The sequence below is a fragment of the Artemia franciscana genome, chromosome 1, assembly GCF_032884065.1.
Source record: "Artemia franciscana chromosome 1, ASM3288406v1, whole genome shotgun sequence".
NCBI lineage: Eukaryota > Metazoa > Arthropoda > Branchiopoda > Anostraca > Artemiidae > Artemia > Artemia franciscana.
Window position 1 is genome coordinate 54,481,138 of NC_088863.1, and position 144,179 is coordinate 54,625,316.

The 144,179-nt window shown below is 35.1% G+C and overlaps 1 protein-coding gene across 1 annotated transcript; it reads right to left on the bottom strand.

Annotated features, from left to right (window-relative positions):
• Positions 1 to 25,012: 25,012 nt before the first annotated feature.
• Positions 25,013 to 106,002, bottom strand: LOC136031417 (uncharacterized). The gene is made up of 9 exons (XM_065710977.1): positions 105,874 to 106,002; positions 93,326 to 93,443; positions 86,907 to 87,003; positions 80,326 to 80,429; positions 76,643 to 76,733; positions 60,008 to 60,080; positions 46,103 to 46,201; positions 40,100 to 40,180; positions 25,013 to 28,850 (listed from the first exon to the last, which is right to left on the bottom strand). Exons 1-9 carry the CDS (start codon positions 105,904 to 105,906, stop codon positions 26,625 to 26,627), a joined length of 2,922 nt encoding a protein of 973 aa, XP_065567049.1. The 5' UTR covers positions 105,907 to 106,002; the 3' UTR covers positions 25,013 to 26,624.
• Between the last annotated feature and the right edge of the window lie 38,177 nt (positions 106,003 to 144,179).

The window sequence follows — 144,179 nt, forward strand, 5'->3', positions numbered from 1 at the left end:
TTCTGTAATTTAGTGACGTCCAAAAATGAACTGATTGAAAAAGTATTTCCGAATATTCTAAACAATTATAAAAATAATAAATGGCTAAGTGAAAGAGCGATTCTTGCACCCAAAAATATAGACGTCCACGAAATCAACAACATTGTTTTGACCAAGATTCGAGACCAGGCAGTCCTTTACAAGTCAGTCGACACAGTTTGGGAACCAAATGAGGCGTTCATTATCCATCTGAATTTTTCCGTGGATCTTTCAGGGTTTCCACCACACGTGCTACAACTAAAAATAGGCGTACCAATAATATTGTTACGTAACATAAACCCACCAAAGCTTTGCAATGGCACGCGACTTGCCGTAAAAAAAAACAATGGAATACGTAATAGAGGCCACAATCTTGACAGGCCCTTTTGAGGGTGAGGCTGTTCTTATTCCTCGCATTCCCACGATTCCAACGGATCTGCCTTCTCAATTTAAAAGATTGCAATTCCCGATTCGATTAGCATTTGTAATCACCATCAACAAAGCTCAAGGTCAATCATTAGAAAAATATGGTGTTGATCTTGATACTGATTGTTTTTCCCATGGACAATTGTACGTTGCATGTTCGAGGGTCGGTAAACCTGACAATCTATTAATATGCAGCGACAATTGGACAGCGAAGAATGTTGTATATTCGCAAGTTTTACGCAGTTAATTTTGTATTATCTATCTATCTATCTATCTATATAAAAACGAGTTGTGTATGCATGTTTGTTTGTTTGTAAAAAGAGCGTTTGTATATGACGTCATTATAAGTACATAAGGCTTTGTATATGCACAGACAATGGGAAAGCCAAGAATGTTGTATATTCGCAAGTTTTACGTAGTTAAAAACACATATATAAATCTGTCTATATTCTTAGGTGGTACACTGGGACACAACTACAATGGCTCGTAACTAATATGGCACGTAACGACTTATGCACGCGGGGGGTTTGGGGTGGTGCGAAGCGCCACCCCAACAGCTAGTTATATATATAATACTAATATAAGATATTCATAATCCTGTACAATTAGGCACTTTTTTGACAAAAATTGATTTTACATTTAATACTCTGCTAAATACCAGCGTCTGGCAAGCAGTTTAGGAAAAAAGAAATATCATTGCTTCTTGAATATGTTTTTCGGTCATGCCAATTCTAATGGTGTACTTCTGCTTTTATCTGGGTTGCAGTGGTAGCTAGTAACCTATTAAGAGACGATGCCTTCATATGTTGAAGAATACAATAGCGCATTGCTCCTAAAACTAGAGTCATAAGAAAAGAAGTACACTATTAGAATTGCCGTGTTCAATACTCCAATATAAAAGACTTACTGTCCCTTTTATTTAATAACGAGAAAATTAATTGCCTTGAAAATTACGTAAAGAATCGATGTGGTTCATTACAAATGTAGATTATATCAGTTTTATCACATAATACTGAGACCTAGTAAATAAAAAAAAACTCGGCATATAGTAACTAAAATTTAAGATAATGCAAGCATCTTTTGAAAAGTTGCTTGTTTGGGGCAGTGCCATACTTAGGAACGCCTCTTGCTATTCCAACTAAGAAAAACAATAGGCTTGTTCCTTTTTGTAATTTCACAGTAAAGTTGTGATAATCCGGGTTGCAACGGCAGCTAGGAACCTAGTAAGAGACGATAATCTGGGTTGCAACGGTAGCTAGCAACCTAGTAAGAGAAATTCATGTCCCTGAGTAAAACTTAAAATAACCCATAGCTCCTAATAACAGAGTCAGGAGCAGGCCATTGCCGCCATGGGTACCAAGAATGTGAATTTTAAATTGTTGTATCATAATTTAATGGACGGAGAATCGTATGAATGTGGAAATTGTGAAAAAAAAATGGTTTTAAGAAAGAGGTAAATAAAAAGTATTAGGAGAGAAAAAATTAGGTTTTTAAGGAATTAGAAAGGTCGAAAGCTATAGGATGCCGATAGGTAGTAAAGAAAATGATAGTGAAATAGTGATGAATTAGATTACAATTAAGCAGAGTATCTTAGAGTAAAAACAAGAGAGAAATGTGATTATGTTTTCAATAGTACGAAAAAAAACACTCGGTTGGATTCTAGCCATTACATGAAGCATCACCAATCCAACATCAAGAAATTGAAAAGGAAGAGGAAACCAGGATCCGAGTTATATCCACGATATTTCAGTATAGAACAAAAACGCTGGATAAAAGAAAGAAAAGCAGAAACATTTGAAATATGGATTAGAAAGATTTTGTATATTTTTAATATTATATTTTTTTTTAAATAGGCCACTAAGGCAGAGGCAACTACTCTGAATTCTACTTCTACTACTATTACTGCTGGTGCTATAGCTGCTGATACTAAAGGCAAGGGTATTCAGGCCCAAAATTTTGAGAAACACTGAAACTGTATGGAACTAAATTGAAGCACATTATGCCCATAAACTTTGTCAAGAGGAAGTATCAGAAATACTTCAGGGACATGGTATTAATTAATTTGAAACTTTTGAGTGTATGTTGAAGAGGATGCTGAAGAAACCAATTCTAATTATGCTACTACAGCTATTGCTACTACCGAAGCTGAGGTTATTAAGATGAAGCTTTCAAGGAATATTTAGGCTGATGTTGAACAAAATTGAAATGAACTATGAACATGTAGATTTTTAAAAAGGTCACAAAGCGATATCTCAACAACGGCTTACACTATTAAGTAAGGCTTCTAAGGGTAAATTGTGATTTTGAACTAGCCAGAAAGCACTATGCGTGTACTATTAATGCTGTTACTACCATTACCGTAACTAATGATGCTAAGGATGTTAAGAAGAAAGTTTTAGGGAACATTTTGGAGGAGTTTCAAATAAGTGAAAAAACTATATACATGCGGGTTTTCAAAATGGCATACGATCAATACCACAGACAGTGCTGCTCAATAATAGCGAGAATTACCATTCAAACTTTTAAAGGAGCTAATAAGATTGAAAATTAAAAGTTCTTGTGCCCCTTTTTAGAGTAAAAGAGATTGGAGACCAAGCAGCCCTCTCTCAAGACTATTCATTTCCCAAATACATCCAATAAAAAGTTTGAGACAACCTCAAAATTTTGAGTTCAGAAGAGTCTAACGGTCTAGTAGCTATTTCTCTAGGGATATGTTGGGTGTGTCTATCCCCATGGCTATACAAATCTCTCATTATGCTTTAAAACTAAATGCTGCTTTACAATTAAATGGAGAGGCCCTTTGTGTATGGTTGCCTGTAAGGCACCACAGCAACATTTTGAGAACGACTGGGGGTATTAGTTGAAACTTTCATGGCTATTACTATTACTGTCTCTGCTCATACAATTTAAATAAATCCAAAAGAGGTTGTCAAATAGGCTATATAGAATTTTTTGGGAATGGTATTAAGTTGTATTTTTCAGATCAACTTGAGGAGCCATAACATTAAATTAAACAATAGTATGTGTCAGTGTGAGTCAGGATTAAAAATCGTTGGAAAAGTTTCTCCAACATAAAAATAGCAAACAAAATTTTGAATTCTTAGAAGAAAAACACCGAGAAGATACAAATTGTTTCTCCACGAAAAAGGCTACGTCAATAAAATAGGAACAGAAAATTAATTTAAAAAACTTATTCGCCAAAACAAGTTTTTCAAAGACAAGTAAAGAGTTCCATTAAACCAAAATGAACAGAAATAAAGTCAAACAATCTTACGTATCTTCCAAGCGTAAAACTACCACAAATCACCATTAATGAATAACGAAAACTCAAAAAAAATAGAATTAGAATAAATAACCGAGTCAAACTCTACGCAAGTAAGAATTAATATGGGCAGGGCTGGCAATCCCCATCTGCTCTCAAGACCAGAACATAATTTGCACTTTAATAAAAAAAAAATATAAAATAAATGACCATTGATTGTCAGTTTCAAGCAATAATACTGGCATTTATTCCTTAAAGTATTAAAAATGGTATTTATGAAAGTAAAAAAGTTAATAGGTTTAAAACCTATTTTGTTTTCAGTAAAGTGCAAATTATGTTCCGGTTTTGAGAAGGCATAGGGGTTGTCAGCCCTAGCCATGTTAATTTTTGCTCGTTTAGAGTTTGGCTCAGTTATTTATAGTAATTTATATTTGTTATGGGTTTCATTTATTTGATAGTGATTCGTCGTAGTTTTCCGCTTGGAAGATTTTTTGATCGCTTGTTTTGTGGAAAAACTTTTAAAACTAATTATTAAGAAAAACAGACAAAATGAAAAGTTCACTGTGATAATGGTCATAATTGATATTTTCTAAGTGCGTTTTGAGCTGCATCAGTAAATATTTATCAAGCATTGTTCTTCCTTTGCCGATTTTTAAACAGAGATACTTTGATACCGCGCAAAAAATTTAGGGCAGGCATGAAATATTTAAGTTATTTGTGAATATTTTTATATTTCGTTTATGGTTATGCATGTTGCTGAACTTCAATATTTTCCACGTTTTAAGTGCTTACTTTAACGAAACGAAAGTGCTTGATCATGCTCATGTGAAAAGGTTTATATTGCCAATGTGAAAACCCCTTAATGATAATCGAGGTGTCGTCAATCTCTTTCTTTACAAGAGCGATTATAGTCAAACAGTTCGTGGTAACGAACTGTAGTAAGGAGCGACCCGGCTCAATAGTAACCAAAACTCTAAAAAATGGAATTTTGATACCAATAGCTATATCAAAAGAATCGCATTTTAATGCTGGTTTTAAATATATAAGTTTAATCAAGTTTAGTCTTACCCATCAAAAGTTACGAGCCTGAGAAAATTTACGTTATTTTAGAAAATAGGGAGAAATACCCCCTAAAAGTCACAGAATCTTAACGAAAATCACACCATCAGATTCAGCGTATCAGAAAACCCTATTGTAGAAGTTTCGAGCTCCTATCTTCAAAAATGTGGAATTTTGCATTTTTTTTGCCAGAAGGCAGATCACGGATGCGTGTTTATTTGTTTTTTGTTTTTTTTTCCCATGGGTGATCGTATCGACCCAGTTGTCCTAGAATATTGCAAGAGGGCTCATTCTAACGGAAAGGAAAAGTTCTAGTGCCCTTTTTAAGTGACCAAAAAAATTGGAGGGCTCCTAGTCCCCCTCCCACGCTAATTATTTTCCCAAAGTCAACGGATCAAAATTCTGAGATAGCCATTTTATTCAGTGTAGTCGATAAACCTTATAACTATGTCTTTGGGGACGACTTACTCCCCCACAGTCCCCGTGGGAGGGGCAACAAGTTACAAACTTTGACCTGTGCTTACATATAGTAATGGTTATTGGGAAGTTTACAGGCGTTTTCAGGAGGATTTTTTTGGTTGGGGGAGGGGTTGAGAAGAGGGGAATATGCTGGGGAAACTTTCCATCGAGAATTTGTCATGGGAGAAGAAAACTTCCATGAAGGGAGAGCAGGATTTACTAGCATTATTTAAAAAAAATGTGAAAAAGCTTTTTCAGCTGGAAGTAAGGAACAGCAATAAAACTTAAAACAAACAGAAATTATTACCCCTTACAAACAGAAATTATTACCCATATAAGGGGATCACCTCCTTATGATACCTAGCTCTTTACGCTAAAGTATTTTTAGTAATTTCAACTATTTATTCTACGGCTTTTGTGATTCAGGGGTCATTCTTAATGAATTGGGATAAAATTTAAGCTTTAGTGTAAAGAGCGAGGTACTGACGATGGGGCGAATCCCCTCATATATGTAATAAAAACATGAGAATACAAAAGTTCTTTACGTAAGCTAATTTATAAGTTACGTAAATCTTTTACCAATAAAAAGATTCGTAAAAAATTAAAAGTTCTAGTTGCCTTTTTAATTAACCAAAAAATCGGAGGGCAACTAGGCTTCGCCCCCGCTCTTTTTTTCTCAAAATCATTCGATCAAAATTATGAGAAAACCATTTAGCCCCCCCCCCCAAAAAAATATGCAAATTTCGTTTTGATTATTCCTCTGCGGAGAGCCAAAATCAAAACATGCATGGATTCAAAAACGTTCAGAAATTAAATAAAAAAAACGAGTTTTTTTAACTGAAAGTAAGAAGCGACATTAAAACTTAAAACGCACAGAAATTACTTCGTATATGAAAGAGGCTGCTTCCTCATCAACGCCCCGCTCTTTACGCTAAAGTTTTTTACTGTTTTAAAAAGAAGAATTGAGAGAAAGAGTCAAACTTTAGCGTAAAGAGCGGGGCGTTGATGAGGAAGCAGCCTCTTTCATATACGAAGTAATTTCTGTGCGTTTTAAGTTTTAATGTCGCTCCTTACTTTCAGTTAAAAAAACTCGTTTTTTTTTATTTAATCACTCTTACAAAGTGATCAGGGTAAACAGGAAGGCTTTTGCTGGCATAACTATTTCAATACAAACTGGATGGAAGAAACTAAGTTAATACAAAAATTTCTTTTACAGATAATTTCAACGGTGACCATACTGATTTTTTGGCAGGATAGAAAGTCCCCCCCCCATCCTTTCGCAGATTGATTTTTTTTCCCTTTAAAACCTCCTTTTTTGTCTTAAAAGAAAAAATGAAAAAAAAATAATTATAGCCCCCTAGATTTTGAAAAATGCATTCCCATGCAATTTTTTGAGCCAAAACCACCGCTGTTATAACCTTATTGACATTCTTAAGTAATGTCCTGTCAATAAATCTTTTACTGTCCTATTATAAAAAATAGCTTTATGGTATAAAAAGAAGACTTTTTTGTTCCCACATGTTATCATCTTAGATGGTTGCTATCCTTTTTATTGTTAAAAATTCTCCGACATTGGTTCATAATAACAAATGGAAAACATCTAGGTGCAATGTCGTTGCCATGACAACCTGGCAGATAGGGAACGTTTCCTGGAAAGCTGGAAAATCAATATTGACTGCCTTTGACAAAGCTTTGGAGCAAGAAAAACAAAAGGAAGCAATATGCAGTGCCATTATAAACGTGGACTTCCTTATTTTACTTGGGATATTATAATATATTTGGGCTTCCATTATATTGTTTTCTAAATTTGTCTGTGTATTGGTTATATTTTACCAGGTCTTGAAACGTAATATTTTGCAATAAGTTTTTTGTGTGTTTAATTCGGTATATGATTTTCAGCTAATTTTTCAATTCTTAAATTAGTTTTAAGATATGCTACTTCACAGCTATTTAATTTCATTTATTAGTATTATTCCATTCTTTGTTGGGATCCTATTCACAGCATGCACTCACTAGGTGAGGACTTGGCTTACTGCTGAATAGACTGTTGTGATGTAGTATGAATACAGTTTTAGTGCAGCGAAACAAAGGAAAACCTCAAAAAAGTTATACTTAGGTTTATAATCATTATGTACGCTAGTCATTCTTTCTACAATCCATTCTGTTGTAAATTGCTTTTTTTTTTCTAAGTAGTGGGAGATTAATGGAAGTTTTGACAATAACCCTAAAGAATGTTTTAGATGAAAGAGAGAGAGAGAGAGAGAGAGAGAGAGAGAGAGAGACAGAGAGAGAGAGAGAGAGAGAGAGAGAGAGAGAGAGAGAGAGAGAGAGAGAGAGAGAGAGAGAGAGAGGGAGAGAGGGAGAGATACAGAGTAGGAGAGAGAAAATGAACAACAATGAAGGAAAATTTAATTACTTGGAAGAATGAATTTTTTTCTTTTTTTTACAAAGGGTGGTGAAATTAAACGTAGCAACGACACCAAAGTTCGATGCTATGTGATGAAGGGAGCCTCGGGACTCCTTCGAGCCTTAAAAATAATAACCTTAGGCTTAATTCCGTAACTTCATATATTTCTGCTTTCATATCAGCTTTGCTAGAATCAGAGCTCCCCTGGACAACTTGGTAAACTACATAGAAAGTCATATTTTTGTGGAGGGGAGAATTCAAAAAGCAGAAAAAGCGAATCTTATGAAAATATACGGAATTATAAAGATATTCAAAAATTTAAGATGTAAGGGATCTAAGGGCCTGACCCTCTTAAATACAAGCTTTTGACCAGGAAAGACCAGATAGGCCAAAATATATTTGTGTGTAAAAATTTAATTAGGTAGACATAGTTTAGAGAAGGGAAACATAAACTTCTCATAAGAAAAAGTGGAAAATTGTGTGAAAATAAAATAAAAACATGGAGAAAATTGTAAACATCTTGACATGACATGAGGGTTTATAACCCTTGAGAGTTCAAAGTCTTAAGAACTGATTTTATTTATAAAATCTTAGGAACTGCGACAGATATCACTGTATCATTGTTATTTCAAATGATCATTAAAAGAGGTATAGTCCCTGATAGCTTCTGTATTGGTGTAATAACACCCATTCTGAAATCAGGAAAGCCTCCCACACATATGTATGTTCCTCATACAGGCCTATTACCGTGTCGACTACACTATGTAAGCTATTTGAGCTTGTTGTCTTTAATAAAGTAGAAAGTAAGTATTCGGTACCTCCACACTAGTTTGTGTTCCATACATCTCTGGGTTGTGATCATGCGCTCTATTCATTAGTTTCTATATTGGTGGACGCAGAATGCAATAATGATTCTCTTGTTCTAGCAGGACATGATCTCGCTCGAGCTTTCGATTCATCCATTCATGAGCTTATTCTGCTTTTGGCAGCACAAAGAGGCGTCCAAGCATGTGTTATAAAGCCCTTTGACTCAATGTATAGTTCACTTCGAGTTAGAATAAAGTACCACAGGTAAATTGTGATGTACTAGTTGACTCTGATATACCAGTAAAGAAGGGTATAAGGCAAGGGGCTGTGAACTCGCCAGATTTGTTCAGTAACTCTGTTATTGAGGCACAATTTAAAATTCCAACAGCATGCATTCTTTATGGGATTGATGTGTCGCTCATTAGCTATGCAGAAGATATTTTAAATATTAGTTGGACACTACAAGGAATAAAAAGTTGTTTCAGTGCTTTAATGGATGAATATTTTCGTATCGGCCATTCGTTTAACCCAACGAAAATGGAACTGCGATTTTTTAACTATACTGTGCCAACCGATGATATATCTGTCATTCTGGAAGGTACTGAGGTCAAACCAGTTCAAGCTATTACTTACCTTGGAGTCCGAATCGGTTCCATCGCTGAAGGTTACGCGTGAACTTGCTATTGATGATATTGATTCCCATAGTTTTGATCGAATGATTATGAGAAAAAAGGAAGGGAGAGGAGGCCCAGTTCCCCTCCAATTTGTTGGGTACTTAAAAAGGCAAATAGAACTTTTAGCTTTTCACGAACGTTTTCATTAGTAGAAGATATACGTAACTTACGAATTAGCTTACATAACAAACTTCTATATTTGTACGTTTTTATTACGTATATGAGAGGGTTCACCCACTCGTCAATACCTCGCTCTTTTCACTAAAACTTAAATTTTGTCCCCTGAATCACAAAGGCTGTAGAATAAATAGTTGAAATTACTAAAAATGCTTTAGTCTAAAGAACGAGGTATTAAGAGGAGGTGAACCCCTTATATGCGTAATATTTTCTGTTCGTTTTAAATTTTAATGCTACTCCTTACTTTCAGTTGAAAAAAAAACTTTTCCATATTTATTTTTTCATTGGTTTTTTAAATAATGTTAGAAAATGCTGCACCCCCTTCATGGAGATCTTCTTCCCCCATGACAAAACCCTCGTGGAAAGTTTCCCCCACATAACCCCTATCAACCCCTCCTCCCAACAAAAAAACTCACCCTGAAAACGTCTGCACCCTTCCCAATAACCATTACTATATGCAAACACTGGTCAAAGTTTGTAACTTGCAGCCCCTCCCTTGGGGACTGTGGGGAGGTATGTCGTCCTCAAAGACATAGTTATAAGGTTTTTTGACTATGCTGAATAACGTGGCTATCTCAGAATTTTGATCAGACGACTTTGGGGAAAAAAATGAGCGTGGGAGGCCTAGGTGCCCTCCAATTTTTTCCGTCACTCAAAAGGGGCACTAGAACTTTTTATTTCCGTTCGAATGAGTCCTATTGCAAAATTTTAGGACCATTGGGTCGATACGATCACCCCTAGGAAAAAGAAAAAAAAAACAAACAAACAAACAAATAAACACGCATTCGTGATTTGTCTTCAGGCAAAAAAAAAAATACGAAGTTCCACACTTTTATAGATAGGAGCTTGAAACTTGTACAGTAGGGTCCTCTGATTTTCGTTAAGATTCTATGAAATTAAAGAGGTATTTCCTCCTATTTTCTAAACAGGGCAAATTTTCTCAGGCTCGTAAGTTTTGATGGGTAAGACTAAACTTGATGAAACTTATATATCTAAAATCAGTATTAAAATGCAATTCTTTTGATGTAGCTATTGGTATCAAAATTTCGTTTTTTAGAGTTTTGGTTACTATTGAGCCGGGTCGCTCCTTACTATAGTTCGTTACCACGAACTGTTTGATTACAATTGATATTTAATTGTTGAATATTATGTTTATAAAATCTTTTGTCTATATTTGAGTTAAACTGTATATTTGAGTTTTGCTGCATTTTTCTTTTTTTTTCTTTTCTTATTTAATGGTTGAATCTTGAGGTATCTAATCTGTTGTATATGTTTGTGTCAAACTGTATTTTGCTACATTTTCTTTTTTTTATTCGTACTCTGCCCCCTATTGCATTTGTACAGTTTTTACAGGCAATAAATCTGTATCATATCATATCATATACAAGCAAGGGGGTCGGCATTATTTTTTCCCTGGTTTTTATAAAGCTTACGTTATTCATTCTCCTAAATTTGCTCTGCTTTTCAATAGGAAAACTCTGAGTAGATCCCCGCATACCTGCCTTGCCCCTTGGCCGTTATATTTAAAGCGCGACACATGCCATTTTGATGGGAAATGAGTTATGCAATTTTCGTGAGTAAACTCAGCACGAGGAATCGAATGGTGCAGTCAGAATTGTCCCATATTGTACTGTTATGAAGATAAAAAAGAGATATACGCAAGTTTTGACAAAAGATAATTATCTTATGCAGCTAAAATGGCATTTGTCTTTTTTTTTACAAGGAAAAAGGAGACATTCGCCAAAAATGGATTAATTTTGAATTTGCTCAGAATACTCTTGAAAAAAGAGGGTAGCAATTATCTATATGAAAAAGGAGACATTTCGCAAAAATGTATTAATTTTTGGATTCGCTCAGAATACTCCTGACAAAAGACGAAGTCCATTATCACTAGGAAAAAGAAGGCATGCGTCGTCAAATGAAATAATTTGGAATGAGCTCAGAATATTTAAATTTAATTTAAACCTATGGAAAGAGCATAAAAGTTGGCTTAGCATACGTTCCCTTTTCTTTCATTAGTCTCATCTTCGGAGCGACCACAGCCGGCTAACTTTTTTCTAATTTTTGGCTCTCCTGAAAAGTTACAAAAATGGCTTATGTCATAATTTTAATTATCCCAGCTGCCCAGTCAAGGCACGAACAAACAAATTTATTTTGGAGTCGGGCACACGTTCGACAAAAGGACAACGTTAGGATAAATATTATATAGTATTTAGATTCAGAAAGGGGGTATAAAGCGACCCATTCCCCCCTCATTCAAATGCGTACACTCCTGTTTTCATCATACACTAATATGTATTAATGCAAAGAAAATATGCTTTACCGTAATTACACTGATATGAAATTTTTTTTTTTATTCGAAATTAATATATTTACCCTATAATAACGAGACATTCAAAGAAATAGCTGATTAATGTCGGCTGGCTATTGATAATAGAAAAATTTTGATTATATTCACTAGTTAGTGTAAAGAACAGAGGTACAGGCTTTAACCAATAACAAGTATAAGATTATATTTACTTTGTAAGGGCTTGTTTTTGTATTTATCACTTGAAGGAAGTTTCCTCATTCATGTTTTATGTGCAATAATAAGTTATGTGCAATAATAACCTTAGGGAATTCAAAATAAAAAGTTACCAAATCTGATGGTAGCCCCTGATTCAGATATGCCTGTATCCTGGTTGAGGTTGTTAAACAATGAAGATTATTAACGAGACAAGCCTATTAGCTACTCTGTTTTTGTTTAAAATAAAAATAAATGAATAAGTGAATCTAGTCACTCCTATAATTTTAGAAGACGAGATATTTACTATCGCATGGACAGTTCTGTATCTACAATTAAATAAAAAAAAGTTTTAAAAGTAAAATTAAGAAGCAACAATAAAAATTACTCGAACAGAAATTGCTACAGATATGAGGGGGATTGTCCCCTCCTCAATGCCTTGCACTTCATGCTCAAGTCTTTTAGTGCTTTTAAAAAAGCTTCTTTTTGTTCTAATTAATTTTTCTTCTTTTTGTGTTTCAGGAGTTATTCCTAAAGAATTGGGATAAAAAGCCAAACTTTAGCATAGGGACCGAGGTACCGAGGAGGGGGTAGCCCGCCTAATATACATAATAATTCCTGTTCCGTTTAAGTTTTAGTGCTGCTCCTTACTTTCAGTTAAAAAGCTTGTTTTTTATTTAATTTTCTATCCTTTTTAAAATAATACTGGGACTTCTTTCTACCCCTTAATGGAAAAATTATCCCCAGCGACATATCTTCTAGACGATTCAATCCCGGTAAAAATTTACTAGAGGCGATCAATTTAACATCACCACGTGTAAAATTGAGTCTACAAAGAGAAAGTAAGAAAAATAAAAAGGATTTTCTATAAGAATTCCAGAAAATTCCCACAGTGTAAAATTTTCCCAAGAAAATTTCCACCCCCCGAGAGCTTCCCTCCCCATCGAAAATCCTTCCCGTGGAAAACCTTGCCAGCAGAAAATATCCCCCTCTCCAACCAAAAAATGTCTGCATGCTTCCCAATAAGAAATACTATACGCAAAAGGTAAAAGGTAAAGGATACGGCATTGGACATTACAGTCCCTACTGGCGGTGCTGATCTCAATTTCTTGGTCCTTCAGCCAAGAAGTACAATGGGGGGTTGGGGGCCAACTATCATGTGCTTTTGCACACCCTTCCTGTTTACCTTCACATTTCTCCAGGTGCCGATTTAGAGATGGGTCGACTTTGGCTAAGCTTACAGTCACGCCACTGACCCCCATCCCAAGCGAACAATTGTATGGGTGAATTTCATGACTCAAATGCCTTTCCCAAAGGGGTGTGGGAGGTCATATTATCTCCAATTATTGGACCTTTCAACATTGCTGAACAAAATAAATGTTTAACGGATGACTTTGAGGGGCTAGCTCTCATCTAATCTTTTTGGTCAATTAAAAATGGCTCTAGAGCTTTTAATTTCTGTTGGAATGAGCTCTCTCACGATATTTCAAAACCATTGACTAGATACGATCATCCCTGGGAAAAACAAACAAACAAATAAACACACAACCGTGATTTCTTCTGACAAAAATTACAAAATTCCCCATTTTTGCAAATGGGAGCTTGAAACCTCTGCAGTAGGGTTCTTTGATGTGTTGAGTCTAATCTTGCGATTTTCAATAAGATTACTCGACTTTCAAAGGATGTTTCCCCTTTTTTTTGAAAATTAGACGAGTTTTCTCATATTCATAGCTTTCAATGGGTAGCGCTAAACTTAATGAATTTTATATATTTGGAATCAGCATAAAAAGCCAAATATTTTGATATTTCTGTTTAATAAACATTTAACGTTAATTCCTTCTTACAGTTCGTTACCACTAACACGAACTGTTTGATGAACGATGGAATGCCTTAAAGACCGCGATATCGAGCACAATTTCAGATTGACTCTAAGTATTTCGTAATTCTTGAAAGGCGACAAGACATAAGTACTCGAAACATGTGTAAATGTACTTACCTTTTGGGATTTATCCGTTATTGCCGGAGCCATTTTGCGAAAAAAATGATACTTGATTTTCCAGAGATAAATAGTATGTCTAGAAATTTGTGTTTTCGGATTGTATGTATTCAAGATCGCTGGGACTGTAAAAAAGGAATTTTTTTTTCGACGTTTTACGCATCAATAGTATATACTTCAAACTAAATACATCAAATTAGAACTTCTCACATATTTAAGCTGGGTCCGAAAGAGGATAGCCTACGTTCTTTAATTCATCAGATATTGAGTAGTTAAAGTTGAATTTGCTTCATTATAGAGCACAATGGTTTTTCTGGCATGTCTCCCATCCGGTTGTGAAAGCATTTAGCTCGTCAAGGCGGTCCCCAATAGGTATTCCCGTGAAGTTTGTATTTAATTGAATTTAAAAGTAATATTCAACTTCCTATAAACTAAATAATGACGAAGACTACACTGCCTTTCCATAATACAACAACAAAAGAGAGAATTAATATATACAGTTAGTGAAATGAATGAGCCTTTTTATCTTGTAAAATGTTAGCTTTTATCAGACAGTCTTGGCTGAATTTTTCGTTAAGAAGTAATGATGCCAAGGCTATTTTAAAATAAAAACAAATGGATTTTTAACTGAGAACATTTATTGTAAGTGTTTTATTGTTTTTTATTTTTTCTTTGCTGAAGACGGCCCTTAGATATAGGGCCGAAGTATTCAAATAGGTTTTGTTGGTTCACTGTCTTGGGAAAAAAGTCCTCATTATTCTCTCTTTTGTTGTTGTCCTATAAACTAGATAGATAAAACTTTCTTTTTGTTTTTTTAACATAATATATTCTGCAGGATATTATTCTGCCTAGCAGAAAATTCAATAGTTCATATTGGATGCTAAATATCCACCTAGTTAAATATTTAAGCAGGTGAGGATAGAACATGAAAATGCAACTAGGTAAAAATGAAACAATTCATGATGAAAGCAGGAATATCTGACTAGATGAACATTAAGGTATCTTAGTCTGACGATTTCAAGCGGATACGAAAGGAAAGAGAACCAACCAAGAAAAATAGAAAGTAATAAGAATATTTCTAAGCCTATAGAACTCCACAACGCAGATTAGGGAAAATACACTCTTTTCCATGTTTAATTAAAGCCTATAAAATCATACGGAGAAGAGTATTCTGTAATGTCTGCAAAAAAAAGCTTGTGCCTTAAGAGTTACAGCTAAGTAAACACGGAAAATACATAAATTATTGAAAAAACTTCGAAGATTGGGAGAAGGTGTGTAGATCTAGTGGTAAACTTGATATAATGAAAACTTACACATGGTAAATTTTATTGTGGAAAATAATTTGCCTTTGTTTTTTTTTTTTTTAAAGATTAAGTGTCATCAGTCGTCTAATAGATACTAGATTCATAATTTTTTGCTTTGAATTGGGTCTAATCCACAAAGTCATAAACGACTGCTATAAGCAGTGTTTACAGAATACTTGACATATATGCAAAGGTCAAAGTAAATTTAGAAGATCTCTGCAGGTCTGTCTGCTCTCATGTCAACATGAGTGCTAAGCAAGAATGAACTCTGAAGATGTTCCAAGCATTTTGAGATTTTTAGCCTCATACACGAAGAAAAACTAGCTTGAAGTTTGAAAGCCTTAAGGCTAGATGTCATTTTTGCACTCCCAACTGATGGTCATGATTAAGTCTTAGAAACACTTCATATATATCCAGTGAAAACAATTTTTAAAGTTTGTGTCTAATACACTCGAGCTGCTGAACGACTTCGACCGTTTCTTACGGGCCATGGATGGCTTCGTTTTATTGGATAAGACAAGAAGTAAAAGAACAAGTCAGAGCCTTTGCTGGTTGCCTTATGAGTTCTTATGTTTATATAGAATCATGTTGAACGCCCTGAAATTCGAAGTAAAAAAGAAAATGAAAAATTAACACTTCGACAAGTATGTCTGGCTATGGAAGTATGTCCTTTATCGTGAATGACCCATCGGCAAAAGTATCATAATCAGAAATTGCTTATATAGATTCTCAAGACGTTACATTCCAGTAAAACCTCAAATGAAAACACTATTCAACTTCAAAGATTTTTTTTTCTTTTAATTTGCTAAAAGTGGTGATGGGAAAAACTTATCTGAGAATTTTGTATTTTGGTTTATAGAATTTTGTCGACTCATCTCGAAAAATTAGTATGCCCATATGGGATCGACCTATCAGATAATCAACCTCTTAGAATGTCTGGATCATGAAATTTTGTCGGCTAAAAAAATACTGGTGATAGATATTAAAGCTGAACGGCGGTGCCAGACAATTTTGTTTTCCCCATCTCTATTGAATCTTCGCTTTTGGGATTTTGCGGCTAAAACGCTACTCAGTGAGTTGAAAATCATCAAAACTGGCAAATGTAACCGTGTTAAGCTAACAACAGCAAAAACGAAAATTTTTTATTAGCTGATTTTTAGATCGCGCTTCAAAGATCTCTTGCAAAAAAAAAGAGTAACGTAGAGGATTTAGGGGCATTAGCATTAATTGTAGACGACAAGACGTGGTTTCCACACACCAGACAATTGGCTACTAAACAAGTAGGAAATTTGGCGCATACTTGACAACTAGCGTATTCGCCTGTTTTGCAATTTGCAAACTCCTTCGTGTACTTGATGTTTAAGGCTCGTCTTTATAGCTGCCTTGTTTGTGAATGACAGAGTAAAGATGCTCTTTATAAATGCAGAAAATTGTTTAGTATAGATATTCGATTCGGGCCAGGACCCAGGTATAGCAAAACGGAAAAAGCAGTGTCTTTCAGAAAGATTCATTTCTGACAAAACACCACAATATTTTCAGTCATAGAAAATTAAGTGAGGGTTCATAATATCAGTTTGCGATTCAATTTGAAAGCATAATTTTATCTGTACGAAAATATGTTTAAGTAACTACAGAATAACTGCAGGACTTAAAACTTGATAGGTTTTAGCCTCTCTTTTGAGACGCCGGGGAAAAATATCTGTTAAAAGATATTTGAAACTTATTTAAGAAAATAGACAAGAATTAACGGTTTATTTTGTTAATGGGCCCTGAAAACTAATACGGTTTAGCTTTCATCTTATGCTAGGCGTAGATTCTCCTCGTGAAGGTTTCTACTTGTAATGATTTCTCAGAGATCTGCTCAATTCAAAGTCCATCTCGTCAAAAAATAGATTCCGAAGCTATCAAATTTTCGTCTTTGGTGTTGTCAACAACTTTATCTGGTGTTCTCATTGAAGTAACTCTATTAGTGACAGTGACCTATGTGGATCCGTTGCGACAATTGTAGTTATTATTGATGGTAGTTTTCATGTGTTTTTACTTAATTTTAGTTTTTGATCTTTCTTTCTTTTGAGCCGAAGCCGCCTCGTTTTTATACAGGCGGAATGCTCGGGTCGTTTTTTTTTTTATTAAATAAAAAAAACGTGTTTTTTTAAACTGAACGAACTAAAAAATTAAAACTAAAAACGAACAGAAATTACTCTGTGTATGAAAGGGGCTGCTCCCTCCTCAACGCCCCGTACTTTACGCTGAAGTTTGACTCTTTCTCTCAACTCTACTTTTTAAACAGTAAAAAACTTCAGCGTAAAGAGTGGGCCGTTGAGAAGCGAACAGCCCCATTCATATACAGAGTAATTTCTGTTCGTTTTAAGTTTTAATGTAGCTACTTACTTTCAGTTAAAAAAACTTTTTTTTTATTTAATTCCTAGAAGAAACAAATTCAAGGTAAGCGCTCCAATGCTAGGAACTTCCATTTTAGAGATCCCAACAAAATTTTTAGATAGCCATTTCGTTCAATATTTTTGAAAGATCAATTTTGTTATATTTTTAGGTGTTAAATGACCCCCAACAATCCGCAGGGAGAGGCCTGTTAGTTATGTAGTTCGCCCATTGTTTACTATAAAATTTGTCTCGACTCCTTCTCTCAACTCTACTTTTTAAAATAGTAAAAAAAATTAGCGTAAAGAGCGGGGCGTTGAGGCAGGAACAGCCCCTTTTATTAAACGGAGTAGTTTCTGTTCGATTTAAGTTTTAATCTCGCTACTTACTTTCAGTTAAAAAAAACCGTTTTTTTATATTCAATTTCTGAACGTTTTTGAATTAATGCAAGTTTTGATTTTGGCTATCCGCACAAGTCGAAATTTGCATATTAATTTATTTTTTGGAAAAATGGCTTTCTCATAGTTTTGATCGAGTGAATTTGAGAAAAAAGGAGTGGAGAAGTAACCTAGTTACCCTCCAATTTTTTGTTATTTAAAAACGTAACTAGAACTTCTAATTTTCTCCGCACAAGTCGAAATTTGCATATTAATTTATTTTTTGGAAAAATGGCTTTCTCATAGTTTTGATCGAGTGAATTTGAGAAAAAAGGAGTGGAGAAGTAACCTAGTTACCCTCCAATTTTTTGTTATTTAAAAACGTAACTAGAACTTCTAATTTTTTACGAACGGTTTTATTAGTAAAAATATAAGTTACTTACAAATTAACTTACGTTTTATGTTTTTATTACGTATATGAGGGAATTCAACCCCTCGTCAATACCTCACTCTTTACACTAAAGCTTAAATGTTGTCCCAATTCCTTAAGAAATACCCCTGAATCACAAAGGGCGTAGCGTAAAGAGCGAGGTATTAGGAGGAGGTGAGCCCCTCATATGCGTAATAATTTCTGTTTGTTTCAAGTTTGATACGACTCCTTACTTTCAGTTGAAAAAAAAATTTTCATATTTATTTTTTAATTGTTTTTTTTTTAATGTCAAGAAATCCTGCACCCGTTTCACAAAAATTTTCTTTCCCCATGACGAATTATGCTGAATAAAATGGCTATCTCAGAATTTTATTCTTGTAACTTTGGGAAAAACTGAGCGTGGGAGGGGGCCTAGGTGCCCTCCAATTTTTTTGTCATTCAGAAAGAACACTAGAACTTTTATTTTTAATTAAAATGAGCCCTCTCGAGACATTATAAGATCACTGGGACCAATACAATCACCCCTGGAAAAAAAAAAAAAAAAATACACACGCATCCGTGACGTGTCTTGTGGCAAAAAAACACAATATTCCACACTTTTGTTGAGAGGAGCTTGAAACTTCAACTATAGGGTTCTCTAATACGCTGAATCTGATGGTGTGATTTTCGTTAAGATTCTATGACTTTTAAGGGGTGCTTTCCTCTATTTTCTAAAATAAGGCAAATTTTCTCAGGCTCTTAACTTTTGATGGATAAGTCCAAACTTGGTGAAACTTATATACTTAAAATCAGCATTAAAATGCAATTCTTTTCTTGAAACTATTGTGATAAAAATTTTGTTTTTTAGAGTTTGGTTACTATTGGGCCGGTTCGCTCCTTACTACATTTCGTTACCACGAACGAAATGGTTTTTGGTTTTTGTAATCACACAAGCCATCAAAGATTAAAAGCGCATAGTAATTATTTTTTGACAAACTGTATCTTATCATCCATTAAAAGACTGTTATAAAATGAAACCATCACTAGCCCAAACGCTCTTTTCATATTCACATAGTGGTTGATTATGGCCCACTGCCAAAAAAGGTAGCCGACTCCTGGTTTCCTATAGTGTTTATTTTCACATTCTTACTTTATTTTAATTAACTTTTTTCCGTGTTTCTGGGGCGGAATTATCATAGCAGAGTAAGATAAAGGTTAACACTGGACCTGTAGGGGTGAAAAAAAGGATACTAGAGCTTACTATTTCCGATCAAAGTCGCCCACTCCCACGTTTCTAAGATAGCCCCTTCCATCTGAGGTGTTTGGGACAGTTTTTTGGCATGTTTTTGGCACTTTTTTGGGCTGTATTTTGAGGGGAAGCAATATTTTTGATCTGCATTAGGGTTCCCTTAGCCAAGGTTTTTATTTTTCAGGCCAATCGAAAAAAATCGGCCATTTTATGAGACCCCTTTGTTCAAGTAGGGACCAATTTCGAAGGGAACAATCCTTAAAACAATTATTGGGTTAGTTCCCCTACCCCGAAGACTTGCGACTGTAAGTTTGAAATTAATTAGGGAAAAGTTTTGCAGCTGATATACTGGCCCCTAATCTATTCCTGAAAGTTCCTCGCCACTGGACTTCCAAGATCAAATATGCCTCCTTTTTTCAGCGTAAACTCTATCAATGATGAATTAACTGTACGCATAATTTACGGCCCTTATCCTAGGCTCTGAAACAATTTTTTTGTTTAAACAATACTAGAAAATATTCTACACCAAATATCCTATCTATAGTATAGGTTGGTTATTCCAAAATTCCTTTTTTTCTTCATTATTTCTATTTGCCGTACTTTCTCTGCGGCTGATAAATGTTACATGTAGGGAAATTTTTCACATGGTGAAGTCCAAAGAGGATGTGGATTTTCCACGAGGGGGTAATAAGCCGGGCCCCTATTAAAGCATATGGAAATAGACAAAAAAGTACAAACGGTAAGTACTGCATTTTAAGGTCAGATTTAATGCGCTTTCAGTTTCCAACAAAATTAGGAAAGCTTCGGATATTTTTATCAACAAGTCTCATTTTTAAATTAAAAAATAATACAGTAAGATTTGCTCCGACAGTTCTTACGTGTTACGTGGCATGGCGGCTGAAAAGTAAGGACACCGAACGAAACACTTCAAAATAATAGCGACTTATAGAGCAGGAACAACACACTAGTATTTTCAAAACATTCAAAAAGATAAATGATGATCAAAATGAGAAAATAGGATTTTCGACGCTTCGGAGTTCAGGCAAGGAAGGATTTTAGGAAAGGATAACAAGGGCAATAAACCCACCAATAAGAGAGTATCTAGTGTACCCAAAAAATTCACAGGTGATAGGCATAGAATTGTTTCGATTATAGTTATGGTATTGTAAAACAAGAACCTAACTGTTTGAGGTTGAATGATCTTTCGTTCCGGGATTGGGACCTTTGCTTCGCAATAAAAGGATAATTCAAGAGTTTTGACGTTAAAGAGTTGGCTGCTAAGGGGAAAGACTGATTATACTACTCTTTGAACAATGTAACGACGAATAATTTATATTTTCGACTCAAATTCTAATGGCTCACTGACAGATATAAATTAAACTCTTATCCCTAATTTGAAGAAATATGGTTAAGATAGAAATGACTAGAAACCAAAATTATAAGTTTCTTTTCTGTTCTTTCCGCAATTTTATAGCATACCAAAACAAGTTAAAGTTAAATATATGTTACTGTGAATGTCCGAAATTGGTGAAACATCAAACATTCACCGGTGAATGTCCGAAATACCTTTTTTTCTCTCTTTGGATTTAGTCAGCATTACCAGTCAACTTTTTTATGTTTGTGCAAGGTTTGATGGTGACAGTTTATGTTAGGTTGGGTTAGGTTTTTAACCCATTTCGGATATTTACAACCTAATTGAACCTAACCCAACCTAGCTTTACTTTCTACGGCCAAAACATGCATAAGATTGAAAAAGCTGATTAGCAAAGCTACTTGAATCCAAGCAGAGAAAAGGGAATTTTGGACATTCACCGGTGAAAGTCGACACTAACCATACTTCGAACATGCAAAGTAACATAGACAAATAATTTAACATACAATAAATGTGTACCCATTTTGCAGGATGATAAACAACTTTAATCTATTTGTATTTCAGGAGCGATTTTCCGACCAAAACCAAAACTACGCCTCTGAAATGAAAAAGCGATGCCTCTAAAATGAACCCTGTGGATCCATAGTAATACCTTAAAAAAGCCATGGAGCAATGTTCCCTACAGTCCTTCACAGTTACGGAAGTATTGCATCAAAAATGAAAATACCCTCACATTAATGGTGAGGTAAATCGGATGCTTCTGGTCTCTCGGTGACCCTAGAAGAAAATTTTCTGTCGTCCCCCTCCTTTAAAACAGAACATGAAATGAACTCTCTATCCGAGTACATTTTCGAACAAGAAAATAATTTATTTTGAAAAAAAGAAATGATAGATAGCAAAGTATATTCAAGCCTGTTGAGCAATATATGACAAACCATCATTCTTAAAACAGCTCCTAAAACAATATCTAGAGTTCAAACTTTTTTTTCAGTAAAATTGAATCCGTTTTAACAGGCTCATGGGTAAACACTAGAGCTACCATATGACTTTGTCGTTTCTGGCGCATTGTTTGGCTTGGACAGGTGGAGTTACTTCATCACCATCTGCCACCCTTTGCTCGTGTATTTGATGCTCTCCTGTAAGCTCCAACTACGAAGTGTGACTTCAGTCTGTCTTTCCATCCATCTCAAACGATGAAAGTAAATAAATGAATAAATCAGAACGGTTTCGGAAGTTCACGTCTAATAAATTCTACTTGGGAAGATTGTTTTTCCTTCTTTTCAAGTGACATTAGAAGATATCGATGCGCAAAACCTTTACTACATTATCCTGGATCAAGAAGAAATTCTCTCGAGTTAGTTTTAAAATCATACTTGATTCTTTTTTCTTAAAAAAAAAAGGCCGTATTGTCGTACTTACGATAAAACCGCATGGTTCTATATGGGCAATTAAGAAGAAATTTTTTTCGGGATGCGTATGACAAACTGCAGGGAAGGGGGGGGGGATGAAACGCGAAAAAATCCACAAAAATAAGCGACTTATTGGACAAATGGACATTGTATAATGGACACAAGAGGGATAGTGGTGTCACATTCGCACTTCCCACATACATTTTGAAACTTAAATACCACTTTCTTTGATATTTTTCGAAAAATGCTTCTTTTGATGTTTTAGTTGATATAGTTAAACAAAAATAGCAAATTATCAGCCTCCCCCCAAAGATTTTTTTAAAAAAAATGCATTTTTCCTCCCCTGTAATACCTTTAAAGTTTTTTTTTCGGTTTTCAGCGTAAAATTAACGTTTTGGCTTTATATTTATATTTTGGGCAATACTTTTGCAGCCATTGTAATAACAGTTACACTATAGAACTTTGAATATATGGGCAGAAGAAATATTGTTCAAATAAATCTATATAAAATCTGGATAAATTTTGGCCTCCTATAGGATTGAAGATACACTGACCCCTGTCATGTTAAAACCTTGAATATAGATGAATATTGACCAATTATTCCAATTAAAATATCTTATTCTATTATAATTTGCTTTAACTGTTTGTTTGTAAATAAACACATTTTGGGCTCGTTTAATAAAAGCATTTGGCTATTGGTCCAAAGTATAAAAAAAAAATAGTGCACAATAATTAACGGAGCCAGATTTATTTCCAGCACAGGTTCCATTGGTTCCAAAACATTAACTGAAGTGTCTTTATGATTGGAAGAATCTTAAGAGATCAATATAAAAAAGGTAATTTTGCACTAGGACCAACGTTAACACATGATTCTTCAAGCATTTATTGTCCTTGATAAGCTCCTCGAGCTCTTCTCAACTCAAACTTCAAAACTTACATGATTCTCCCCTCTTAATTCAATCCTTATTGCCTAAGATTTTCAAGTTCGTTTTTCCTGATAAACTTCAGATACGCCTTTTTGACCATCTGGATGCACACACGTCTCTTGATTTAGTTAAACATCTCCTTCAACATTCCGTGAAAGTTTAAACACTCTTTTGACATCCTTGATGCATATAATGTCTTTTATTCAGTTCAGCATTCCCTGAACGGTTCAGCTTCATATCCTTAGAAGGTTCTGAAATATGGCAGCTACGCCCTTTTAAAACGTCTATCCAAGGAGTGGTGAAGGTGTTCGGTTTGACCCCCCCCCCTAAAAAATTTTCTAACTCACAAAAATAACAAAACACACAAAAAAACTTAAGTTATGTTTTGAAAACTTTTTTGGCACCCCTTCCCCTGAAAAAATATCTCGGATAAGAAGTTGATTGTAGCAAAATCATTTTGAAAACCTGCATACAGGTAGTGTCCTTTGATTTAAGCCAAACTCTTCCTTAATTATCCATGAAAGCTTCAACTCGACACCCTCATTCGTTCCTGAAATATCGGAGATACATTGTTTTGACAACCTGGAAGTACAAAGGGTTTTCTGATAAAATTCAGCATCCTCCTCAGTATTCCCTGAAAGGTTACAGTCAACACCATTAGTTGGTTACTAATGGTGTAGTCAACTAATGGTCTAACCAACTAATGTAACCAATTCAGGGCAGTGAAGGTTACTTTTCTTCTCCCTTGGCTATACCCTTCCTCTGATCTCTATAATGATGCTAGAATAGCTCCGCTAGATCGTATTGTGGGTAAAATTAATTTTTATTTAACGTATTCTGCTTTTCTAGGTGAACTTCCACCGTCTCTGCAGCAGTTTTTCTCACGGACAGGGTCAGGTAAGTACTCTTCTTCTTTGCGCAGCTCTTCTCTCAGATTTATTTTACCTAGACGATTCTCAACAGCAGCTCGGAGGTCTCGTGTTTATCAATCAATTTACTACAGAACTCCATCCCTTTTGATGTCCCTCTGTCTCTCTCTGCAAAGGCAGTTTCTCGGCGGGTTTTCAAGTCCAGTAATTTTTTCCCTCGTTTTTTATTTATTCTATCACAATTTATAGTTGTCTCTTATCTCTTTTATTCCATATATATGTATCTCTGTCCTTGTTTTGTTCCAGTGTTTTATTATTGAATGTGTTTTAGTGTTAAAAGTCCAATGTTTTATTATTGTATTGTGTATCCCACTACAAGCCAAGCTTCTTGGGCCAAGTAACCTTCTTAAGTTTGTAATTGTCTTACTTGGTTTCTTTTTAGCATAATAAATGATTGATTGATTGATTAATTGCTCCCAAGATCTTACAAATATGCTCATTGACTAGATGAATGTATGTAGTTTATGTTGAATTAGTTTAACACCCCCCTCCACATTCTCTGAAGTTTATCTTTACTTACTTTTTTAGTTTAACTGAGTCCTTTTCACGACCTATATCTAGAAAGTCTTGTTTTAGTTCAGCATCTTGCTCAACATTCACTGAAAATTTTAATATGATACCCAAACCCGTTATGAGATATCACGAATATGTTATTGTAAAATGCTAGATGCACAAAGTGCATTTAAATTACATCTCAACATTCCCTGAAAGTTTCCACTTTCAAGTTTCAGATTTCCATACAACAGATTTTCTACAACACAATTCCCTACATTTTTATAACGTAGATATATTGATAAGAAAAAAAGAACTTATTCTGCATTTCCCCAAAGATTTGTCCAAAACAGATAAAACACAGAAATCGGATGTCTGTTTCTTTCCTTACTTTCTTAATCTAATGTTTTATGATTAATTTTATGGTCCTATACAATATGATAAATGGTAACTTTGAATTCTAACTAGCATTTATGTATTCAATCACATTTTGATCCTTCTGATCTATGTTGCCCTGTTGACCTTCCCTTTGCGAACAGCTTAGCAAAATCATTTTGGTTATTAGTTCAGAAATCTGAAAATGTCCGATACGACCTTTAGACCTGTCAATGGCAAGACGCTTTAATATTTTACACTTTAACATGGTGATAAGCATACAATTTTCAAACACCTAATCAATTTAGATGTGGATGATTTTACCCCAGGAATAACAAATAACCATTCAGAATAAATGTTTAATTTCAGGGAAATAAGTTGTTGCTGTCAGGCCTAGCATTACGATGTGAAATGTTCCTAGGAAATCAGGCTTGAAAACAATTTTAAACAATTGGACTTTGTGCAGTTTTGTTTTAAACAATACAAAAATTTTTATTCGATTTTTAAAACACCTAATAAAATTAGATGTTGATAATTGCTTAATTTCGGGAAATATATTGTGTCTATCAAGCAATCGGGCTTGAAAACAATTTTAAACAATGGGACTTGGTGTAATTATTGTTTTAAACACTAAAAGTGTTTTTGCTCGAATTTAAAACACCTAATCGAATTATCCGTTGATAGAAACCATTCAGGATAATTGTTTAATTTCAGGAAATATATTGTTGCTATCAAGCCTGACATTATGGGGTGAAATGTACCTAGGAAAGCGGGCTTGAAAACAATTTTAAACAATAGAAAACAATCGGACTTTGTGCAAATTTGGTCCAAACAACAAAATTGTTTTATTTGATTTTTAAAACACATAATCGCATTAGATGTTGACAAATACTATTCAGGATTAATAAAATTTAATGATTGCACTTAGCATTTGATAAAAAAGGCCAGTGAGGACTATCATAAGAAATCCTAGTATTCTAATACAGTTTCATAAATGATAGACTCAGTTTCAATTTTGAAAAATCGTCCTCGGCTAGCCTATTTCGCTTTTTTTTTCAGCCTGTATTTTATTACCTCGTCTGGCCTTTTTCCTCTTTAAAGATATTTGTGTAACTTATGTTACTTTCCATTCATTCTGTAGTAAACTGACACATCGGTCTCTGCTATCCGTTGGCTAGGGTTTTGATTTTTTTTATTATAGTCTCCCTAGGTTGGCCTGCTCTGTTTTTACCCACTTATACTATTGTTTTCTGATCCGATCTTTCCTTATGTCTGAAGATTATGTTGTTTCTTTGACGCTGCTTTCCGTTTATTTCTGCATTAAGGTGACACATTGAACTCTGCTCTCCGTTGATCAGGGTCATAGTTTTGTTTTATTAATAAATCGTTCATGCTAAATACGAGTTCAAGCTTCATGCAAACCAGATATTTGAAAAAGAAAAGAAACATACACAATTTCCAAAAAAATAAAGTACTAGGCAAAAACTGAGGGGCTGAATGCTCGATAGAAAGAATACCTTAAAAATTAGTGATAATAAATTATTCCATAAAACAGTTTACTGCTTCTGACCGCTAAAAGAAGCCTGGAATCACAACAATATTATAACAATTAAACTCAATCACGTTTTCCTTCAAAATTTTTCTTCGATTTATCTCCTATACTGATTATGCTAACCGTTAATTCTTTATTTGCAGCAAGTTTGGTCTCCATAAATTGTTTCGGACTTGGAGTCTCAGGGGCCGCACTGGTGACACTTTCTTGAGAAACACTTGCATGCAATAGTTGCGTTAGTCTTCTTTGCTGCAAGAGAGAGGGGTTAGGGATTTCACGAACACTAGAATTCAAACCCATTCTGGGATTTTGTATTGACGGAGCTTGTGTCTGTTGCGATTGAACAAAGTGTCGAAAATTCATGCTCAATGAGTCATTACTTGATATGTTAGAATGAGCTTTAGATTTCGTCATATTTGATATATGACCAGAAGGAGAACTAGACGACATACGAGAGGTTTCTTGTGCGACTGCAGTAGGCGATCTATGGCTCTGTAACTGAGCGAGAGCGTTCCATGTCAACATGTTTCTTACCCTTTCAAATTCAGCAGGATTTGTCAAGGGTGAGTTTGCAGGAATTGGTTGTTTAGAAACAGAAGAAGCGTACATGGCAGCTTGCAGTTGGTGCATATGTTGCCTTTGTACAAGTGCCATTGACTGAAGCATTTGATTTTCCACTGTGTTTGGATGATACGATTTGGCACTGTTATATGGTTGTATTGGACTATTACCAAAGTGGGAAAAAACGGGGTTTTCATGTTGATAAGGTTCTTTCTGTATTTTTGTCACTGGAGATGATACTTGTGTAGAACCTTTCTCTGTTATAGTAACAGCAGGCGCTTTCGAAGTACTGACCGTTACTGGAGGTGATGGGGACCTTTTTTTATGAGAGTTACTAACACTCAGATTTCTAGAATAGAGATTCCAAATTGGCACTGGTGTTTTTTCGGACAAGTCGAGTACCGGAGTAGATAATTGAGATAATGAACTACTTTCTTTCAGGGAAAGCTTCACAGATTCATCTCTTTTGAGAGCTTCGGATGGTTTGACTTCTGGTTTTTTGCAACCACTTTTAGTTTGTATACTGCGTGTAATAAGCGGTGTTGATATTTCAGATATTGCAATTAGATTTGGCATTATTTTTATAATTCCACCACTAGAGGTTTTTCTTTTCTTTGAAGGTGGTTCATCTTCAGACTTGTCATTTTTAAAATCCAAGCCATTTCTTATGTTCTCTTCGCTCTCAGATGATAATGTAAAAACACTCTGGTTAACAGATAGGGTTGACTGATTTTTAGCAATTCCATCATCAAGTTGTGCTGCTCCAGTCCCAATAACCTGGTCTTTATCACAAAACTGTTCGGAAGCCGTCTCTTTCAGAATTACTGTTTCTTTGATTTCAGTCGAGGCCATGTCAGAAATGAGTTCTACTCTTTTCGGCTCATTTCCCTTTACCTCTATAAGACTTGCTGAAACACTTTCATTAATTTTGCCAGTTCCAATTGATGTTTTTTTAGCCACAGAAATTCCTTTTTCTAAATTTCTGGATATATTTATCTTGTCTATTTTTCCGATTATATTTGACAGTTTTTTATTGGATTTCAACATGTAACCTGAATCAATCTGATCATGTTTTTCATTATTTTCCAGTTCTTTCTTCAAACTAACACTTTTATTCTTTGTTCTAACTGGAGATTTTGTTGGTGATTTGGGATCGATTCGTGAAATTGGAGGTAAGGACAAGCTATCAGGCCGCAGAGGGGTTAGGTCGTGGTTTGCCTCTTGCAATTGAGAATTTTCGTTCTTTTTTGGTTTTACGCTTGACTTTTTTACAGGGACTGAGGTCAAATTCTTTTGATTCGGGCAACTTTTTTCGTATGAAGATGTCTTGGGCTTATTTCCTACGCCATTGTTAAATGAATAAGAGATATCATTTGTTCCCAATTCAGAATGTCCATTATATTTTTCTGATTTCACTTTTGCGACCAATTTAAGCCTTTCACTTTGACTGGTTTCCTTTAGACGTTTCTTTTTTGACATGATATTCACATCTGTCTTCGGCTTTGTGTTACAATTTTCCAGCAAAAGTCGTTTGATGCCCCGCGTCTCATTTAAATTAGCATCAGAGGCAGACAATTCAATAAGGGTTTTACCACTAATTTCAGCGCTTTTTTCTCCGGTCGCTTCGACAGCTTTATTATCTTGACGTTCCACTTTCATTGGAGAGGGCTCTGGAATTTCAAAACATTTGATTTGATAAATCCGATAAAAAAGTCGCAATGGCTCCTCCTGAAAGATCAAAACAATCTTATAAACATTTGTAAACTACTATCAAACCTGTCAGAAGACATGCATAGAAAATAAAAGAAACAGTACAACAAACTCATTTTTAAGATCAGGAACCTATTGAATGCATCATGAGCAGCTTGATAGAATAACTTCAGGTACTCGTTGTATAGCACACCGGATCTGTTTTTAGAGCTGAAATTTGCGGGTATTAGTCAATTCTACACGTAAATGATACAGTGAGAAAACCCCTTTATTGTTTTAGTCCCTTAGTAACAGCTTCATGGTGTTAAGCCAAATGAGTATTTTGTCCTAGTCTTTGGACAGGCCTACAGTGCAAAGTCATTTCATCAAATTTCGGCAATTACTCATCGTGAGTAACTAATTGTCCCGCATAATGCACCGAGGTTGTTAAATTTCTTCGTTTTCATATTCAAATTTAAAAATAAAAAACTGCGAAAAAAATAAAAAAATCAAACATTGCCTGATTCAACAAGAAGTATTTTTTTTTTCTGACGAGACAGAACTGGCATGTTAGCTATGAACTTTTCCGAAAAAGTCCATAAAAGGCATTTCCTTTCCTGGAAATGCCTTCACCAGAAAAGGTATTTTCTGTGAAAATTAGCCCATAGCTGTTGCTTAAAGCTATAGATAATCCAACAATTTTATGAAATAGAAGTTTGACTGATATTAACTAATAGAGCAGAAGAATAAGATTTAAAAAATTCCATTTTCTGTGTTTTTTATTTATTTAATATTTCTATGCTACAAGCCTGAAAAACTTTGCCAAGTTTTCAAAAAGCTGGAAAATATCCTAAAAAGGCACGTGATGTTAATGAAAACCAATCCATTGTTAATGAAATATCAGAGAGCCCTACGGATTAGGGTTTAAGCTCATATCCGCAAAAATATGGAATTTTGTATGTTTTTCACTAGAAGAAAGATCACGAATGCGTACTAATTTGTTAATTTTTTCTCTTCTCCATTTTCCCCAGGTGTGATCGTATTGAACAAACGATCCTAGTAGATCGGAAGAAGGCTCATTCGAAAAGAAACTGCAAATTTTCAGTGCCTTTTTAATCAGCCATTAAAAGAGTGGGTAGTAACTAGCCCCTCCCCTATGCATTTTTCCTTCAATTATATCCAATCCAAATTTTGAAATGGTCACTTGATTCATCATAGTTGATAGGTCAAGTAACTATACCTCTGGGACGATATGCCTCCTCCACTAAAAAAAACACTAGGTAAGGGGCTATTGTTTATGCAGTTTGCTCTTTATCTATAGATACGAGATCTATAGATACGAACTCTAGGGAAGGGGCTATTGTTATTCAGTAGCCCTTTATTTACATATAGTATTTGCTGTTGTGAAATATACGAAGACTGTCACAAATGATTTCCCACGGGGTATATTTTCCGCGGGGAAGAAGTCTTTGGGGGACAAGGAGGAATTTCAATGGGGAAATTGTGTACACTAGGAGAAGGACTGTAATTCATGCAATTTGCCCACTGTTTACAGAGCATTTTTTATTGGGAAACATACTGTGTTTTTTCGAATTGGTCTTTCCGTGGGGAGAGATTTTCACTGGAGGGTGGCGGGAATTTCTGGCATGGTTGAAAAAAGATCCTCCACTAAATGAAACTAGACCTACGTTGCCTGAGCAACGTGAAGTGTTGCGGCAACCTTTGTCTGGCTTCGTCAAATAAAGTGTTGTGAGAGCAACACTTTGGTTTTATTTCTTTGCTATCGGTTAAACGCTGAAGTTGTCAGCCTATCGAAGCTTTTAAAACGTTATGTTCAAAGAAGAACGCGATCAGTAATCACATGATCAAAGGCTATTCCTCAGCGTTGAAAAAACAACAATAACAAAAGAATATCGAAAGAAGGGACTAAATTGACTTTGCAGCCAGTTGAACTTTATCCTTTTCAATCGTAGACATCGTGACGGATCAAGACTTGTAACAATCTATATATATAAAAATAAGTTGTCTGTGGATCTGTGGATCAGGTGACGTAAAAAAAGTAAAAAAAGGTAAAAAACTAAAAAAAAAACTGAAAAAACTAAAAAAAGGCAAAAACTACAAAAAAAACTAAAAACTAATAAAAAAAATAAAAAGCTAAAAAACTAAAAAAACTAAAAAAACTAAAAAACTAAAAACTAAAAAAAAACCTAAACTAAAAACTAAAAAAAAAAACTTAAAAAAAGGAAAAAACTGAAAAATAGAAGAGAAAAAGAAAACTAATAAAATTAATAAAAATAAAAAAAAATAAAAAAGATAAAAACTAAAAAAGTAAAAAGAAAAAACGAAAAAAAACTGAAAAAGCTAAAAAAAAGGTAAAAACCAATAAAAAACTAAAAAGAAAAAAAGGAAAAAAACTAAAAAAAAATTCATCTAAAAAACTAAAAAAAACTAAAAAAGGTAAAAACTAAAAGAACTAAAAAAGAAAAAAAAAACTAAAAAAAGGAAAAAAACTGAAAAATAAAGGAGAAAAAGAAAACTAAAAAAATATAAATAAAAATAAAAAGAATTAAAAAGATAAAAACTTCAAAAAAAACTAAAAAGAAAAAATAAAAAAGCTAAAAAACCTAAAAAAAGGTCAAAACCAATAAAAAAAAACTAAAAGGAAAAAAAGGGAAAAAATTAAAAATTTATTTCATCATATACCAATTCAAAAACGAATGTATACCGGGATGACGACCGGGACACAGGGAATATAAATGACGACCGGGACGCAGGGCTACAACTACAACGGTGACGCTGAAAAATAAGTTGTCTGTCTGTCTATGGATCTGTGGATCTGTGGATCAGGTGACGTAAAAAACGTAAAAAAGGTAAAAAACTAAAAACTAAAAAAAAAAAACTGAAAAAACTAAAAAAAGGCAAAAACTACAAAAAAAACTAAAAACTAATAAAAAAAATAAAAAAGCTAAAAAACTAAAAAAACTAAAAAACTAAAAACTAAAAAAAAACCTAAACTAAAAACTAAAAAAAAAACTTAAAAAAAAGGAAAAAACTGAAAAATAGAAGAGAAAAAGAAAACTAATAAAATTAATAAAAATAAAAAAAAATAAAAAAGATAAAAACTAAAAAAGTAAAAAGAAAAAACGAAAAAAAACTGAAAAAGCTAAAAAAAAGGTAAAAACCAATAAAAAACTAAAAAGAAAAAAAGGAAAAAAACTAAAAAAATTTTCATCTAAAAAACTAAAAAAAACTAAAAAAGGTAAAAACTAAAAGAACTAAAAAAGAAAAAAAAACTAAAAAAAGGAAAAAAACTGAAAAATAAAGGAGAAAAAGAAAACTAAAAAAATATAAATAAAAATAAACAAAATTAAAAAGATAAAAACTTCAAAAAAAAACTAAAAAGAAAAAATAAAAAAGCTAAAAAACCTAAAAAAAGGTCAAAACCAATAAAAAAAAAACTAAAAGGAAAAAAAGGGAAAAAATTAAAAATTTATTTCATCATATACCAATTCAAAAACGAATGTATACCGGGATGACGACCGGGACACAGGGAATATAAATGACGACCGGAACGCAGGGCTATAACTACAACGGTGACGCCGGGGGCACAGGGGGGACATAAATGACGACGGGGACACAGGCAATGTTCGATTAGCAATCACCATCAACAAAGCTCAAGGGGCAACAAAGCTCACCATCAAACAAAGACGAACGGGACGCTCAAAGAGAAATTACAGACTGGAACATTGGGACACAAATGACGACCGGGATACTGGGAATATAAATGACGACCGGGACACAGGGAATGTTCAATTAGCAATCACCATCAACAAAGCTCAAGGGCAATCATTAGAATCATGAGGTATAGGTCTGAATATGGATTGTTTTTCCCATGGACAATTATATGTTGCATGTTCAAGAGTCGGTAAACCTGACAATCTAAATAAATGACGACACTCAAAGAGAAAGCGACCGGGACAAAAGGAATGTTCGATTAGCAATCAACAAAGCACCGGGACACAGGGAGTATAAATGACGACCAGGACATAAGTAAAAAAAAAACTAAAAAAACTAAAAAAAAGGTAAAAACTACAAAAAAACTAAAAAGAAAAAAATATATAAAATACGATGGATATATAAATGACGATGGCGACTCAGGGAATGGTCGATTAGCAATCACCATCAACAAAGCTCAAGGGCAATCATTAGAATCATGAGGTATAGATCTGAATACGGATTGTTTTCCCATGGACCATTATATGTTGCATGTTCAAGAGTCGGTATACCTGACAATCTATTTATATGCACAGACAATGGGACAGCAAAGAATGTTGTATATTCGCAAGTTTTACGTAGTTAAAAACATATATATATATATATATATATATATATATATATATATATATATATATATATATATATATATATATATATATATATATATATATATATATATATATATATATATATATATATCTATCTATATTCACAGGTGGGACATAGGGACACAACTACAATGGCGCGTAACTAATATGGCGCGTAACGACTTACGCGCGCGGGGGGGCTTGGGGGGGGGCGCGAAGCGCCCCCACTAACTAGGTGTTGGGGTGGCGCGAAGCGCCACCCCAACAGCTTGTATCTTATATAATCTAGTTCGTATTATAAAGCTATCCGTAACTTTTCAGAATCAAAATACCATAGATGACACTCTATTAATTATTACGAAACTGCCTCGTTGTTTTACGTTATCGTTTGTACCCGTTGCGCAAACACTTAATTTTAGGTTACAGTGAGTATGGGTAGCCTACACCAACTAGCAAAAGTTACAAACTCCTCTTCACTAAAGATGATTGTAGCCTAACGGACAATTATTACTTACAAGTCCCCTACATGTCTTACCACTGGAACAAACTCGGTCTTAGCATCAAATACACTGGAAACAAATAATAGGTACACAAAATAGCAAAATTTGCAAACCCCTCACTGCCGAAGATGATTATGAGCTAACAGCTGACCTTTCCTTATAAGTCCCCTACGTGTCTCACAATTGATATCGGCTTGTTTTTGGTTTCAGTGTGTACCCTACTACTGGAGTTGTCAACCACTTGAAACTTTCAAACTAGTATACCTCATGAAGGAATTTTTGTATAAAAAAATTAATGACGTATACTTTGATCAGCTCATCAGGAGCTATCGATTGCCGTCGAAAAAAATTATATCTGTCTTGGTTCAAAAGTTGATTTTTTGCCGTAGGCCAACTTTCTAAAGTCACCACTTAGAAAGGGGCAAAGGATAGGCTCCAATTTCTTTAGCAATGACAGAACTTTTAAAGTTTAAGAGGTGCATCTGATAACATTTCTCTACCTCAGTCCCAAGTCCGGAAAAACAAATGATAAACCCAGCGAAAATCACGGTAGCACTTTCGGACCCGTGGGAAAATGCCGCTTTTTTGCTTCTGTAAATTTTTCTATTTATCACCCAAAGAAGATATATTGGCTGTGGGGCCGGGTAACTACCGCATATATTTAACACTTATAGATTTTAGTCCATCTTCAATTTGAAAGTGGTGCCTGCCTGCTTGCCTGCTAGAACGGAGCTTTCCACTCGAAAGCAGAAACATGGTTTGATGAAAAGAAAGCTTGGCTGCACAACTTCAGATACTCCTCTCTGACATAGGCTACATAATTCCACTTCACTTCGCACACCATAGGCTCTGGCTCGTGGACAAGCAAAAACCATCCTTTTTGGCCCCAGGCAAGAGATCTGCGGAGCTTTCCAAAATGTAATACCATATTCATCAAACCAGCCTGAGGTCCACACTTTACGTAAAAACCGCACAGGTCGGACCCTTACCAGTTTCTGGGAATAAGCCGACATCGGTGGCATTAAAAAAAAAACGGGACAAAACCAAAGTGTTGCTGTCGCAACACAAATGTTCAAATGAAAGTAAGGATAATCTTTCGGGAAGAATTAATGCAAGGGATTTTAAATCCCGACCGGATCCAGTGTCATTAGGAGGGGGGACCGGAAATCTTGGAAAACGCTTAAAGCGGAGCTATCAGGATGAAACTTGGTGGAAAAAATAAGCACAAGTCAAAGACAGGTGACTGACATAACCGGACCGGATCCGCTCTCTTTGGTGGAGTTGGGGGGGGGGGGAATTAATTCGGAAAAATTAGAAAAATGAGGTATTTGTAACTTACGAACGGGTGGTCAGATCATAATGAAATTTGATATCTAGAAGGATCTTGTGTTTTAAAAATCTCATTTTATGACCAGATCCGGTGACATTGAAGGGAGTTGGAGGGGGAAACCGGAATTCTCGTGAAAATCGAGGTATCTTACGAATGGGTGATGTCTCAGATGCTCCATTTCCAATTCAAATCGGCTCCGGGGACATATTGGGTTGGAGGGGGGAAATAGAAATCTTGGAAACCGGAAATCTTGGAAAACTCTTAGAGTGGAGAGATTGGGATGAAACTTGATTGGAAGAAGTTATACATACGAGATCTATAGATACGAACTCTAGGGAAGGGGCTATTGTTTTTGCAGTTTGCCCTTTATTCACATATAGTATTTGTTGTTGTGAAATATACGAAGACTTTCACAAGTGATTTCCCACGAGGTATATTTTCCGCGGGGAAGAGGTCTTTGGGGGACGAGGAGGAATTTCAAAGGGGAAGTTTTGTACGGGAGGAGGAAGACTGTAATTTATGCAATTTGCCCATTGTTTACAGAGCATTTTTTATTGGGAAAAATACTGTGCTTTTCGAATTGGTATTTCCGTGGGGAGCGATTTTCACTGGAGGATGGCGGGAGTTTCCGACATGGTTGAAAAAAAAAAGATCATCCACTAAATGAAAAAGTCAAATGACAGCAAGGAGAATCTTTCGGGAAGAATTGATGCAAGGGAATTTCCCATGGGGAAAAGGCGGATTTCATGTTATGATTTGAAAAATGATGAGGAATTCAAAAAAAAGTTTTCTAACTAAAAGTAAGGAGCAAAATTAAAACTTAAATTGAACACAAATTAGAAATCCGTATGGTGGGGGGCTACCCCTGCCTCAGCCATTGGTTTCTACGCTAAAACTTAATTTTTTTTCACAATTCCTTAAACAAAACCTGCTTGAATTGGAATGAGTAGCATTCTTAAAGAACTTTAAGACTATAGCGAGTAGAGCGAATGTCGATGAAGGGACGGTCTACATCATATAATTTCTGATTATTTCAAGTTTTGGCGTTGCTCTTCACTTTCAGTTGTAAAAAACCTGTTCTTTTTTCTTTAATTTTTTAACCATGGGCCCAACTCGGACATATCAAGACGCCATGGAGTCTGAACTTTCTGAAAAACGACTTAGTCGACAGATCTAGAGTTCAGTTCAATTTGGAGTTTCATTTTCTGCTGGATTAATTGCCAGTAACAGAGAGGCACTGAAGGGGCCTTGAGGTCCAGACCCTACCCATTCAAGTAATTCTAAATTTGAGGGCAGTCCTTATGTAAATTAACAAATTTTTTTTTATCTCTCACAGCTAAAACATACGTTAAACCTTACGAAGGCTCAACAAGTGTTCAAGCTTTTGTGTTTGGTAGATTCCACAAACTTATGACTGAGGTACGGGATGGTGCTGGGCTCCCTAATGGACAGCTTAATACTTGAAAAAAGTCATTCTTTCAGTAGGACCATGGTTACGACAACATCCGTGTTGCACCGGTAGCTAGCAAACTAGTAAGAAATGATCAAGTCCAACAGTATAAAATAAAATAGCACATAGCTCCTAAAAGGAGAGGCATATCAAAAAACAAAGAACACTATTAGAACCGCCTTGTTAACTACCTCTATATACGAGACTAATTGTCTCTTGGCTTGAACAACAAAGAAAATAATTTGGCTTGAAAAACGAGAAAAGTGGCTTCAATCACGATATTCTGCATTGACGGCATCTTTTTTCCGATTTTTTCTCCTCAGCTAGCGGCGCAATGGAAAATCATAGAGAGCTGTTTAATGGCTCACTTGAAAGGAAATTGATGTATTGAAGAATCTTTCGTAATTAACAAAAATAATTTTTAAAAATATAATCGATTTTTTACAAAAAAAAGTATTTTTCTATAACTCTGTAGTAGCAAATGCTATTAACATCTACTTGAATACGAAGATCAAATATGATTTTTAATATTTTAAAAAGCATGTAGACATAGTTGCATAAAATGCAGTAACTTTTTGAGGGCTTTAACAAAACATCTGATTTGTCAACAGAAACTTGAACGATTTCTGAAAATTTTAAATAAAATAATTGTATTTAATCTCTCAGTTCAATGTTACAATTGTCTCCTGTCCTAACAAAGAACAGTATAAAATAAAATAGCACATAGCTCCTACTGATTGTAGGACTACAGACTTTGTAACCAAAAATTAAAAACATGTTAAAAAATATCGTCCAGAAGGCATAACAAAACTAAGTTCTGCCTGGGATATGTATCACTTGCTTTATCCGCAAATTTAAGTATGCAAAAGAACGAGTGCTCTTTCGGGGGAGGAGCTCAAAATTTGGCTAGAAATATCAGAGTAAAACAGTAGACAGTTCATGGAGAAAAACTGTACGCAAAATCCTGTACCATTAGCTGAAACTACCAAGTTTTTTCAAAGAGCTATGACTTCTCTAAAGGAACCCATTAGCTTGAAGATTTCACCTCTTTCGACACCAAATAGGGCTCAAGTTGTGATTTTGCGAAAGTAGGTTCCTTTCATATTACTGGAGAGGGTGGAGCAGATCCTAAATAACATATTCTCACAGCCACCAACATGTTCGGAATATAATTTGTCCTAATTTTGAATTCTTTCCTTTCTGAAGCAGGATAACTTGATCTTTTTTTTGCATAAAGAATTTACCATCCGCATTGTTGTCTTTGTTTTTTACAAAAAAAAAATCTTACCAGTCTTGTTTTTATAGAATTCCTGTTAGCGTTGTATTAAATAATGCTCATTTTTTTACGTAGGCCAATAATTTCGTTTCCCATATTTTTTATTCAATTGCTCCATGAGAGTCATATATCTCGGTATGATGTAGATGATAAATAATTCATCTTTATTATTGGCAACACGATTCTCAGACTACAATGCAGCAGGTATCTTGGAATTTTGTTCATACCGCCTAAATCAAGGGCCGAAATGCTAATTTTCTACACAGGACAGCGAATAAGGACTCTTTGCTGCGGCAGGTCCATCTTACAGTTCTTGGGGAGGGACAAGAGGGGATGGGAGATGCATAGAAATTTATATTGGAATGAAATGCCCTCAACTTTCTATGGCTGTCAGTTTGACATGGTAACGTTTTTGAAATCAAGGGGGTCTTCTATTTAAACTATTTTTCATGATAACCACATAGCAGAAAGGGATGGGGTCTTTGGAAAGGGATTTATTTGGTTATATATTCACCCACAAGTATCATAATTTTGGACAATTTCAAACTTGAAACTAACACCTCCCCCCCCCAAACAAATGTCATATCCTTCAGAAACAAATTCCTATGTGAATGTCAGTTTTTAGTTGCAATAAAAATCCTATTCTTCAGTAAAATTAAACGCAACAGACATGCCTTTTCGTAACTTTAACTAATGTCATGGTAAAATTTAAACAGAGACCAAGACAGACAAACTCAATTTTGACTATGCAAATGAATATAATAATCTTTTGATCTAATCTTATTGTCAACTCTTCAATGAATAATAGGACATTAAAAAGTAAAAATAGTTTATTCAGGTTCTACGGAGCTGAAGTTTTCGAGGTCTAAAAAAATTTAGTTCTTGAAAAAACCTATATTTCTGAAAAAATCAAAACAGAATAATGACAAAATAATAAAACAGGCAACATTTTAGCTACTAAAGCTCTTAACTAATCTTTATCTCAACTATGCGTACGAGGTATGTTCCTCTTGAAAGCTTAGGAACCGTTAAGTTACACAGTTGTATTATTGAGTGAACTAGCACGGCATCTAATTCTAGATTAATGGACCACTTAAATTTGCAATCGAATAAAAATCGTTAACTTAAAGTGCTACTTCAAGAGCTTTTTTATTCTCCCTCTATGACCTACGAACAAATTTTGTTTATAAACAAATATTCATTAAAAAAAAATACATACACCCATTGTTAGTAGATATAGGATTATGCAAAAAAGGAAATAAAATTAAAATGATTTGGCAACTTTGCCAAAAATTTCTTAGAAATCTACAAATAGTTTAGTGTTACTCTTTACTCGAGAAACAATTGCGTAGACCAGGAATATTCACGGAAATCAAGGGGAATTATATATCAATTGCTACACCCCCTTCCTTAAATCTAATTCTATGTTCATGTGAAGACTCAACGAGCCATTATGTTTTCGTATTACTATCCCCCTTCCAATATCATTTACCCGCAAGGACATCCGAATGAAGTATTACACAAGATTTTGTTTCATCCTATAAAGGTACAACACATATACTGGCGAAGAAGGGGCTGCTTATAATCCGATTACTTTTGACTCTTAAAAAGGACACTAGAAATATGATTTTCAATCGAATGAACACCTTCCAAAGAGTATAAAACCACCCCTTTCACATACCATGCGTTTGATAAAATATAAGATCACATTGAAGTCCTTATGACCCTTTACAATTGGCAATGCTAGACCGATGTCTACTGATCTGGTATGTTTCGTACTTTTGCTCAGAAAATGTGATAAAATGAATGATTCAATTCATCTGAAAAGGAATTGCTAAATTTCATTAGAAAATCAGATTTCTGGTCATTCTGATACCCGTTAAGACATCGGATCAACCTTTCGAGGTATCCATCTTATATTTTATCTCTGGCTTCTCAATTCTCCATGTGGAGAAATTTTCAGTGGAGGGAGGGAATTATCTGAGGATAATTATCCGCAAGGAGGGGGGGTATAACCCGGGGGAAGCTACGACTAGAGCCGACATGTACCGGCTTTGATATGTTTTCTTGTACCTTTCAAATTTTTGGCATATTCTTAGTTCATTTTGAATTTTAGCTTCTGCATTAGAAAAAAAAAACATATGAGCTTGAGTCTAAGACTAGAACTGCATTGCTAATTTTACCAAAACTCTAATGAAATCCATCTTAGATGATTATAAATCAATTTTGCCGAATCATATAGTCTACCCTAACCAAGGGGGCCGTCCAATTTTAGAAATCGTGGTTACCAGGTGGCGTGTGACAAGCGTGATAGAAAAATGTGGGGAACACGTGGCGTTCTGACATTAACGATGTAAAAACGAATTACCTGCGTCCAAGATGTTATATAAGCAACATCTAATAGGCGATATTCCGGTAACAAAAGCTCGGAATGACATAGAATATCCACCTGAAAAAAAAAAAAAATATTGATTCCTTGATTCTTAGGTGTCGTAACTTCTTTTTACTCTAAGTATTTAATTAGTGGTTTCAATTGCTGACTGTTCAATTAATTGAAAATATCAACACAATGCCATTCAGTGTGTTTGATAAGTATCATTAAATTTATTTAGATGATATGGAATACGAACTCACTTTTAAGCAAAATTTTCAAATCTTTAGTTTACATTTTTGCAAGTCAGATTTTGGCCATTCTTTTATCTTTATTTTTTTTTTTAACAGTACTAAGAATTATTTTCTTTAATTTTTCTTCTATTTTTCGAAACGTAGAAAAACGAAAAAAAAAATATAATTCACTCTCAGTACAAAAAAATATTAAAAAAGTAAAAATTCAATCTTTTCGGCCAAAACTTTTACTTTTCCTCTTTTCAAAGAGACAAATTAAAAAAAGAACCAACAACAAACAAAGAATAAAGATCCACTTTTTAGAGGATGCGCTTTTAAATTTCAACTAAATCCCTAAAACTTGCGTGAGATCTTCAATGGAGATAATAATGGATGCATTATCAAATAGTTCGTGGTAACGAACTGTAGTAACGAGCGACCCGGCTCAATAGTAACCGAAACTCTAAAAAATGGAATTTTGATACCAATAGTTAAATCAAAAGAATGGTATTTTAATGCTGATTTTAAATATATAAGTTCATCAAGATTAGTCTTACCCATCAAAACTTACGAGCCTGAGAAAATTTGCCTCATTTTAAAAAAGGGGAAACACCCCCTAAAAGTCATACGATCTTAACGAAAATCACACCATCAGATTCAGTGTATCAGAGAACCTTATTGTAGAAGTTTCAAGCCCCCATCTACAAATATGTGGAATTTCGCATTTTTTGCCAGAAAACAAATCGCGGGTTTTTTTTTTTTTTTTTTTTTTTCTTTTCCAGGGGTGATCGTATCGACTCAGTGGTCCTAGGATGTCGCGAAAGGGCTCATTCTAACGGAAATTAAACTTTCTAGTGCATTTTTAAGTGACCCAAAAATTAGAGGGCACCTAGGCCCCCTCCCACGCTCATTTTCCCCCCAAAATCACCGGATCAAAATTCTGAGATAGCCATTTTATTCAACATAATCGGAAAACTTAATAACTTTTCTTTGGGGACGACTTACTCCCCCGCAGTCCCCGTGGGAGGGGCTGCAAGTTACAACTTTGACCTGTGTTTACATATAGTGATGGTTATTGGGAAGTGCACAGACGTTTTCAGGGGGATTTTTTTTTTGGTTTGGGGGGAAGAGTTGAGGGGAGAGAGTTACCGGCGAGGATCTTTCCATGAAGGAGCATCTCATGGGGGAAAAGACTTTCAATGGAGGGGGCGCAGGATTTTCTAGAATTATTTAACAATGCAGAAATAAATGCGAAAAGTTTTTTCTACTGAAAGTGAGAAGCAGCATTAAAACTTAAAACGGACAGAAATTATTACGCATATGAGGGGTTTACCTCTTCGTAATACCTCGCTCTTTATGCTTAAGTGTTTTTAGTAATTTCAACTATTTATTCTACGGCCTTTGTGATTCAGGGGTCATTCTTCAGGAATTGCAACAAAATTTCAGCTTTAATGTAAAGAGCGAGGTATCGACGAGGGTGAGCCCCCTCATATGTGCAATAAAAACATATGAATATAGAAGTTCGCTATGTAATTTAATTCGTAAGTTACGTATACTTTTTACTTATGAAAACAATCGTAAAAATTATAAGTTATAGTTGCCTTTTTAAGCAATCAAAAAATTAGAGGGCAACTAGGCTTCCTCCCTTGCTCTTTTTTTCTCAAAATCTTCCGATTAAAAATATGAAAAAGCCATTTAGCCCCAAAAAATGAATATGCAAATTTCGGTTTAATTATTTATGTGCGGAGAGGCAAGATGCGGAGAGGCAACATCCATTAATTCAAAAACGTCCAGAAATTAAACAAAAGAAATAAGCTTTTTTTAAATTAAAGTAAGAAGCGACATTAAAACTTAAAACGAACAGAAATTACTCCGTATATGAAAGGGGCTTTTCCTCCTCAAAACCCCGCTCTTTCCGCTAAAGTTTTTTACTGTTTTAAAATGTAGAGTTAAGAGAAAGAGTATGTTATTTCTTTAATTTTTCTTCAATTTTTCGAAACTTAGAAAAAAAATATAAATTACTATCAGTAAAAAAAAAAATAATAAAAAAAATTAAAAATTCAATCTTTTCAGCCAAAACTTTTACTTTTCCTCTTTTCGAAGTGAAAAATTAAAAAAAGAACCAACAAATAAAGAATAAAGATCCACTTTTTAGAGGATGCGCTTTTTAATTTCAACTAAATCCCTAAAACTTGCGTGAGATCTTCAATGGAGATAATAATGGATGTATTATTAATGAAACAAAGCGGTCCTCTTTTCCGATTTTTTTTTTTGTATAATCATGCTTAGCCAGTTTGGTCTCTGAAACAACATACGATTATTATGTGTACTTGTCTATTTATTAGACTTAAATAGTAGTCTGTAATATTTTATGAATAAGGTTCATAAGTAGCAGGGACAGCAGGAACAAAATTTGCCTATACTCCAAAAGGAACGCCTAAGGGCTTAAAGAGTGCTTACAATACGGATGATACACCTCATTAGCATATTACAAACGGAACGTCATTTATTCCGTCACTATAGCCTATATGGGTACAGACTTTAAGTAATTTATTCCATCGCTACAGCCTCAATGGGTCCAGGGGGGACGTAATTTATTGTATCGCTATAGAATCAATGGACCCTGGAAATAAATACTTTATTCCATTGCTATAGTCTCAATGGATACAAAAGATACGTAACTTGCATAATCGGTGCATATAGTCTATATTCAAAGGGGAGCATAATTTACATACTCAGGTCGTACTACTTAAGAGGACGGATGGAAATAAGTTGAAATACACGTTCTATAGACACGTTCTATAGACACGTTTTTTTGTATGAAAAGCCTTGAAAACTGTGAATATCAACTTTTAAAAATCAAGAAAAAGTAGGCTCGATCACCGACGTGGATCAGCATATATTTGTTGAAGTCCATGAGGGGAAGGTGTGTTTTTCACGGGGATCGTATCTTGGAAACTGACCCGACTGGAAAACGCACCGTTGAAAATTCAGATGCAGTTTTTCTGGATATGAATTCCCTTTCTGCAGGCAATATTTCACTACTTTTTGCCGTGTGGTAATTACGAATGGCTTAACAATCCTTGTGCTCCAAATTTCCCTGACATCGCCAGCGTTGAGGAGAGTGGACCGAAAGGATGGTTATTTGAAATTGATGGTTAAATACCTTTGGAACTTCATGACGCGGCAAAGGATTTTGTTTTTCCGTACATAAACAGACCAGTGACTAAGTTTTCGTTGAGTTCACAAAACATTTCTTTGGTAGAGGATGAGGTTATGCACTGGACATAAACAAAAAGTTATTGCAGACCTGGATCCAATACAGAATATTGTTGTTCACTATATTCTTTTGCGATGAATGGTAGCCGATAGTTTCGGGGTCAAAAGGATTCATAGAGCCTCCAATTTGATCAAAAAGCATATATGAAAACCTTTATTGACACTTTTCTTAGTAAACGTTCAGAAGCAAAAAAAAAAGGTTGAAAAATAAATCTTTAAGCTCATTTTGTGTTCGGCCTTTGGTAAAATGCAAGAGTGGGCGCAATAGGAGTCGTTGTGATGTTATAAGCGACCCAAAGCAATGCACTAAAATCATTGCCAATCCAAGCGTCATATCGTTCACCATCATAGACTTCAATATGGTCCTTTTGCATAGGAAAAAAATGTTATTAGGAATAAAATATTGCTGGTGGTAGTAGGTATTATCTACATAATTACAGTATCAACGTAATCCTCCTACAATTTTAGAAACTTCCAAAAAACTCATCTTAGATTTTTTTTTTATATTTTTTTTTCAGGTTCAAGAACAGGTTTCGGTACAATAAATCATAATTAATACGAATGATTCAACAGCACAAGGATTCACAGCTCAACTTAGTTTTTGGCTATCTTTTGGACCGAACAAACTTTTTAAGCTGTTTATATCACGGTTCAGGCAAAGTAGATCGGGCTCTTTTTGACTTTTGGGCACCTCTATATTCCACCGTGGCTTTTTAAGGCTCAAGCAGAAGTTGGTACAATTGAAGCAGCCTTTTTTGCTGAAAATTTAAATTTGACCATCGAGAGGCTGTGTTAACTGGCGCAATTTGCGGCCAACAGCATCTTGAAAAGGTGTAGGTTTTTTTAAAGCTATTTTTAGGTTTTTAAAAAAGCGACTTATTTCAACTGAACGGCTTTTGTGTTTCGGGAGTTTTTCGTAAAGAATTAGAATAAAATGTCAAACTTTAACGTGGGAACAAGGGATTAACGAGCAGCCCCTCTCATTTACGGAATAATTTTGTAATTCTGCTCCTTCTTTCAGTTGAAAAAATGTGTTTAAAGCAAAATCAAATTTACAAAATGAAGAAATGAAAATATACAAAAACTGGTGTAATGTTTCAAATGTGACAGTGAAAATAATTATAAGTATTTTTTCACAGATAATAATAAAATTGCAAATATCTCAGCTTCACGCCTGGAAGCTATTATCAACGAAAAAAAAATTAAACTTACTAAAGGCTGATTTTAAAAGAGCTTAAAGATATTTTTTTTTCAACCTTTGTATCAATTCCGAATGTTGATTTTTGAATTAAAATCGAATAGCTGTGGGCATCAAGTCATAGCTAATTGTAGAAAAATCAAAGACAGATAGTCCAATTGAGTGAGAGGCAATACTGGCATTAACCCCGCTTATTAGGATTGTATGAAAATGATGCTAGCTGGTTTGCTAATAAATATGTCTATCTATTATCCGTCCACATGTTATTCAATAGGGCAGTAGAACTAAGGTAGATATCCATAAAGCTAAGGTAGTCATATAACCTATAGTTTTCCAAGTGTTTGGTTAAATGGCACGGGTAAACGACGGGAGTAAGTTTGCCTCACTTATTGGACCAATAGTTGTTTGTTACAAACAAGTGGATTGGTAATTTACCAGTGCACTGGTAATTGTCAGTGGTAAATGTGTTTTATTTACCTTAAGCTTTTCAAAACACTTAACATGAAAATTTTACTGTTTTCCATATTAAGGATAACAGTAAATGATTCCAAATGAATGCATTCGCTCTCGAAGAAATATGATAAAATTAAACACTTCGACATATGTATTTTGTTCTGCTGTGTTTAAGAGTTCTGTAAGAGCTCTTCTGTAAGTTGAACGAGGAGGACTTGAATTTCCAGCAAAACCATCGTCACGAGGTTTAACTTTGTTCAATCTAAATCTGACCCTTGAAGCTGCACATTTGAAAGATGCAGTTTAAGTAGATAGCAAGCAGTTTCAGTAGATAGCAAAAAAATATATCTATATTTCTGTTGAACACCAGACTTTACGTTAAACTGTTGAGTAGGTTTCCCCTCGTTACTCTGTAAAGCACACACCTGGCCATAATACATCTTTATCCTCAACGGGAGCCAGACGATGAACCATCCTAAAAGCAAAAAAGGACATCGAGACTAGTTTTTACAACCACCTTGTCCTGTCGGCTGCTGTTCCTCCTGTAATATTCAACTGGCCTTTGTCCCATCTTTGACCAGGCTTCCAGAAACCACCCATGGATTTATATAACGCAAAATGATCCGGTGAATCTTGTCACGGAAACAATAACATGAAAAACACTTCCGTAGATCGAATCAAATGCCTTCAAAAGTTAATGAAAGCCATAATACTCTTAGTCTGCCATTAATACATTTTTTTTGTATGAGCCAATGGGACTGATATGGAAAGGGGAATCAAGCCACGACTTCGATAGAAGTCAATATAAAATGATTTAGAAAGGATGAATCTACTGACCTTGTAAGGGTACTCGAGATCATATTTAAGGCGAATAAACTTCTGGAGATGGCCAATGGTCACAGCCGCTGGACAGCAAAGATACCGCTTGCCAAGAGCCTAAAAATAAAGGAAGTCAATAATTGACATGAACTGAAGTAGTATTTTGATCGGTATTACCAGCTAATAGTTAAGGTCGTGATTAAGTTAACTTGAAAACATCGAGCTTCAAAATTGAAGTTAGGGTAGCCTTCTGTCTTTTAATTCTCTAGAGACCGTCGATTGTCAAACTTCAAATAGCACCAATTATCAAGTCTTGTGAAAGGTTTTGATAGACAGCTTCCTTTGGCGAGGTGCTTCAGCCGAGAAATAGTAATATATTTGGCTGCGTCTTGCAAAGCTTGGTTACCAACCAAGGGAGAAGAGAAAATGAGGAAAAGAGCACTATCATTCTCAAGTGCAAAATGCCCATGTATATGAAACTGTGACGGCATGCATAGAAAGCAGTTTAAAATTTATTGTTTTTTCCACTTTTTTTCCTAGGGATAGGCTATTTAAAATACCTTAGCTGATTAATTCGAAACTAAACACCAAACTTAGTTGAAAGCTTTCTTCGAGGATTCTTAGAAAACCAAAGTTTTCTGACGAATTAAATTAAAAAAAAATTAACTGAAAGTAAGGAGTGGCATTAAAACTTAAAATGAACAGAAATTACTTCGTATATGAAAGAGACTGCTTCCTCGTGTACGCCCCAATCTTTACGCTAAAGTTTTTTACTGTTTTAAAAATAGAGTTAAGAGAAAGAGTCGGACTTTAGCGTGAAGAGCGGGGCGTTGATGAAGAAGGAGCCCCTTTCATATATGAAGTAATTTCTGTTCGCTTAATGTCACTCCTTACTTTAAGTTAAAAAACACTTGTTTTTATTTAACTTAATTTCTGAACGTTTTTGAAGTAATGCATGTTTTGATTTATGCTCTCTGCTGATGAATCATTATAACGAAATTTGGATATTTATTTTTTTTTGGCTGAATGGCTTTCTCATAGTTTTGATCGAATGATTTTGAGGAAAAAAGGAGCAGGGAAGGAGGTCTAGTTGTCCTCTGATTTTTTGGTTATTTAAAAAGGCAACTAGAACTTTTAATTTTTTACGAATGTTTTTAATAGTAAAATTATTAGTATAAATTAATTTTATTAGATAAAGATATACGTAACTTACAAATTAGCTTAAGTAAAGAACTTCTGTATTCTCATATTTTTATTACGTATACGAGGGGGCTCACCCCTCGTCAGTACCTCGCTCTTCAAGCTAAAGCTTAAATTTTGTCCCAATTTCTTAAGAATGGCCCCTGAATCACGAAAGCCGTAGAATAAATAGTTGAAATTTCTAAAAATACTTTAGCGTAAAGAGCAAGGTATAGGGTTCTGCTCCGCCTCAAGGTTCGTCGCTTGACCTAAATCTCTTGACTTGTCTAGTTCTTCGGCGTACCGCATTATTAGGTATTTTGGATATTTGCATCTACCAAGCTCCAAATACTTTTTACAAAGGCGCTGTCTAGGTGTGTTAACACTTTTAAGATGTATACCTCGCTTTGATTTAATTTTCCCCATGATTTCGGCTTTGTGTGCACAACTTTACTGAAGGCTCCTGACTATTTTTCATTTCTAGGTTCCTTCATTGAACTGAATAATTTATGAAAATTTCATACTCTATTAACAAGCAGCTGATTATACCAGCTTGTCATTTTGGTCTCTAGGGGGTATTATCGGCGATTACTTTCATAATAACAGCTTAGACCAGAAATATTCTCAGAAATCAAGAGGGATGAAATATTAATTTCATTTTTTGATGTATTTTTTTAAAGTTGTTTTTACTCCCCCCCCCCTAAAAAATGACGCTCAAAACAAAAATCTTTGATACAGCCCTACCTCCATCCTCCCCTTGTCACTTTCTTAGATCTAATTCTGTATTTATCTGAAGGCTTTATGAGATTAAGGATGTTTTGGTATTAAAATGCACTCTTTGATGCATCTTTCTTCCTTCTTATTTAGCCAAAATATTTTTAAGGTCTATGCAAGTATCAATTTCTTAGGAAAATCCTCTTTTTTCTTACAATTCCAAACATTTGCATAAGGGCTTTAAAGCTCTGCAATTGGGCTCTGTGATTGTTTTATAGCTGTAAGAGAGGAAGGGAGATGCCGCAGAGGGTGTATTTTAATACTAAAACACCCCAACTCTCATTTAGCCTTCAGATAAATATAGAATTAGTCCTAAGGGAGAAATTAATATATCATCACCAGCGCTGTATCTAGGGCTTTAGTTATTTTTTTGGATTAAAAAAAAACACATCTTAAATGTGACATTGATATTTAATCCTTATTGGTTTCTGGGAATTTTTCTGGTCTGTGCTTTTATTATGAAAGCAAAGAGTAACATTAAACCGGCAGCAGAAAGGGGCAGCAGGGGGGCTGCCCCTTTCTCATCCTACCTCTGCCTCACGATTGTAGAAACTTCAGAGGATGTTCATTCAATTAGAAATTTATTGTTCTATTCCTTTTTTTTATAAGTCAAAAAGGAATTGGAAACCAAGCAGCCGCGGAACGGGGTATTTTCAGGGGGGAGGGTGGTAAAAACCTGGACCTGTAGATAGTGACTGAGTGAATGGAACCTCCACTAACATGCTTAAAAAAAGGTAGAAATAAATCTGTCTTTAATGGTTTCTAACATCCAATTTTCTTTGATTGCTGACAACAAAACAGCTTTCTTATGAATCCTCTTGACAGGCATTTATGTCGTGGCCTTAAAAATAAGCTATTCCAGCAAGATAGAACATGTAATGTTTCTAACTTGTTTTTTACGCAATTATATTGTCTCATATTTGCAGATTACTGAAAAACAAAGTATGGTGGTTTAGTTGCACAAGGGTTCAGTTACACAAGTGTTCATTTGCAGAGGAGTTTAGTTTCACAGTGGTTCAGTTGCACAGTTGTTCAGTTGTATGGGACACAGTTAGTGGCATGAGGGTTCAGTTGCTTGGGGTTCAGTTACACGCACACTACTGTATTAGGACCGCTTTTATTTCTAGAAAAGATTAATGAATTTTGATAAGAAGTTCTCTCAGAGATGGAAATATGTGGATGAATTGTCAATCCTTGAAGTGTCAGAGGAATATTATAAGTGATCCCCTCAATGCCTAACCCTTGTTTCAGATGAAGATAAGAATCTAAATATGAATGTAAATACCATCAAATCAAATGCAATGATGATAAACTTCACGAAATCCACTCCCGTTTTTCTAGACTCTGCCCCACCCTAATGCTAGAGAAACTTGTTAAGCTCATTTGTGTCACAATTTCTATTAGTCATAAGTTTGATATACTTGTTTCGAATATTTAAACTATCAAATATATCACTATCCATCCATTAAAGTTTAAACAAATTTAGGTGTCTTAAGATGCCTTCCCTCCATGTTTACTTATCTTTTGAATGGCCAATATTGGAATATGAATGTCTAGTCTGACATTTACAACTTTCAAGTGAACTTAGCAACAAAATTGAGCTGGTCTAAAAGTGTTTGCTCAGGATCATTTGCAAAGAGAACGAAATGTTGTTCTTCTTCCTCCTTGAAACCACACTCAATTTCACCTTAAAAGAAAGGAGGGATAAAATTTACTTGCGTCTCCTGTACTGAGGATTTCCCCCCCAATTTTACAACCCCACTAATTTTCTGTTTGGTAATATTTTCTGTTTAGACCAATTTAGATCATGGTTTCCTTTCCTGAGTCGGGTAGAAGTCAGGCTAGAAGTAAACCCTACGTCCCCTGCTTAACCCCATTAGGAATATCAGCTTACTCTAGAATCAGGCTGCTACAGAAAGGCTCCATAAAAGCTTCATCCTCTATATTTCGTTGTTTTTTGTAAAAGTTGTTTTTTGCCAGAAAAAACATGATTTTTTTTTTTTTTTTTTTTTTTTATCGTATATTTTTTTAAAGGATGAAATTATTGAACCAGCACTCCTAATGTTTGGGAGAAGGCATTCCTTGTCATAGGTGTCTTGAGTTTAAAGGCTCTTCTTTAATAGGTGATTGTTTCCAGTAAATTAATGTATTGCTGGTTAGGTGTCAGTCATTTTCATATACTAATAGACATTTTAGCTAATATTATTGAAGCTGTAAAAATTGTAGCCGAAAAAAAAAACGCCGACCCCCAGAAAACCCCTTATCAAAGGAATCCAGTCAGTAATAGCTTAGTGTAATTATAAAGGCTTATGAGTTTTATGGAGATTCTCCTAATCGGCTTTAATTTAATCAATTATTTGCTACAACCTTGTTTAATTTGGCAAAAACCTGATGATAATCTTGCAATGCTGATTGTAAAATATGCCACTGGTAATGGATCGTTACTTCATGTGACATTAGCTGTTATAATCAATTACACAATTCACTTTCTCAATAAATCATCCACACTGTTACCTTGTGACAGCTTAGTGGATACGACTGCGCTGCTCATCTAAAGGCGCTCAGGTTCGATCCCTACTGTTGCAAGGAAGTATTTTTCGTTATCAAATTCACAATTTTTTGTTTGTTTTAGCAGCGTATTTTTGTAAACTAAGAAAGAACAATTTAAAGCAATAACTATAAGATATTTTTTGGAACGTACTCGCACAAGAGTTGAGCGATTTTTTCTTTGAAAATTTTTTAAAATGCTGCCAAAGATTCTGCTTTTGCCGATAAGATATAGCCAAGAACTTCATCTATAACCGAAACTGAAAGAAACACAGTATTGATAATGTTGAACATATCAAACGAATTGAATTTTGATGCTTATTTAAAATATATAAAATTTATCAAGTTTAAAATGATCCATCAAAAGCTACGCACCTGAAAAAATTTCCCTGATTTTCGGAAAAGCGGACAACTCCCATAAAAGTCAATGAATTTTTGAAACCTAATGCTGGATATGATAAAGAACAAACCCTAGTTGCAACCGACTGTAATCTACGATTATGACGTCATTCATTATATTGTATACGAAAATGCAGTTTTTTGTCAAATTTTATTTTATTTTGAATTTGGTAATTTATTACCATTTTTTTTAGTATATTTTGATAGTACAAAAGGCACTGGATGTAATAATTTCCTTCAAAATGAGTCCTTAGACAGCTCTCTGATGTTCCAGTGCCCCGCTGGCAGCGAAGAAATTAGCTCTCGAAATAATATTTTCTGTTTAGACCAATATAGATCATGGTTACCATTCCTGAGTCGGCTAGAAGTCCCGGCTAGAAGTAAACCCTAAGCCCCCTTCTTAAACCCATTAGCAACATCAGCTTACTCTAGAATCAGGCTGTTACAGAGAGGCTCCATAAAAGCTTCATTCTCTTTATTTTGGAGCACCTTAATAATTCCTTATATATGTCCTGAACTAAAATCAACTCCTTTTTCTCTTTTTTTTTATTTGATGATGTATGGGCACAATAACTATTTCCCGTTTCTAATCTATTGCCATTTCTTTTTACCCGTTTGAGATACTTATTTGAGCTCTATTTTTATGGCACTTGGTATTTACCAAGTTCTGACAGAAATCACAATTTCTGTCAGTCTGTCTGTCTGTCTCTTGGTCCTGCTTTTGCTAGTTTGTACAATTGCAGATAAGCTAGGGCAATGAAAGTTGGCAGGCATATCAGGGACTAGATCAGATTAAATTAAAAATAGTCGCTTCCCCGATTCGACCATCTGGGGGTGGGTGGGTTGAGGGGTGGTTAATTTGAAAAATTCGAAAAATGAGGTATTTTTAACTTACGAACAGGTTATTGTATGTTAATGAAATTTGACATTGAGAAGGATCTCGTGCTTCAGAGCTCTTATTTTAAATACCAACCGGATCTGGTGACACTGGGGGGGAGTTGGAGGGGGAAACCAGATATCTTAGAAAATGCTTTGAGTTGTGAGACCGGGATGAAACTTGGTGGGAAGAATGAGCACAAGTCCTAGATACGTGATCGACTTAAACGAAACGGATCCGCTCTCTTTGGGGGAATTGAGAGGGGGTGGCGGTAAATTCGGAAAAATTAGAAAAAATGAAGTATTCTTAATTTACAAACAGGTTATCAAATCTTATGAAATATGATATTTAGAAGGACCTAGTAACTCAGAGCTCTCATTTTAAATTCCGAACGGGCCCAGTGACACTGGGGGGAGTTGGAGGGGGAAACTGGAAATATTGGAAAACACTTAGACTGGAGAGATCAGGATGAAACTTGGTGGGAAAAATAAGTACAAGTCTTAGATACGTGATTGACATAACCAGAATGGATATGCTCTCTTTGGGGGAGTTGGGGGGTTGTTAATTTGGAAACATTAGAAAAATTTAGGTATTTTTAACTTACGAATGGGTGACCAGATCTTAATGAAATTTGATATTTAGAAGGAACTCATGTCACAGAGTTCTTATTTTAATTCCCGACCAGATATTATGACATTTGGGGGGGGAGGGGCGGGGAGGGAAAACGGATATTTTGGAAACACTTAGAGTAGAGAGATGGGGATGAAACTTGGTGGGAAGAATAAGCACATGTCGTAGATATGTGATTGACGTAACCAAACTGGATCCAATCTCATTGGGGGTTTGGGGGGCAGTGCTTTGGCGAGCTCTGTGCTTCTGGACGTGCTAGGACGATGCAAATTGGTAGGTGTATCAGGAACCTGCACAAATTGACTTGATTTCCCCGATTTTCCCTAATTCGACCCTCTGGGGGGCTGAATGGAGAGGAAAAACTAGAAAAAGTGAGGTATTTTTAACTTACGAATGGGTGATTGGATCTTAAAGAATTTTGATAGTTAGAAGAACCTCGTGTCTCAAAGCTCTTATTTTAAATCCTGACCGGTATTAAGCCTCTGATTTTCCTTTTAATTCAATCTATTAATTTTGTAAAATTTTGCTAGAGCTCATGCCATATGAGCTCTTGGCTCTTGTTTAATCTAGTCTTTGCGCAATCCTTCCTTCAATTGTCCATGTTTCTGATTTTTCTTGTATCATTAAGGCCGTGATTAAGTGAACTTGAAAACATCGAGCTTCAAAATTGAAGTTAGGATAGCCTTCTGTCTTTTAATTCTCTTGAGTTAAAAAAAGTGAGTTAAGTGTTAAAAAACACTTGTTTTTATTTAATTTAATTTCTGAACGTTTTTGAAGCAATGCATGTTTTGATTTTTATTCTCAGCAGATCAATAATTAAAACGAAATTTGCATATTTATTTTTTTGGCTGAATGGCTTTTTCATAGTTTTGATCGAATGATTTTGAGGAGAAAAGGAGCTGGGAAGGAGGTCTAGTTGTGCTCCGATTTTTTGGTTGTTTAAAAAGGCAACTAGAACTTTTAATTTTTTACGAATGTTTTTAATAATAAAATTATTAGTAAAAATTAATTTTATTAGATAAAGATATACGTAACTTACAAATTAGCTTACGTAACGAACTTCTGTATTCTCATATTTTTATTACATATATGAGGGGGTTCACCCCTCGTCAGTACCTCGCTCTTTACGCTAAAGCTTAAATTTTGTCCCAGTTTCTTAAGAATGACCCTGAATCACAAAAGCCGTAGAATAAATAGTTGAAATTTCTAAAAATACTTTAGCGTGAAGAGCAAGGTATAGGGTTCTGCTCTGCCTCAAGGTTTGTCGCTTGACCTAAATCTCTTGACTTGTCTAGTTCTTCAGCGTACCGCATTATTAGGTATTTTGGATATTTGCATCTACCAAGCTCCAAATACTTTTTACAAAGGCGCTGTCTATGTGTGGTAACACTTTTAAGATGTATACCTCGCTTTGATTTAATTTTCCCCACGATTTCGGCTTTGTGTGCACAACTTTACTAAAGGCTCCTGACTATTTCTCATTTCTAGGTTTCTTCATTGCATTGAAATAATTTATGAAAATTTCACACTCTATTAACAAGCAGCTGATTATACCAGCTTGTCATTTTGGTCTCTAGGGGGTATTATCGGCGACCTAAAACGATTCTTTCTGGCAACCGAATTGTAAAAGTCTCAGGTAGCTGAAAATATTCTATGGGACTGTTAGAAAACAGGAAAATACATCGAAAAATGGTTCCAATCATCTTACAGGCTATTGTCTTCTGCTCATGATAGTCCCGATTTTGTTTTAAAAGCAATATCCTTCATATAGTACACTTGTGAAAAAGAGCTAGACATTTTCTAAGATTTCCAAGCAATTAGAGGACATAGAGCAAAATCCTTGCAAACATTTTGTAGCATCTTCAAGAAGCGATGACCTGATATTAAAATCTTCCGCCAATGAATACTTGAGTACTTTTTAAACATAAATTTTCAATTTAACATGGGATTTTTAGTTCCATCAGCTCACTTAATCACGGCCTTAATAGCCCCTAGTTAGATAAACACAGCGGGCTCATTGCTCTCTGTAAAAAACAATATCGGACGTAGAAACAAAACTTTCGAATAAAACATTTTAGAGAATTTAGTTCTCTGTAGTGTTTATACCGAATAAAAATGTAAGAAAAAAACTCAACAGGAACCGATATATTTGCAAAAAAGCATGTAAAACATGGAGTCTTTTGAATCTGCAGTCGCTACCAGTCTGCGATATGTGGGTTTTAAAAGAGTTTTAGGGTGTTATAATAAAGGTTTATACGAATCTATAGCTGATTATCGCAAAGAACAAATACTGAAGTAAGGATAAATATGCAAGTAATACGCAGCTAAATTACACCAGGAGACCCCCATTATTCAAGATTAGTACAAAAAAGAAACGGGCAAGGCATATATACCCAAAACAATTTAATTCTTGCAAAAAGATATATGTCCCCGGAGGATCTTATGCAATTCAGTGTGAATAAGGTATGATGTAGACTATGGCTCCTTAGACGTTGTCCATGTACACAAAAAAGCTAACAAGGCCGAGAAAAATAACATAGTATTCACTAATAATGCTGTATTTCTCATCGACCCGTAAAAATCGATTACTTTTTGATTTTTTATGATAAAGGGGAATCCTCCAAGTCGAGAAAAAAATTTCTGGAAAGAAAAAGCAACTCAAGTTTGACTAGCAGTATTTGATTTCTAGGGGCGTTCACATAATTTTGTCGGATATACAGATATAAAAAGAGACCTGCCAATTTATTTACAATATAAAGTCTGCCCTTTGACGGCTCTCTTAAAATAAGTAGGATAATAATTTTAAGCCTGATTACCTGTTTAATCAGTCGAACTTAATTATTCCTCTAGTTATCGGTTGACTCATGTTAATTTATTCGTACAAGTATTTCGTTTGCCATTTGTACACACATCTGACTAAAATCTATAGCAAATAAATATAAGGCTCTTTTATAGAGCTACACAAGCTTGTAGCTTTTTGACCTGACTGGCATCTCTGTCTAAGAGATGACGTCGCCCTTCCTACCGTTTGGAAACTTTGGGTTATAACACAATGATCTCTGTAGACCTAATAAATACTGATTGAATAAAGAAAGAATAACAATTAATTATTTATGATGATTTGTAGAGGCTATAATTGGTGCTGCAATGGCATAATTTTTCAAGTCGTTTTCTTCCTAGAAAGCATTTGCCTTTGGAAAATACATCTGAATCAGCTTTAACAACACCTGAGAGTGAGGAAAGTTGCTTTTGGCAGTTATAATATTTTAGCAATGCCACGGAGTGACGAATCTAAAGAATAAAAGGGCAGAAGAGACGATACATTTTTTTCAGCTAAATAATCTAGTCCCCAAACTACGGCTTGTAAGACTTTCTGAACAAGCACACACCACTACGAGTAAAATTCGAAAGCGCGAGTATCATATCTTTAGCGACAGGGCCAAATTTTAACTTTAATAGAGCACCAATTACAACTAATACAATTCTAAGATACCCAGCTCTGTCAAAGTTTTACATAGGCCAATTAAAATTTATTATAATCCATTTCTCAATACATTTGCGATATACTATACGTTTTATATTCACAGAACAAGGATCAGTTTCGATTAAAATTTTCACTTCTAAGTACTAATCGCATTGAGAAAAAGTATATTTATAGAGAGATTGGATCAGTGTCGACCACGACCCATTCAAAACGAAATTATGCAAATACTGAGATTTAGCTAGCACTAATTTGGAGAGCCGGTAGAACCCAAACCCGTTAACAACGGATACTTAGCTAGCGTTCAGAAATGAGTTGCGCTAAAACAATTGTTCTATCGATCTGAACTCAGTTTAGATCGAGTTAATCAGAATATTGCAAAGAATCTTTCTGATTGAATAATACCTGAACCTTATCCTGATGGGACAAAACGCAAACAAAAATTGAATAATAAATGAAAAAGGGGAACAAGAAAAGTGAAATATTGAGAGGAGCTATTAGACTCGCCAGGGCTCAAGAACAGCTAGACAACATGAACAACTTTACACTTGCTATAGCTAAACAAATAAAAAAATTGAATGATAATAATAAAAATCTGGACTTCTATAAAAAGTAGAAGATCAAATGAACGCCTGTCTTAGATTTTCTAAATTTAATTGAAACAACAAAGTTTTTCCACTAGCAGGTGTTGACTCAAACGAACAGTAAAACTTACGCTTTACTAATTGGTTAGTAAGTTGCTTAAACCGAAAACTTTTGTTTAGCCCTATTGATTATATATATTTTTGAAAAGAATCAATCAAACAGTTCGTGGTAACGAACTGTAGTAAGGAGCGATCCGGCTCAATAGTAACCAAAACTCTAAAAAATTGGATTTTGATATCAATAGCTACATCAAAAGAATCGCATTTTAATGCTGATTTTAAATATATAAGTTTCATCAAGTTTAGTCTTACCCATCAAAAGTTACGAGCCTGAGAAAATTTGCCTTATTTAGGAAAATAGGGGGAAACACCCCCTAAAAGTCGTAGGATCTTAACGAAAATGACACCATCAGATTCAGCGTCTCAGAGAACCCAACTATAGAAGATTCAAGCTCCTATCTACAAAAATGTGGAATTTTGTATTTTTTGCCAGAAGACAAATCGCGGGTGCGTGTTTATTTGTTTGTTTTTTTGTTTTTTTTGTTTTTTTTTTCCAGGGGTCATCGTATCGACCAAGTGGTCCTAGAATGTCGCAAGAGGGCTCATTCTAACGGAAATGAAAAGTTCTAGTGCCCTTTTTAAGTGACCAAAAAAATTGGAGGGCATCTAGGCCCCCTCCCACGCTCATTTTTTTCCTAAAGTCAACGGATCAAAATTTTGAGATAGCCATTTTGTTCAGCATAGTCAAAAACCATAAAAACTATGTCTTTGGGATGACTTACTCCCCCACAGTCTCTGGGGGAGGGGCTACAAGTTACAAAATTTGACCAGTGCTTACATATAGTAATGGTTATTGGGAAGTGTGTAGGCGTTTTCAGTAGGATTTTTTGGTTGGGCGGAGGGGTTGAGAATAGGGGGATAGGCTGGAGGAGCTTTCCATCGAGGAATCTGTCATGGTAGAAGAAAATTTCCATGAAGGGAGCGCAGGATTTACTAGCATTATTAAAAAAAAAAAACAATGAAAAAAGAAATATGAAAGTTTTTTTTCAGCTGGAAGTAAAGAGCAGCATTAAAACTTAAAACGAACGGAAATTATTACCCATATGAGGAGCTCACCTCCTCCTAATACCCCGATCTTTACGCTAAAGTATTTTTAGTAATTTCAACTATTTATTTTACGGCTTTGGTGATTCAGGGGTCATTCTTAATGAATTGGGACAAAATCTAAGCTTTAGTGTAAAGAGCGAGGTACTGACGAGGGGGCGAACCCCCTCATATATGTAATAAAAACATGAGAATACAAAACTTCTTTACGTAAGCTAATTTATAAGTTACGTATATCTTTTACTAAAAAAAAAGATTCGTAAAAAATCAAAAGTTCTAGTTGCCTTTATCTTAATTAACCAAAAAATCGGAGGGCAACTAGGCTTCCTCCCCCGCTCTTTTTTCTCAAAATCATTCAATCAAAATTATGAGAAAGTCATTTAGCAAAAAAATAATAAATATGCAAATTTCGTTTTAATTATTCCTCTCCGGAGAGCCAAAATTAAAACATACATTGATTGAAAAACGTTCAGAAATTAAATAAAAAAACAAATTTTTTTTAACTGAAAGTAAGGAGCAAAATTAAAACTTAAAACGAACAGAAATTACTTCGTATATGAAAGGGGCTGCTTCCTCACCAACATCCCACTCTTTACGCTAAAGTTTTTTACTGTTTTAAAAAGAAGAGTTGAGAGAAAGAGTCAAACTTTAGCGTCAAGAGCGGGATGTTGGTGAGGAAGCAGCCCCTTTCATATACGAAGTAATTTCTGTTCGTTTTAAGTTTTAATTTTGCTCCTTACTTTCAGTTAAAATTTTTTTTTTTTTTATTTAATCTGAAGAAAGAACAGACATGACGAAAATAATCCTAAAGATTAGTGTCAAAGTAAAGATGTTGAAAGAAAGACTCCTGGAAGTCTGAGAAGCACTTTGATAAGTTATCATATAAAGCCCTTTCAAGACGATTCATAAAAAAAGCTCTGTTGTCTTGTCACAAAAACAAAGAAAATAAGACATTGAAAACCATTAAAGCCGGATTTGATTCTCCTTTTTGATGTCTATGTTTTGTGCCCTCGCCCCATCAGTGTTGGAACCCTCCCCCCCCACACACGAAAAACACACCATGTAGAAAATAACCGCCACCACCCCTCCCGCGTCAGGTTGGTTTCTAGTCACTTTTGACTTACAACGAAAGGACTAGAACTCTCCGTTTCTGATAAAATGAGGTTAATTACACAAGGGTTAAGTTGCAAAGGGGTTCAGTTGCACGGTGGTACTGTAGCACGGGGGTTCAGATACACTGGGGTCGGTCCAATTAAACAGGTTTGAGTTGCATGAGGATTCAGTTAAATGGGGTCCAGTTGCATGAGGGCTCAGCTACCCGAGGGTCCAGATGTACGGTTGTTCAGTTACACAGGGTTTCACTTGCACGGGGGTTCAGTTACAGGAGATCAGTTGCTTGGGATTCTGTTACAAGGTGGTACAGTTGCAATGGAACCAATTCCTGCAATCGAACTGGAGTAAAAAATCTTTGTTCTTATTCCACAGAAACACCATATAAAAAAAATGTAGATATTTTGGCGAGAATTTCATTGAAGTAGAAATTGGAATTTATAATAGATATTTGGAAGAGAATCGTATGTACGATTGAGTTGTATAGCAAAGACTTTTGTAAGAGAGCAAATAGTAAGGTAGAGGGCGGAGAAGAAAACTATTAGGCTCTCCAGCAAAAATTATGCTTATTGTAATACCAAAAAATGTAGAAGAATAAAAAAAATGAGGTAAATAACAGCCAATCAAAAAAAGTTAAAATGCAAAAATTTTGGTCTAGATCTCTTCTCAAGCATCCTAAGTGTTAGGGGCACAGAAAAATGGCCCACGAAATGTTAAAAATAGTGCTTTTTTAATCTTTTTTAATAAAGATAAAAGAAAGCCTTACTATCCGCCCCCCTATATTTCGTGAATTGGCACCACTGCTCAGTACATGAAGAAGAATAAATAAATATAGATAAAAATCCACAAAACCATAGGAGACCAGCCTTAGAAACAACACTAAAATAGAAGAGTTATGTTCGCTGTTGCTTCGTAAAGAACCTGTTCAATTTATTTTTTTGTTTTGAATGCTTGTCTTTATGTATTTTCCGTGTGTTTTTATTTATACGGTTTTGTTTTTCTTTCTGCGTTAAGGGCGGCTGAGCAGAGGTCTCAACCAAAGTATTTACATTTTTTTTTCCTAGACTGTTATTCACCTTCTTTTTCTTTGCTATACTATGTTTTCTTGTTTAATTTTAATGCTTACTCAGTGTAAAACCAAACGGCTCAACTTCTTTTAGACTTAAAATAAAACGAACCTCCTTTCCTATTCTCCTCAGGGGAGCTTCTTCTGTACCCGATTCTTTCAGTTCTTCTGACCGATCTTCGTTGCTAAAAGAAACCGTAAAATGATTATTCAATATTTTGAATATCTAAAATGACATGTAGGCCTACACTCTACAAAAAGTCTTCATTTCATGTGTTTTATATTGAAAGACTCTCGATTAAACATACATGTTGAATTTCTACATCCCTCAATCCTACACTCTCAAATCTGACAAAACAGATAAATTTTCTGAGCGAAAAATAAAAATCTACGCTACAGCTTAAAACAAACGTAAACCATCCTGTATATGACGGAGGCTACTGCCTAAATCAACCCATGTTGCTTACCTCAAGATTAGACAAGTGCTTTCCAAAGAACACTTTTTACTAAATAGAACGTTGATAAATGAAGGTCATCCATAACCGATTAAAACCCTTTCAAACGTTTAACGCGGAAACTTTGTTATATAATGCAAATAAGTGAAAAATATGCAGGGTTTATGCTTATGGCCCATGCAGCGTTCAGATAAAAAAAGAACGAAAACACCATTGCGGTTTAACGTAAATTGCGGAAGGTCAGAGAGGGGGAGTAGCCTAGGATATGTAGGCCTATATAATTCCCCGTCGTCATTTATATATCGCCCCTGTGCCCCCCGGCATCCCCATTGTAGTTGTGTCCCGGCCGTCATTTATATTCCCTGTGTCCCGGTCGTCATTTGTGTCCTGGTGTCCCGATCTGTAATTTCTCTTTGAGTGTCTCGGTCGTCATTTACATTCCCTGTGTAGCGGTCGTCATTTGTGTCCCGGTTGTCCATGGGAAAAACAATCCGTATTCAGATCTATACCTCATTATTCTAATGATTGCCATCGGGCTTTGTTGATGGTGATTGCTAATCGAACATTCCCTGTGTCCCGGTCGTCATTTATATTCCCTGTTTACCGGTCGTTATTTGTGTCCCGGTGTCCCAGTCTGTAATTTCTCTTTGAGTGCCCCGGTCGTTATTTATATTCCCTGTGTCCCGGTCATCATTTGTGTCCCGGTGTCCCGGTCTGTAATTTCGTCAGTCGACCATAATGACGTGAGTCGACAAACAACTTCATGACGGCATAATGCTCAATCCTTATAATGACGTCAGTCGACACACGAACATGACGTCAGTCAACACACAAACAAACAACTTATCTATCTATCTATATATATATAAATAAGTTGTCTGTGTGTGGATCTGTGGATCAGGTGACGTCATGTTTGTTCGCATATGACGTCTGAATTATTTCACACTAATACAAAAGAAGAAAAAAACTAAAAAAGGTAAAAACTACAAAAAAAAACTAAAAAGAAAAAAAAACTAAAAAAGCTAAAAAACTAAAAAAAACTAAAAAAAGGTAAAAATCTAATAACTAAAAAAAACTGAAAAAAATAAAAAAAGGCAAAAACTACAAAAAAATAAAAACTAATAAAAAAACTAAAAAAGCTAAAAAACAAAAAAAAACTAAAAAAAAACTAAAAAAGGTAAAAAACTAAAAAAAACTAAAAACTAAAAAAGAAAAAAACTAAAAAAAAGGAAAAAACTGAAAAATAAAAGAGAAAAAGAAAACTAAAAAAATATGAATAAATATATATAAAAATAAGTTGTTTGTGGGTTATGTCTGTCTGTCTGTCTGTCGAGTGACGTCGTGTTTGTCCGCATATGACGTCTGAATTATTTCACACTAATACAAAAGAAGAAAAAAAACTAAAAAAGTTAAAAACTACAAAAAAAACTAAAAAGAAAAAAAACTAAAAAAGCTAAAAACTAAAAAAACTAAAAAAAAGGTAAAAAACTAAAAACTAAAAAAAACTGAAAAAACTAAAAAAAGGCAAAAACTAAAAAAAAAACTAAAAACTAATAAAAAAACTAAAAAAACTAAAAAAACTAAAAAAAGGTAAAAAACAAAAAAAAACTAAAAACTAAAAAAGAAAAAACTAAAAAAAAGGAAAAAACTGAAAAATACTGATAGAGAAAGATAGAGAAAGTAAGCTGCTGATAGAGAAAGTAAGAAAAGAAAGCGTGCCGAGGAATCAGAGCAACCTGAAAGTTATCGCCTGGCATTCAGGTACAACCCAGTCGATGATTATAGCTTGAGTAGATGTGTTCAAATCGGGACAATGTCTAAAATTTGTCCCTATTGCAAGGCCTTGAAATCCAATGGTGAAACAATGGGAATGTGCTGCGCCTCAGAAAAAGTTAAACTTCCTCTATTGGCTGCACCACCAGAGCCATTGAAGACTTTCCTTACTGGAACTACGTCAGAATCTAAGGGTTTTTTGTCAAAAATCAGAAAATACAACTCATTTTTCCAAATGACGTCGTTTGGAGCCCAAATCGAAAATCCAGATCAATTTATGTCTACTTTCAAAGTAAAAGGGCAAATTTATCATAAAGCAGGGTCCCTTCTACCATTCTCAGGCGAGAATCATAAATTTTTACAATTGTACTTCATCAGTGATAGAAATTCTGAATTGAATGCACGTTGCGAAATTTCTCCCAACGTTGAAAGGAGAATCGTTTCCCAATTGCAACATCTTTTCCACGAAAATAATAATTTAGTGCGTCTGTTCAAGCCGTCGATTTGATGCCTACTGATACGCATAAAATTGTTATTTCCGCTGACAAAACGCCTCCTGGCCAACATGTGCGTAGATACAATGCTCCAACTATCGACGAAGTGGCAATCGTTATGGTCGGTGATCAGTTTTTACCTCGAGATATTATTCTTCATAGGCGAAACGCTCAGTTGTTAAGAATTGCTGAAACTCATCGATGCTACGATGCCCTACAATATCCTATCATTTTTTGGGATGGAGCCGACGGCTATCACTTTAATATTAAATTGATGGATCCAGCCACTAACAAAGAAATGAATAAGAAATGCAGTGCAATGCATTATTATTCCTATAGACTAATGATTCGGCAGGATGAAGAAAATTATATTTTAAAATGCCGTGAATTGTTTCACCAATTCGTCGTGGATATGTATGCTAAAATTGAATCAGAACGTTTGCTATATATCCGCCTGAATCAGACCAAGCTCCGCTCTGAACAATACATTCATTTGCAAGATGCAGTTATAAATGACGGTAATACCACAAACGTTGGAAGATAACCAATTTTACCTTCGTCATATGCTGGCAGTCCCCGTCATATGCATGAATATGCTCAAGATGCTATTGCGTATGTTCGTCTCTATGGTCGTCCAGATTTATTTATTACATTTACATGTAATCAATCCTGGGACGAGATACTGCAGCTTTTACTTCAAGGACAATCGGCGGTTCATAGGCATGACATTACGGCACGTGTCTTCCGGCAAAAGTTGAAATCACTGATAAACTACATTGTAAAACATGAAGTGTTTGGGTCAGTGCGATGCTGGATGTACTCAGTGGAATGGCAAAAACGAGGTTTGCCACACGCACATATACTAATCTGGCTACATAAAAAAATTACTTCGAACGAAATTGATGATGTGATTTCCGCTGAAATACCTGATAAAAATATCGATAAGGGGTTACATGATATTATTGTAAAAAATATGATACATGGACCTTGCGGTGCACTGAACGAAAATTCACCATGCATGGCCAAAGGAAGGTGCACAAAGCAATATCCTCGACTTTTAGAATTACTGGCAATGATGGTTACCCACAATATAGAAGAAGATCTACTGAAGATGGCGGTAAAACAGCAATAATAAAGAAGCGTAACGGTACCACCATCGAAGAAGATAACCAGTGGGTTGTTCCATATTCCCCATTATTATCAAAAACATTTAATGCACACATAAACGTTGAATACTGTACCACCGTAAAGGCAATAAATACATATGTAAATACGTCAAAAAAGGCAGTGACATGGCAGTTTTTGGCTTGCAGCCCGAAATCAAAGATTTCGATGAAATCATAGAATATCAGGCTGGAAGATACATAAGCAGTAATGAAGCTGTTTGGCGAATTCTTTCATTTCCGATACATGAACGTAGTCCAGCTGTTGTTCACTTAGCGGTACATTTACAGAATGGTCAACGTGTTTATTTCACGGAAACCAACGTGCAACAAAGAGTCCTGAATCCACCGGATACAACACCGGATCGCTTTGCAAAAATGATTCTTTTGCAAAAAAACTGCTGTATACTGAAGTGCCTTCGTATTACACGTGGAATACTAAAAATAAAGTATTTGAACGTCGAAAACAGGGTAAGTCAGTCGACGGCCAACCTACCATCTTCAAAGATACCACGATAGGAAGACTCTACACCGTTCACCCCAATCAACATGAATGCTTCTTTCTACGCCTGCTTTTGGTGAATGTACCCGGTCCGACATCCTTTGAGTATTTGAGGACTGTAAATGGTACTATACATGACACTTACCGTAGTGCATGCCAAGCTCTGAATTTATTGGAGAATGACCAACACTGGGATAACTGCATCAATGACGCGTGCGAAACGTCAACCCCAAGTCAAATTCGTGCATTGTTTGGCATCATTTTAAACACTTGCTCTCCATCAGCTCCTACAGAGTTATGGGAAAAATATAAGTCAAAAATGTCCGAAGATATACTCCATCGAAAACAGTTAGAGACGTCAGATATGACTTTTGATTTTACATCAGAAATTTATAACTACACTTTAGTTGTTATAGAAGATTTGTGCGTAAGTATGGCAAACAAACCTCTTCAGGATTTGGGAATGCCTTCACCTAACCGTATCGCTGCTGTTTCGACGTCGGAACAAAAAGACATTTATGATTCGATAATGCATTGTGTCGATAACAACGTTGGAGAAATTTTCTTTTTGGATGCGCCAGGAGGTACTGGTAAAACGTTTGTGATAAAACTGATTCTGGAATCAATTCGATCAAAAAATGATATAGCATTGGCAATTGCGTCGTCCGGAATAGCCGCAACATTGCTGACTGGTGGAAGAACTGCTCATTCCGCTTTGAAATTGCCTCTGAAATTGCATTCTACAGAAACTCCCACGTGCAATATTTCCAAATCATCTGGGATGGGTAAAGTATTGCAGCAATGCAAACTTATTATTTGGGATGAGTGCACAATGGCACACAAAAAATCGCTCGAGGCTCTGGATCAATGCTTGAAAGATTTGCGAGGGAAGTCGAAACCCGTTGGCAGCACCTTAATATTGCTTGCGGGAGATTTCAGGCAAACATTACCTATAATACCTAGATCAACTCCTGCAGACGAAATGAATGCTTGCCTGAGAAATTTTAATTTATGGGCACACGTAAAAACATTAAAATTAACTGCAAATATGCGTGTCCGATTGCAAAACGATGACTCTGGTCAAACATTTTCAGATCAATTGCTGGCAATGGGAAACGGAAAGCTCCCAGTAGACTCAATTTCAGGACGTATACAACTACCTGCTGATTTCTGTAATTTAGTGACGTCCAAAAATGAATTGATTGAAAAAGTATTTCCGAATATTCAAAAAAATTATAAAAATAATAAATGGCTAAGTGAAAGAGCGATTCTCGCACCCAAAAATATAGACGTCCACGAAATCAACAATATTGTTTTGACCAAGATTCGAGACCAGGCAGTCCTTTACAAGTCAGTCGACACAGTTTTGGAACCAAATGAAGCGGTTAATTATCCATCTGAATTTTTAAATTCCATAGATCTTTCAGGATTTCCACCACACGTGCTACAACTAAAAATAGGCGTACCAATAATACTTTTAAGAAATATAAACCCACCAAAGCTTTGCAATGGCACTCGACTTGCCGTAAAATAAACAATGGAAAACCTAATAGAGGCCACAATCTTGACAGGGCCTTTTGAGGGTGAGGCTGTTCTTATTCCTCGCATTCCCATGATTCCAACGGATCTGCCTTTTCAATTTAAAAGATTGCAATTCCCAATTCGATTAGCATTTGCAATCACCATTAACAAAGCTCAAGGTCAATCATTAGAAAAATGTGGTATAGATCTTAATACTGATTGTTTTTCCCATGGACAATTGTACGTTGCATGTTCGAGGGTCGGTAAACCTGACAATCTATCTATATGCAGCGACAATTGGACAGCGAAGAATGTTGTATATTCGCAAGTTTTACGCAGTTAATTTGTATTTTGGAACAAAATGAAGCGGTTAATTATCCATCTGAATTTTTAAATTCCATAGATCCTTCAGGGTTTCCACCACACGTGCTACAACTAAAAATAGGCGTACCAATAATACTTTTAAGAAATATCAACCCACCAAAGCTTTGCAATGGCACGCGACTTGCCGTAAAAAAAAACAATGGAAAACCTAATAGAGGCCACAATCTTGACAGGGCCTTATGAGGGTGAGGTTGTTCTTATTCCTCGCACTCCCATGATTCCAACGGATCTGCTTTTTCAATTTAAAAGATTGCAATTCCCAATTCGATTAGCATTTGCAACCACCATCAACAAAGCTCAAGGGCAATCACTAGAAAAATGTGGTATAGATCTTAATACAGATTGCTTTACCAATGTACAATTGTATGTTGCATCTTTGAGGGTCGTTAAACCTGACAATCTATTTATTCGCACAGACAATGGGACAGCGAAGACTGGTGTATATTCACAAATTTTACGTAGTTAATTTGTATTGTATCTATCTATCTATATAAAAATGAGTTGTGTGTATGCATGTTTGTTTGTTTGTAAAAAGAGCGTTTGCATATGACGTCATCATTAGTACATACGGCTTTGTATATGGACAGACAATGGAAAGCCAAGAATGTTGTAAATTCGCAATTTTTACGTAGTTTGAAACACATATATAAATCTATATATATTGACAGGTGGGACACAGGGACACAACTACAATGGCGCGTAACTAATATGGCGCGTAACGACTTACGCGCGCGGGGGGGCTTGGGGGGGGCGCGAAGCGCCCCACCAACTAGGTGTTGGGGTGGCGCGAAGCGCCACCCCAACAGCTAGTATATATATATATAGATTTTTAATTTTATTTTTATTTTTCTTGTATAGAAATCCACCATTGACTATGGGATTAACCATTTTAGGTCTTTTTTATCCCTAAACAACAGAATCAGGCTATCGATCTGTATCTGTTTCATTTTTACGGCGCAGGATATAACATAGAACTAGTTTTTGATTTCGTCACATGATTTTAATGGACCCATTAGTGTTTAGTTCTGGCTGATATGTAAATATAGTTTTTTAGAAGTGCGTGTGTGGAGGGGGGATGTTGGCTCGTTTGGTGGCGCAAAAAGAAAATGTGTTATCTGATCGTCTTTGTAAATGTGAATATTCGGTAGTTTTTTAACGAGGTGGTCCTATGCTATCTATCTACAACAGTTCCAGGATGTGATCCATGTTAGAAGGAATATGTGTTTATTTGCGAGTTGCTTTTTTTTTGTTTTTGTTTTTTTATCAAGGGTGATCGCACCGATGCGGAGATGGACACAAGCTGGGATTGAGCTAAAGTTTTAATTCTAATACCCATTTTGCCGCAAAACAACAATTATAGCCCAAACAATGTAGTCGAGCGATCCCTCTATGACCAATGAGCTTTTGATGACATACTGCCGCGCGGACACACTATTTTACCCTAAACGCACCTGCATATGACCATTCCATCAACCGCTAGAGAATGATTTTATAGCTTCATTTCTTCATTCGAAAAGTAGATTCCAGTAGTGTCGAATCAAATAAAAATGAGATGGGGCTAAATATTTTATATAATCTTGGGGAGAGGGTTAATAATTAAGTTGTTGGAATGACTTCCTCTGTCCCCCCTCCAATTGATCCCACTAGTTGACTCACAAGCCACTTCATACTTTTAACTGCGTGGACGTATGGTTTTACATCCAGGGTAGTGGGGAGGGGCTGAAACCAACCACCAAACTGTGTTTTAGGTCGAATTTCCCAATATATTGAAAAAGATCATTGGAGTAAAGTGGGAGTATTTACCCGTAACCTACCACCATTTGAAGAATGACTGAGTGAAGGAATGCGCTTAATTTCGACTGTAAAATAGAAGATTAAATGTACGCGCTTTACTTTACATAAGTTGTTATTCTCACAGATTTCCCCTAAGACCTCTGGCTTACAAATAAAAAGAATGAGGATGTTGATATCCAGTTTTCGGTATTTCAGAGCCCCTCCTTCCCAGACTGTTTTTTTTTTCAGTGCAAGAACAGGATAAATTAGTTATTGGGGGATACATTATTCAAGGTTGATTGTTTCGTTACGACAGTCCCGAATACAGAATTGATAATCAGAACGATTAATTTTAAGTTCTATTGGTTACGCGTCACTATACTTCCGTCTCCCACCAATTGTGCCATATATTCTTGGGTACTTGTTAATTATACAAGAAACACTCGAGAAGTGAAGTTTGGTAAATGCTAATGAAATAAAACAAAATATGATGAAAATACAATATTTCAGTAACAATTACCACAAAGAATTACGGAAGGGGGCCCCCCAGAGCGCATTATATAAAACACGTAATCTAATCTAACCAAAATATTAACTAAATATTTAATTAAACTATAGCTATTACGTATTTTCCAAAGCGAGCCATAGCAATTGTCTGGTTAAAGAAGATGCTTGACTAGTTTTTGTCTTATATTCGCGTCACAAATTGTCGAGTGCTTCTCGTATTATTGACAAGTACGCAATTTTGGCCCAAATCTAAGGTCTTGCGCCACTAAATTTGGCCAAAGACATCTGGCTATCCATCAGAATGAGGATTTGATATGTAATGTTACCGCAAGCTTTTCTGAACACCCAAACTGATAATCTTACTTTTTTTCAAGCAGTTCGTGTGGTAACGAACTATAAGTAAGGAACAATGCGGCTCAAGAGTGATTACGAGGGCAAATCTTTCCAAAATAGAACTTTTAGCGGGGCAGGGAATTTTCTATAGAGAGGAAGCTGGATTTCCCGGCATTATTTAAAAACAATCAGAAATTAAAATATAAAAAAACAAGTTTTTTTTTCAACTGAAAGTTAGGAGCAACATTAAACTTAAAACGAACAAAATTTTGTACATATAATAGGAGGATTGACCCCTCCTCTATACTTTGCTCTTTACGCAAAAGCTGTTTTACACCTTTTAAAAAAACTTATTATTCTACATAAACAGCCCTTGTGTTCCAGAAATCATTCTTAAATAATTGGAACAAAAAGTCAAACTTTAGCGTAAAGAGCGATGTATTGAGGAGGGGGCAACTCTCCTTAAATCAATGATAATTTATTTTCGTTTTAGTTAAAAAAAACTTTTTCATTTAATCCATATTTAGGATATCGGTAAGGCTTCTAAATGAAAGCATTTGCTCTGGAATAATGAGGCCCTTCAAATACAACGGATAGCTAAGTCAACAATGCTATTTATTAAAAGATGGCTATAAGGCGACAAAATTTATTTTCGATGAAATGGGGGGATGAGAGTTTGAGCACATTAAAATTCAGGAAGGATTCTTCAATGTAAATAGGGGGCCTGGAGGGAAAGGGAAATTAGACTGATAAGAGAGGTCTGCTTTTTATAAGACTCAAATCGGAAGTACTTTTGATTACCATCTTTCGGTATATTTTTTCAATTTCTTCTGTTTTCTCAACGGCTACCAAAACAGCATCCCTGGTGGCATATAAATTTGAGAATATTGGTTAAGCCACACCGCTAATACAATGAGGCGACGCATATTCTTTTCAGGGAAAAGTCTACTGCGGGAATAGGGGAGCAGGGTATACAGTCTTCTCAAGTATTCTTGGTACGTATAGGATATATTACTTTCTCAATCCTATACTATTCATGACGGAGCTTTTTATTATGGGTGGTGATCATGTTGGGTAAGGAGTCACAGAATATCGGCAGATGAACCATTCAAACGTAAATCCTTCTATTCCTCTTTTAAAGTAATTAATAAGATTGCCACATCTAGGTGCTGATTTCCGCCATTACTTCTCCAAAAACAAAAATTTTGATCCGAACAGGGTCAAATGTTGTCAATTTACAAAATTTCGAAAGTAGATTTCTTTAAAACTACAAAACAATTATTTATATATCATTCTAATTTCAGAAGTCATACTGTAACGGGAAGGTAGATTCCTATAAAAGGATCTATAAACTCTCGAGGCTATATGCAAAGAGAACAGTTATTACGGACCGTTAAAACAAAAATACTGACAGTAGTTAAATCAATAATACTTCGCAGTTCTAGACCATCTATTAGTGTGGAGGTCAGTGGATCTTTTGAAAGTAGGCAGGCAGTAACTAAGCCTGAAAAAATAAATTTTAACGCTACAAATCCTTTCCATGTTTTCGTGAGTGGACCTTAAGATCCTTAAGGAGGGGAAAGGGTTTATCCTTTAATATTTCTTCATTTGGAGGATTATATTGGGAATAAGTGTAAAATACCAATGCACGAGAGGGATGAACCTAAAATACCATAGTACACGGAGGTAGGACACAAAGTGTATACCCTAGTATCCATGTTCGAAGATCTCTTCTCCACTTTTTAATAACTGTGACACGAAAAAATCTTGATCATTTAACAGCCCTTCCATCAACGAACAAATTTGAAAAGCATGCGTTTACCTCGGATATTAAATAAAAAAACAAGTTTTTTCAACTGAAAGTAAGGAGCAACATTAAAACTTAAAACGAACAGAATTTATTATGTATATGAAGGGGGTAGCACCCTTCTCAACACCTCAATCTTGACGTTTAGTACGCTCAGTTTCTTAGTACTTTCAAAAAAGCGTTTTAATGTTCTAATTTAATGGCCCTTGTGTTTCAGAAGTCATCCTTAAAGAATCAGGAAAAAATCAAACTTTAGCGTGAAGAGAGGGTGTGTTGAGGAGGGGGACACCCCCTTCATATACGTAATAATGTCTATTCGTTTTAAGTTTTAATGTTGCTCCTTACTTTCAGTTGAAAAAACTTGTTTTTTTATTTAATTTCTGATCGTTTTTTAAATAACACCAGGAAATATGACCCTACTTCCACGAAGATACCCCCTCACCATGAAAATATGCTCTAGACAATTGAATCGCGGTGAAACTTTACTCGGACGATTACTCTTAGCTACTCCGCGCGTAAAATTTAGATGGAAAAGAGAAAGCAAGACATATAAAAATAATTTTGTATATGAATTCTGGCAAATTTCCGCAGCGTACAATTTTGTGTTCCAGAAGACAATTTTGGGAGAAAAGTGGCAGGGGAGGTGGCCTAGTTGCCCACCAATTTTTTCGGTCACTTGAAAGGGGCACTAGAACTTTTAATTTCCGTTCGATTGAGTCCTCTCGCGACATTCTAAGACCACTGTGTCGATACGATCACCCTTGGAAAAACAAACAAACAAAAAAAAACAAATAAAGAACCTTCCGTGATCTTCTGGTAAAATATACAAAATTTCACATTTTGCAGATAGGAGCTTATTTCTACAGTAGAGTTCTCTAATACGCTGAATCTGATGGTGTGATTTTTCATTGCGATTCTATGACTTTTAAGGGATATTTCTCCCTTTCTTCAAAAATAAGGTAAATTTTCTCAGGTTCGCAACTTTATATGGGTAGAACTAAACTTGATGAAACTTATATATTTGAAATCACCGCAAAAATTAGATTCTTTTGATGCACTTATTTGTATCAAAGTTCCGTTTTTTAGAGTTTCGGTTACTATTGAGACGGGTCACTCATTACTTACAGTTCGTTTACCACGAACTGTTTGATTACCATTTTAAAGGCACCGTTATGCAAGAAAGTTGAAATGAAAGTTTATAACTGTTTTACAAGACAGAAAATTTAACAGTGCGCAAATATATGAATATCTTTGGATCATGATGGAGGATACAACGATGGAATTGCAGATATAATTCAAACTTAGAACATTATTTTTTACTGTGAACTAAATGAACGAACTTTTTTTTAATCTACACAAATACTGCTTTGTTTCATAGCTTGATCTGGATCATACGCCTTTCCCAATTCGAATATCATTAAAAGCCAATCAAAAAATCTAACTTAAAAGTCTTCTTAGAGGTAGATCTAAGCCTTGGGTGCACACCCCTTCCTCAAAAATTTACGCAACTCGTCAAGAATAATATTGCAATTAATTTTTCTCCTATAAGCATAATGGCTCTTTCAGACCAAAATGGAAGAATTACGCTTATGGTTTAAGTTTACGGTTTGCTAATGGTTATGTAGCTAAGCTTTCAGACAAAATTACTTTCCCTTCATGCTACAGTAACTAAAACCTCCGTAAAAAAAACAATTTCCTCTTTATAATGTCACTATTTATATCATTTGGCAGTTAGTTTAAAATTTTCAACCTGGCAGATACTAATAGTCCTGATTTTAGTTATTTTGTTAGCACTACTTGCTTCTGAGCAAAATGACAATGCCAGTGGCTCTAAGAAACGAAAGAAAAGGAAGCAGTGGGTACGTCTGACGCTAGAAAACAATCAAAGAAAGAAACTGGGGCAATTAAACTTGCTTTATTAGCTTCTCCTTGCTGATGATGATAAAAAATTTACGATTTTCATACGCCTTACTATAAATGAGTTTTCTAATTTTCTAAGTAAAGTTCAAGCAAAAAATAGCGAAGAAAAATACAAATTATAGAAAATCCACATCCCCTGAGACTCACCTATCCTTGACTTTGCGTTATTTAACAACAGGATACAACATGACAACTTTACATTATCAGTCCAGAGCTGTAATTTCTACTTTCTCAGAATTTTGAAAGAGACTGCACAGACCATTTGAACTGAATTAGTGTTATTTTACATGCTACTTATGATGCGAACTACAAATTTTTGTTTTATGATGTTGGTGATCATAAATCTGATGATGCTGTTGGTGATGGTCTTATGATGTTGGTGATCACGGATCTGAGAGTGATGGTGGTGCCTTTTCTAGGTTTGAACGGGTAGCGCATCGATAGTGGAGATAACAGGCTTCCTTCATCCAAAAAACTCCCTGAACTAATACTATGTTTCCACATTTTTTCCTAGGGGACGAAATCTTTCAGCTCAAAGACTACGCAATGAGGCCTTTCCTGGTAAAAACCTTACGTAACTCCAAAAGATATGCAATTATAGAGATTCCTCAGTTTGTAGGTTAATTAAGAGCACTTTAGGCATTTTTCTGCAAAGGTTCAGACAGTTTATATCAGAAATAATCATGTAGCCTTAGATGTTGGTGAGACTCTTGGAATGTGCACTTTGCCCTCATAATTACATTATTACTTTACATGGCACCCCATACGCTACAGTAGAGTCTGTAGCTTCTATTTCAAATGACTCGTCCCAGGTTGTACATCAAATACTAATACTTCAAAGCAAACCGAAAATTGTAGAGAAACACTTGCCAACTACTTCTTGTCTCCAGAAGTGAGTGTTACTTGTCAGAGAGATTACGCGATCCAGAGTTCCTTCTAAAGCAGTTACCTTATTATATTCATTTTTTTTTACAAAAGTATCTTTTGCTATAAAATAATTTTAATAAAATTCTCGTCCGCCTCCATATTTTCTTTTATGTCTTTCTTTTTGTCATCTTTTATGCGCCTTTCTGAACTCAACAAGGGAATTCTCACCATAATTATTTTGACTCTCACTTCTTATTTTTTTCCAATCTCAATGACCCATCATTACCCTAAAAAATAATGTACCCCATCCACTCCTATCTCATCCCTTTTAATCCTATAAACTTTCCGAACATAGATCATTCTTAACTTTTCTCACAATTTTTAATTTAGGCCTTTCTTTTAATCCATTTATTCAAATTAGACAAAAATTACAATATAATAAAATTTCATATTCGCAATAAAAATTGATTAAATAATTCATTTAATTGAGCAAAAGGTGTAAAACTGTTAGTGTGTCATCGGGTGGAAAGTATAAGTGCGTTATTAAGCATATTGTTAGCTAATTTTATTATTTCAAAAGCTCATGCAGCCAAACTAATTTAGTCATTATTTTGTAGTCACTTCCTATAAATATACCAAAGTAGCTTAAATCTTAACCTAGATTTACTTTGAATTATGTTTCTACATTTCTGTTAATATTAAAGTTGAGCCAATTTTAACGCTGTTTCATACGTAATTTTCACACTTTACGGAGAGCGTAATTTTTTCAAGTTTGACCGTATGCTAGTAGCAATCCATAAGATGGCCAGTCTGAAGGAAAAACATAATCCAAATTTTTAGTCTGAAAGGCTCCATAATGGTGCACCAGTTGCTTTTACAATACAAAACAAAATGTCTATTACATAACCCATAGTGCCACCTTTAATTAATTTCTAATCCTTATTTAACCCAACTTCTACTCTTTTACAGACATTATATGTCTGCTCTTTTAAATAGTCAATCACTCTAATAAAATCTAAGAAATGTCCTTCCAACTCTAAAAGACACTATGGGCCAAATACTCCAAAACCCTTTCTTTCTCAGTAACAACATTCAATTACAATTCCCCTGATTTCCCATTTCAATCTCCTTTCTGCGGGCAAAGCCTATTCTTATTTTAATCGTAAATAACTGCAACTAGCGGGACGCTAATGTTCAATGGTTGCCAGCGAGAAATTCCTTAAGGCGAGATGGGAGGAAAAGGAGGGAATCAATGCATCATCACCCGCCCTGTAATAAACGACATTGAGGATTTCTCTTTGGAGTTATAACAAAAATCAAGACGCGATAGAGGAAAGAGGGTTCTAATTTTCTGGTGCTTTTCAATTTGGTGAGTATTTTGGAATGAGATTGGAAATAATATAAGATTATTCGCAACAAACCATATCTTAACGGCAAGAATATGCCCGCTGTGAATATTTAGCATAAATAGAAGGCTTGGCTAATTGAAACCATGGTGAATATCGACAGAAAAGCAAGTTATTTAAAAATTTGTCCTGCTTCCACTGTCCCAATCAACTTACCCTTAACACTGTCCTTGAAACAAAATTAAAAATTGGGTCTCAGTTATTATTCTGTTATCTTTCCAAATAACTTCATTCAATGAAGTTATCTATTTATAAAAATCGGAAAACAATTGGTAGATTGTTTTCAAGTTGTGAGTCAAAAAACTTGAATTCTGAACTAAAAACGACCAAGCATGAGTATTTTCCACTGGCAGTCTGGATTCGCTTTCTAAGTCAAGTCAATTGTTGCCTTCTTGCAAGAATCATTCTTTAGTTTTCAGCTTGTAGCAAATTCGCTTGTAGCTTCCGACTATGCCAGTCAGATTGCGAATAACGCCCTAATATCAGTGAGTTCGGTACAAAAAAAACAGACACAAATAGAGAGCTATGTGTGAGTGTTGGGGGGATTAATTAACCCCTCAAGATTTTTTAACACCCATTCACTAAACTTTCATAGAATAATAGCTTTTGTGGATTTGAAAAATACATTTAGCCCCCTTCCCCACTAGATTTGGTAAATTTGAACCCCTGGGGCATGACAACAAACTGCAAGTAAGGAGTGACTCAGTCCAATACCAACCAAACCCCAAAAAATGAAATATGATAACAATAGCTACATCAAATGAATTGGCTTCTTATGCAGATTCTAAATATATAAAATTCCTGAAGTTCAATGTTACCCGTCAAAAGCACCGAGCCTGAGGAAATTTGCTTTATTTCCGGAAAAGGGTGAAATACCTCCAAATATTTAAGGGATCTTCATGAAAATCACACCATCAGATTCAGCGTAATAGAGAACCCGACTGTAGCAGTTTCAAGCTCCTATCTACAAAATTATGGATTTTTTTTCACGGGTGAATCAAAAGTTCTAGCATCCTTTCCAGATGATCAAAAAAATTGAGGGCGACTAGCCCCCCAGCCAACCCCCTTTTCCCCCAAAGAAATCTGATCAAAATTTCTAGATAACCATTTGATTCAGCATAATTGAAAGTTCTAAAAACTATGCCTTTGGGGATGACACGACCTCCCGGAATCCCTGGAGTGGTCAAAGGAGGGGATTTCCAAGGGGATAAATTTTTATAGAAGGGAAAGTTTCCTGGGGGTATGGTTCACACGAAATTTTACACGTTGGAGAGGGGATTTCCTAGCATTATTGTAAAAACGGTCAGAAATTAAATTAAAAAGTCTTTTAACTGAAAGTAGGGAGCAACATTAAAAATTAAAACGAACACAAATTATTCTGTGTATGAGGAGGCTGCCCCTTCGTCAACCCTTGCTCTTTATACTAAAGTTTGACTTTTACATTTTTAAAGAACTTTAAAACTTTTGTGTAAAGGGCTATAGTTGAGGAAGGGAAACACCCCTCATATACGGAATAACTTCCTGTTCGTTTCAAGTTTAATGTTGCTCTCTACTTTCAGCTAAAAAAAACTTTTTTTTTATCAGAGCAAGAAACGGGGTTGAAGTGGAATAAGTCTTAAAAACAGATCAAGTATTTCCCCATCTTTTTTAGAACGAAACAAACATAGCATAATAAAATCTAATGCATTGTATCTTAGGCGACTTCCATGAAGTTCTATTTATTAAAAAATAATTGAAGTTGAAAAATGACTTTCAATTAACCTTTAATTAAAAATAATAATCCTTGTAAACAAATTTATTGACTTATAGATAGTTAGTATAAAAAGTTTTGTCGTCTCTTACCTAGGTTCAAAATATTCCAATGATAAAGATATTTGGTCCTTAGGTGAGAAAAACAACATTCTAGAACAAATACTTCCATATGGAATGGATCCTGCAAAAATACAGAAAACAATTGACAAAATTGGCTTTCGAGTGTAACGAAATGTTTATTTAACCAACAAAGTTACATAAAATCATACTTAACAACCTCACATACTTACAAACAAAATTACAGCACAATATAGTCGGTCAAATAAAGTGAGTATCAACTCTGATCAACGTATCAAAGAAGATCCGTCTGAGTGACAAGCATCTAAAATCATTGCCGTAAAATTAAATATTATAGTCTAGAGTAGCTTCTTTATTATCGAATCAAAAATCTAAAGAGGGGCTAACAAGAAAATCTCCAATAGAGGGTGGAATTCAGCCAACTTGAGTGAATAGGTAATTTGTTTTGCATGGATAACGAGCTATAGAACAATAGTTGGTGAAAAATAATATGATCACAATCGCACAAATATGCTCTAACTTCTTGTTAATGGTTGAAACTACTGGCTGGGAAAACGATGTCTGAAGGGGCACCTATTCAGTTCTTGCCCCATTGGATTTTACGCCTCCAACATTTATCATTATGCAGAAATCCATAATTGCGGCCATTAGAAAAGACAAAGTCTTTTACAGTGTCGGCCAAGTCTTGGAATGAACAAATGTTTGATGATTATATTAAGCACACTCGAAAAGAAAATCTGAAGTTATATGGAAAATCGGTTCTAAGCATGAGATACAAACCCAAGAAGGAAGAGATAGGGTCTTTTATTCCCTCCATACATATTTGTTGGCACAATTAAAAAATATATTGTTACAATGATGTTATTGCTTTACATTCATTCCTAATATTCTTTGATCGTCCCCATCTACTCCTCATCGTATTACTCTAGTACAAACAATCACAGTGTTTCCTAACGATACGTAACCCCTTTCCCATTGTTGAACATAAACTTATTACCCTTGCACAACCCTTAAAATAAAAATTGCAAAGTAATATTTATTATAGATCCCGAGGTTTCATAATACTTCGACAATGCTTACTCTTTGTTGCAAAACCTATGAGGATCTTTACTAGAATCCTAGGCTTCCAGGAAGCATAAGTTAAAAAGTTCACGAACACTTTCTAGCCCACATTTTTACTGATGTAGGCTATTCGTGTCGTCTTTTGCTCTTTTTAGTGCATGTGTAACGGTTCCCGCGTTAGACGTGACACCATGGCCCAATAAGAAAACGGTAAAACTATACCGCCCCTTATTAGCATTAATCATGGGGTGATTTTCGAAAAGAACAAAGGAAGTCGAATAGGGGAAATAACTTACGTAGGTTGGTTAGTAAAAGCGAGAAAAAAAGCTTCAGCAGGATCAAATCAAAAGAGTTTGAGCAAGATCAAAGTAGTAGATACAGAGAACACATTCTGAGACGAAGAATTTTAATCAATGAAACCAGCTTAACGCATTTTTTTTGCATCTACGTTTTCCTAAAATATATGGATTCCTTTAGAAAAACAAGTGTCCTCACAAACAAAGTAAAAATTTCTTAATCAATTTAGAATTGAATTATTAGTCTCTTCTTTTCTTCAAATTGAATACACTAGATATAAATTCAACTCAAAGGGTTGAGTCAAAGCAATATCTAAGTAAAGGGGTTATTTGGATGGACAGTGTTAAACGAAACACGCTCAAGAATTATGCTGTGTAAGATCCGATTATACCTCTCTGGAATCGGTTATTATTTGCTTATTTTGAGCGAGAGAAACTATGATGTAGATAAATTTTAATTTAATATTTGATATATAGAGGTGGTTAGGGGTTAGGTTAGGTATTTAGTATGATGCGTTCTGCGCGGCCTACTTTCTACAATTTGTCGTAGTTTACAGGATGGACACCCTTTCCCGAGATGCAACTAACCCCAAACAGAAAGGGACCGTTTGGTATTACTCGTATGTTAGCCCAAAATAAACTTTACATATTTCTTTTTATAAATGTGCCATGCATCTTTGCCTTCCACTGCCCTACCCCCCAATTAGTACTTCGGAGGAAAGGGGGTCTAAGTGTCGCGTAGGACATGTCCCGTCCTTTTAATAGCGATCTAGCGATACTTAAAGTAATAGTGATTTTGCGTGCAGCTTAATTATATGTGCTTCAGATCCTTATTTTTCGGGTAACCCCAGATCAAATTTGGGAACAGCCTCTTGATCATACAAACAGGACTTCTACTTTTAGATAAAAATCTATCTTTTATGGTGCAAACATTTTTGGGCATTTTTTTTTCCTTTTCAGGAAATTCCGCGTATCTTTTCAAAAAAAAACGTTGGGGACTTAAGATTTCCTTTCGTATCGCAAACAACTAAAGACTTTTCTTCCAAAATTTAGAGAACAAGTAAGAAGTTTCTCGTTGAAAACTAGTTTCTAGCATAATAGCCTACACTCTCAAATTCGATTCAAATATTGTTAATCGAATTGCCTTAATTTGACTTGAATCGGCTTATTTCTTTAAATGTTGTTATGCTATTAAAACTAGCTTGCGCTTTTTGATAAGAATTTCTTAAATACTAACTTTTGAATATAAAAATAAAAAGCCAAATCCATTATTTTTTTAGAGGACCATCCTTATCTACCATATTTAGGAACCTTTGGGAAAATTTTTGACTTATGAAAAGGTTGAGCTAGAAAGACATGTCCAGTCACAACAATATACAAAACCATGCGATGGTTCTGCTAATTACAAACACGGCTGTGCAGAATCAGAAATCTAATTCAAAGAATCCACTCATTCATTATTACGAACTAGAAATAGAAACGAAGTTGCATATGTTTCTTGCTGGTATTTATCTTTCCGTGCAACCATCGTGCCTCATCTTTTTTTTTTTTTTTTTTTTTTTTTTTTTTTTTTTTTTTTTTTTTTTTTTTTTTTTTGTTCAATTTTTGCTTTTCTAATTTTCAGGTTTTGTTGGTTTGTTGAGGTTATTAATTGGTTATCTTTTCCCGGTCGAAATGCCAATTCATACACGAGTCATGCCCAACAAACACTAGCCCAACTCTCCGCTAGGTTTGCATCATTTTGTTGAACAGTAAAGTCGTGGTTATCCGAGTCCCGACTAACCGATTTCTGGTTTAACCGAGGTATTCTTATTGTACAATTGGATATCTTGATAAAGTACAATGCCAGTTATCTAATGGCCTTACTTATTATTAATAAATAAAAATATACAGTACTGTATTTATATAGAAATCTAATGTAGCATAAACAAAAATAAAACTCTCTTCCTTAGCCTGCGTTACTGTGCAGTGCGCGATTGCTACCATTGGTGATCAAGTTACATTGCTACAGCATGTCATTTTTAATTTATAATACAAAAATAGAGGCCTATCTAACAGCTTCGGTTGAGTTTTATTTATTTTACAGCATATTTCCTTGTTAACAGTATATAAAATCATAATTTTTGTTTACCCGAGGTTCTCTCGGTCCCCATTACCTCGAAAAACCGCGGCTCTACTGTAATCGGAATTGCATATTTGAATTAAGTACATAAATCCATTCATTCTTTTAAAAAGTCTTGTTTTCAAGTGATCCGATAGGATAAAAAAAGAGACGAATACATCCTCCAGAAGAAATTAGTTTAATAAAGAAATTCACAAACTTAGGCTTCCACTTACCTGCCTCTGTATTGTTTGAATAAAACTGCTTTCGACGCGCCATTTCTGATCGAAATAAGTCAGGTACCAGTTTGTAGACCAAATCCTGAAGGGTTCGATCAGGCCTAACGAAAGAAAAAAGCTTGTCCAATTCATACTTTTTAGGTTAGGTAAAGCAAAAGTAGATTAAATAATATATAGACTAATAATATGTTAATATATAATCTGATATGGCTCGTATTCAGGGTTTTGTTTGGTGAGGGAGAGGGAGGAAGGTTGCCAAAAGAAATTTTGTCCGTAGGGTTAAGAGTCTTTACACCTACATTATAAGAAAATTTCCCTGTAGGAATTTTTTTTTTGCTTTTAGAAACTATAATTTTTTATTTTGTATCTTTATGAACAATCTATGAGTCCGGGAAATATTTTTTGATGGGAGAGGATGCTCAAAATTGGTAGCCTCCTCCCTTAGACACGCTCCTGAATTTGGTATAACAAGAAATACATATTATGCAATGGTTTGGCTATCTAATATTATTAAAGAATAATCAGCATATAAAACCAGTAATGTTTGGGAGATTACCGTCACCTGGCATACACATCAAAACACACCGTATGCCATACAGTTCCAAAACACTTGGCACGCTTTCACATGCGCCACCTTGTCTATGTTATTTCTGAAAGTGGGCGACCCATTGAGTAATGATTCGATTTTCATATATCTCTTTACTAGGTGTAGCCTACATAATTCTTTAAGGATGCATAAGAAATAGTCAAATGAAACCAGATAAAGACTGAAACATTGTAATGAAGATTAATTATTATTCTGACGGTATCAATGGCAGGAAATTGTCTGATGTTAATCTATCATGTTGCGGTAGCCTATTAGTTCTGTTAGTTAGTTGACGAATTGTGAATACTATTAAGGGGGAGGTGGAATGGCAGGGAGATTTCAGTTTACTAGAGTAAGGTTTTCAGCCATGGAGATTATCCTAGTACCTTTATCATTCTCCCCGAACTTTCTATTCTGGAAATGACACCCGGAGTGCAATTTTGGGTGCTACACAGCACCTTCCGATGGCGTTATCAAGTCAAATTTATAAACAAGCCATATAAATAAAAAACTCTTAAGTAAACCCTTAAAAACTTTCTATGACATTCCAGTCCCCCACCCAGAATTTCCATTACGGAATCGGCACTCAAAGTTTACTCTTGGGTGAAATATAATACTTCACGACAACTTATCAAGTCGAATTTATAAAATAGGCTAGATGTAAAAGTTAGCTTATAAATTAATCGTTAAACAGCTTTGTATGATGTTCCAGTACCTTCTAGCGGAGAAGAGAACAATTAAGAAAAAAGAGGACATATCATGCAAACCGATTCAAAATAGTGATTGTCCTTGTTTTTCAAGACGGGGGGGGGGCTGAAGTTCCCTTGGTAAGGTTTTCAGGAATGGGGATTTGAATGTTCTACTTGTAGTTTTGATCCAACGCCATTTTCGAGGAGTTTCAGGCACTTTTTGAAAATCCTTGTAAATTTGTTTTCACAATATTATTTAATGTTAAGTTTAATTGAAACGATAATTACCATTCCTGAATCAGCTAAATATGACAATTTTAACTAACTACCTAGCTTCTTATAAATGAATTTTAAACTTTTGGCTAAATTGGGATATGGTTCGCTCTTTACTAGATAGCAGCTATCGCTGCAATCATGACATAAAAGCCTCAAAGCAGAACAGGTTCAGGTTGTTCCGGCTTTTCGAAAGCGCGATGCATATCATATGTTCTATGCCGAAATCGAAGTCGTTCTGCAACAGTGCGACCTTCTGCGGAAGGGTTAATAAACATTAAGAAAATAACAAGTTGTTTTCTTTAAGTTTTTTTTTTCACTTTCGTTTGGTTATTTCAGTCTGTTTGATGATGATGCGAAAAAGATATTATGCAAAATCTAAGGAGGGTGAAGAAAATCCAGGGGCAAATGTTATTTCTGAGTTATTCTTGATTTCACAGGCATAAATCACCTAACTCTACTAGCCGAATATAATTGATTGGAATTTAAATATAAAACACAACTTCTAATCAACATGTTTTACACCGAAAATGCTATTAAACAGGAAGAAAAATTCAAATAAAAAGGAAAATGCAGGGTAATGGAAAATTCTCTACTTCAATTTTGGGATTATCATAAGATAGTGTATAACAAAATTTGGTAATCCCGTAAAATTCAGAACAAACTCGAGAAGTTGTTTAAAGCAAGATCTAAGATAACCGGTTTCATGGCTACAAAGACAAATGACGGGCGACAGAATGCATTGGACTTGTATAATTTGGGCTATATATTTGCCCCTAATGTGCAAATATATAGCCCAAATTATATTAATATATAATCTAAAGAAATATATTTTCATCATATTTTGGTAGTCTATACTTCATTATGATTAACCAATTCGCTTCTCGAGTGTGTTCTGGGTTGCAGAGGAGTACCCAAATTTTTAATTCATGTTTCAAATTCAAGCCAGTTTTCATTCGTATCGAGACAACTTGCCATAAACTAATTTGGTCATCGTTTTTTTTTTCCATAAATTTTTGTCAATAGCAAGTCTGTCATAGGACAACGTGTCATCAGTTTTTCTACCATCGGATAAACTTTCATTTTGTTTCTTATCATTGATAAGCTTTCATTTTTTGCTCTCGTCATCAGATAAACTGTCATTATTTTTTCTTGTCTTCAGAAAAATTTTCATCGTTTTTATTTGCCATCGAACAAACTGTCACGGTGTTTATTTTTCATTGGACAAAAATGTCATTGTTTTTCTGCAAACAGATGGTCAGTAGTAAGGTTTTAGCACATATCTACCCCCTCCCCCTTCGGGTGACAGGCTAGCTTATAATGCGTTTTGATAGACATTCCACTCGGTCTCTAGCGTCAATGGTAAATTCTAAAGCAGAGGCTATTGCTATACTTGAGGACTTCATCTGCTGGTGTTTACAGGGACAGGTCTAGAGGGCCAAAGGGGTAGCTACTCTGGACCTAGTTCGTAGACAACGCCACAACGCGACAACGTTTGCCCTGAAAATGTATTTAACTATGCCTATATCACCCCCCTCTAATGAAAGAAACTTCAGCAAATAATTTTAATTAAAAACTATCTTAGAAACACGACGGCCAGGCAGCAGTTGACAAACCTGAGTAAAAATCCACATAGAACATAAAATGGCTCAGAAGCTTTTATAGGAAGTTATTGTAAAGATATTTGCTTCAAGAAAAGTACTTAAGGCTAATTATGGGATAAGATTAATTACACATAATTTACATTGTAACTATACTGTGTTGTCAATAGAATGTTGTTGCGTGGAATCATATATTTTTCTAAAACCATATTGTACATCTAGGGTTTACATAAAAATATATTAATGATAGTAAAACAATAAAATAAATATACACAAAGAAGTAAAATGACCAAAATTTGATGTCTATAAAGCTTTTGTTGGATTCGATTGCACCAGAAATCTCGTGTGTCCGAACCGTCATGCAAGGGAACCTCCATGCATCTGAGCCCTCGTGTAACTGAACCTCGTGCAGCTAAACTCCCTGTGTAACTGTGCCCCCGTGCAACTAAATTCTAGTGCAAATGACCCTTGTAAAACTGAAACCCAGTGCAACTTAACCCCATTTAAGTAAACCATCGTGCAACTGAACCCAGTGGAATTTAACCCCCGTTTAACTGGATCCATATGGAACTGTTCCTCGTTCAACTGGGCAACAGTAAAACTCATCCCCATTTTACTCAACCTTCGTCCAACAAATAAATCTAGCTTTAATGGTTTGTGACTCCCGATTTTCTCTTTCTTTTTGTGACAACGAAACAGTTACTTTTTTTATGGATGACCTTGACAGGAATTTATTTCAAAAAAGTCCACAAGATAAAACTTGTAAAGATTCTAACTTTGGTTTTAACCCATGATATCACATCATATTTGTAGAATAGCCTACTGAAAAACTAGCTGTAAGAAAGTCTTTAACTACTCTTTCACCAGCTATAATATTTATAGCTTTTATCATACAATTTAAACTATATAAAGAACTCAAGCTGGCCCTGTCTTCATATAAAGAGCTAGTTTTTTTCAGTATTCTCCAAATATAGGGAAATATTATGAGTGAGCTTTTTTAGCTGGTTTTGTAGATAGGCGTTGCATAAACTGCGAAACAATGGTTTTTGTAGTGTCGAAATGAAAATAAATCCCCTTCATGATTAACGAATTACCCTTGTATTTAAATAAAAAAAAATTCACTGGGCAGTTTTTTCAAAACTCTTTTTCTTCACTTTCAAAGGTGACTAGAAAAGGAAGTATTCAAGACGGGCATTTTAAACATTAGTACAAGGGTTCCTGTTCATCAGGATTTCCGTGGTAAACCTTTTATGATTAAAATGTAAAAGGTTTATGACTAAAGAGCTGTTACCTTAAACAGCTCTCAAAGATATTTTAGTGCCCTACTAGTACTGGATAAACAAAACAGAAAAAGGAATATTTATCACTGTTTCCAGCTCTTTTTAAAAATTATTTTCAATTTGTCTCCACAATAAACATTTGCTTTTAAGATGAATTTAAATAACAGCTCTAATTCTTGAACTAGTTCCTGGTTTTCTTTGTACTAAGGTACAGCTATTGCTGCGACCATGACTATCATGTGTGTTCAGGCCCTAAGCAAAAAAAACTTTCGCTAATTTTTAAATATATATATAACAAAGGGATGAATTGTTGTTTTTGGAAGGGGGATACTTTTACATCGAAAAGGCATAAAATAAAAAAAGACCATGTAGCCAGAGTCAATTTTCGTCAGCTCATACAAAACGGGATGAATTAAATTTTCTTGTGATGTTGTTGATTTAAGGTGAGCTGAGCTGAAAGCGGTTGATTTGAATGGTGGTTTAGTCATACAGGTTTGGATGAAACGGGGTTCGGGTTGAATGAAGATTGAGTTAAATGAGAATTGACTTGCAGGAAAGTTGAGCTAAATGGGTTTGAGGTGCATTGATATTGAATTGAGTGAGGGTTGAAATGCACGGGGTTCAGCCGAACGAGGGTTGAGTTGTACAAGGGCTCAGTTAAATGGGGTCGATTTGCACGAGGATTCAGTTAAATGGGGTTCAGTTGCACGTGGGTTCAGTTATACGAGGGTTCAGTTAAATGGGGGTTCACTTAAACGTGGGTTCAGGTGGAGGGAGGTTCGGTCGCACCTGGATTCAGATGGACGAGAGTTCAGTTACTTGGGACTCGTTTACACGAGGGTATAGTTACGCGCACATCTTTTTGGTGACCGAGGGCACCTAATGTCATTCTCAACCCAGGTACTGACAGGTTTAGATCCCTCTCTGGGTTTTAGCGTGACTTGAAATGCTTACAAGGCGTTTTCACTTGGGGATTTAAAGGCCGATGCGCGAGGACACTGAGATTATAAAACACAACGACAACACCTTTTTAAGCACAGTTCCCTAGAGATAAGGAGGTCCATAGCCAAGAAGAAATGCAACCATTGTTTAATTTTCCATTTGAAATAGAGTAACTGTTTCTTGTTTGTTTTTTTTGAAATTGTTGCAGTTGTTGTTTGAATTTTGTTGTTTGAATTTGACTAGCTGACCTACGTTTATCAGATGGTACTTTTTTTCAATCACTTTGTACAATCAGATTGTTCAATCAATACAGGAAGCTCAGAAGAGCCATCAAACACACAAAAATACAGACAACTGAAACTTAAAACCAAGACAACTTAAACATAGTAAACACTGCAAAATGAAGCTTGAATGAATAAACTTGAGTTTCATTATTACGCTCAACTCAGAAGCTTGCTGGCGACTCATTTTTAGCCTGATAAGAAAAAAAATTGGTAAAATTCTAGTTAATTGACTTCTTGCTATCTCAGAAAGGGGTTATGTTAGGAAAATGAAACTTTCAGGGATGCATCCACAGGCCAATGTATGTCCCGGGAAGGTATTTTAAAGTACCCACCTCCACTCCTTCTCCCTCTGGGGGGCCCTGGAATTTGCCGACATGACAGGTCTATACGTATTGAAATTTTGACAAAACAACATTTTACCTTAATTTTCAGTTACTAGTTGCTTTTTCTATGCCTTTAGTTCTGAAAATGCAATTCCTGTTACTTGAGTAGAATTTTGAACCATATCAATGTTTCTTTTTCACAAATTTAGGAAATGTATTTGCATATCTTTAAAACCTTATAAAATGGAATTGAGCAAAGTCATGAAGCTGAAAACAATTTTGTTGTACTTCAATTAAGCAGAAGATCTATTTTGCAAGGTCTCACTTGTTGTAACACACATATTTTTAAAGGTCATCAAAGGTCAGGACCCTCTAGAGGGAGAAGGAGTGGAGGTAGTTGCTTCAAAATACCTTCCCAGGACATGCTCTAGTCTGTAGATTCATCCCTCAAAGTCTCATTTTCCTAACCTAAACCGTTTCTGAGATAGCAAGAAGTCAATTAACTAGAATTTTACCAAAAAATTAAAAGGCAATATAATAAGAGCAAAATTCAGAAATTATAAATAGAGAATATAAATCTCTTAGAAGAGACTAGCTTACCTGATGTGCATTAGTGGTTTGGTTTTATGCACCTGAACGTCACAAGCAGGGCAAAAATTACTTCCTTTCAGATGTTTTACGATGCAGGATTTGCAGACTAAAACCAAAGAAACGAAAAGCATGAAATAAACTTGAACTAATAGTGCATTCGCTCTTTTTTATGTTGTACCACACCCTGGGGGAGGCATGTAAACTGAACAGTATGCAAAAACAGTCAGATGGTATTCCTGATCGTATCAAAATGATCAAGGGAACGCCCACTTGCAGCCAACCAGCATACTTCTCAGAACGCCAGGTGTGCTGCAAAGTTCAGCCACGCTTGGCAGTTTCCACTACGAAAGTCATTTCTGAAAGTGGGCACCCTCTCAAAAATGATGCGCTTTGATTCTCCATTAACAAGGTGTATTCTTTATTTACACCAAGTTTTGTCAACTTAGAAAGATGTAAAAATGGTCACGCAATTTCATAAATTTCGTCCGAAGACGCCTCTAAAATGTTAAGTATTTGGAGGTTCTACATAATATTAAGCATATTTTGCCCAAAAATAATTGTCAAAATACGCTCCAGTGAAAACTTAATAGCAGATGAAAGACGGATATTTGATAAGTCGAACTTGCTTTATCTAAATAAATGCTTTTATTTATCTATTTTTTTTTCAAATGTTTTCAGGTTTTTACCTCCATATATTTTTAACTTTAAAAAACCCAGACAGTATTTTATAAGAGTTACTATTTTTATGTATTTTATTTAAAGTTGGGACCTATAGAAAGGAAATAGGAAAGCATCATTTCTTCTTCATCCGAAAATTATGGGGCACCTTTTAAGTTTATAAAATAACGCACAATAGGCGAATTATAAAGAAATTAAAACTAACTGCAATAAAATCGTACATTTTGTCGTCACTTGATCTTCAACATCAGTTCATCTTCGCTGCAATAAATATGTTTTTATCAGCAAGATAGATATATCTTTGTTTCATAGCCTTGCAACCTTCATAAACGTTCAATCTTAAGATATGGAAATATTATAGATAAATTTTCACATCGAGCCTGCACAAAGAGCTCAATTTGAAAAAAGCGGAAATATACTACTATTTCTGCAACTAACAGCTTCAAAAGCTCCTCTTCCGTTTCACTGTACAAAAATTTTCACTCTTTGCACCATTCCGTATAGTTTCAATTTCCTTTTTGTTTCACTTTCTTATGAGTTCTCAATACCCCATCTGGGGAAGATCTGCTTTTCGTTTCACCCGGAATGGATGGCCAAAAATACAATATTTAGCAATAAATTATCTTTTACCCGTAAAAAAAGGGCCAAGCCATCTGAAATTTTCTTATATGAAAAGGATATAGTATCCTTTTATATAAAAGGATACTGCCAAGGCCGTATCCAGGGGGGGTACGATGTATGAACCTCCTAAAATGGTTGTCTGACTCGTAAACACGGAACAAAAATGAATATAAACAATTTTTTATACGTTTTACAAATTTACATTTGCACTCCCCCCCCCCAAGAAAAAATACTTTTGACCCTCTCTCCCCCTCGAAAAGCATCCTGGATATGACCCTCATTATAGCCATAGAAAAATGAATTGGACCACATTTTTCATACAGCTTTTTGCTTGATCTATGTTCAGTCAAGAGATTATATCTCAGACAACCTTGGGCAAGTTGGAAAACATGTAATAAATCTTTCTCAGCCTTTTGAAGTGCCCACAATTCAGAACCATACATAACCACTGATATTTTCGTGGTTAAAGTATATTATTCTAATTTTACAAAAAAAATACCTTACTGGCTATACCACTGTTTATGTCGTATATAAATCCATCATCATAACTAAAAAAAAGACAATTGAAATTATTTATTTGATCGATTTTTATGGTACCTATAACATTCCGTATAAATATTTTTTCACATGCATACACTACTCCCCACCATCTCTCATAAGTCAAAGGTCATATGAGTAGGTTATTGAAGAGTCTTGACATTATTTCACATCACACGCTTGCATTATATACCATACCAACTGACATCATCCTTTACATGTTGCCTGCCTATAAAAACATCTTGTATCTTTGAACGAGCAATAATTGTGCATGTATTCGAGTAAATATTATTTCTCGAAAACGAATGGACAGTTTTTATCTGAAAATTGGTACACTAACATTTTCTGGCCGGAAGGATTCTGGCCAGGTCGGGATAAAAGTATCAAAAGAAAGATTGACATAAGAGCAAGGTCGGGTGACTATCAATTATGCAATTACTACTATTAAAGCTCTGGCTTGAATTAATTTTGCATTGTATTAACTTAGGGAAATAAAACAAGTTAACTGAACTTTGAAATGGATTTTTAGCAAGATAAACATCAAAAAGTATTAATATTTCGGGCTAGATTTTTAGTAGTTAACATGTTTTTCCTTTGCGTAGTTCGGGGCACCAATTTACGAACTGAATAGGCAAAAAATAGAATGAATGTAAATGCAACTACATATAGAAAATTACACCAAAATGTTTTTCTTGCATGAATCAGGGCATAGGGAATTGTGTTTCTGTAGGAGGGGAATTTTTGCGGTGGGGGTCCAACAGAAGGCAAGGGAGACGCCTGACACCGTTGTTATGGGTGAAATTAACTTCATCGAACGAAACGTGGTCCTCTGGTATTAAAACAATTAAATCTAGCAAAATTAAATGATATAGTTTTATAGTTAATTATGTTTAAGTTAACTTGATAGAGCGGTTCCTTTATTTCTTCAGAGTACTACACGATAAGTAAAGAGCAAACCCTAGTAAATAGTAGGCCTTATTGAAACGACGAACAAAGTTTAAAACAATATAAGTATCCACGAAAAGAAAATACTTTTTGTGCTAATTCCAAAAATGTGTTTACTGTCTGTTTTTTTTTTCTTTTCTTTTTTTTTTTTTTCATCAGTATAGGATGTCATTTCGTACCAGTAGTTGTAGAATATCGGGAAGGAGCTCACTTTAAGTTTTCAGATCCAACGTTTTAGTCGAAATTATAATGTGTTAAGTAAAAAATATAAGACCACGACACAATAAAGTATCAATTTTTGAATCTTGAAACAGCAATAATGGCCCAAATTGCAACGCCATTGAGCGAAAACTTTAAAAGAGTCAATTGGTTTAAAAATACCGCTTAAGATCATTCTTTTCCAGTTGGAGAGGACATACACCCAGGGTTGCCAATTTGCACACTTTTCGTGGGGAATACACTCTTTTTTTTCATTGCACTCATTAACACCACGGACCGGATTTGCACTCATTTTGCCAATAATTTACTCTTTGCACTTTTTTTTGCAGTCTTTTAAGAAATGATCATAGAAAAAGTATTAGCAAATGAAATATTTGAAATTAAATTATTTAAGTGCAAGAGACAGAACAGCTAGCCGGCATAACATCTTTCATCTCTGTCTGTGCCGTCCCTCAGTCTTCTTCCCGGTATTTCCAAACATTTACGAAGAAGTAGATCAAAGTCTAAAATAACAAGTGAAAACATGGTAATTCAACAGCCTTATAGAAGGAAGACAAAAGCTGTTGGGCACAACAGTTCTTCTTGGAAACAGAAAAGTGAGTATACAACAGGCAGTAACGCAATGGAGAAGCAGCAACCAAAACAAACCTTGTCAAAGTCTATTCTGCAAACACAATAGGTCTATGCACCTTTTTAAAGCACGAACGGCCCATCTCTGCGATAGACAGACATTTTTTCTGAAATAAAATCTTATCTTACCACCCAGCAAAGAATCAAGAGAATATGATTGTCTGGGCTTCAGATTAAAAAAGGATTGGATCCACTGACTTCTTGCATATTGAATTTGATTTATGTCACTGATAGCCATTTTCTTTTAAAGCCCATGCTTTCCAATTGTTTGAGCGATGGAAATTGGTAGCAGTAACACTATATTGAACGTGAGAATGGCCTTCTTACTACTCTACAGGATGAATTTACTCCTTGATGTTTCTAGTGTAGAAAATAATCCTTATATTACAAGGAAGATATCGTGAACAAATACGATATTATTTCAAGTTGCCTCTTGTTTAGACTTGCATACTGTTCATTTGTCTCATTTGTATTTTAGCCTTTATTGTTCTATAAAGTGTTATGGAACTTATGATTCTGCAATTTATTATGTAAACACTATGCTTACAAGAAATTAAGATATTCCATTCCTTAAATATTTTGTAAGTAGTTTGAGTGATAATTTAACTATCGATTCAGGCCTATCTATATGAGTTAGAGCATAAACGTAATTTTGTGCGCAGTTTGTAAGGATGATAAATCCGTTTTGTTTCTGCTTCCTTAAAGAAACTTCATTACTGATAATTATATGCAGTCATGTACAGAGTGTGGGAGCATGATACATTAATGTCCGCCCTCCTTCTTTTAAAATCACAAGATTTTGCTATTTTTCCTATGATTACTTGCTGTTTGTGTTCTTTTGTGGTTTAATGTGGTTTTTCTATAGTAGACAATTTAAATTTGCACTTCCGTGTTGCTGGGATAAACAACCCAGAAAGACATTTTCTCTTTGATTCACATGACTAAAAATACCCTTTTTGCACAATTCTTGTCTCATTCGCATTTATTTATATTCATTAATGTTCTCTAACTTAAAGTACTAAGAAAAAGCAGTAAACTCGCCGAACAAGCAGTTATCCACTTTCTGGGAATGTCCCGGAAAGCTACTCATTTCATATAAGAATTGGACATAAATTTACAAGAAAAGAAAATACGAGAAAATCTTGTAGAGGAAGAAAAAGAATATTTTGTGTGGCTAAGAATGTTTTCCCCATATTTTTTTTTTTTAACTTGACTACAGTGAAGTTAGCTATAGTTCCTGACTTGTTACTTGGACCTCATATTCCTTTAAAAACATTTGAACAAAAGGAGACTAAAAAGGAGGAACAAAAGGAAAACAAGCACCAGCAAATTTTAAGCAGAACAATACTTTTTAAGCTAATAAGAAGAATGATAATCATTTGTTAACCCATTATATAGAGGTTGATTTAAGCGGGGAGTCCTCCTATTTAATTTTAATTTTTAAATTTAATTTAATTTAAATTTTAATATTTAATTTTAAATACATTTGAAAAATTTAAAGGTATTATGTTTATTGATAGGAGGATAACTGATAATTGTTTGCAAATGGAGTAAGAATGGTTAGAACATTGGAAGCGACTGCGCGCACGCCGGTTGCCGCGTGCGAACAAATATTTTGACTTGCACTCTTTTTTAACAGTTTGTACTATTTTTTTGACTTGATTTGCACTCCTTTTAGACGTCGGCAACCCTACATCCGCCGTGCAGTGGCACTTCGTCCCGTAGCATGGAGTTGATCCATTTGACAACACATGCATCTATAAACAGTAGCGCATATCTATTCACAGGCTATTTGGGATAAGGAACAAGGGGCTAATATCTCCCACTTTCTGCACTAAAGTTTAACTTTTTCAGATCGATACTTCAACAATGACATCACAAAGTTTAGCAAAAACACAAAATTTACAAACCAAAAACAGTATACTTTTCATAAATGTTTTCAGGGAAGCACTAGGCACTTTCTAAAAAGCAATTTCTGTTTATTTTAAGCATTGCCCAAGGTCTTTAGTTTCATCTTAAGTAACTTTCTTCTTTAAACTTGCATTGACCAGACTAAAGGGAGTAATCACGAGACAAGCTTCAGCTCCACATTAGCAACAGCAGGGGTCTTTGTGTTAGCTTAATTGATTGAGTAATAAACTAATTATATTTCATTGTGGCCGTCGTCAAATGTAGCTTTAAAACAACTATTGAACTTAATATTCATTGGTCACATTGTCTTCTTTTTGTATTCATTCCTATTTCCAAGGAAATCATTTGTGAAGTAATATAGCTAAACATCAGTCAATGGCTTTGATTGAACCTCTAAATACTGCAAAATGTGAAATTGTTCATTTTAAATATGAAGGGCTGAAATAAAATTAAGGTAGAAGAGATTTAATTCCAGCAGACTTCTATAGACTCAGGTCTTCAATTTTGACTCGAAAATAAATAAATTCACTTCTTGAATTACAGTATTAATAACTATAAGACCATGACACAATAACGGAGGAGGTATGCTGATACCTCCTCCATTTAGTAATTGCTTCTCTTACTGATCATGCCAATAAGGTTATAAAAACAAGAAATATCAGAAAAGTTAGAAATAAGCCTGGTAGTACAAGAAATGCAAAAGATAAAAAACGGTAGTTTGGTATACACGTATTTCCTAGGAAAAATGAATAAGAAAAAAGTAGAAAAGGCTTAGCCGGATAGCCCTGCCCTCAACCCCCTTTGCAGAGACTACAGCGAGAGTCGCTAGTTTTGAAATAATAGTAGCGTTGATACACAAAACAGTAAATAATAATGTTTATACTTACAAGAATGCAAGCATTCAGTTATTGCAGTAGCATCAATCAAATAACCAAAGCAAAGTTTGCATAGAAGGTATTCGTTCAAGTCACACAGTAGCAAGGGCTTAAAAGACATCCTACTTATCTGAAAAAAAAATGCACCAAGTGGCATGACAATTAAAACATTGTTATAAATAGGTATATAATTCCAAAATCGTTTAAAGTGAAGATACCGAGCTACCTATATTAATTTCAATTACTGAAGAACCGAAAATAGTCGAAAAACGTGTTGGCATGTTGATTGACTGTCAACACAAAGCATATGATATGATAGGCAGCGCACTCAGGCCGCCTAAGTAAAGAACGATATTGGCATAGTGTATTATTTATTTTTCGTTTTATTATTTTTCTGTGTTTTATTATTTTTCTGTTTTTTTTGGGTTTGATTATTTTAGACCAGGGCACTTCGTATTGAAGAATTTGTCGTAGAGACTTCAAAAGAGCTCATTCGATTGGAAATTGAGAGTTCCCGTGCTCTTTTAAATAGTCAAAAGTGATTGGAGGGCAACCAGAAACGTCCATCATTTACCCAAACAAATCAAATCACATTTTTGAGATAACCATTTTGTTCAGCGTAATTGAAAAGTCTGGAAATTCTGTCTGTGAGGATGACGTCCCTCCCACAGTCCTCTGGGTAAGGGTTGTAAGTTATGTCCTGGGGGCATACTAGATTTTTTCAGAAAGGGTGGTAGTATAAACTTCGGAAGGGACTCATTGTATTGGTAATCAGAAGTTCTAGTGTTCTTTTTAAGATTCAAAGTGATCAGAGGGCAGCAACCCCCCAATACACACACACACACACAAGTCGTATTTTCCCGAAATTCATCAAAAAGAAATTTTGAGATGACTCTTTTATTCAAAATAGTCCAAAGATCATATAACAAAGCCTTTGGAGTTAAAACAAACCCACAAAGCCAAGGGGCAAGGGTTGTAAGTTATGCCGTTTAAGGTTTTTGTGGAAGGGATGGTTATATAAGCTTGAGAGGAGGCTCATTTGGTTGAAAATTGGAGGTTAAAGTTCCCTTTTAAGTGTCAAAATTGATGGGGGCCAGCTAGCCCCTCCCCCGACTACCCCTCCTTTTTTCACCAAACGTATCTGATTGAAATTAAATAAAAAAACTATTTTTTTTAGCTGAAAGCAAGGAGCGACATTAAAACTTAAAATGAACAGAAATTACTCCGTATATGAAATGAGTTGTCCCCTCCGCAATCCCTCGCTCTTTACGCTAAAGCTTTTAATTGTTTTAAAAAGTAGAATTGTGGCAAAGAGTCAAACTTTAGCGTAAAGAGCGAGGGATTGCGGAGGGGACAACTCATTTCATATACGGAGTAATTTCTGTTCGTTTTAAGTTTTAATGTCGCTCCTTACTTTCAGCTAAAAAAATTAGTTTTTTTTTATTTAATTTCTGAACGTTTTTGAATTAATGCATGTTTGGTTTTGGCTCTCCGCACATAAATTATTAAAATGAAATTTGTATATTAATTCTTTTTTTGGCTAAATGGGTTTCTCTTAGATTTGATCAGACGATTTTGAGAACTAATGGGTGGAGAAGGAGGCCTAGTTGCCCTCCAATTTTTCGGTTACTTAAAAAGGCAGCTAGAACTTTTAATTTTTAACGAACGTTTTTATTAGTAAAAAATATACGTAACTTAAGAATTAACTTACGTAACAAACTTTCATAATCTTATATTTTTATTATATATACGAGGGGGTTTGTACCCTCGTTAATACCTCGCTCTTTACACTAAATCGCAAGTTTTGTCCCAATTCTTTAAGAATGACCCCTGAATCAGAAAGGCCGTAGAATAAATAGTTGAAATTACTAAAAATACTTTAGCATAAAGAGCAAGGTATTTATCTCCTCCTAAATACCTCGCTCTTTATGCTAAAGTATTTTTAAAACCCCTCATATGCGTTATAATCTCTGTTCGTTTTAAGTTTCAATGCTACTTCTTCCTTTCATTTGAAAAAACTTTTCATGTTTATTTTTCATTGTTTTCTTATAGTAGTGCTAGAGAATCCTGCGCCCTTGTCATTGAATTTTTCTTCCCCCATGACAGATTCCACCAAGGAAAGATCCTCCAACATAGCCCCCTCTCCTCAGTCCAACCCCCAGACAAAATAAAATCCCCCTGAAAACGTCTGTACACTTCCCAGTAACCATTATTATATGTAAACACTGGTCAAAGTTTGTAACTTGCAGCCCCTCCCCCAGGGATTTTGGGGGAGTAAGTCATCCCCAAAGACATAGTTATTATGGTTTTCGACTATGCCGAACAAAATGGCTATCTCAAAATTTTGATCCGTTGACTTTGGGAAAAAAAGAGCGTGGGAGGGGGCCTAAATGCCCTCCAATTTTTTGGTCACTTAAAAAGGGCTCTAGAACTTTTCATTCCCGTTAGAATGAACCCTCTTGCAACATTCTAGGACCAACTGGTCGAAACGATGACCCCTAAGGAAAAAAAAAACAAAAAAAAAAAACAAACAAACAAATAAACACGCACCCATGATTTGTCTTCTGGCAAAAAATACAAAATTCCACATTTTTGTAGATAGGAGCTTGAAACTTCTACAGTAGGGTTCTCTGATACGCTGAATCTGATGGTGTCATTTTCGTTAAGATCCTACAACTTTTAGGGGGTGTTTCCCCCTATTTTCCTAAATGAGGCAAATTTTCTCAGGCTCGTAACTTTTGATGGGTAAGACTAAACTTGATGAAACTTATATATTTGAAATCAGCATTAAAATGCGATTCTTTTGATGTAGCTATTGATATCAAAATTCATTTTTTTAGAGTTTTGGTTACTATTAAGCCGGGTCGCTCCTTACTACAGTTCGTTACCACGAACTGTTTGACTATGAGATAGCCACTTTGTCCAAAATAGTCCAAAGAACAAGTAAGAATACCTTGAGGGTGGGCCCCCATCCCCTCAGAGCCCCGGGGCAAGGTTTTTTAAGTTATGCCCTGAGGTCATATAAGGTTTTTATGAATGGGTGGTCATATATACTTCTGATGTGGCTCATTTGATTTGAAATTAGAAGCTATAGTACCCTTTTGAAGAGTCAAAAATGATTTGAGAGCAGCCACCTCATGTCTCACGCCCATCATTTCCCCAAAAATATCAAATCAAAATTTTGGAATAGCAATTTTGTTCACAGTAGTTAAAGGATCCCGAAATTATGTCTTTGATGATGACAACACACCCCGACTACCTTTTTTTTTCACCAAAAGCATCTCATTGGAATTGTGAGATATCCATTTTGTTTAAAATAGTTCAAAGAACATAACACTGCCTCCAGGGTTGACGCAACCCTCCAGAGCCCTGGAACAAGGGCTGTAAGTTATGCACTGGGAGCATGTAAGGTTTTATGGAATTCGTGGACGTATACACTTTAGACGGGGATCATTTTATTTGAAATTGTAAGTTGTAGTGCCTTTTTTAAGAATAAAGTGACTTGAGAGCAACCAGACTCCCCCCCGACGACCATCATTCAATCTTTGCACGCTACAACGACTACAACTACCACTGCTTCTGCTGCTAGCACAACTTCTACTACTACTACTACCACTACTATCACTAAAACTACTATTTCTGTAGCGAGTACTACTAAGGCTGAGGATATTAAAATGCACATCAGAGGAAACGTTGAGCCAAAAGTTGAACTAAATTAAAACATACTATGTACATATAGATTGCTGATACGGGCGTATCAGCAATATTTTAGAATGACTTATCGTACCAGTAGGAAACTCCAGGGGCACCATGAGTGGGATGTTCAGCTGACCAAAAGACAAAATGTACCTACTACTACAACTTTTTAATACTGCTGCTACTGCTGTTACTACGTCTAGCAAGAATACACTATTACTGCTACTACTATTCCTACTACTACCACTAGTACTATAATAATAGTACAATTAAGGCTACGCGTATGAAGGTGAAAATTTGACAGAATTATGAGGGGAAATTTTTACTAAACCAAAATATACTACGAGCATGCAGATTGCCAAAAGGACGTACCTCAAGAATGGATTTGGGTATTAAGTTAGAACCTTCAGAGAATACTTAAAGGGGAAGGTCAATTTACAAAAAGTTGATATATGCATGTCACTACTAACACTATCACCGCTGCTACTATTACTAAATCTAATAATGCTACTAAACAATTCCAACTAATGCTCCAACTGCAACAGCTTGTAAGGCTTAGAGTTTTAAGGTGAAAAGGGCGTCAAAAGCGGGTCATAAGCGTATATCAGCAATTTTTTGGAACAGCTTACCGTGTCAAGGTGAAATTCAGGGGCGTCATTGTAGAGATGTTCAACTGACCAAAAAGGCAAGATGTACATGCTACTATCGCTATTAATACAGTTGCTACTTCTCCTATTACCGCCGCAACTACTGTGATACTAGTACTATTAAGGCTATGTCTAGGAAGGTAAAAGTTTAGACAATATTGATGGCAAATTCGAACTAAAAAAACACAGTATTTGCATTTAGATTTTTAAAATAGTGTATCTTACGAATTCAGTTTGAACTATGAAGTTTATATGAAGTTTGAATTCTCAGAGAATACTTAAAGGGGAAGATCAATTGACGAAAGGGCAATATATGCATTACCACTAATACTGCTAATACTGCTAATACTGCTTCTACTGCTACATTTACTAGTTCTGCTACTACTATTACTACTGCTTTTAAGTACTACTTCTATTGCAACTACTTGTAAGGTTAAGATCATTAAGATGAAAATTTCAAGAAGTATACGAATATACAAGTTATCAAAAGGACATAGACAATATCCCAGCAATGGCTAATTGTACTAAGTACTAATACTACTGATGTGACTACTATAGCAACTACACCTAAGAGTATGAAGGTAAAACTTTCAGACTATCTAGAGGGACTAAAGCTAGACTACGACTAAGCAAAATACTACTGCGACCACTACTACTATTGCTACTACTATAACTACTGGTGCTACTACTACTGCCGCTGAAGCTAAGGGTATTAAGGCAACAATTTTGGACAATAGAACTGTTTTGAACAAAATTGAAACACATGATGCCCACATAAGTTGTCAAGAGGACGTGTCAGCAATGGTACAGAAACGGTTGATGGTATTAAGTTGAAACTTTCATCATGTGTTAAATGGGACGTGAAAAAAAGGTGCTATGGGCATACCAATGCTACTAATGTAACCACAACTATTGCTAATACACAAGCTAAGAGTATTAAGGTATAGCTTCTCGGGAATATTTAGGCGAATGCTAAACTAAATTAAAACAAACTATTATTATGTAGATTGTCAAGAGGGTGACAAAGCAATATACCAAGAACGGTTTACATTATTAAATTTCAAGGTAAGTTGTGGCGGATTTTGAACTAGCCAGAAGACACTATGTGTGTATACTCTCAATGCTATTCCTATGGTTACTGTAAACAATGACACTGAGGACATTAAGTGCAAAAGGGCAATCAGCCCTCCTCTTAAGCTCATAATTTTCCAAAGACTTCTAATCGAAATATTAAGAAAGGTATTTTGTTATATGAACTATATCTCTCAAGTTTGTTACCAAAATATTATTTCACGCTCTCGACAGGCTAAAATAAACATATAAAATGCAAATAGACAATATAATTGTTATTGGTAATGAACTGTAAGTAAGGAGCAAATTGGCCCAATAGTAACCGAAACTGTAAGAGACAAAATTTTTATAACAACACATATTTCAAAAGAATACACTTTATATCCTGATTCCAGATATATAACAAGAGCTAAGAGCTTATATGGCACCTGTCACGAGGCTGGAAGAGCCAAGAGCTCATATGGTATGAGCTCTAGCAAAATTATAAGAATCAATAGATTGATTTAAAAGGAAAATCAGAGGCTTAATGTCGGTCGAGATTTAAAATAAGAGCTCTGAGTCACGATGTCCTTCTAAATATAAAAATTCATTAAGATCCGATCACCCTCTCGTAAGCTATAAATACTTCATTTTTTCTAATTTTTCCTCTCCCTTCAGCCCCCCAGATGGTCAAATCGGGGAAAACGACTTTATCAAGTCAATTTGTACAGCTCCCTGACACGCCTACCAATTTTCATCGTCTTAGCACGTTCAGAAGCACCAAACTCGCCAAAGCACTGAACCCCATCCCCTAACTACCCCAAAGAGAACGAATCCAGTACGGTTACGTCAATCACGTATCTACAATATTTGCTTATTCTACCCACCAAGTTTCATCCCGATTCCTCCAATCTAAGCGTTTTCCAAGATTTCCGATTTCCTCCTCAAACTCCCCTCAATGTCAACAGATAGGTTCGGGATTTGAAATAAGAGCTCTGAGACATGAGTTCCTTCTAAATATCAAATTTCATTAAGATCCGGTAACTCGTTCTTAAGTTAAAAATACCTTAATTTCTCTTATTTTTCCAAATTAAGACCGCCCTGGCCCTCCAAAGAGAATGGATCCATTCCAATTACGTCAATCAATATCTAGAACTTGTGCTTATTCTTCCCATCAAATTTCATCCTGATCTCTCCACTCTAAGCATTTTCCAAGATTTCTGTTTCCCCCCTCCAACCTAAATGTCCCCGGATCTGATTCGAGTCGAAAATGTAGCACCTGAGACATAAGATCCTTCTTTACATCAAGTTTCATTAGGGCAGATCACCTATTCGTAAGATAAAGGCACCCCAATTTTCACGTTTTCCAAGAATTTCGGTTTCCCCTCCAACTACCCCCAATGACACAGGATCTGGTCAGAATTTAAAATAAGAGCTGTAAAGCACAAGATCCTTCTAAATATCAAATTTCATTAAGATCTGATCGCCCGTTCGTAAGTTACAAATACCTCATTTTTTCTAATTTTTCCGAATTATTCCCCCTTCCTCAACTCCACCAAAGAGAGCGGATCCGGTCCAGTTATGTCAGTCACTTGTCTTGGACTTGCTTTCATTCTTCCAGCCCAGTTTCTTCCTGATTTCTCCACTTTAAGTAATTTCCAAGATTTCCCCCCCCCCCAACTGCCCCTCCAATGATGCTAGATCCGGTAGAGATTTAAAATAGGAGATCTGGGTAATGATGTCCCTCTAAATATGAAGTTTCATTAAGATTCGATCACTCCTTCGTAAGCTAAAAATACATAATTTTTTATAATTTTCAGAATTAAACCCCCCCCCCCCCCTCCAACTCCACAAATAGAGTAGATTCGTTCCACTTATGTCAATGACGTATCTAGGACTTCTGCTTATTTTTGCCACCAAGTTTCATCCCGATCCCTCCACTCTAAGCGTTTTCCGAGATTTAAAGTCCCCCCAACTCCCGATATCACCTCCCCTCGATATCACCGGATCTTGTCGTGGTTTAAAATAATAGCTCTGAGACACGATATCCTTCTAAATATCAAATTCACCCGTCTGTCAGTTAAAAATGCCTCATTTTTTCTAATTTTTGAGGATTAACCCCCCCTCCCCCAAACTACCCCAAAGAGAGCTGATCTGTTTCAGTTATGTCAATCACGTATCTAGGACTTGTGCTTATCTTTCCCACCAAGTTTCGTCCCAATCCCTCCAATCTAAGCGTTTTGCAAGATTTTAGGTTCCCCCTAACTCCCCCAAATGTCACCAGATCCATTCGAGATTTAAAATAACAGCTCTGAGACACGATATCCTTCCAAACATCAAATTTCATTCAGATCTGATCACTTCTTCGTCAGTTAAAAATACCTCATTTTTTCTAATTTTTCAGAATTAACCCTCCCCCCCACTCCCCCAAACAGAGCAGATCCGTTCTGGTTATGTCAAACACGTATCTAGGACTTCTGCTTATTTTTACCACCAAGTTTCATCCCGATCCCTCCACTCTAAGCATTTTCCAAGATTTTAGGTTCCCCCTCCAACTCCCCCAATGTCACCAGATCTGGTCGGGATTTAAAATAAGATCTGTGAGACACAATATTCTTCCAAACATCAAATTTCATTAAGATCCCATCACTCGTTCGTAAGTTAAAAATACTTCATTTTTTCTTTCCGAAATAGCCGGGTCCCACTCCCCCCCTCCCAGATGGTCAAATCGGGAAAACAACTATTTCCAATTTCATCTGGTCCAATCCCTGATACGCCTGCCAAATTTCATCGTCCTAACTTACCTGGAAGTGCCTAAAGTAGCAAAACCGGGACCGACAGACCGACAGAATTTGCGATTGCTATATGTCACTTGGTTAATACCAAGTGCCATAAAAACCATCAAGTTTAATGTCACCCATCAAAAGCTAGGAGCCTGAAAATATTTACGGGATTTTCTAAAAAGAGGGGAAACACCCCAAAAAGTCAAAGAATCTTAATGAAAATTGCACCATCCGGTTCAGAGTATCAGAAAACTCTATTGTGGAAATTTCAAGCTCCCATCTGCAAAATTTAGAATATTGTGTTTTTGCCTGAAAAATTTTAAGGAAACCCTATTAGAAATTCTCTTTATTTTGGCTAATTTCTCTTTTGCAACTCAATTTTACACGTTGATATGTTTCGAAGGAACTGTCCGGGGAAATTTTCAGCGGGGTTAGAATTGTCTAGAGGATTCTCCACGGGAGAGAATCTCGAAGGAGGAATTTTCCACGAAAAAACTTTCCCCTGGGGGCGTAGGGGGAGGGGGTAAATTTCCATACAGGTGGGCAGGGATTTCTAGTAACATTTGAGAAATAATCGGAAATTAAATAATTTTTTCAAACAAAAGTAAGGACCAACATCAAAATTTAAACTAGCAAAAATTATTCCGTAAATGAGGAGGGCTTCCTCCTACTCAATCCCATGCTCTCTAAGCTGAAGGTTTACTTTTTGGTCCAATCCTTTGAGAAAAACTCCTGAGAGAAAAGGGCCGTTTACTCGGACTAATAACCTTTCTTAAGTACTAAAATACTTGAGCATAAAGAGCGAGGGGTTGAGAAGCGGGAAGCACCCTTCATATACGGAATAATTTCTATTCGTTCTAATTTTTAATGTTGCTTAAATTTAATTTTTAAAGTAAGGACTTTCAGTTGAAGAAAACTTGTTTTTTTTTATTTAATATGGAAACAGGCTCAAACACGTTAAAACAACATAGCAAATAGTGTTTCATCTTTGAATCTTGAGGCCCACTCACAAAGGTGCAAATTTGCACCTTTTGCTTGCAAAATTTCACCCAAAAGCGTGATAAAACGACACAATCTTTCCCACAGCCCTACTTCCTCCTAATTACCGACAATTGCGTGAACCTTGTTTAATACTGCCGATAATACCTTTTCAATTGCAGGAAAAGATCACGCAAGAACACTATCATTCTACTCAAAATAGATTTTTGTTTATTCTTTTTGGTCTCGTTTGATTTTTCTTGATAGAACATTTTGAATTCGTGCAAGTGAACGCATGTACTTCTTTTTACCTTTTATGGTTTGATTATTTATTTTTTGACTTTTTAAGATATTTTTACTGATTCAAACTTGCTGAATGTTTCTCCTTCTCCCACGGACTTGATTACTAAAGTTTTTTTAGTGAATGATATTATCACAGGTAGGCGTGAACCCGGGCCTGTACTTATCTATTAGCCAGTACACATTCGAGAATTTTGATCTATAAAATCCAAATTCTATAAGACAATAATGTCTATAAGACAATAGCAGACTTATTGCTGTTTGTATTGGAGACAATTGGTTTCGGGTCAGAGGAAAACTACATTGTAACTATATTTCAAAATATTTATTAAACTGGCTAACAGATAAGTACTCCAGGACCTTTACAAAATATTACGATCATTTTTTAATATTAATCTTACGATCTACGCTCTGCTGATTTTGCCTAATGACACTGTCACGTCTGCAGGTCGCACGTGAAATTTCCATGTTCTGAAATAATCTCCAAAAACCATTTCCGAAACTATTCTTAAAAGAAGAACCTGCTGGTTCTTACGTTCAATTACATCTTGGCCTCCGTTGATCTACTTGTCTTGCTAATCCTCCCTTAGAAACAACTCGGCAAACTGTTTTTGAGAATAATTAAAGAAACTTGAAAATTCCAACCACGAAGTATGGGTTCGACAATAAAAACACGCAGGCCAAACTAAGAGTAGGTTAATGTAAATATCTAGGCACGTGGTAAAATTTTTTGAACTACAAGCTTCTATTGCTTCAAAAATCAATCCGACTGAAAAGCGCGCAACTTTAGAAACAAACACTGGAATTTTACTGAGATATTTCATATCAGATGTGCACGCCAATAATAATAATTTAGTAATAAGATAAATGCTAATATGATAATGCTTGCGAAAAAAAAAATAGGAACCATATATCGACGTTTCTCAGTAGAAATCCACGTGAAAACACATGTAACATATCAGATAGGGAAAATGCAGACACAGCTGAAAACCACCTTACGAAAACCTCTTAAAGTCCCTAGAACTGAAATAAATTTCACGATCCTGGAACCAATTATTCTAATCAATATTTTTTTAATTGTGTCAAATTAAGATAAAAAAAAATCCTGCTCCGAAAATAGTAATGCAAGGCTAAGCGAAGTTTAAAAAGTAGAATAAAAATGAATCGAATATCAGAATTATCTTGAAATTACTTCAGTTATATAAATTCAGAATACAAAGGCCATGAAACTTCCTGCCAGAATATGTCAATACATAGGTATCACTCACAAAATATTGCAAATATAATGTGTCATATACATGCAGATAGATAGTATTTGATAAAGACGCCGAGAAAACTCGGCTATCCAATTCTTAAACTGCCAATATGCGCCTTCTAAAATTTTACAAAAGGGCCGTGACAAATTTGCCAGAAGGTTGGACCTACCGCCCTTAAGAAAAGTGTAAATGAATATTACTTCCAGATCAGTTTTTCAAGCTGATGCCTGTAGAGCTGTTCGTTTTGCAAAAGCTTGGCCAGATTCTTGAGAAAACAAATTTTTCGTGTTTATACACTATTTTAAAAAATACACTTTAGGAAGTACTGTGCAGATGAACTATTTACAACATAAGAAATATGATCAGAATCGTCAACTACTTCATTTCCTTCAGGTACTAAGGGCGATTGTGACTAAGTCACAATCAGACATTTCTAGCCAAAGCTACTTTCAAAAACCATGCCCATGGTCAACACTGATGATGAGGTGCTTTCAAAAACTGTATCTAAGGTAGTGGAAATTCAGGCTTGTGGTTGGTCTTTCGGATACACAGTTTCGGGCTAGTGATTCTTTTGATTGATCTGTCAGATACATATTTGTTTTGATTTAGAAAGTCAGGTCAAATATTAGATTCACTGTAAGATTGAACTGCCAGTCTACCCAACCATAGAATATACAATAACATCATATATACCAATCACTTTAGCGCGAAGATACGCTAAAAGCTCTCGCTGACTCAAAATCGAAAGATGGCACAGATACCCTGTTTTGGCATTGGTCATTCGTACTACAAAAGTCAAACACTCGCCAGTGATTTTGCTCCAGACTGAAATTCGACTAGCCTTCGGGATAGGACATCACTACTTATCATAAGGCTGGTTGTTTATTATATTGAAAGTTCTATCAGATACATACTCTTTCTACATCGATCGAACAAAACAAGCTAAGAAGTAGAGATGCCAAGAATCGGAGAAGTTAATCGGCCGTTTCCAGAAATATAAGCTATGATTAAGGTTGCTAAGAGGACATATATCAAATGTTCAAAATTAAATGATACCATTCAATTTCATTTCCAAACATGACCATCATTGTCTTCACAATTGCCCCCCTTCTAATATGATCAGGTTGATTTCAGGGAGAGGGGAAAAGCAACATATTAAGAATAATGCTACAACTCTACCTTAGGGGCTCCTCAGGAGGAAACATCTTAATAAAAGTAGTAGCATTGCATTCCATATTTTAAGCTTTTTTTGAATAACCACATTCACATTTCTGAATGTGTACACACACATCCAGATATAGCCCTTTAATATATATAAAGTAAAAAAAAAAACAGTCTTAACTAGAAAAAACGAATTATACGACACATCACGAGATAGAAACAACGCTGAAACTGAAATTCCAGTTCTCCAGAAGCAAAAACTACAAAAAAAGAGTAGGTCCTAACATTTTTAGCTGTCTAATTTCATATTCGTTCTTATGTTTATAGTCACACTAAAAGCCACATCAAAATTTGTTTATAAGTGTTTTGTTACGAAATTACGAGTCGTGCTAAAGTTTCTGGGGGGATCATAGCCCTACCCCTCCCCCTCATAGATGGGAAATATATAATTCTGGCAATATATTTGCAAATTTGATGGGAGGGGGGTCGAAGCATAATAGAGGCGCATTTAAAATATGTTGACTACAATTTTTTGCATGTTATGAAGTAAGAATTGTTTTCACAACAAATTTCCTTCTTGTTCTTAGTAGCCCCAATTCTAGGTTTCTACCGAGTGTACAATTTGAAGATTTATGTGGTTTAATTAAAACACAGAAAAAAAAAGGTTATCGATAGAATGAACTACTTACAGAATCACAATGCCAAAACACTGGTATTTTCATTTAATCCAACGTACAACATCCCTTGTTTAGGTTATAACTCAAACTGATAATTCCAAGTTTGCTTTTCGGAAATCCTGGAGAAAAATAGCCTCCTTTCTTTCGCAATTGGTTCATTTCTTAAAACGTCATCGCATTCTGACCAATGACAGGAAAGTAGGAAACAATTAACTTAGCTATTGGCTGTCAAAATTACAATGGTTGTGTCTGGTAGACTAATTAAAATAGCAAGCTGTTGTAAACAAAGGCAACCTCAAGAATTTTGTACTTCAACAAGTTATTGAACAAATCAATGAATTAATATTCAATTCCAAGTTTCACGAAAAAGGTTAAATTTTTCGTTGCTCATATTATTGGCTAACGAATAAATGAACATACTATTCGATGCCTTTTTTAAGCTCTTTAGGAATATAATAATCGCTTCTATTGCAAGTTCAAATTTAAGCCCTTTCTCAGCTCTTGAAAATGACCAAAATATTTCTAGTTTTCTGGCATAAAAAAGGCCTAAAATAGAATAGCTCAAATATTCTAAAACTTCCTCCGTCGGCTTTCTATTTTCTATACTTCATCAAAAACGCATACTTTAATTGAACATTTGGCGTCAAGGAAGAAGAAAACGACATAATATTGTAAAATTTATTTATCCAACTTAATCATGGAAGATCAGTGTTTGTGGATTATATAACATTAAAAAATGATTCATAATGAAACAGTAAGAATATTTGCAATAGAAGCGATTATTATATTCCTAAAGAGCTTAAAAAAAGGCATCGAGTGGTATGTTCATTTATTCGTAAGCCAATAATATGAACAACGAAAGATTTACCCGAAAAAAAAATTAAGGAATAAATTGAAAGTCTGTTATTGCATCCTTTCAAATCAAATCTGCTTGAAAATACAAAAGGATATTGATAAAACTATAAAGTCATTTTCAAAGTATTAAAAGGTTTATTCAGCATAGAAATAACACATTTCTGTCAAATATGAAAGCGAGTTTGCAATGTTTCTTTTCAGAAGGATAGCCCCCTGAGACCTCGCATGTTTGTGAGCTTGAAAAGCAAGATTAGCTGCCAAGAAGAATCTTCTGAAGCTCCTAACATCTACCAAAGCATGTTTCAAATAAAGAGAATACTTATTAAAAAGGAGTACAAAGAAAACAGATTTGTCTCAGTTCTTGACTGATATTATAAAGAAAAATTCATGCATTTTCCTGCTCAATCTTACACTAAGGGATCAGGGATAGTTGTAAGAACAAAAAATTACAATTTGTGAAGGCTAAAGGAAACTCAGGGGCAGGCCTGTATCCAGGATTCCACTTCAGAAAATATACCAAACATTTGCTAATATTCATTGTTGTTACGTTTTTACGAGCTGGGCAAACATTATGAGGGAAGGTCCAGGCCCTTAGCCCCCTGAATACCGTCTTGGTCAGGAAGTTTTCTTTCTACTAGCTCCTGAATAAGCAACAAAAATACTAGAAATGTGTCCATTACTTTGTCTATAACTTGTCCCTCTCGGAAAGCAACCTAGTAGGGACGTAATTTGCTATGGGACAGGGAGGAAAATTCCCCCTCCAGACCAAAGTTTACCTCCTCATACCTCAGTTTGAGACACACACACCCCCAGTTGACATTTAGTTTCTGGTAAAATCTTATCAAAGTGGTAAAAACTGACCTGGTAAAACAGCTCAAATTTCTTTAGTATATCTTTTCATAACGGTAATATATGGATCATTTTTCAGTTTTCACTGTAATTTTTATTGGTTTTGGAAAATTTACCCTAACTTTGCCCTCCCCCCCCAGGATACTGACGAAATTACACCACTGCAACATAGTGCTATGTTTTTTTGTTGGTTTCGTTCTTATATTATTAGTATTACTATTTTTGGTTCTTGTTATCTTGTATACGAATCATATTGGGGAGAATCTCAATTTGTCTACGGAATAATTATATTCAATTGACATTCCATTTAGTTTTAGTGTGGTATTGCCACATCGGAGTTGGTTGAACCTCCCTCATCCATTCCCGTTCTTATTTGCTTCATTCTTTCTTCATCGCTGATATTAACATTTGGCATGCTTTACTATTGGCATTTTTTTGCAAGACAAATTTTATTTGAAAATACGCAACCTTTGCCTCGAGCCTAGCTGTTTGTTATCTCTGTTTTGATATTTTTTCATCTGTTCATTATTTATATGCTAAATTAACGTAACATTTTCTTTATTTATAGTTTATCCGTATTCATCCATTATAACTAACTTTGACTTTTTTATTTACAATATGACTAACTGTTTTTAATTATAAAAGCATTTCAATGTCGAGTGTACTCACTTACCGCCGCCTGGTTCACATATCAGAACGCCAGATGTGCCATACAGTTTCGTCACGCTTGGCGCAGTTTCCAACACGCTTCGCACAATTTTTGCCAAGCTTAATGTGTGCCACCTTCTATGCGCAAATTCTTCAAAGCGGGTGCCCCCTTGTTTAGCAATTAGCTTTGAATCAGCCTCTGTACTCAAAGGATTTGGTTGGGTTTTGTGACTGTATATGTGTTCTAGGAGCGCCGTAAGTCACATGCATTGGCTTTTTTCAGGTTCCTATCCACCATTTTAATTCAAGGAAGTAAGTATATATCTGTATTTAATTTCCCACGGGGTGCGCTTGAGCCTAATTTAACCATGAATACACCCTTGGTCTTACTGCAGGCACAATTTAACTACTCCTGAATCGGTCTAGTAGATACATCTGGCAACAAAAAATGTTCTTGGCATGTAAACTAAACCCTGCGCTGTATATGTCCAAAAAATTCACTTGAAATTTTGGCTGGGTAAGTACTTTTCAGTGTCCTACTAATCCTGTGGGTATATGAAAGACATACTTAATTAAGTAGGAGCAACTTTAGAGATTTCTTATACTCCGAAAAATCGCTCTTAAATGGTTTTTAACCTAACAATTGTATTGGACCAAGTAAGTCAAACAGTTCGTGGTGCGACCTAGGCTAGTAGTAACTGAAGTCACTTTGTCAATAAATCCTACCAACGAGTACCTTGTGACAGCATAGTGGATAATACTCTGCCGTTCGACTGAGAATGCTCGGGTTCGATCCCTACTGTCGTAAGGAATTTGCATAGATTTTCACCTAAGACATTCCTACTTCTGCGGGAATGTATAAACCTATGTAATAATAAGAATTACAGTCTTATTTATTATGGCTAAGCTTACAGAGTCACACCACTAACCCCCGTCCCAAACTCAAGAATTGGGTACACTGGGACTCGAACCCGCGTCTTCTCAGACAAGGGATCCTGAAACCAGCGATACGACTGTGCCGTTCGACTGAGAATGCTCGGGTTCGCCCCCTACTGTCGCAAGGAAGGTGATTGGATATAGTACGGGATAAAAAAGTGTTTAATAATTTTTTATTTTTGCAACAAATTTCGTAAACTTCGTAAGCAATAACCATGAGTTATTGTTAGGACCGTACTCGAACAAGAATTGAGCGATTTTTTCCTTGAAAATTTGAAAATTGCTGCCAAAAATTTTGATTTTCCCCATAAAATAAGACATAGCCGAAAACTTCATAATTAGCGTAAACTGAAAGAAAGAGATTCTTGATAATAATGAAAACGATAAACGAATTAAATTTTCATGCTTATTTAAAATGTATGAAATTCCTTCAGTTTAATGTGACCCATCAAAAGATGCGTGCCGGAGAAAATTTCCCTGATTTTCAAAAAGGGAGATAACCCCTAAAATTCAATGGATCTTAATGAAAATTAAACAAAACAAAGTTTTTTTTAAATGAAAGTAAGGGGCGATATTAAAACTTAAACGAACAGAAATTACTCCGTATATGAAAGGGCTTTTCCTCCTCAACTCCTCGCTCTTTACGCTAAAGTTTGACTCTTTCTCTTAACTCTATTTTTTAAACAGTAAAAAACTTTAGCGTAAAGAGCGGGGCGTTGAGGAGAAAAAGCCCCTTTCATATACGGAGCAATTTCTCTTCGTTTTAAGTTTTAATGTCGCTCCTTAAAACTTCCTAAAAGTCAAGGGGTCTTAATGACATCATCTAAACAACGGAATTTTGATGCTAAAATATACATCAAAAGAATCGGATTTTCATGCTGATTTTAAATACATAAGTTTCATCAAATTTGGTCTTTGTCATCAAAAGTTACGAGCCTGGGAAAATTTGTCTTATTTTAGAAAATAGGGGAAAACACCCCCTAAAAGTCACACAATCTTAACGAAAATCACACCATTGAATTTGGCGTATCAGAGAACCCTTTAATAAAATTTTCAAGCTCCTATCTACAAAAATGTGGAATTTCGTATTTTTGCCAGAAGACAAATCACGGGTGCGTGTTTATTTTTTTTTTTTTTTTTTTTTTTTTTCCAGGGGTCCTCGTGTCGACCAAGTGGTCCTAAAATGTTGCAAAAGGGCTCATTCTAACGGAAATCAAAAGTTCTAGTGCCCTTTTTAAGTGACCAAAAAATTGGAGGGCACCTAGGCCCCCTCCCACGCTCATTTTTTCTCCAAAGTCAACAGATAAAAATTTTGAGATAGACATTTTGTTCCGCATAGTCAAAAACCATAATAACTATGTCTTTGGGAATGACTTACTCCCCCACAGTCCCTGGGGGAGGGGCTGCAAGTTACAAACTTCGACCAGTGTTTACATACAATAATGGTTATTGGGAAGTGTACAGTCGTTTTCAGGGGATTTTTTTTTTCGGTTTTGGGGGTGGGGTTGAGGGGAGGGGGCTATGTGGGAGGATCTTTCCCTGGTGAAATATGTCATGGGGGAACAGAAATTCAATGAAAAGGGCGCAGGATTTTTTAAAATTACTATAAAAAAAGACAATGAAAAAATAAACATAGAAATGTTTTTTCAATTGAAAGCAAGGAAGATAAATACCTCGCTCTTTATGCTATGGTATTCTTAGTAATTTCAACTATTTATTCTACGGCCTTTCTGATTCAGGGGTCATTCTTAAAGAATCGGCACAAAACTAACGATTTATTGTAAAGAGCTAGGTATTAACGAGGGTACAAACCCCCTCATATACATAATAAAAATTTAAGAATATAAAAGTTTGTTACGTAAGTTAATTCTTAAGTTACGTATATTTTTTACTAATAAAAAAAAATTCGTTAAAAATTAAAATTTATAGTTGCCTTTTTGTGTAACCGAAAAATTGCATGGCAACTAGGCCTCCTTCCCCATCCCTTATTTCTGAAAATCGTCTGATCAGAACTAAGAGAAAGCCGTTTAGCCAAAAAAAGGAATTAAAATGTAAATTTCTTTTTAATAATTTATTTGTGGAGAGCCAAAATCAAACATGCATTAATTCAAATACGTTCAGAAATTACATAAAAAAAAAACTAGTTTTTCTAACTGAAAGTAAGGAGCGACATTAAAACTTAAAACGAACAGAAATTACTCCGTATATGAAATGGGTTGTCCCCTCCGCAATCCTTCGCTCTTTACGCTAAAGTTTGACTCTTTACCACAATTCTGCTTTTTAAAACAATTAAAAGCTTTAGCATAAAGAGCCAGGAATTGCGGAGGGGACAACCCATTTCATATACGGAGTAATTTCTGTTCGTTTTAAGTTTTAATGTCGCTCCTTACTTTCAGTTAGAAAAACTAGTTTTCTTATGTAATTAAGATCATAAGATCATTAATATCATAATTAAAATTAATGACATCATGGATCTTATGATGTGATGTAATCTGATATGATCTTATGATGAATCTGATGATGGGATCCAAAGCTCATCATCGGATTCTGTGCATCCGAAAACCCTACTATGGAAGTTTCAAGCTCCCATGGAAGCTGATAGGAGGGTTTGTTGCCCTCCTATCAATTTTGACGTTTAACAGTTGCCCTAGAGCTTTTAAATGGCAATCAAATAAGCCCCCTCTGAAGCTTGTACGACCACCCCTTCCATATTAAGTGCCTCTGGGAAATAATAAACAAACAAACATTATGACATTGAACCCTTTTGGCTCTTAGCTATAGGCAGTGCTATAGGATTTAAAGAAAGGTTTTAATTTCCCTTCTTATGAACTTCCAGAATTATCCAGGGAGAATGTGTGTATGGGGGGGGGATAATTATCTGGAGGAGTTTTCCGTGGGGGCGTATTTTCCACGGGGTATTTTCAACGGGATGGGTAGGTAAACGGCGACTACCAGAAAACCCTTTATCAAAGGACATTCCATAAAGGCTTAAAGGTAATAATAAAAGCTAATAAGATTTATGGGAATTTTCCTAATTGTCCTTAATTTCATCAATTCTATGCTACAACGTTGTTTAATTCTGTAAAAACCTGAGGATAGACTCATAATCTTGATTGGAAAATATGCCCTCCACTGACATCAGCTGTTATAATTAATTAAACAAGTCACTTTGTCAATAAATCCTACCAACGAGTATCTTATGACAGCATAGTGGATACGACTGTGGCGTTTGACTTAGAATGCTTGGGTTCGATCCCTACTGTCGCAAGGAAGCCATTAATATTAAATACTAAGTGCAAAGAAAGTGTTTAACATTTTTTTTATTTTTGCAACAAATTTCGTAAACTTCGTAAGCAATAGCCATGAGTTATTGTTAGGACCGTACCATAACAAGAATCGAGCGATTTTCTCCTTGAAAATTTGAAAATTGCTGCCAAAAATTTTGTTTTTCCCAATAAAATAAGACATAGCCGAAAACTTCATAAGTAGCATAAACTGAAAGAAAGAGATTCTTGATAATAATGAAAACGATAAACGAATTAAATTTTGAGGCTTATTTGAAATGTATGAAATTCCTTCATTTTAATGTGACCCATCAAAAGATGCGTGCCGGAGAAAATTTCCCTGATTTTCAAAAAGGGGGATAACCCCTAAAATTCAATGGATCTTAATGGAAATTAAACAAAACAAATTTTTTTTAAATGAAAGTAAGGAACGATATTAAAACTTAAACGAACAGAAATTACTCCGTATATGAAAGGGGCTTTTCCTCCTCAACTCTCCGCTCTTTACGCTAAAGTCTGACTCTTTCTTTTAACTCTACTTTTTTAAACAGTAAAAAACTTTAGCGTAAAGAGCGGGGTGTTGACGAGAAAAAGCCCCTTTCATATACGGAGCAATTTCTCTTCGTTTAAGTTTTAATGTCGCTCCTTAACACTTCCTAAAAGTCAAGGGGTCTTAATGACATCATTAAGATCATAAGATCATTAATATCATAATTAAAATTAATGACACCATGGATCTTATGAGGTGATATGATCTGATAAGATCTTATGATGAATCTGATGATGGGATCCAAAGCTCATCATCGGATTCTGTGCATCCGAAAACCCTATTATGGAAGTTTCAAGCTCCCATGGAAGCTGATAGGAGGGTTTGTTGCCCTCCTATCAATTTTGACGTTTAACAGTTGCTCTAAAACTTTTAAATGACAATCAAATAAGCCCCCCTCTGAAGCTTGTACGACCACCCCTTCCATATTAAGTGCCTCTGGGAAATAATAAACAAACAAACATTATGACATTGAACCCTTTTGGCTCTTAGCTATAGGCAGATAGAATTATCTGGAGGAATTTTCCGTGGGGGCGTATTTTCCACGGGGTATTTTCAACGGGATGGGTAGGTAAACGGCGATTCCCAGAAAACCCTGTATCAAAGGACATTCCATAAATGCTTAAAAAGCCTTAAAGGCTTAAAAAGGCTTAAATTCCATAAAGGCTAAAAGCTAATAAGATTTATGGGAATTTTCCTAATTGTCCTTAATTTCATCAATTCTATGCTTCAACCTTGTTTAATTTGGTAAAAACATGAGGATAGACTTATAAAATCTTGATTGTAAAATATGCTTTCCACTGACATCAGCTGTTATAATTAATTAAACAAGTCACTTTGTCAATAAATCCTACCAACGAGTACCTTGTGACAGCATAGTGGATACGACTGTGCCGTTCGACTGAGAATGCTCGGGTTCGATCCCTACTGTCGCAAGGAACTAGATAGGTAATTATTTCTACAATCTTGTAAATTTTATTAATATTGTATGTTTTAGCAGTTTGATCAAGAATTTTGCATAGATTTTCACCTAAGACATTCCTACTTCTGCGGGAATAAACCTATGTAATAGTAAGAATTACAGTCTTATTTATCATGGCTAAGCTTACAGAGTCACACCACTGACCCCCGTCCCAAACTCAAGAATTGGGTACACTGGGACTCGAACCCGCGTCTTCTCAGACAAGGGATCCTGAATCCCTTATTCCCCCCTTATAAATCCCTTATTTATAATGGGTTGTCCCCTCCGCAATCCTTCGCTCTTTACGCTAAAGTTTGACTCTTTACCACAATTCTGCTTTTTAAAACAATTAAAAGCCTTAGCATAAAGAGCCAGGAATTGCGGAGGGGACAACCCATTTCATATACGGAGTAATTTCTGTTCGTTTTAAGTTTTAATGTCGCTCCTTACTTTCAGTTAGAAAAACTAGTTTTCTTATGTAATTAAGATCATAAGATCATTAATATCATAATTAAAATTAATGACATCATGGATCTTATGATGTGATGTAATCTGATATGATCTTATGATGAATCTGATGATGGGATCCAAAGCTCATCATCGGATTCTGTGCATCCGAAAACCCTATTATGGAAGTTTCAAGCTCCCGTGGAAGCTGATAGGAGGGTTTGTTGCCCTCCTATCAATTTTGACGTTTAACAGTTGCTCTAAAACTTTTAAATGACAATCAAATAAGCCCCCCTCTGAAGCTTGTACGACCACCCCTTCCATATTAAGTGCCTCTGGGAAATAATAAACAAACAAACATTATGACATTGAACCCTTTTGGCTCTTAGCTATAGGCAGATAGAATTATCTGGAGGAATCTTCCGTGGGGGCGTATTTTCCACGGGGTATTTTCAACGGGATGGGTAGGTAAACGGCGATTCCCAGAAAACCCTTTATCAAAGGACATTCCATAAATGCTTAAAAAGCCTTAAAGGCTTAAAAAGGCTTAAATTCCATAAAGGCTAAAAGCTAATAAGATTTATGGGAATTTTCCTAATTGTCCTTAATTTCATCAATTCTATGCTTCAACCTTGTTTAATTTGGTAAAAACATGAGGATAGACTTATAAAATCTTGATTGTAAAATATGCTTTCCACTGACATCAGCTGTTATAATTAATTAAACAAGTCACTTTGTCAATAAATCCTACCAACGAGTACCTTGTGACAGCATAGTGGATACGACTGTGCCGTTCGACTGAGAATGCTCGGGTTCGATCCCTACTGTCGCAAGGAACTAGATAGGTAATTATTTCTACAATCTTGTAAATTTTATTAATATTGTATGTTTTAGCAGTTTGATCAAGAATTTTGCATAGATTTTCACCTAAGACATTCCTACTTCTGCGGGAATGTATAAACCTATGTAATAATAAGAATTACAGTCTTATTTATCATGGCTAAGCTTACAGAGTCACACCACGGACCCCCGTCCCAAACTCAAGAATTGGGTACACTGGGACTCGAACCCGTGTCTTCTCAGACAAGGGATCCTGAATCCCTTATTCCCCCCTTATAAATCCCTTATTTATAATGGGTTGTCCCCTCCGCAATCCTTCGCTCTTCACGCTAAAGTTTGACTCTTTACCACAATTCTGCTTTTTAAAACAATTAAAAGCTTTAGCATAAAGAGCCAGGAATTGCGGAGGGGACAACCCATTTCATATACGGAGTAATTTCTGTTCGTTTTAAGTTTTAATGTCGCTCCTTACTTTCAGTTAGAAAAACTAGTTTTCTTATGTAATTAAGATCACAAGATCATTAATATCATAATTAAAATTAATGACATCATGGACCCTATGATTTGATGTAATCTGATATGATCTTATTATGAATCTGATGATGGGATCCAAAGCTCATCATCGGATTCTGTGCATCCGAAAACCCTATTATGGAAGTTTCAAGCTCCCACGGAAGCTGATAGGAGGGTTTGTTGCCCTCCTATCAATTTTGACGTTTAACAGTTGCCCTAGAACTTTTAAATGGCAATCAAATAAGCCCCCTCTGAAGCTTGTACGACCACCCCTTCCATATTAAATACCTCTGGGAAATAATAAACAAACAAACATTATGACATTGAACCCTTTTGGCTCTTAGCTATAGGCAGTGCTATAGGATTTAAAGAAAGGTTTTAATTTCCCTTCTTATGAACTTCCAGAATTATCCAGGGAGAATGTGTGTATGGGGGGGATGGGATAATTATCTGGAGGAGTTTTCCGTGGGGGCGTATTTTCCACGGGGTATTTTCAACGGGATGGGTAGGTAAACGGCGACTACCAGAAAACCCTTTATCAAAGGACATTCCATAAAGGCTTAAAGGTAATAATAAAAGCTAATAAGATTTATGGGAATTTTCCTAATTGTCCTTAATTTCATCAATTCTATGCTACAACGTTGTTTAATTTGGTAAAAACCTGAGGATAGACTCATAATCTTGATTGGAAAATATGCCCTCCACTGACATCAGCTGTTATAATTAATTAAACAAGTCACTTTGTCAATAAATCCTACCAACGAGTACCTTGTGACAGCATAGTGGATACGACTGTGGCGTTCGACTGAGAATGCTTGGGTTCGATCCCTACTGTCGCAAGGAAGCCATTAATATTAAATAGTAAGTGCAAAGAAAGTGTTTAACAATTTTTTTATTTTTGCAACAAATTTCGTAAACTTCGTAAGCAATAGCCATGAGTTATTGTTAGGACCGTACTCGAACAAGAATCGAGCGATTTTCTCTTTGAAAATTTGAAAATTGCTGCCAAAAATTTTGTTTTTCCCAATAAAATAAGACATAGCCGAAAACTTCATAAGTAGCATAAAATGCAAGAAAGAGATTCTTGATAATAATGAAAACGATAAACGAATTAAATTTTGAGGCTTATTTAAAATGTATGAAATTCCTTCATTTTAATGTGACCCATCAAAAGATGCGTGCCGGAGAAAATTTCCCTGATTTTCAAAAAGGGGGATAACCCCCAAAATTCAATGGATCTTAATGGAAATTAAACAAAACAAAGTTTTTTTAAATGAAAGTAAGGAACAATATTAAAACTTAAACGAACAGAAATTACTCCGTATATGAAAGGGGCTTTTCCTCCTCAACTCTCCGCTCTTTACGCTAAAGTCTGACTCTCTCTCTTAACTCTACTTTTTCAAACAGTAAAAAACTTTAGCGTAAAGAGCGGGGCGTTGACGAGAAAAAGCCCCTTTCATATACGGAGCAATTTCTCTTCGTTTAAGTTTTAATGTCGCTCCTTAACACTTCCTAAAAGTCAAGGGGTCTTAATGACATCATTAAGATCATAAGATCATTAATATCATAATTAAAATTAATGACATCATGGATCTTATGAGGTGATATGATCTGATAAGATCTTATGATGAATCTGATGATGGGATTCAAGGCTCATCATCAGATTCTGTGCATCCGAAAACCCTATTATGGAAGTTTCAAGCTCCCATGGAAGCTGATAGGAGGGTTTGTTGCCCTCCTATCAATTTTGACGTTTAACAGTTGCTCTAAAACTTTTAAATGACAATCAAATAAGCCCCCCTCTGAAGCTTGTATGACCACCCCTTCCATATTAAGTGCCTCTGGGAAATAATGAACAAACAAACATTATGACATTGAACCCTTTTGGCTCTTAGCTATAGGCAGATAGAATTATCTGGAGGAATCTTCCGTGGGGGCGTATTTTCCACGGGGTATTTTCAACGGGATGGGTTGGTAAACGGCGATTCCCAGAAAACCCTTTATCAAAGGACATTCCATAAATGCTTAAAAAGCCTTAAAGGCTTAAATTCCATAAAGGCTAAAAGCTAATAAGATTTATGGGAATTTTCCTAATTGTCCTTAATTTCATCAATTCTATGCTTCAACCTTGTTTAATTTGGTAAAAACATGAGGATAGACTTATAATCTTGATTGTAAAATATGCTTTCCACTGACATCAGCTGTTATAATTAATTAAACAAGTCACTTTGTCAATAAATCCTACCAACGAGTACCTTGTGACAGCATAGTGGATACGACTGTGCCGTTCGACTGAGAATGCTCGGGTTCGATCCCTACTGTCGCAAGGAATGGTCTTTAGATTCTTACTTTTAAAAAATTTAATTTGTTTAAAATTATTATTTTTATTTTTTCTTGATTAAAATCTTCCCTGAAGGGCTTGTAATTTACAACTAGATAGGTAATTATTTCTACAATTTTGTAAATTTTATTAATATTGTATGTTTTAGCAGTTTGATCAAGAATTTTGCATAGATTTTCACCTAAGACATTCCTACTTCTGCGGGAATGTATAAACCTATGTAATAATAAGAATTACAGTCTTATTTATCATGGCTAAGCTTACAGAGTCACACCACTGACCCCCGTCCCAAACTCAAGAATTGGGTACACTGGGACTCGAACCCGCGTCTTCTCAGACAAGGGATCCTGAATCCAGCGCGCCGAATAGTGGATACGACTGTGCCGTTCGACTGAGAATGCTCGGGTTCGCCCCCTACTGTCGCAAGGAAGGTGATTGGATATAGTACGGGATAAAAAAGTGTTTAATAATTTTTTTATTTTTGCAACAAATTTCGTAAACTTCGTAAGCAATAACCATGAGTTATTGTTAGGACCGTACTCGAACAAGAATTGAGCGATTTTTTCCTTGAAAATTTGAAAATTGCTGCCAAAAATTTTGATTTTCCCTATAAAATAAGACATAGCCGAAAACTTCATAATTAGCGTAAACTGAAAGAAAGAGATTCTTGATAATAATGAAAACGATAAACGAATTAAATTTTGATACTTATTTAAAGTGTATGAAATTCGTTCAGTTTAATGTGACCCATCAAAAGATGCGTGCCGGAGAAAATTTCCCTGATTTTCAAAAAGGGAGATAACCCCTAAAATTCAATGGATCTTAATGATCCATTTTGATCTAAAATTCAAAACAAAGTTTTTTTTAAATGAAAGTAAGGAGCGATATTAAAACTTAAACGAACAGAAATTACTCCGTATATGAAAGGGCTTTTCCTCCTCAACTCCCCGCTCTTTACGCTAAAGTTTGACTCTTTCTCTTAACTCTACTTTTTTAAACAGTAAAAAACTTTAGCGTAAAGAGCGGGGCGTTGAGGAGAAAAAGCCCCTTTCATATACGGAGCAATTTCTCTTCGTTTTAAGTTTTAATGTCGCTCCTTAAAACTTCCTAAAAGTCAAGGGGTCTTAATGACATCATCAAACAGTTCGTGGTAACGAACTGTAGTAAGGAGCGACGCGGCTCAATAGTAAACGAAACTCTAAACAACGGAATTTTGCTGCTAAAATATACATCAAAAGAATCGGATATTCATGCTGATTTTAAATACATAAGTTTCATCAAATTTGGTCTTTGTCATCAAAAGTTACGAGCCTGGGAAAATTTGTCTTATTTTAGAAAATAGGGGAAAACACCCCTTAAAAGTCACACAATCTTAACGAAAATCATACCATTGAATTTGGCGTATCAGAGAACCCTTTAACAAAATTTTCAAGCTCCTATCTACAAAAATGTGGAATTTCGTATTTTTGCCAGAAGACAAATCACGGGTGCGTGTTTATTTGTTTGTTTTTTTTTGTTTTTGTTTTTCCAGGGGTCCTCGTGTCGACCAAGTGGTCCTAAAATGTTGCAAAAGGGCTCATTCTAACGGAAATCAAAAGTTCTAGTGCCCTTTTTAAGTGACCAAAAAAATTGGAGGGCACCTAGGCCCCCTCCCACGCTCATTTTTTCTCCAAAGTCAACAGATCAAAATTTTGAGATAGACATTTTGTTCCGCATAGTCAAAAACCATAATAACTATGTCTTTGGGAATGACTTACTCCCCCACAGTCCCTGGGGGGAGGGGCTGCAAGTTACAAACTTCGACCAGTGTTTACATACAATAATGGTTATTGGGAAGTGTACAGTCGTTTTCAGGGGATTTTTTTTTCGGTTTTGGGGGTGGGGTTGAGGGGAGGGGGCTATGTGGGAGGATCTTTCCCTGGTGAAATATGTCATGGGGGAACAGAAATTCAATGAAAAGGGCGCAGGATTTTTTAAAATTACTATAAAAAAAGACAAAGAAAAAATAAACATAGAAAAGTTTTTTCAATTGAAAGCAAGGAAGATAAATACCTCGCTCTTTATGCTATGGTATTTTTAGTAATTTCAACTATTTATTCTACGGCCTTTTTGATTCAGGGGTCATTCTTAAAGAATCGGCACAAAACTAACGATTTATTGTAAAGAGCTAGGTATTAACGAGGGTACAAACCCCCTCATATACATAATAAAAATTTAAGAATATAAAAGTTTGTTACGTAAGTTAATTCTTAAGTTACGTATATTTTTTACTAATAAAAAAAAATTCGTTAAAAATTAAAATTTATAGTTGCCTTTTTGTGTAACCGAAAAATTGCATGGCAACTAGGCCTCCTTCCCCATCCCTTATTTGTGAAAATCGTCTGATCAGAACTAAGAGAAAGCCGTTTAGCCAAAAAAAGGAATTAAAATGTAAATTTCATTTTAATAATTTATGTGTGGAGAGCCAAAATCAAACATGCATTAATTCAAAAACGTTCAGAAATTACATAAAAAAAAACTTTATGTAATACAGCAAGTGTAAAGAAAGTGATTAACAATTTTTTTATTTTTGCAACAAATTTCGTAAACTTCGTAAGCAATAACCATATTGTTAGGACCGTACTCGAACAAGAATCGAGCGATTTTTTCCTTGAAAATTTGAAAATTGCTACCAAAAATTTTGTTTTTCCCTATAAAATAAGACATAGCCGAAAACTTCATAAGTAGCGTAAACTGAAAGAAAGAGATTCTTGATAATAATGAAAACGATAAACGAATTAAATTTTGATGCTTATTTAAAATGTATGAAATTCCTCCAGTTTAATGTGACCCATCAAAAGATGCGTGCCGGAGAAAATTTCCCTGATTTTCAAAAAGGAGGTTAACCCCTAAAGTTCAATGGATCTTAATGAAAATTAAACAAAACAAAGTTTTTTTAAATGAAAGTAAGGAGCGATATTAAAACTTAAACGAACAGAAATTACTCCGTATATGAAAGGGGCTTTTCCTCCTCAACTCCCCGCTCTTTACGCTAAAGTTTGACTCTCTTTCTTAACTCTACTTTTTTAAACAGTAAAAAACTTTAGCGTAAAGAGCAGGGTGTTGAGGAGAAAAAGCCCCTGTCATATACGGAGCAATTTCTCTTCGTTTTAAGTTTTAATGTCGCTCCTTACTTTCATTTAAAAAAACTTTTGTTTGTTTAATTTCTGGACGTTTTTGAATTAATGCATGTTTTGATCTTGGATCTCCGCAAATAAATAATTAAAGTGAAATTTGTATATTAGTTTTTTTTGGCTAAATGGCTTTTTCATAGTTTTAATCGGAAGATTTTGAGAAAAAAAGAAAATTTATTCCTATAAATTTTTTACGAACATTTTCATAAGTAAAATATATACGTAACTTACAAATTAACTTGCATAGCGAACATCTGTATGCGTATGTTTTTATTGCGTATATCAGGGGGCTCGCCCCTTGTCGATACCTCGTTCTTTACACTAAAGCTTAAATTTAGTTTTAATTCCTATAGAATGACCCCTGATCACAAAGGCCGTAGAATAAGTAGTTGTAATTACTAAAAATACTTTAGCATAAATAGCGAGGCATTACGAGGAGGTAAACCCCTCATATACGTTATAATGTCTTTTCGCTTTCAGTTTCAATGCTGCTCCTCACTTTCAGTAGAAAAAACTTTTCATACTTATTTTTTCATTGTTTTTTTAAATACTGCTAGAAAATCCTGCACCCCCTCCATTGAAATCTTCTTCCCCCATGAGAAGTTCCTCCATGGAAAAATCCCCCCACGTAACTCCTCCCTTCCACTCTCCCCCTCCCAACCAGAAAAATCCCCCTGAAAACGTGTGTACACTTCCTAGTAACCATTACTATATGTAAACACAGGTCAACGTTTGTAAATTGCAGCCCCTCCCACGGGTACTGCAGGGGAGTAAGTCGTCCCCAAAGACATAGTTATTAGGTTTTTCGACTATAGTGAATAAAATGGCTATCTCAGAATTTTTATCCGGTGACTTTTGGGGGAAAATGAGCGTGGGAGGGGGCCTAGGTGCCCTCCAATTCTTTTGGTCACCTAAAAAGGGCACTAGAACTTTTGATTTCCGTTAGAATGAGCCCTTTTACAACATTCTCGGACCACTTAGTCGATACGATCAGCCCTGGAAAAAAAAACATATATACACGCATCCGCGAATTGTCTTCTGGCAAAAAATGCGAAATTCCACATTTTTGTAGATAGGGGCTTGAAACTTCTACAAAAGGGGTTCTCTAATACGTTGAATCTGATGGTGTGACTTTCGTTAAGATCGTATGACTCTTTGGGGGCTTTTTTCCCTATTTTCTAAAATAAGGCAAATTTTCTCAGGCTCGTAACTTTTGATGGGTAAGACTAATCTTGATCAAACTTGTATATTTAAAATGAGCATTAAAATGCGATTCTTTTGATGTAAATATTGGTATCAAAATTCCATTTTTTTTAGAGTTTCGTTTACTATTGAGCTGGGTCGCTCCTTACTACAGTTCGTTACCACGAACTGTTTGATACCAGACAAACACATTATAGTGATTAATGCTATGTATGACAATAATACTGCGGCGATTAAGGTAGAAAATTAGGTTAGCAGGTGGTTTTCAGTTTGCAAGTTTAAAGGGGTTGACAACTTCAGCAGCAAGGTATAAACTGAAACCAAAAGTAGGTCTGTTAGCTCATAATCATCTTTGGCAATTATCGATTAAACTTCAGCGTTTAATCGAAACGACAAAACAAAACCAAAGTGTTGCTCTCGCAACCCTTTACTCGGCGAAGCCGAACAAAGGTAGCCACACCTCACGTTACCCATGCAACGTAGATCTAGTTTTACCTTAAGCAGCTTCATAACTATGATTTTTATGTGATAATAAACCAAAGATATTGTGTGTCTTCGGCTCGTGAATCAAACAGTTCGTGGTAAGGAACTGTAGTAAGGAGCGACCCGGCTCAATAGTAACCAACACTCTAAAAAATAAGATTTTGATACTTATAGCTACATCAAAAGAATCGCATATTAATGCTGATTTTAAATATATAAGTTTCATTAAGTTTAGTCTTACCCATCAAAAGTGACGAGCCTGAGTAAATGCCTTGTTTTTAGAAAATAGGCCCCTAAAACTCATACAATCTTATTAAAATCACACCATCAGATTCAGCGTATCAGAGAACTTTGTTGTAGAAGTTTCAAGCTCCTAACTACAAAAATGAGGAATTTTTTTTTTCAGAAGGCATATCACGGATGCGTGTTTATTTGTTTTTTGTTTTTGTTTTTTGTTTTTTGTAGGGGTGATCGTATCGACCCAGTGGTCCTAGAATCTTGCAAGAGGGCTCAATCTAACGGAAATGGAAAGTTCTAGTGCCATTTTTAAGTGACCAAAAAAATTGGAGGGCACCTGGGCCCCCTCCCATGCTAATTGTTTTCCCGACATCGCCGGATCAAAATTTTTGGATAGGTATTTTATTCAGCGAAGTCAAACAACCTTACAACTATGTCTTTGGGGACGACTTACTCTCCCAGAGTCCCTGTGGGAGGGGCTACAAGTTGGAAACTTTGACCAGTGCTTACATATAGTAATGGTGATTGGGAAGTGTAGAGTCGGTCTCAGGGGGATTTAGTGGTTGGGGGAGGGGTTGAGAAGAGGAGAAATGTTGGGGGAACTTTTTATGGAGGAATTTGTCATGGGGGAAGAAAATTTCCATGAAGGGAGCGCAAGATTTTCTAGCATTATTTAAAAAAAAACAATGAAAAAATAAATTAGAAGAAGTTTTTTTCAACTGAAAATAAGGAGCAGCATTAAAACTTAAAACGAACAGAAATTAGTACGCATATGAGGGGCTCACCTCCTCCTAATACCTCGCTGTTTACGCTAAAGTATTTTTAGTAATTTCAACTATTTATTCTACGGCCTCTGTGATTCAGGGGCCATTCTTAAGAAATTGGGACAACATTTAAGCTTTCGTGTAAAGAGCGAGGAACTGAAGAGGGGGTGAGCCCCCCCCCCATAAACGTAATAAAAACATGAGAATACAAAAGTTTGCTTCGTAAGCTAATTTGTAAGTTATGTATATCTTTTACTATTAAATACATTCGTAAAAAATTAAAAATTCTAGTTGCCCTTTTAAGTAACCAAAAAATCGGAGGGCAACTAGGTCTCCTTCCAGTTCTTTTTTTCTCAAAATCATTCGATCAAAATTATGAGAAAGCCATTCAGCTGAAAAAATAAATATGCAAATTTTGTTTTAATTATTCATCTGTGGAGAGCCAAAATCAAAACATGCATTGATTCAAAAACCTTCGGAAATTAAATAAATAAAAAACAAGTATTTGTTAACTGAAAGTAAGGAACGACGTTAAAACTTAAAACGAACAGAAATTACTTCGTACATGAAAGGGGCTGCCTCCTCATCAACGCCCCGCTCTTTACGGTGAAGTTTTTAATGTCGCTCCTTACTATCAGTTAAAAAACTGATATCAGTTTTTATTTAATAACATTAAAACTTAAAACCAACATACATTGTAAAATATATCTATTAAAGATCTTTTCTATCATTCATTTCAGTCATTTGAGAATTGCTCAACTTGTGACTTTTATTTTCATAAAAATAGTTTCGACCTCTTTGACCGTTTTGTTACTATGCCTTACAAAATTAGTTTCGCAAATATCAGTAATCTAAGTTACATGGGGGAATCTTTCGATGGAGAAATTTTTCGGGGGAAGGGAATTTCCTCGGAGGGGGAGCTAGATTTCCCGACACTATTTTAAAAAGATCAGCAATTAAATAAAAAACAAGTTTTTTCAACTGAAAGTAAGAAGCAACATTAAAACTTAAAATGAACAGAAAATATTACGTATAGGAGTTGGGTTGTCTCTCCTCAATAGCTCGCTCTTACGCTGAAGTTTCTTTTTTGCCTTTTAAAAGAGGTTATTATTCTAATTAAACAACCTTTATGATTCAGGAGTCATGCTTAAACAACTGGGGAAAAAAATCCAACATTGGCTATTATAAGGTTATTAGTAGCATACATATTTCGTTTAATTATTCATGTTCGGTGAGCCAAGTTCAAAACCTGGATTAATTCTAAAACTTTCAGAAATTAAATGTAAAAAAAAAAAAAAATTTTACTGAATGTAAGGAGCGACATCCATTTCCTAGCACACAATTGGAGCTGAACTTAAAAAAAAATTGGAATTTGACTTAATTTTGATGAAAACTACCACTTATGTTTTGAGTACGGAACGCAAATCTACGAAGCCACGCCATCTATTGGATTTTTGAAAAGGAAATTTTTCCCCCTTAGAAAATCAGCTTAGCCCTAGTGAGACAAAAAATATGCAGGTATATCTTAATTAAATATTTAAGATATAGAGGTGGTTAAGTTATGTATTTAATATAATGTGTTCTGGGTATTATATTAAAATAAGTTCTCTTTTTAATAATAAATTCGTTTTTCGTAACTCTGTTTAATTTCCATAATTTTGTTACTAAAATGTTATTTTTTATCAAATTTTGGCATGTTTCATTGGGATTAACCTAACCTCACGTCTTTGGTGTTGTAGCTATAACTCCCAAGTACCGTATTGTATATTTGAATATATATATATATATATATATATATATATATATATATATATATATATATATATATATATATATATATATATATATATATATATATATATATATATATATATATATATATATATAAATATATATATATATATACATATATATATATACATATGAGTGAGACAAAAAATATGCAGGTATATCTTAATTAAATATTTAAGATCTAGAGGTGGTTAAGTTATGTATTTAATATAATACGTTCTGGGCATTATATTAAAATAAGTTCTCTTTTTAATAATAAATTCGTTTTTCGTAAATCTCTGTTTAATTTCCATAATTTTATTACTAAAATGTTATTTTTTTTATCAAATTTTGGCATATTTCATTGGGAATAACCTAATTACTTCTTTGGTGTTGTAGCTATAACTCCCAAGTACCGCATTGTATATTTGAGAATGTATATTTGAATATATATATATATATATATATATATATATATATATATATATATATATATATATATATATATATATATATATATATATATATATATATGTATATTCTCAAATATACAGTGGGGTACTTAGGAATTATAGCGAACACAACAAAGAAGCGAAGTTAGGTTAATCCCAATATATATATATGTATATATATATGTATATATATATATATATATATATATATATATATATATATATATATATATATATATATATATATATATATATATATATATATACCCTGTATATAGAATTATACATGGTATACATTCTGCAATTTTGTATAGGGTATACATTCTGCAATTTACTTGTTTAGAAAAATCACCATTCTCAATCACTTTCTAGCCAAGTTACAAACTACAAGTTGTTGTTGCTTTAATCATTTAATTTTTTCTCCTTTTTTGCTTATTGTATTTTGGCTTGGGAAGGAGGGCGTGTCTCGGGAACAGAACACTGTTTTGATTATGATTATAATTAGAGCAACCTGTAGCGAAATACTTTTATACAATATACGAATCGCATAGCAGTTTCATCAGCTTCTTCTTGCTCCCTGCACAGGCGCCATTTCTTTTTCCTTTGAACAAACTTATTTGACCAGTTCACTTGCTCGTGTGCCTCGTTTTAGGATAGGTTCATTCGTTTTGATACTGAACTATGGTTTCTGTTTATCAGTGAAGTGATTCTTTTTTGAAGTTGATAAAGTAGGTAGTGTTCCAGAGAAAAGTGTCTTTGTGTTTATAGGTCTATGTCCCATAAATCTATGTAATTTGCCCCTTGATCTCTGTGTTTTTTTTTATACAATTTACCAATTATTATTTGAATTCAGGACCCCCCAAATTCCAAGATTTAGACTTGTGATAGCTTGTGACTTGTGAAAAGGCTATATTGGGGAGGGGGAGGGGGAAGGACAAATAAAAAAAAATAAAAAAAAGATGTTGAATAAAATAAATCTTTTAAATAAAGTATTATAAGGAAACTCCCTGATTACAGGTACTACACAAAACTACCAAACACAATTTTAATTATATAGAAACTATAAAAAAACAACTTAAGTCTGGGTGCCTAGATTGGGTTTGAACTATGCACATTATTGTAGTTTACAATGATTGATAGATCTAGCTGCATGTCTCTTCTTTTTTTGTGTGTTTTGACAAATAATTCTCATTTGGTTCGGTATAAGTAGCTTAACACCACGAAAGAGCGGCAGGTGTCAAAGAGCGTCACAGAGCATAAAGAACAACTACAACAACTTTTAATTAAAGAGGTCTGAATTTAGGCTGGGCTAGTACGTAGGGACACTCTTTTCCCCTTGAACAAACTTATTCGACCACTTTACCTGTATTGTGCATATTTTTAGGATAGCTTCGTTTGCTCCCTTTCAAATATAAATTGGTCACTTTTGTTTGTGACTATTTTTTTTTCTATTGAATAATCCTTTGGATCACCTACAAATTCATGAAAATATGGGTCTAGATTAGTTTACGGTTTTTGACATTTTTGGGTTTCGACTTTTTCTTTCCATTCGAAGAAACCAAATAAAGTTGAATGTGCCATCCATAACAACTATTAATTTGGGAAGCAGCCTAAGCCAGTCGTTTCTCAAATGAGCCGCAGTTCCTCGTCAGGTGAAGTTTATGCCGCACAGTTCACAGTTCTAGTCATAACTTTGGCTTTCCATATAAATTTTCATTGTCCATTTGGTGTTTTTTCCTTGGATCTGAGTAGTAGAATTTGAATCATAGAAACTTTTCAGAACCAAATAGAAAAAAAATATCTTATGGAACTGTGGTATAAAAGCCAAGCTACTTCTGAAGTAATCGTAATTTTTCTATTTGAACGGGAAGAATTCATAAAAACAGCCAAAATAGTTGCCATTTTGGGCATTTTTGATATAATCAAATATACAATGGGGTACTTGGGAGTTATAGCGAACACAACAAAGAAGCGAAGTTAGGTTAATCCCAATATATATATATATATGTATATATATATGTATGTATATATATATATATATATATATATATATATATATATATGTATATATATATATATATATATATATATATATATATATATATATATATATATATATATATATACCCTGTATATAGAATTATACATGGTATACATTCTGCAATTTTGCATAGGGTATACATTCTGCAATTTACTTGTTTAGAAAAATCACCATTTTCAATCACTTTCTAGCCAAGTTACAAACTACAAGTTGTTGTTGCTTAACACACTTATAATCATTTTATTTTTTCTTCTTTTTTGCTTATTGTAGTTTGGCTTGGGAAGGAGGGCGTGTCTCGGGAACAAAACACTGTTTTGATTATGATTACAGTTAGCGCAACATGTAGCGAAATACTCTTATACGATATACGAATCGCATAGCAGTTTCATCAGCTTCTTCTTGCTCCCTGCACAGGCGCCATTTCTTTTTCCTTTGAACAAACTTATTTGACCAGTTCACTTGCTCGTGTGCCTCGTTTTAGGATAGGTTCATTCGTTTTGATACTGAACTATGGTTTCTGTTTATCAGTGAAGTGATTTTTTTTCGAAGTTGATAAGGTAGGTAGTGTTCCAGAGAAAAGTGTCTTTGTGTTTATAGGTCTATGTCCCATAAGTCTATGTAATTTGCCCCTTGATCTCTGTGTTTTTTTTTATACAATTTACCAATTATTATTTGAATTCAGGACCCCCCAAATTCCAAGATTTGGACTTGTGATAGCTTGTGACTTGTGAAAAGGCTATATTGGGGAGGGGGAGGGGGAAGGACAAAAAAAAATAAGAAAAAGATGTTGAATAAAATAAATCTTTTAAATAAAGTATTATAAGGAAACTCCCTGATTACAGGTACTACACAAAACTACCAAACACAATTTTAATTATATAGAAACTATAAGAAAACAACTTAAGTCTGGGTGCCTAGATTGGGTTTGAACTATGCACATTATTGTAGTTTACAATGATTGATAGATCTAGCTGCATGTCTCTTCTTTTTTTGTGTGTTTTGACAAATAATTCTCATTTGGCTCGGTATAAGTAGCTTAACACCACGAAGGAGCGGCAGGTGTCAAAGAGTGTCACAGAGCATAAAGAACAACTACAACAACACTTAATTAAAGAGGTCTGAATTTAGGCTGGACTAGTACGTAGGGACACTCTTTTCCCCTTGAACAAACTTATTCGACCACTTTACCTGTATTATGCATCTTTTTAGGATAGCTTCGGTCGTTTCGACATCTTTATTCAGTAAAGTGATTCTGTTAAAGTAATCGTTGTTCTCTAGAAAACTATATATGTGTTTTTAACGGGTTTTTAGAGTTAATATAGTTAAGTATAGTCCGAGAGGCTTGTTATATTTTTGATTGATTGGCTAACAAAAAAATACCAATGTAATAAATGACTGAAATAATTTTTAATTAATATATATATAATTAATGTTAATATATTACTAATATATTTTAATATTAATATATTAATATTAATATTAATATAATTAATATACATAACTGAATAACTAATAAATTTAGTGCGTTTTTTTGTATAACTCAGAGAACTTTGGACCTTAAAAGACCCAATTACATAGGTACTTCTAACTTCCGTTCAGTTAACAGACTTTTCTAGCCAAGAATTGGGACTGAATGTCTCTTGAAAATGAGAGCAAGTTTGCTCCCTTTCAAATATAAATTGGTCACTTTTGTTTGTGACTAATTTTTTTGCTATTGAATAATCCTTTGGATCACCTACAAATTCATGGAAGTATAGGTCTAGATTAGTTTACGGTATTATACATTTTTGGGTTTCGACTTTTCCTTTCCATTCGAAGAAACCAAATAAAGTTGAATGTGCCATCCATAACAACTATTAATTTGGGAAGCAGCCTGAGACAGTCGTTTCTCAAATGAGCTGCAGTTCCTCGTCAGGTGAAGTTTATGCCGCACAGTTCACAGTTCTAGTGATAACTTTGGCTTTCCATATAAATTTTCATTGTCCATTTGGTGTTTTTTCCTTGGATCTGAGTAGTAGAATTTGAATCATAGAAACTTTTCAGAACCAAATAGAAAAAAAAAATCTTATGGAACTGTGGTATAAAAGCCAAGCTACTTCTGAAGTAATCGTAATTTTTCTATTTGAACGGGAAGAATTCATAAAAACAGCCAAAATAGTTGCCATTTTGGGCATTTTTGATGCATGGCTAAAAATGGCTAGAAGAGGAAACAGGGCTAGGCGAGGAAAAGTCACCAAGTAGCCCGCACAAAAGAAATGGCTAATTGAAATTTTTTATTTATTAATACCAAATACGGTAAGCTTTCAAGCTTGTCGCATTTAAATGACTTTCAATAGTCTTTCACCGGCCATGAAATAAATCAATTTTAGTGTACATCTTTTTCCCTAAAATATCAAGCAAGCTTAGTTTTCAGTAACATGTTACTTTTACAGAATACTAAGGACTTGGGAAATATAGTCAGTTTATTTGCAGCTGTTTTGCATTGTTGCGTAAACTGTGTAGCATTAATCTTTGTTCGTTTATAGGTTTCAAAATTGTACACAATAACCTTGCAAAAGATCTTCATCTAAATTAGGCAAAGAAACTGAAGTGGGTTATCGTGGGTTTTTGTTAAAATTGAGCATTAAATATAAATTTTACTTCGCACATATCTTAAACTATCCCTCCCCACCAAAAAAACAAGATTCAATTTTGTTACATAAAGAGCCTAGAGGGTATATTATCATAGGTATCTTTGAGGAGTTGCAGATGGAAATTTCATTCTTATTAAATATTGTTCTATGTCAAATATATAGAGGTTCTTGCCAATTAAAGGCCATTAAAAGAATTCTTGATGTCTAGTTAATATAACTTACAGAATTCGCATTATGATTATTGCGATTGCTCTACCACGATTCTGAAAAAAATGTGAATTTCTATTGTACAGTGTATTTCCGTCAATTTTTATGGCACTTGGTATTAACCAATGGACATATAGCAATCGCCAATTCTGTCGGTCTGTCTGTCTGTCGGTCCCGGTGTTGCTACTTTAGGCACTTCCAGGTAAGCTAGGACGATGAAATTTGGCAAGTGTATCAGGGACTGGACCAGATTAAATTAGAAATAGTCGTTTTCCCGATTTGATCATCTGGGGGGGGGGGGGGCAGTTAATTCGCAAAAAATAGAAAAATGAAGTATTTTTAACTTATGAGCGGGTGATTGGATCTTGATGAAATTTGATGTTTGGAATGATATTAAGTCTCAAAGCTCTTATTTTAAATCCCGACCGGATCTGATGACATTGGGCGGAGTTGGAGGGGGGAAACCTAAAATGATGGAAAACGCTTAGATTGGAGGGATTGGGATGAAAGTTGATCGGAAAAATAAGCGCAAGTCCCAGATACATGATTGACATAATCGGAACTGATTCGTTCTCTTTGAGGTAGTCGGGGGGGGAGTAATTCTTAAAAATTAGAAAAAATGAGGTATTTTCAACTTACGAACTTGTGATCGGATCTCAATGAAATTTGATGTTTAGAAGGATATCGTGTCTTAGAGCTCTTATTTTAAATCCCGACCGGATCTGGTGACGGGGGCGGGGAGTTGGGAGGGGGAAACTTAAAACTTGGAAAACACTTAGAGTGGAGGGATCGGGATGAAACATGGTGGGAAAAATAAACACAAGCCCTAGATAGATGATTTTATATAAATGGAACGGATCCGCTCTCTTTGGGGTAGTGGGGGGGGGGGGGGTATTTCTGAAAAATTAAAAAAATGAGGTATTTTTAACTTACGAACGGGTGATCAGATCTCAATGAAATTTAATATTTAGAAGGATATCGTGGCTCAGAGCTCTTATTTTAAACCCGACCGGATCTGGTGACATTGGGGGGGGGGGTTGGGAGGCGGAAACCTAAAACTTGGAAAACACTTAGAGTGGAGGGATCGGGATGAAACTTGGTGGGAAAAAACACGAGTCTTAGATACATGATGGACATAACCAGAACGGATCCGCTCTCTTTGGGGTAGTTGGGGAGGGGTTAATTCTGAAAAATTAGAAAAAATGAGGTATATTTAACTTACGAAAGGGTGATTGGATCTCCATGAAATTTAATATTTAGAAGGATATCGTGTCTCAAAGCTTTTATTTTAAATCCTGACCGGATCTGATGACATTGGGGGAAGTTTGGGGTGGGGAAACCTAAAATGATGGAAAACGCTTAGATTGGAGGGATTGGGATGAAACTTGGTTGGAAAAATAAGCAGAAGTCTGGCATACGTGATTTACATAATTGGAACGGATCCGCTCAATTGCGGGGGGGGGGGGGTAATTCTGAAAAATAAGAAAAAATGACGTATTTTTAACTTACGAAGGAGTTATCGGATCTTCCTGAAACTTCATATTTAGAAGGACCTCGTAACTCAGATATCTTATTTTAAATCTCAACCGGATCAAGCGTAATTGGGGGGGGGCAGTTGGGGGGATCGGAAATCTTAGAAAATACTTAAAGCGGTGAGATCAGGATGAAACTGGATGGGAAGAATAGAAACCTGTCTAAGATACGTGACTGACATAACTGGACCAGATCTGCTCTCTTTGGTGGAATTGGGGGGGGGTAATTTTGAAAATTGAGGTATGTGTAACTTACGAAAGGGTGACCAGATCTTAATGAAATTTGATATTTAGAAGGATCTTGTGCTTTAAAGTTCTAATTTCAATTTCCGACCAGATCCTGTGACATTCGGGGGAGTTGGAGGAGGAAACCGAAATTCTTGGAAAACATGAAAATTGGGGTATTTATATCTTACGAATAGATGATCGGATCGTAATGAAATTTGATTTTTAGAAGGAATTCATGTCTCAGAGCTCTTATTTCAAATCCCGACCAGATCTTTTGACATTGGGGGGAGTTGGAGGGGAAAATCTTGGAAAAACACTTGGAGTGAAGGAATCGGGATGAAGCTTGGTGAATAGAATAAACAAATGGCCTTGATACGTGATTGACAGAATCGTACTGGATTCACTCTCTTTGGGGGAGTTGGGGGGAGAGGTTCAGTGATTTGGCGAGTTCGGTGCTTCTGGACGTGATAGGGCGATGAAAATTGGTAGGCGTGTCAGGGAGCTGCACAATTTGACTTGATAAAGTCGTTTTCCCAGATTCGACCATCTAGGGGGCAAAAGGGAGAAGAAAAATTAGAAAAAATTAGGTATTTATAACTTACGAGTGGGTGATCGGATCTTAATGAATTTTGATATTTAGAAGGACTTTGTGACTCAGAGCACTTATTTTAAATCTTGACCGGCATTAAGCCTCTTATTTTCCTTTTTAAATCAATCTATTGATTCATAGAATTTTGTTAGAGCTCATACCATATGATCTCTTGGCTCTTAGCTCTTCTTGCCTCATCACAAGTGCCATATGAGCTCTTAGCTCTTGTTATTCTTAACCTTCTGCGTTTTAGAGAACTAATCATTAAAATCCTGTTCTTTTGAAAAATGCAAGGTTAAAACAAACACAATTCAGGAAGAAAGGGTGATAGCAGGGACGGATCCAGGATTTTCTTTAAGGAGGGGTATAATAGATTACTTCGATAAACTTGCGAACAAAGAAATACCTGCAATTTGAAGCGAACCTCAACAATTATGTGTCATAGGTAGGTAGTGGAAATGGTCGTAAATTTAATCTAAAATCTGGTGGGGGTTAAAGTTCTAATAAATCTGTTGAAATTAAAATGGTATAAAAATATTGATACAGAAATAGTAAGTGATAAAAACCGCCACCCCCATAAAAAAAAAAGCTGTTCACCATCTATAAAAAAAATATTTAATAGTTTCTGCATAATTTTTGCCTTTGCACTTCTGACCGCTATTGCGAGTGAGTTAAGCTTTATATTGTCAAAAAAAGCTTGAACCATCTTTTGGGGTCATGCACTCTTTGTTACAATCTGTATACGTCAAACAATTTAGTATGTCGCTTAATTTTATGGCCTCGCCTAATAACTGTAGTCAAACAGTTCGTGGTAACGAACTGTAGTTATATCAACATAATCTCATTTTAATGCTGAATTCAAATATATAAGTTTCGTCAAGATTAGTTTTACCCATCAAAGTTACGAGCCTGAGAAAATTCTCAAAATTCTCACCGGATCAAAATTCTGAGATGGCCATTTTATTCACCGTAGTCGAAAAACCTTATAACTAGGTCTTTGGGGGGTCTTTTACTCCCCTAGAGTCCCCGTGGGAGGGGCTACAAGTTACAAACTTTGACCAGTGCTAGCATATAGTAATGGTTATTTTTAATAATGGGAGTTTATTTCAACTCCCGCAGCAATGGTTACATTGCTGCGGTGGACCTGCCATCTGCCACTTCTATAGCTCAAGGTCTTCTTGATAAAGTAAAGGATTGGTGCTGGTCAAATGGTATGGCTCTTAACAGCCGAAAGAGTGCCATTGTCAACTTTAGGACCCCTTACCGCATGAGAGACGTACGGGAGCCAATCACCCTGACTTTTGGGAATGATATTATACCACAAGCTACTATGGTGAAACTTCTTGGTGTGTATCTTGACTGTTTTCTTTCTTTTAAACCGCATATAACTCACACCCGTTCCTTAATACTCCGCCAGTCTTCAATGTTGCACCGGATTAATTCATTTCTTCCTCCTGATATTATGGTTTCTCTTTATCATGCTTTTATTCATCCTTACCTTTCTTATTGCTGCTCTGTCTGGGGCAATACTAATAAATCTCTTCTCTGCTCACTTCAAAGAGCCCAAAATAGGGCAGTGAAGGCTACTTTTCTTCTCCCTCGGCTTTACCCTTCCTCTGATCTTTATAATGATACTGGAATAGCTCCACTGGATCATGTTATAGGTAAAAATACTCTTTATTTAGCGCATTCTGCTTTTCTAGGTACTCTTCCACCGACCCTGCAGCAGTTTTTCTCAAGGACAGGCTCAGGTAGGTACTTTTCTTCTTTGCGTAATTCTTCTCGACGATTTATTTTACCAAAACGAACCTCTACAGCAGCTCAGAGGTCTCCTGTATATCAGTCAATTCTATTATGGAACTCCATCCCTTTGGATGTCCCTCTTTTTCTTTCTGCAAATGCATTATTTCGTCGGGTCTTTCCAGTTAAATAATTTTTGTCTCTCTTTTAATTCTATCCCAATTTGTATGTCACTTCTCTTCTTTTAAAATCTTGTCTTGTTCCAGTGTTTTTTTTTTTTTTTTTTTTTTTTTTTTTTTTTTTTTTTTTTTTTTTTTTTTTGTATATATTTTATAAGTGTTTTTTTTTTGTTTTTGTTCTCTGTGGCCCATTACAAGCATAGCTTCTTGGGCCTATTAATTGATTTACTTTTGTAATAGTTTTCTTTAGTATTAATAAATTGATTGATTGATTGATTGATTGAAGTGTAAAAACGTTTTCGGGGGGATTTTTAAGGTTGGGGGGGTTGAGAAGAGGGAGATATGTTTGGGGAACTTTTCTTGGAGGAATTTTACGTGGGGGAAGAAAATTTTCATGAAGGGAGTGCAGGATTTTCTAGTATTATTTTAAAAAAATAAAAAAATAAACATGAAAAAGTTTTTTCATCTGAAAGTAAGGAGCAAAATTAAAACCACTTCATATACGAAGTAATTTCTGTTCGTTTTAAGTTTTAATGTCGCTCCTTACTTTCAGTTAAAAAAAAAACTTGTTTTTTTTAATAGTAATGAAGAGTTGGAAATGAGGATAAAGATATAACTTGTATATTCGTAAAATATGTATTAAACATTAAATACTAGCTCTTTTGGGGGTGTAACAATACAAACAGAATGAAGGATAGAAATGCATAGAAGAAATTTAAAACGAGGATTTCAAGTATAGGCATTAAAGCATTAACTAATCACTGCTTCTTTTTAAAAATAGTAGTTTAATAAAAAGTGTCAACTTTGACAAAATTTCAAAAATTTACTAATCAAAATTTTAATTTTCATAACAACGTAGCGTATCTTTCCACTTTTTGAAGTTCTATGTATTTCGCTTAAGTTACAGAATTCATAATTTTATAAGAAAGTCTATTTCTGTATTTCCACAACCGTCATATCTATTTATTACACGGTCTATGTCTACCTCAATATTTTGGTGAATGTTTATAATGGCTAGTCTTGTCAATCTAGAGTCATGTCAGTTTAGAGCTCTTCGTTAGTATTTCCTCTTCTATTCATCCTAAAATATTCGAGTAAAGACCAAAGTCGTCAGAAAAATATTAATTCTAATAAAGGTACATATAGGTATGAGCTTCAAACTAAGTATATGAGTTGAAATACTCCTTAAAAAACAAACAATTACGTGTTTGTTATTTTTGAATTTGATAGGTATAGATTGGTGATTTAAATTCTCAGGATTTCAAGCTGTGGTAGATCTCTTATTAACTTTTTTTTATGTTAAGATTTTCATATATTGAATTCAAATTTTAAGTCTTGGTAAATCTGTTGATCAGAAAAATAAAAAAATTGAATTTTGACTCAGATTTAGCATTAAGTAAGAGGATTGTCCTGTAAAGATTTTGATTTATAAACAAGTAATCGTAGACACATGATTCGATAGAATTTATCAAAATAATTATAAAAATCCTCAGCGGTATATATAGCAGTTTAGACAATTTTATGGCCAAATATACGGAAACACTATACAAAAACATAACTATATTTTGTGACTGGTTGGTATTGAGAAAATTGGAAATTCTGAAGTAATGCTGTAGTTACATTCCGTTTCCGTGGTTAACTCGTGTGAATCGATGCCGTTCCACTGTTTCAAACTGAGAATTCCATGACCCATCTATACCAGCTAGATAAAAAAAAGCAACAAAAAAACACTTAATTATTTGCCTTCTTTTATAAACAATTTTCCGAAAATCTATTATTCGTAAATGATTACACCGACCTTTGTCTCCCCATAAATGGGAGACAGTAACAACGGCAATCAAAGGGGTAAAATTAACCTTGACTTGATGCCCACTTAATTGGACAATCTATCTTGGCTTTTTTCAACAATTGACCATGACTTTGACTTTTCCCGCAACTATTCCCTTTTTTAAATTCAAATGACCTCTGTCCACGTAATATATCAGATAAATCTAATGAACCAGAACCGAAAAGGTCAAGGAGACTGGCTTCCGCTGTTGCATTGAAAAAAATAAGAGCAATAAACTATATGCAATTAGTTTATTAGGTATAAATTTTGTTTGGCTTTATTCATGTCTTTTAGTTTTACTGCTGATGATGAACACTGTATATGTGTTCGAAATGTTCAATTCGAACATTGTATATTTGTAATTTCAATTATGTATTCCAATTATATATTGTATATATAATTGTGTTATATATACATGTATGTATATTTCAATTATAGTTTAATGTTATTGCTGGCAACAGATGGCTTTGGGGGACGGCCTTTGTATATGTCCACAATCGATGTATAATCTCGTTTCTACCAGAAAAGAAAAAAATTAAAAATTAACTTCCTTCCAAAATACTATTTGTTCAATTTGGAATGGAACATCTAATTAAATAGATAACATATAGAAAAGCGATAAACTTACTTATTAAAAAGAGGGCACAGTTTTTCATATCAAACCGTTCGTGGTAACGAACTGTAGTAAGGAGCGATCCGGCTCAGTAGTAGCCGAAACTATAAAAAAATGGAATTTTGATACCAATAACTATATGAAAAGAATTGCACTTATACGCTGATTTAAAATATACAAGTTTCACTAAGTTTAGTTTTACCCATGAAAAGTTACGAGCCTGAGAAAATTTTCCATATTTTAGAAAATAGGGGAATCACCCCACCCCCTAAAAGTCACAGAATGTAACGAAGATTGCAAAGATATCTGTTCCACAAGTAGTGCTGGTGTTGTGTGAAATGTCATTAATTTCAGTCATAATTCTTACCACATTTCTACCAATTCTTTTTTTGGAGCTGGTTGGAAAAAATAATTAGAAAAACAAAATTAGCAGGAATTAAGCATGTTATTATGCATAGAGGTGGTTTTCTTATATTCTTTTTCAGCGATCTCTTTTTCATTCAAGGAATTATATTCACTGTATATTTACCTTCTTACTCTTCAATTATTCCTTCAATTAGTTTCTGTCTAATTTGGAAATGTGGAGTGCATTCATTTCAAAATTTAAATGTTTTAAAACAAAAGAAACTATTCTTGAACTGACTGATTTTAGGAAGTAAAAGCACCTTAAATATCAGGGAAAAATTTAACCTGAGCAAACGTGGAAAGACAGAAAACAGAACATTTTTCAATTTTGCCATTAGCTAGGCACACATTTTTACTTGATAAGGTTTCAAAGGGAGTGTATTTGAGAAAAATAATAATTTGAAACATACTATTAAGTGTAACAGAGCCCCTATTTTTCCCGTTTTCCTTATGTTGAATACGAGCGAGGACCAATACAAAAAAAAAATAATCGGCTCAAAGTAAAGATCAAATTTGACACTTTAAACGAGAAACAGCATTAAAGCTACTTAATAAATCATAGTTTTTTCTCCAAACTATTGGAGGGGCAACTGCCCCCCCCTCGGTGACACGATTGGGTCATTAACCCATACGTAATTTATTTAGGATTTTATTTAGGTGGGGGGCGCATGATAGCTTGCTTCAATAAACTTATGAACAAAGAAATACGCTTAATTTCAAGGGAACCTCGACAACTATATGTCATAGGTAGGTAGTGGAAATGGTCGTAAATTTAATCTAAAATCTGGTGATGGCTAAAGTTCAAATAAATCTGTAAAAATTAAAATGGAATAAAAATATTGATACAAAAAAAAGTAAGTTATAAAACCATATCGCCATAAAAAAAAATATAAAATAAAAGAAATATGATATTTAATATTTTCTGAATAAGTTTTGCCTATGCACTTATGACCGCTATAACAAATGAGTTGAGCTTATTATTGTAAAAAAAAACAAAACAGTATTGATGCAGAGTTCGTTGCGTGAAGGTCTTGTTTTTGGATATTAACCTTTTAACAAAGTAAGGTTCAACCAGTGTGATTTACCCAGAGACATCTATGATCAGATTATTTATTTACTTGCTACTGACATTTTTGGTTCTTATTATAAATTACCTCGGGATTTAGTGATTTATTAACTGCGGAGATTTGGACTAAGAGATTTAATTAGCTTAGAGGATTGGACTCGACTAAGCTTCTGGCAACCCAGGCTGAATTTGGAAATTTGTGTGATAGGTCGAAAACAAAGAAATATTGTCCCGAGTGCCGACTGCTGTTACCCGCAAATTCTGTCCAATGTGTGTCACGATGCGGTCTCTGGTACCACGCAGGCGTTAATAAATGCGCCCAAATCGCGCTAAAGGACCATTCCGGCTAATGGTTATGCATGGACTGTCTTGCAAAAAAAAATTCCCGGGACTCCGAAGTCGCAAGCATCTCAACAAAAGCCAAGTGCAAAAAACCTGTTAAAAGAAGCGGAATTGGCACCTCTTCACCACAAATTACTACGGAACCTAAAACCAGCACTGAGCTACCAAAAGGTACAAAGCCGTCTGCGGTAACTGTAGACACTCCCAACTATGAATCCGAAACAATCCGTGTAAGTGAGAAAATTAAGACCCTGGAAGCAAGTTTATCGGCATGTCAAGCAGAATATTTAGAAATCTGGACAAGGCACTCAACGTTTCTGTCAGAAATGGAGGAAAAGAACAATGCAATTGAAGTGTTGACAGGTTAATTTAAAATGGGAAGCAAACACAACTAGTCTAGTAAAAAGGGGTAATGCAGGATTCCAGATGGTCAAACTTATTACAAAACATAGCGCCCCTACAGATCCCCTCCTTCGAATATTTACATCTTTTATTCACCCAATTCTAGAATATGTAGCTCTTGTATGGCATTTTGGACTGACGGCTGAGCAAAGCGCCAGACTCGAAAGAGTTCAGAAAAGAGCTAATAATAGTTTCTAAACAGGCAAAGGTAGGTAGGTAGGTAAGTTTTATTTTATCCACAATACAAACATAAATAAAAAAATGACAACACTAATAAATTATTGCAGCAAAAAGAAAGTCCTAAGGACTTGTGCTGCAATTTCATATTATGATTTACATCTTATAAATAAATATCTAAACATAACATCTCATGATTAACCACCTAACCTATCTTATATATAAAAAATAACAACACATACACATGAACAAAATACAACAAAATAATCATATGAAATATCATTTACCGGTATTCAGTCCCCACCCCACATCAATAAACTGCAAAAAAAAGACATCAAAAACCTTCTGCCCTTCAAAACCTATTACTTAAATAAAACATTTTCAATTTATTTTTAAACCCATATAAAGTGACAGACTCCCTGATGCCAGCCGGCAAACTATTCCAAACAGAAGGCCCCAGATTACGAACCACATATGATGATCGAACTGTTTTTCTTTGTTCATGGCTTAAAAGTTGTGAATTTCTTGTATCATAATTATGGTACTCCTGATTCATGGAAAAATAATCATGAAAATACTCAGGGCATATATGTTTCATGCTCTGGAACACAAAAATTGATGCCTGGTAGTCACGAATCTGACCAACATTTAAAACATTACACCGGGAAAAGCTAGCAGTAGTTTTGGATTCAACCTGCTCTTTTATGTCCGCAATCAATCGAATGCTTTTATTTTGCAAAATCTGGAATAAATTGTAAAATCTATAATTAGAGAAGAAATTGCTAGCCCAATGAAAACAACCATAATCTATATAAGGATGAACAAGGGAAAAATAAATAATTTTTAAAATCTTGAACGGAAAAGTTTTTTTTTACACGTCTCAAAATTCCTAGACCCCTAGCCATTTTAGCACCAATAACACTGCAATGCTTTTTCCAACTAATATTATTATCTAAATAAAACCCCAAATACCTAATTTCAAAAACTTGTTTAATGGGTAAATGTAAAAAAAAATGTTATTATTATCATTAAGTAACCTACCTGTTCTACTAAATATAATGTAATTTGTTTTAGATGCATTAACTGCTAGGGAACTACCGACGGTAAAACTGCGCAAACGTTCAAGTGCCAAATTAGCCTTATGTGCAACCTGCACCAAACAACTACCAATTACTATTATCGCAGTGTCGTCCGCGAAAGAGGTCAGCGCTTCAACTCCAACATGTGAAGCCAACGAATTAACATAAATAAGATAAAGTAGAGGTCCCAGCACGGAACCTTGAGGCACTCCACACTTAACACCGAACTCTCTGCTTGATATATCTGATAAAGCAACTTTGATAGTCCGGCCATGCAAATACGATGAAAACCACTTTACACAAGTACTACCTAACCCAAGCCCACTTAGTCTACTAAGAAGAGTATTAAAATCAACAGTGTCAAAAGCCTTACGGAAATCTACAAAAACAGTTAAAGGAACCATATTATTTTCAAGCGCATTATCAACAAAACTTAAAAGATGGTGTACTGCATGACTAGTGGAATGTTTACTTCTGAAACCAAACTGCCCATTATACAAAATTTTCTTCGAATCCAAAAAATCATACAATCGTTTATAAATAACTTTTTCATAAATTTTACTAAATAAAGGTAAAATGGAAATTGGTCGCCAATTACAGGGTTCTGAGGGGTCCCCACCTTTATGTAAAGGTATGATTTTAGATCGTTTCAGTTCCGACGGGAAATACCCTTTAACCATTGAGAGATTAATTAAATGAACCAGTACCGGTAAAAGATACACCGACACCGACACAGTTGCAGAATTTCTCGTCGCTTCTTATTTAAACTTTCTGACACAAATATACCAGATTTGGCCAGTTTGCTCTTAGCAGCAAATACCTTTCTAGCCACATCCTTAGACGAAAACTGGGCGAGTACAGGTGCAATCATATCAGGCCGCGTAGGATTCGCTGGAAGGGTAAATCTATACACTTTAGTTAGTTCCCAAACATAAACTTGTACGCCCATCTTGTCCGAGATAATATTATTAATACACGATTTTACATCAGCACCCGGAGCTTGTTTGACACCACTGAAAATAAGTGAATCCAGCCTATCTTCCTGCTCAATATCGTCAAGTCTACTTTCGATCTTTTTCACTCTCTCTTCGAGAATCATGAAGCTGTTTTTTAGCGATTTTAGTTGTTTTTCGATAAAATCAAATTTTGGCGAGTATTCCACCATCAAAGAATCATATACGTCAGATATAATTGATTCAGCCGAGTGCGGGAGTTGATTTTTTATGCGATCATAAACTTTACGTGAGATTTCATCCCTGAGATTCGCTTTTACAGCTTCCAATTCTTGTTGGGTCTGAGTTAGTCTCATGTTCAGGTCAAAAGATTGGTTGCCTATATCCGGGCTTGAATTTGACGGATGATTTTTCGAAAGATGTCCTGGTTGTTCAGTGCTGTTAGAAACAGTGCCCTTGCGCTTAGCACGATAATTTTCCAAGTATGGCTGGTAGATTTCTGGGTCATTGTCCATTTCATAGAAAGCAAGCTTGGCCTCGTTAGTAGTTTTTTGCAGTGCCTCTGTTCTCTTTAATTTGACGTCGTGGAGGCTTTGGGTAGAGACTGTTTGAAAATCATGCGACCCGTAGCAGAAAACGGTGAATTTTGCTGGACCTGAAGCTTGCTTGACTTCACCAATAATTTTAACTGGCCACAAGGGATAACCATGAAACTTAGCAACCGCAACATCTCCGATTTTCCAGGACGACATCGTAAACTACTAATTAGTAACACTAATTAACATGAGACAAAGACTTACACGCAAGGGGAGCTTTTTTACGACCCCCAGCTTCAAATAGTGCCAGATATTATCCAATTAGGTTTGCAGCAGGCTAATCCAAATCAATTTCCTGCATCCGATATGACACGAACAAATTATAACACTGGTTAAACGAGTTTAGGTGTTTTCACTATGAATGGCGGATAGCAACTGATCCGCGGATAGCGAAAATGTCATGTGAAGAGCTGCTGACAAAGTTTAAAATGCAAACTTTGGAAAAAAGAAGAGAGAAACTCAGCATGGATTTCGAACGAAAATCTCTGATCCACAAAACCCTTTCCCCCCTCAATTCACAATAAAACACTGCAACCCAGGGTTGCAGTGCCTGTTGAGAAACTTTAGCCGGTACGCTGGGCCCACCAGCGGTTAGCGAAGAGTTGTGTGCCTTGTTTTGTAAAAATGTATAACGAAAGTCAGGAGGATGATTAGTGTTTTTTTTTGCGTCGCTTATTAATGTGACTATACCAAAGAAATTTGGCAGTGCCATGAAGATTTTGGTGAAAATAAAAGTTTATATATATATATATATATATATATATATATATATATATATATATATATATATATATATATATATATATCTTTTAATGTCATTCACCCTTTGTGACAATTTGCATAGGTCAAACCATTTAGCATGTCGCCTATCTTTGTGGCATCGCTTAGCAATTATGGTAGCACTGAAGAGTAGGAAATAAAGATACAACTTGTATATTCGTAAAAGATACATTAAACATTAAATACGAGTTCTTTTAGGGGCGTAACAAGAAAAACAGAATGAAGAGACAGAAATGCATAAAAGAAATTTAAAACAAGGGTTTTAAGTATAGGTAATAAAGCATTAACTAATCACTGTTTCTTTTAAAATATAGTGTTTTAATAAAACACTATTACAGTGTTTTAATAAACACTGACTTAATGTCAACTATGACGAAATCTCAAAAATTTAACTAACACAAATTTCACTTTCCATAACAACGTAGCGTTCCTTTCCACTTTTTAAAGTTCCACATATTTCGCTTAAATTACAGATTTTACAATTTAATTAAAAAAAGGTATATTTCTCTGTTTCCACTCCTACCATATCCATTTATTACACAGTCGATGTCTACCTCATTATTTCGATGAACGTTTATAATGGCTAATCCTGTCAGTTTAGAGTCTTCCGTTAATATTTCCTCTT

What these genes read in the sequence shown, in the direction of transcription:
- LOC136031417 (XM_065710977.1), bottom strand. Translation starts at nt 105,906, where the DNA reads ATGAAAATACCAGTGTTTTGGCATTGTGATTCT. An exon ending in AACTGAATGCTTGCATTCTT is followed by an intron (nt 87,004 to 93,325) that starts GTAAGTATAAAC and finishes CTTTGGTTTTAG; the next exon opens with TCTGCAAATCCTGCATCGTA. An exon ending in TGAGGAGAATAGGAAAGGAG is followed by an intron (nt 46,202 to 60,007) that starts GTTCGTTTTATT and finishes CTTTATTTTTAG; the next exon opens with GCTCTTGGCAAGCGGTATCT.